The 142,568-nt window shown below is 40.5% G+C and overlaps 2 protein-coding genes across 5 annotated transcripts; one reads left to right on the top strand and one right to left on the bottom strand.

The window, feature by feature from the left end:
- Window positions 1–20,936: 20,936 nt before the first annotated feature.
- RALA (RAS like proto-oncogene A) lies at window positions 20,937–102,613 on the bottom strand. 4 transcript variants are annotated; one of them, XM_078342249.1, is made up of 6 exons: window positions 102,370–102,613; window positions 78,296–93,350; window positions 41,303–41,453; window positions 37,837–38,045; window positions 32,279–32,453; window positions 20,937–22,926 (listed from the first exon to the last, which is right to left on the bottom strand). In XM_078342249.1, exons 3-6 carry the CDS (start codon window positions 41,414–41,416, stop codon window positions 22,804–22,806), a joined length of 621 nt encoding a protein of 206 aa, XP_078198375.1. In that variant the 5' UTR covers window positions 41,417–41,453; window positions 78,296–93,350; window positions 102,370–102,613; the 3' UTR covers window positions 20,937–22,803. The 4 variants fall into 4 exon arrangements, with proteins under 4 accessions (XP_078198375.1, XP_078198374.1, XP_009000336.1 ...); XM_078342248.1 differs by lacking the exon at window positions 78,296–93,350 and adding an exon at window positions 61,171–61,269; XM_009002088.5 differs by lacking the exon at window positions 78,296–93,350 and having other exon boundaries at window positions 101,798–102,613.
- Window positions 44,635–113,034, top strand: LOC103794686 (uncharacterized). Its single transcript, XM_078342143.1, has 4 exons — window positions 44,635–44,761; window positions 44,906–44,975; window positions 101,976–102,811; window positions 103,383–113,034. Exons 1-3 carry the CDS (start codon window positions 44,635–44,637, stop codon window positions 102,685–102,687), a joined length of 909 nt encoding a protein of 302 aa, XP_078198269.1. The 3' UTR covers window positions 102,688–102,811; window positions 103,383–113,034.
- Window positions 113,035–142,568: the final 29,534 nt, after the last annotated feature.

Here is a 142,568-nt window from a genome sequence, read left to right as displayed (position 1 = left end):
CTAATACGTGACTAACTTCTGGTCAAATGATGTGATGGAAATATGTAGGAGCTCCAAAAACTCTTCATAGGAAACAGCATGTGTGTTCTCTTTGCTCTTTTCATGCTACCCAGAACATGGATGCTACCATCTTGGATTATGATGTTGAGGCCATGCAAGGCAGAGAAGAGCCTGGGCTCTCAACACTGTGGAACACCTTTCCAACCCTGGGAAACCTACCTGGACTTTTACGTTTTTTCTTTGAGAGACAAGATCTTGCCCTGCTGCCCAGGCTGGAGTGCAATGGTGTGGTCATGGCTCACTGCAGCTTTGAACTCCTGGGCTCAAGCCATCCTCCCGCCTCAGCCTCTCAAGTAACTGAGACTACAGGTGCGAGCCACCATGCCCGGCTAATTTTATTTTTATTTTGTAGAGACAGAGTCTTACTATGTTGACTGTTCTCGAACTCTTGGCCTGAAGCGGTCCTCCCACCTTGGCCTCCAAAGTGTTGGGATTATAGGCACGAGCCCCTGTGCCTGGCCTTTTACTATAAATAGAAATAAACGTATTAGTGTATTACTATTATTAGTGTATCCTTATTATGGAGTTTCTATCCCTTACAGAACGCAGTACTAGCACAAACACTTCATGCTATCTCAGCCTTGGAGCCTCGCTCTGTCACCAGACTGGAGTGCAGTGTGGCGATCTCGGCTCACTGCAACCTCCGTCTCCTGGGTTCAAGCGATTCTCCTGCCTCAGCCTCCTGAATAGCTGGGACTACAGGTGCAAGCCACCAAGCCAGCTAATTTTGGTATTTTTAGTAGAGATGGGGTTTCACCATGTTGGCCAGGATGGTCTTGAACTCTTGACCTCGTGATCTGCCCGCCTCTGCCTCCCAAAGTGCTGGAATTACAGGCGTGAACCACCACCACCCAGCCTGGAGCTTCTTCATGAGGTTTGATTTCTCCTTGGAGTTACCAATGGGGACAGAGCATAGGTGCTCTTGTTTTTAGGTCTTCGGATTTATTTGGGGATTCTATCATGCATTCTCCTTCTCAGAGACACTCACCAGTACCTCATCTGTGGCTTCTTTTCTGACTTTTTTTCTCCCTGCACTCAACTCAGAGATTCTTAATCTTTTAATCTAGGGCAGGAAAAAAATATTCTCTTACATTCATCCAAATCTATTAATTCTGCCATAAACTGCCTGCCCTGAGTTCCTTGGGGCTTTGACTTTTGAAATGCAAAACCTTTGTCTCGGCTGGGTGTTGTGGCTCACGCCTGTAATCCCAGCACTTTGGGAGGCCAAGGCCGGCAGATCATTTGAGGTCAGGAGTTTGAGACCAGCCTGACCAACGTGGTGAAACCCTGTCTCTACTAAAAATAAAAAAAAAAATAAAAATGGTAGCTGGGTGTGGTGGCGTGTGCCTGTTGTTACAGCTACTCTGGAGGCTGAGGCAGGAGAATCACTTGAAACCAGGAGGCAGAGGTTGCAGTGAGCCAAGATCACACCACTGTACTCCAGCCTCGGTGACAGAGTTGAGCCTCCAACTCAAAACAAACAAACAAACAAAAACACCCTTTGTCTCCATCTGTTGTCTCAAAGATGTACTTTGAAAACCAGAAATTCAGAATGGACATTTTTGCGTTTCTCTGTTCCTCTTTCCCTGGGGCCAGGAGCCCAGAGTACTGTAGTGGATGCCTAACAGGGGAAAGTTCACAGGGGCCGGGAATGACCAGGGCTGAAGACACACTGGCTAGTTTACCAAATGATCCTGCTACATGAGCATTCACCTAGATATACTATCAGAAAATGCCAATATAGAAAACATGAAAAGTCTTCAAGAACTTGTCCCCAAAACAGATTCTGTGTTGAAGTAAGTTTTAGAAACATTCGGAGCTTTTAACATGCTAATATGCACTGTGAGGTGGAGAGAGCACTGTATTTCCAAAGCTTCCTCCTCCACTCCCCAAACCGTTTACCAGCACGTCAAAGCACACTCAGGGTTCGGTGTTCTCAAATGCATTTCTGCCTAAGTTCAGAAGTGTGGGTGCAGAGACGGTGTCCGGGAGGGAGCAGAAGAGGCCAGTATCAACAATCGCCTCAGGGAGATGAGGTGGAAAGGAGACTTCCTTTTCATTGTTTGTCTTTTGGTATTTTTGGCTTCTGTTTACTATGTGCATGTATTAAAATAGATGAAATTAGCTTGTGGAAGCTTAGAAGAGCCCAAAGCTGAAAATGTATTGACATCACATTCAATTGAGTCCTTATGAATGATAAATACCCGACTTACTGAGGGTCAGCTTAAGAAATATTTGTATGGGTGAGAATGTAGAGAAAGGGGAACCCTCGTACACTGTTGGTGGGAATGTAAATTAGTACAACCATTTGGAAAACTATAGCGGTTCCTCAGAAAACTAAAAATAGAATTACCATATGATGCAGCAATCCCACTTCTGGGTATATTTTCAAAGGAATGGAAATCAGTGTGCCAGTGAGATGCCTGCACTCCTATGTCCATCGCTGTGTTACTCACAATAACGAGATACGGCAGCAACCAAAGTGCCCATCAACAGGTGAACGGATTTTTCAAGGGGGGCAAATATATACAATGGAATGCTATCCAGCCTTTAAATGGCGGGAAATTCTGCCTTCTGTAACAGCACGGATGAGCCTAAAGAACCCAGGAGAAATAAGCCAGGTACAGAGAGACAAATTCCACTTCTAGGTGGAATGTGAAACAGCGGATCTCACAGAAGTAGAAAGCAGAATGGTAGTTGCCAGAGGCTGGGCCAGTGGGGGTTGTGGGGAATGTGGAAGGGAAAGGAGGGATGTTGGTCAAAGGATACAACATTTCAGTTAGACAGGAAGACTGGTTTCTGGTGACCTACTCTAGAACCTGAGCCCTAACTCTAACCTGAGTGTCCACAGCATGGTGACCTAGACAAGGTATTGTACATTTCAAAATAGCCCAAAGAATGGATTTCACATGTTCTCATCACAAAGAAAAGATGAGTATCTGAGGTGACAGGTATGCTAATAAGCCTGATTTCATTACTCCATAGCATACATGTATTGAAACATCACATTGTACCCTGTAAATACATATGATTATTATTGTCAACTAAAAATAAAATGCAAAATAAAGAGAACTATCTCTCAGAAACTTTTCATTGAACCTGCTATAAGAATGGCATTGAGGGTGCTATAAAATAAGAAGCAAGAAAAATAGAAACAAGAAAACGGATTTAACTGGTGTAATGTGGAACTGACGCTACTACATTTTTTTTTAAAGTTCTAATGTGCAGCTGGAGTTGAGACCTATTGAGATTTAGAGGGCTCTTTAAGAGGTCCTCACTCAATTACCATTTCACTTGTATTAGACAAGGTACTAGACATGGGAAATTTTAAAGTAAGACAGTCTCTACCCTCAAATGGCTCATGGAGATGGAAGCTGCTCAATGTCTTATCAAAGATGTGTCCAGGAAGAGCCTTTTCTGTACCCACTGAGCCCAGCCCCCTTGTGTATGTGGGGAGGATGGTCTTGGCATCAAAGTGAGGCCAGAGCCGGGCTTGCCCAGATAGTGGCTGAAAGGAGCTTATCAAGTCAGCCTAGGAAGCTGAAGAGCTCTGGGTCACCTGCAACCCTGAGGGCAGCCTGGTCCTTCCAGGCACTGCGGGGAGTTCTACATCCCAAGTGACATTCTCAGGCCTAGGAGGTGCAAGAGGGGTCAACTTCAATAGCAGCAGCTCCTGGATTTTGCCCTAGAAAATCGTTTCCACTTGCCATCCCTCTAACCACATGTATCTTTTTAGCATCTCCTATACAGAATCACCCAGCTTCTATTTTAAACTCCAGCAAATGGAGAAATCACCATTTCAGGAAGAGGGCATGTCAGTTTTGGACAACTCTAATTTTATTTTATCTCAAACTTTCTATTGGAAGTAATTATAAGCTCAGAGAAAATTACAAAATTAGTACAGACTCCTTTCCCCATATAGTGACATGTTGCATGAGTACACTGCAATATCAAAGCTAGGAAGTTCACATTGCCACATTAATATTTTAGACGACAGGTTTTATTTCCATTAAAAAAATGCTTCATGCATTTTGTGTGTATACTTGTATGTATATTCTTCAGTGCAATTTTATCCCATGTCGAAATCTGTGTAACCATCACCACAATTAAGATACAGAACTGTTCAGTAACTGGAAAAGACCTCCCTCCTGCTACCTCTTCATCCACACTCCTTCTCACTCCCCATCCCTCCCCTGGAAACCACTTATCTCTCCATCTCTAGATAGAGAATGTGATATAAATGGAATCATACAGAATGTAATATTTAAATATAACAGCTTTATTGAGATATAATTCATATAACATGTAATTCCTCCATTAAAAGTGTACAATTCAATGGCTTTTAATCTATTAAAAGAGTCATGCAGCTGTCACACAATCAATTTCAGAACTTTTTCATCACTGCAAAAGGAAACCTTATACCCATTAGTAGTCACTCCCTATTTCTCCCAGACTCTCAATCGTAGGGAACCACTGTGAGGGACAGAAAGGCTTCTCTTTAAACAACTCGCGTAACTTTTCATCTTTAATCCTTCGTACTTCTTTCTGCACAGAAGTAAATTTGCTTTCCTGAGAAATCCTTTGAGCGCTCATCTTTCCTTACGACTCTGAGCCTTATTTCTAACAACCACTAATCTACTTTCTTTTCTCTTCTTCCTTTTTTTTTTGACTGTGTGCTGAACTCTTAATCTGCTTTCTGTCCATATAGATTTGTCTATTCTGGGCATTTCATATAAATAGAATCACACAATACTCTTGTGTGACTGGCTTCTTTCACTTACCATGATGTTTTCCAAGTTGATGTATGTTGCAACCCCTACCTCATTACTTTCTATAGCCGAATAGTAATCCAATGGATGGATAGATCGCATTTTGTTTATCTATTTGTCAGCTGATGAAATTTGGATGTTTCTGTTTTTTGGCTGGTAGGAATTATGCTGCTATGAACATTTGCATACCAGCTTTTGTGTGGATATAATGTTTCCATCTCTCTTAGGTATACACCTGGAAATGGAATGCCAGATCATATGACAACTCTGTGTTTAACTTCTTCGGGAACTGTCAAACTGTTCTCCAAAAGCTATACTACTTTACAATCCCACCAGCAGTGTATGAGGGTTCCAATTTCTCCACCACAGCCTTGCCAACACTTACTATCCTCTGTCTTTTGTTTTGTTTTGTTTTGAGACAGGGTCTCACTTTGTCACCTAGGACGGAGTACAGTGGCGTGGGCATGGCTCGCTGCAGACTCAACCTCGCGGATTCAAATGATTCTCCTGCCTCAGCCTCCTGAGTAGCTGGGCCTATAGGAGTGTGCCCCTGCACCTGGCTCATTTTTAAACTTTTGTAGAGATGAGTTCTTATTATGTTTCCCAGGCTGGTCTCAAACTCCTGGGCTCAAGCAATCCTTTTGCCTTGGCCTCCCAAAGTGCTGGGATTACAGGCATGGGCCTTGATTATAGGATGGCTTAATCAAAAGCCATCTGTCTTGATTATAGCCATCCTACTCGGTGTGAAGTAGGAGCTCACTGTGGTTTTAATTTGCAATTTCACTAATGACTAATGATGTTGAGGATCTTTTCATTTGCTTATTAGCCATTTGCCTATATTCTTTGGAGAAATATTTATTCAGATTCTTAGCCCATTTTAAAATCAAATTATTAGTCTTTTTATTGTTGAGTTTGAAGAGTTTTTAAATATATGCTAGATATAAGTCCTTTATCAGATATACAGTTTGAAAATACTTTCTTCTATTCCATGGGTTGCTTTTATGATTTCTTCACGGTATTCCTTGAAGCACACAAGTTTTTAATTTTGTTTGTTTTTGTTTCTGTTTATGAGACAGAGTCTTGCTCTGTCACCGAGGCTGGAATGCAGTGGTCTTATCTTCGCTCACTGCAAACTCCACCTCCCAAGTTCAAGCGATTCTCCTACAACAGGCTCCCAGGTAGCTGGGATTCCAGGCGCCTCCCACCTCACCTGGCTAATTTTTGTATTTTTAATAAAGGCAGTGTTTCACCATGTTGGCCAGGCTGATCTCTAACTCCTGACCTCAAGTGATCCACCTGCCTCGGCCTCCCAAAGTGCTGCGATTACAGGTGTAAGCCACCATGCCTGGCTAATTTTTGGATTTTTGGTAGAGATGTGGTTTCATCATGTTGGCCAGACTGGTCTTGAACTCCTGACATCAAGTGATCTGCCCACCTCAGCCTCCCAAAGTGCTGGGATTACAGGCATAAGCCATCACACTTGACCCAAAAGAGTCTGTTTTCTCAGTCTTAAGATCTCTGTTTTCATGTTAATGCTGGTCAGCCGTTCTGAATTCCACAGGGAGGGTGGTATCATGAGGCATCTTGGACCCCTCTGTCCCATCGTGGCCTGCACTAGATTTGCAGGTTTACATTGGAATGCCCTTGGCTGTGAGGGCGTCCATTAGTTGATTGAGGGGCTCAGAATTTTATTTTTGGTTTATGGTGTTCACATGTGCTTTGAGGAAAGAGTTCGATTTGATTTGCATGTGGATATTCAGCTGTCTCAGCACCACTTTGTTAAAAGGACTTTCTTCCCCTATTAAATTATTTTGGGACCCTTGTCAAAAATCAGTTGACCATAAATGTAAGGGTTTGTTTCTAGACTTTCGAGTCTATTTCACTGATCTATTTGTCTATTCTTATGACAGTACCACACAGTTGTGATCACTCTAGATTAGTAATAGGTTTTGAAACCGTAAGATGTAACTGTTCCATCTTTGTTCTTTTCTAAGATTGTTTTGACTGCTCTGGATCCCCTGAATTTCCATATGAATTTTGGAATCAGCTTGTCAATTTTCATGAAAAAAATCAGCAGAGTTTTGATAAGAATTCCGTTAAATATGTAAAACATTTAGGGGAGTATTGCTATCTTAGCAATAATGTTTTAAGTCTTCCAATCCAGTATGTTTTTCTAATTATTATGTAAGTCTTCTGTAATTTTTTGCAGCAATTTTTTGTAATTTTCAGGCTATAAGTTTTCCAATTCTTTGGTTAAATTTATTCCTAAGCATTTGATTCTTTTGAAACAATTATAAGTGGAATTGATATAGGAGTTAAGAAGAAATCACTGAGGCCGATAGTAAGGGTATGGGAGTATCCTTGGTAAAGCCTTTCTCTTTAATGAAAAGCAGCCCAAACCATTTTCTAGCAAAGGGTATCCTGTAAAGTTGAGCTACAGCCATAGACAATCAAGCTGGGAGCTTGCGGCTGAATGCTGGCAGGAACTAGGGATAGACTTTTTCAAGATGGCAGCTCCATCTTCCCTTCTCTGCCAGCCACGTATATGGTAAGGAGCAGATAAATGGCGCTGGCCAAGGAGAATTCATTTGCAAAATAAGATTAGAGTATCCACAGCCAGCCAGTCTTTTCTGCTCAGAAGACCCCTCTCTATATATAGAAAGCGTTGTTTTTACCCCTCCCCTCCCCTCTCCCTGTCTCCATGTCTGTGTCCTAAATTTCCCTGGCACCAGAGGATGAACTCCAGAGCATACACCCCAGACAACATAGCCACTTCAGAATTATTATGTTTTAAAAATCAGTTTTGTTGGGTTGTTTATAGCTAGTGTATAGAAATACAGTTGACTTTTGTAGATTGATCTCCTGCTCTGCAATCGCACTGAACTCATTTATTCATTTGATTAACTTTTTAAACTTTTCTTTTCCGGACGTTGTCTCTCTCTGTTGCCAGGCTGGAGTGCAGTGGTGCAATCTCGGCTCACTGCAACCTCCGCCATCCAGGTTCAAATGATTCTCCTGCCTCAGCCTCCGGAGTAGCTGAAACTACAGACGTGTGCCACCATGCCTGGCTAATTTTTTGTATTTTGTATTTTTAATTTATTTATTGTTTTAATTTTTAACATTAAAAAACATTTTTTTTTTTTAATGAGAGATGGGGTCTCGCTATGTTGCCCAGGCTGGAGTGCAGTGGCTATTCACAGGCACGATCCCACTACTGATCAGCACGGGAGTTTTGACCTGCTCTGTTTCCGACCTGGGCCGGTTCACCCCTCCTTAGGCAACCTGGTGGTCCCCCGGTCCCGGGAGGTCACCATATTGATGCCAAACTTAGTGCAGACACCCAATCGGCATAGCGCACTGCAGCCCAGAACTCCTGGGCTCAAGCGATCCTCCCACCTCAGCCTCCTGGCACGCGCCGAGACGGGGTTTCACCGCGTTAGCCAGATGGTCTCGATCTCCTGACCTCGTGATCCGCCCACCTCGGCCTCCCGAAGTTCTGAGATTACAGGCGTGAGCCACCGCGCCCGGCCACAAAAGAAGTGGTGTGAGAGTATAGAAAAAATGTGGTTTGAGGTTTGAGGGAGTTTTTCTTTCTTTTCTTTTCTTTTTTTTTTGAGATGGAGTCTTGCTCTGTTGCCCAGGCTAGAATGCAGTGGCATGATCTCAGCTCGCTACAACCTCTACCTCCTGGGTTCAAGCAGTTCTCTGTGTCAGCTTCCCAAGTAGCTGGAATTACAGGTGCCTGCCACCACGCCTGGCTAATTTTTGTATTTTTATTAGAGAGAGGGTTTCACCATCTTGGCCAGGCTGGTCTTGAACTCCTGACCTTGTGATCCACCCACCTTGGCCTCCCAAAGTGCTGGGATTACAGGCGTGAACCACCTTGCCCGGCTGAGAGAATTTGCATCAGTGAATTGGGATTTACTGGAAAAGCCCTGACCACAGAAATATGTGGTTTGGAAAAGGAAAGGGAAAAAAAGGGCTGCGGTGTGGACAGCAGTGAGGAACCTTTGAATCTTGAGTGGCCACATGGTCACTCATGGTATGAGGCTGCAGCTGTGTTGAGATTGTAAACAAAAAACCAAATTCTAAGCCCTGCAACCACTGAATGGGCCTCCACCCTCGAAGGAGGGAGATCACCCCTAAAACCTGAAAAACTAGTTCAGGCCATGACAGGAATGCAGGTGCAGATGTTAGAGTAGGTAGCTAGGCAGACATGAGCAGGGCAAGAGAGGAGGTTTCCCCTGCCCAATCGCCAGGAATGTTAGGCAACCATCAGGTAAAAAGTGATTGTTTAACTGCCTGTCTAAAATAATAATTGGTAGTCTCCCAATAGATAGAGCACATGAAGCTGGTGATCAGCAGCTTCCCAAAAGGATCTCAGGAGTTGGGCAAGCAGGTTCAATCATGTGCACTAGGAGGCAAAATGGCCAAGTTTCACAGGTATATGACCTTCATTTAGGAACACTTGAAAAAAATTCCTCAAATAAGCACATGCACACGTTTAGTAACCACACTGCTCACATGTCCCCTCCCAAGTGCTGGTAGGCCACTGTGCATTGGGACAGCTTACCCCAAGGGAAGAATCAAGGAGAGGGGGAAGACAAACCTTGGAACCATGCCAGTGTATAAAACCCCAATTCAAGGATTGAATGGGGCACTTGGATCTCTCATGTGCTTGGCCCTCTTCCAAGTGTACTTTACTTCCTTTATTCTTGCTCTAAAACTTTTTAATAAACTCACACTCCTGCCCTAAAACTTGCCTCATTCTCTCACTCGGCCTTATGCCCCTTGGCTGAATTCTTTCCTCTGAGGACTCAAGAATCATGTTTGCTGCAGGCCCATTGGATTCACACTGCTGACACAGACACGACTCATTATACTCTCCTCCCTTTAGAATTCAGGCACAATTGACCAGTATTAACATTAAAACAGAGATCTTGAGACTGACAGACTCTTTGTAGCAATAAGATACCAAATTTCAAACCAAGTTAATATAGCATCACATGACAGCAGGACCTGAAGAAAATCCAAAATATATTTCTTTGACGTATTTTGAAATGGCCCTCAAAGCCTCTTTGTGTGGGGGAAAAATTTGCATATGTAAAGAGTTCCTATTAACAAAGCTAGATCTTTCCCCTTCCAGGCACTCCCAATCCTGAAGAGATTAAATGAAAGTCTAACACCTTTTAAAGATCTAAATAGGAAACATTTGCCATCTATTGTCTCTAAGGGCTGCTACCTATGAGACTTCATCTACATAACAGGAACCTTGATCTCCATAACACCTCATCTTAACCCAGACACTTCTTTCTATTGAGTCCAGGCCTTTAGGTAATAACTCAACCAATTGCCAATCAGAAAACCTTTGAATCCACCTATAAACTGTAAGCCCCTTTCTTCCCTTCCCCAGCTTCAAGTTGTGCTGCCTTTCAAGACAGAATTAATGCGTGTGTGTGTGTGTGTGTGTGTGTGTGTATAAAATATCAATTGATGTCTTACGTCCCCCTAAATTGTATAAAATCAAGCCATAACTCAACCACCTTGGGGACATGTTCTCAAGACCTCTTGAGACTGTGCCTTGGGCCATGGTCACTCGTATTTGGCTCACAATAAACCTCTCTAAATATTTTAGAGTTTTTTTTTTTTTTAATCGATCAGGTAAACATTACCGGTGGAATTTAAAGATGGATCCAACTCCCAGGGAATTGGTTCACTGGATGCATAAGAAAATGAAACTATTAAGAAAAAAAATAAAATATTCAGTCTCTTGGCTATTGTGTTTTGTTTTTTTTAAATAAGAGACAGGGTCTTGCTATGTTGTCCAGGCTGGAGTGCACTGGCTATTCACAGGCATGATCCCACTACTGATCAGCACAAGAGTTTTGATCTGCTCCATTTCCGACCTGGGCTGGTTCACCCCTCCTTAGGCAAACCGGTGGTCCCCCCCTCCCAGGAGGTCACCATATTGATGCTGAACTTAGTGCAGACACCTGACTGGCATAGTGCACTGCAGCCCAGAACTCCTGGGTTCAAGAGATCCTCCAGCCTCAGCCTCCCGAATAGCTGGGACTACAGGCACATGCCACCGTGCCCGGCCTCTTGGCTATTGTTATCTCTACAAGCTAAAAAGAAAGTAAAAGAGAGTGTAAGGTTGGGTCTTGAGGCTAGATCAGGCTCAGCTGTAGCTCTGTCTGAGCTCAGGCCACTAGCCTCAATGCTACCGACAAGTGGGACCATTATGCCAGGACAACAGAAGTCCCTCTAAGACCTGTGGTTACCAAGAAGGTAGTCAGTGTGGGAGAAGGACGAACCCGAGTAAGGACTGAAATCAGAGGGAACGGTGTGAAGGAATTGTTTCATTTTGTAGATTGGGATCATCAGCTTCCTAAGGCACCTTTACAAAAATGGGTTATGAGAATAACTAATTTAGGAGCAGTACCTTTGGTTTTAAATGCTGCAGAGTGGAAGAGCATGTTTGGGTTGATGCAGGACCCATAGTTCACTACTGAACACTCACAGACGAGTATGTGAGATCTGGACACACAGGAGGTTGTGCCTGAAGGAACAGCCAGCCTGCTGGACTGGACTGGATAAAACCACTGTGAGGTCTGTTTACCCTGAGAAGGGGAACTGGTAAAGTCCACCTAGAAAGGCCCTAGATGAATTCACTTTGTATGAAGCCATGTGCAATTGGCTTTACGACCTCAAGGATACTCACCCACTGAATATGCCTGCTATCCAGTTCATACATAATGAATTTTGTAACGTTTTGTAGAGACGGGGTCTCACCATCTTGTCCGGGCTGGTCTCAAACTCCTGGGCTATAGACATCCTCCCTCCTCTGCCACCCAAAGTGCTGGGATTACAGGTATGCCCACCATGCCCAGCCCTATTTTAAGTTTTAATTTTATTTCTTTTAAAGACAGGGTTCTCACTATGTTGCCAAGGCTGGACTCAAACTTCTGGCCTCAAGTGATCCTCCTGCCTCAGCTTGCCAAAGCATTGGAATTACAGATGCGAACCGCCAAGCCTAGTCTATTCTCTCTACTCTTATGAATGGATCTAAAATTTTCCATAATAAAAGGTTAAATTTTTAACACTGCTCAATGAAAGTTAGTGGCTTAGTGACTCTGCATTTCTTTCTTCTTTCTGTCGTCTTCAGTTACACTTCCTATGTTGTTTTATACTGTTCACAGAATCTGCCACTCTTCCTTCTGAAGTGTCCTGGTGGGCGGAAACTATGTCCTGTTCAGAGTCTTATCACTGCACCAACCCCACTCACTCCAAAAAAATACACGATGATATAAAATACATGTCCTGGGGACACGATGATGTGTAAAAGCAGACATGGTTGCAAATTATTGAACTAAGAGTTCAGAGGAACCCGCAATCATTAATTAAATAGTTGTGCCAATAAATGTACAATTGCTGCTAAGTGTTCCATAGCAGGATACATGGAGTTAACAGGTGGAGATTTGATTAGTCAGAAAGCTCAGAGAGGCCTCCCTTAGAAAGTAACAATCAGCCTGAGGGATAAGAAGCTTCAGTCTGGAGGATGAGAAGGAATTAACCTTGTTTATCAGTTAGGATGCTTTTGGCTTCAAGTATTGAAAACCCTAACTTAGTTGACTCAACAATAAGGACAAGGGATCATCCCATATAAGATCCCTAGAAATAAAGAAACTTCCATATTAGACAACTCAGCAGTTCAACAATGTCATCAAGAACCCAGGTCCCTCAGGAGGCTGAGGTGGGAGGATTGCTTAAGGCAAGGAGCTTGAGACCAGCCTGGACAATGCAGTGAGACCTCATCTCTACAAATAATGAAAAATTAGCATGGTAGCCCATGCCTGTAGTCCTAGCTAATTGGGAGGCTGCAGGTGAGAGGATTGCTTTACCCAGAAGTTTGAGGCTGCAGTGAGCTATAATTGCATTGCTGCACCCAGCCTGGCTGACAGAGTAAGACCTTTTTCAATAGTTAAAAACAAACAAACAAACAAACAAAAACCATGTTTCTTTCATCTTCCTCTTGCTATTGTCAGTGTCAGCTCATTTCCCCTCATATTGGAAAGATGGCTTTCACAGTTCCAGATGTTATGTGCAGAGACAAACCAACAGAAGAGGAGCCTCTACTCCCTGTGCATCCACTTCTAGTAGAAAATCTTCCCATGACGTTTTGAGGCAGCATCCCAAGTCTTACTGGCTAGAATCACACCAAGCCTAGCCCAACTGATGGCAAGGGAAATGGGACCAATCAACCATGATTCACTCCCTGGAGCTAGAGTTGAGCCTTGGGCTTCTTACATGCAGAAAGGAGTGGTGGAGGAATAAATCTGGGGTAGGAACCAACGGTGTTTGCTGTGCTAGCCCAAGAAGAATGTAAAAGAGGTTTTCCAGCAGTGGGACTAGCATGTGCAAAGGCTCAGGGAAAGGCATGGGAAAGGCTACGAGAAATGTGTGTGGCTGAAACATGGAGTGCCAGAGGGAGGGAGTATAGCGGAAGATGGGGAAAGCTTGTTGCTGCTGTGACAAATTATCTCAAATTTAGTGACTTGAAACAGCACAAGCTTATCTTACAGCCCTGAAGGTCAGAAGTCCAAAATGGGTTTTATGGAGCTAAATTCTAGGCGTCAGCAGAGCTGCATGTGTTCCTTCTGGAGGCCCTAGTGGGGATTCCGCTTTTGGGCATTTCCCACTTCTAGAGGCTGCCTGCATTCCTGGGCTCCTGGTATTACAACCCCCATTCTCTGCTTGCATTTTCCCATCTCCTTCTCCGACTCTCCGACTCTGACCCTCCTGCCTTCATCTTAGAAAGACCTTTAAGATGAACTTGCCCCACCGAGATAATCCAGGATGGTCTCCTCATCTCAAAACCCTTAACTTAATCACACCTGCAAAGTCCCGTTTGCCATATAAGATGATAACATATCCACAGGTTCTGGGAATTAGGACATGGACATCTTTGATGGACCATGTTGCAGCTCACCACACTAATTTTGGAGTCCTGTATTTGTCTTAAAAAGAATGGGAAGTTACTGGAGTGTTTTAAGCAAAGGGAGGAATGCTCATACTTTCATTTGGCTCTGATTGTGGTATCCAGGATGGATGGGGTAGAGAGGCAGGGGAGAAGGGAGCAAGAGTGGGGATGGTGTGAAGAACTGAGAGGCCACAGCAATAACTCAGGTGGGGTCATTCGCTTGGATTAGAATAGAAGTGGTAAGGATGGAGAAGGTCTGTGCTCCACTGGTTTTCAAAAAACTGTTTGATAAATTGATGAATGAATGAATGAAGAAAAGAATGAATGAACAGGAGCTTGCTCCCAAGTGTAGGGGTTTCCACTTTGGAAGCATTTCATGTTGCTACCCTGCTGTGTTAGTCCATTCTTCCATTGCTGTAAAGAAATACCTGAGACTAGGTAATTTATAAAGAAAAAATTTAATTGGCTCACGGTTCTGCAGACTTTACAGAAAGCATGTGCTGACATCTGCACAGCTTCTCAGGAGGCCTCAGGAAGGCTACAGTCATGGCGGAAAGTGAAGGGTGAGTAGATATGTCACATGGCGAGAGCAGGAGCGAGAACAGCAGGGAGGCATTACACATTTTTAAATGACCAGTTCTGACAAGAACTCACTATCACAAAGACAGCACTAAGCCATGAGGGATTCACCTCCATGACCCAAACACCTACCACAAGGCCTTCTTTCAGCACTGGGGATTACAATTCAACACGAGATTTGGGCAAGGACAAATATCCAAACTATATCATTTTGCCCTTGACCCCTCCCAGATGTCATGTCCTTCTTACATTGCAAAATACAATCAATCATGCCTTCCCACAGCCCCCAAAAGTCTTAATTCATTCCAGCATTAACTCCAAAGTCCAAAGTCTCATCTGAGGACTTTGGAGTTAATGCTGGAATGAATTAAGTGGAAGGAAAGTTCCTTCCACCTATGAGCCTGTAGATAAAAACAAGTTAGTTACTTCCAAGGTACAGTGGGGGTACAAGCATTGAGTAAACATTCCCTTTACAAAAGGGGGAAATTGGTCAAAATAAAGGGGCGATAGGCCCCATGCAAGTCCAAAATCCAGCAAGGCAGTGATTAAACCTTAAAGCTCCAAAATAATCTCCTTTGACTCCATGTCCCATATCCAGGACACACTGGTGCAAGGGGTGGTCTCCCAAAGCCTTTGGCAACTCAGTGCCTTCACAAGGTTCAGTCCCTGAGACTGCTCTCACAGGATGTTGAGTGCCTGTGCATTTTCCAAGTGCAGGAAGCAAGCTGCTGGTCTATCTACCATTCTGGATCTGGAGGGTGGTGGGCCCTACTCATAGCTCCACTAGAGGGCGTTCCAGTGGGGGACTTTATGTGGGGGCTTTAACCTCACATTTTCCTTGGTACCATGCTAAATAAAAATTCTTTTTGAGGGCTCCACCCCTGTAGCAGGCGTCTGCCTGGACACCTAGGCTTTTCCATACTGAAATCTAGGCAGAGGCTCCCAAGCCTACTTCACTTCTGCATTCTGTGCGCCTGCAGGCTTAACAACAAGTGGAAGTCATTAAGGCCTCAGGCTTACATTCGCCCAAGTGGCAGCTCAAGCTGTACCTGGGCCTTGGCTGGAGCTGGAATGGCCAGGATGCAGAGATCAGCATCCCATGCTCTGCAGGACAGCAGGGCCCTGGGTCTGGTCCATGAAACCATTCTTCCCTGCTTGGCCTCTAGGCCTATTATGGAAGGGGCTGCCACAAAGATCTCTGAAATGCCTTTGAGGCCTTTTCCCTAATATCTGGGTTATTAGCACTTGCCTCCCTTTTAGTTACGCAAATTTCTCTAGCAAATTGTTGCCCCACAACCTGCTTGAATTCCTCTCTTAAAAAAGCTTTTTCTTCCTCTGCCACATGGCCAGGGCAAATTTTCATGCTCTGCTTCCTTTTTAAATGTAAATTCCAGCTGGGTGTGGTGCCTCATGCTTGTAATTCCAACACTTTGTGAGGCTGAGGCAGGTGAATTGCCTGAGTCTAGGAGTTTCAGATTAACCTGGGCAACATGGCCAGGTTAATGTATCTATTAAAAACAAAAACAATAAAAGTTAGCTGGGTGTGTGGTGCCTGCCTGTAGTCCCAACTACTTGCTAGGCAGGAGAATTGCTTGAACCCAGGTGGTAGAGGTTGCAGTGAGCCAAGATCATGACACTGCACTCCAGCCTGGGTGACACAGTGAGACCTTGTCTCAAAAAAATTAATAAGGTTTATTAAAAAACAATTTCACCATTAAGTCATTTCTTTGCTCCTGCATGTGATCATAGACTGTTAGAAGCAGCCAGATTATGTCTTGAATACTTTTCTGCTTAGAAATTTCTTCCACTAAACACCCTAAATCAAACTTCCAAAGAGCCTTAGAACGTGGACACAAGGTAGCCAGACTCTCTGCTAAGGTGTAACATGCATGACCTTTGCTCCAGTTCCCAGTAAGTTTGCCATTTCCATCTGAGACTTCAGAAGCCTGGACTTCATTGTCCATATCACTGTCACCATTTTGATCGCAACCATTTAGCCCAACTCTAAGAAGCTGCAAACTTTCCCTCTTCTTCCTGTCTTCTGAGCTCTCCAAACTTCCAACCTCAGCCCATTACCCAACTCTAAACTTGCTTCCACATTTTCAGGTCTCCTTATAGCAACAGCCCCTCCTGGTACCAATTTTCTGTATTAGTCTGTTCTTGCATTGCTCTAAAGAAATACCTGAAACTGAGTAATCTATAAAGAAAAGAGGTTTAATTGGCTCATGGTTCTGCAGGCTATACAGGAAGCATGGTGGCAGCATCTGCTCAGCTTCTTAGGAGGCCTCAGGAAACTTACAATCACAGTGGAAAGTAAAAGGGGGGTAGACATGTCAGATGGTGAAAGCAGGAGCAAGATGCTAGGAGCAAGAAGGGGAGGTGCTACACACATTTTAATGACCAGATTTCATTACATGCTTCATATGAAGCCTCCTCCCAGCAGTGGAGCAAACTCACAAAGCAGCTGCTGATTTCCTGGAATCAAATGTTTCCTTCTCCTTTTGGCAGATATGCAGGGGGACATGGATATTTCCTGGATATGGTACCGGCCAGCTTTTTCACCAGAGGCTGCAGCTGCTGCTCAGCATTTTCCTGTTTTCCTTCTTCTATTGTTTAAAAATCTTTGTTGATACAAGCTCATGAATGTTATTGTGTCTCAGAATAAATACAACTGTGACATAGGTTTCACAATTTATTTTGCTGATTTCATTGTGTATTATCATTCTCATTTACCATCACTTTCCTGAGACAGTATTTTCTTTCAGGGACTGTGGGAGTGTGGTGTGCTGGGGGCAGGATAAGAGAGACGCAAGATACGATGTGATGTGATATGTAGGTGTCTGTGCCCCTTCACCTTCACGCTCCACTTATGCTATTGGTCCTCTCAAGATTTGTCTTTGGTGATGCAAGCTGACCCCCAAAATAGAGAATCAAGGTGAAGGCAGGCTGCTTTAGTTTAGTGGTTTGAGTCAGTGAACCAGCTCATAATTCCCAAAATGCAGCCTCACTCACTCCCAATACAATGGGGTCTGAAAGTCAAACCCCACAAGTTCTTGGAGCTGGTACCTCGGATTGCTCTAACAAATTCTTTGAGAATGAAATTCTTCATCAGTGCTTGACCATGTGCTCTCTGTAAATCGAGGGTCGAAATGTTGAATGATTTGGTCTCTCCAGTTTCTCAGTCAATGAGTAAAAGCGCATTGAAGGCCTCTTCTCGGTCAGAGCTTTCATTATCAGGGGCCAAATAGCATACTCGTCCCAGTAATGGTCTCTCAAGTTTGCCTCTCCCTCAGTGCTCCAGGCCTTTGGTGAGACTGAGCGAGGAGCTCTCTCTGTAACTAGGGAGGTGTCTCTGACCTGTCCTTCCTTCCAGGGTCCTTATGCTCCATACCCCCCATCTCCCTGGCAGGAGCTCCAGGTATTGATGAAAGATACTAGAAAGAACATAAAGGACTCGCTCAGCCAGCAGTGCAGGCTTAAGTCTTTCTAGCTGGTCTCTGCGGACTTTACTTCCTTGTTCCCATGACTTGCCATCTGAGGGTCCTTTCAGTGCTAAGACTCAGTGAGTACAAAGGTGTGACAACCCGAATCTCTGGTCCTTAAACTAGAGTCTCCCAGTTTCTTCTTTCCAACATAAAACATGGACTTGAGTGGTACTGTCAATGGTTAATCAGTGCCAAGCAGAATGTCACACAGAAACTGCTTTTACAGAGAGCAGAGGGCCAGCCACAGGGAGAACTTTTCTCTGCATTTAAAGTACAAATACTAAAAATACTAATTACTAAAAATAGCTTACTCTTTGTAAAATCCTCACAACAACCCCAGGAATTAGGCACTGACTGGGAGTTTTACGGTGAAGAATCTGGGGATCAAGGAAATTCCTCAAGACAAATCAGAAGGGATGGAAGCCAAATCTGAATTTCAGTTCATCATGCTCTGGGAACCCTCCGACTGCTGTGCTGTCTCCATTTAAAGCACCCTCAGCCCTATCCAGAACTTGGAAAGGAAAGTGGGAAGAGCTTGGAATTAGAAGACCGACGACTCAGCTGGATATGGTGGCTCATGCCGCTAATCTCAGCTACTCTGGAGGCTGCAATAGTAGGAGGATCACTGGAGGCTGCAGTGAACTATGATCATGCTATTACACTCCAGCCTGGGCAACAGAGTGAGACCCTGTCTCTAAAAAAAAAAGGAAAGAAGACAGATGCATCTTTTTTTTTGGCAATGAGTTTTCACTTTGTTGCCCAGGCTAGTCTTGAACTCCTGGGTTCAGGGGTTCCTCCCCCTCATCCTCCATAGGCATGCGCCACCATGCCTTTCTTTTTTTCCTTTTTAAATTGAAGCTCTGCATTCTAATTTTGGTTCTTACATTACTCCTGTGATCCTGTGCAAATTATCTTTCTTCTGATCTGTAAACTGAGGCAATGGCTTCTAAGGTGTCTTTTAGGCCGACTTCCAGGATTCTAGAAAAAACATCTAAATATATACCCATTGAATCTGGCATTCTTTTTTTTTTTTTTTTTTTTTTGAGAAAGAAAAAAAGCTCTGTCACCCAGGCTGGAGTGCAGTGGCACAATCTCAGCTCACAGCAACCTTTGTCTCCTGGCATCAGGCAATTTTCTTGCCTCAGCCTCCCAAGTAGCTGGGTTTACAGGTGTGTGCCACTGTGCCCGGCTAATTTTTGTAATTTTAGTAGAGACAGGGTTTCACCATGTTGGCTAGGCTGGTCTCAAATTCTTGACTTTCGGTGATCCACCTGCTTTGGCCTCCCAAAGTACTGGGATTACAGGTGGGAGCCACCGTGCCCAGCCAAATATGGCATTCTTTACAAAGATCAGTCCATAAACAAACAAAAGACCTGGCATGTGATGATGTAACTCTCAGGGCCACAACCTGAAATCCACTTCACATCCTTTAGAGACTATTTTGCTTGTCAGCAGAGGCTTGGAAGTTCGTTCTCATACCTGCTTCCAATTCAACAAACCCAAATACTGTCATTAGGAGTATTTTCTAAGTGCTATATGTTTGCAAGCACCTAAATGCTTTTCTGTTTATTTTCTTTGGGGCTTCTGATAAAAGCAATCTTTTATCACATATCTGACAGTTCTTCTATCAGATTTGTCTTACAAATTTTCATGCGTCTCATAGTCTCTCTTAAACAGATGTTAACTGTTCCTCCACCCTCTCCCCATCCCCATCAATGGTGTCTGGGTCCTGTTGAGAACAGATGACCAACCTTCGCTTCGCTTCTTGCCCTCTTCCAGTAGCTGCATGCAGAACAGAATACTAAAGGCACAAAGACCTTTACTGACCTGCCATTCTCGACTTCAAAAGTAATTCACCAAAGGAGGCTTTTTTATTTTTTACAGATGGGGTCTCACTTTGCCCTCCACAGCTGGATTGAAGTGGCTTGATCACAGCTCACTGCTGACTCAAATTCCTGGGCTCAACAGATCCTCCTGCCTCAGACTCTCTGGTAGCTGGGATTACAGGTGCACGTCACTGTGCCTAGCTAATATTTTGACTTTTTGTAGAGGTGAGGCCTCACCATGTTGCCCAGGGTAGTCTTCAACTCCTGGACTCAAGTAATCTGCCCACCACAGCCTCCCAAAGTGCTGGGATTACAGACTTAGCCTAAAGGAGACTTCTAACACTGGATCACTCCGAAACCTCTACTGGAATTTTAGTAAATGCTTTGATAGCTTAAGGCAGTAATATAATGTTGCCAAAGTTTACATTCTTCTGACACAATTTTGAGACATGACTTTCTAACTCATTCAGGTGAGCAAGGCCAGGCTTGGCTAATTTTTTTACTTTTTGTAAACGGGGTCTCATTATGTTGTCCAGGCTAGTCTTGAACTCCTGGGCTCAAGCTATCCTCCTGCTGTGGCCTCTCAAAGTGCTGGGATGACAGGTGTGAGCTACAGTGCCCACCCAGGGCAGAGTATTTAACATCATACTCCATATTTGTATTAAGAATGTGTGCACACAGTGAGATTTAAAATTATGCCAATTCTAACTTAAATGTGCTCATTCTAGCACTGCTTATGAGTTATGAAATTAAAATGAACTGGATTTTGAAAGGTTGCTCTCCATATCGGGCCAGATTGTTTCTAACTCCCGTGCCGTTCAAGTTAATAGGCCACACTTTTCCTCCAGACATCAAATGCTGGCCTGAAGCTTGGTGAAACGGTAATAGGGTGTCATGCCTCCCACAATTTGGAAATTCTCTGGGGGTCATTCTGATTAGAAAATGAATATAAAGCGGTCACCTATTCATTCTCTAGTAGCATTCTAAAAGTAATGTACACATCTGTCATTTCATGACCACACAGAGTATCTTCAATGTATCTGTACCCGAGTCCTTCCATTTCTGAGCCTTGATTAACTCTGAGCAATGCTGATACTGTTTTTAGGAAATCTGGCATTACACAAAAGAAGTCTACAAGCGGAGAGCTCAAAAGATGCAGCTGTTTAGTAAAGACGCCCCAGTGGGTACATCTGAATGTTACACATTATATTGTAAACATCAAGTAACACCACAAACATTTTAAAAAAGGAAGTTTATTGGTCTTTAAATGGCTCAAATTGCAAATAAACAAATTGGGTAGTGGCATCAGCCTAAGACACGTGATGCATCTTTGTCGGTTGGCTTCATAGCACCTCAGTACCCAGGAGAGGAAAGGTCTCAAAGCAAAGTCACAATGTTAGTGGTTAGGACCCCTGGTTAAATAAGACTATAATGAGTACAGGTGGAGATTGCTGGGCCCGCTGGCCAGTGTTACACTGGTAACTTGAATTCTGCACACGGCATAGCCTATGAGAAATACAAAATGGAAGATGTACATCTCAAACCCTTTCAGGACAAATATTTAACATGAGAAGCTGGATATAATATCTAAAGAGTGAGTTCCTAAAACGCCTATTTTTAACTTTACGTACACACCTGTTACCTGGAATGCCTGAACACATCTTTGACCTGTTGAAATTAGGATTGAGCGAAAAGAAAAAAATACTGTGTTAAATCAATTGTCCTAGCCCCACTGCAAAAAGGAAAAAAAAAAATCTGAAAGTGGCGTATTTCCCACTGAAGTTATGTCCCCAAACAGTGTGCTAGAATTCCGCCAGCAGGAACACACGCAATGGTGACACGGCCGAATGTTTGGTCAGTGTGTGCCACACGTTTTCTGCACTGTACCCAGGTTTGCCTGCTTGATGTGAACTGAAAATGGAGCTACAGTGTTCTTTATCATGAACATAAGCAGACAAGAATTACTCCTAATAATTCCTGTACCAAACTGTAACTTCATGAGGACAAATTTAGAAATGAACAGATGGCAAGCATGAATATTTTCCCCAAAGTGTTCTAGTGCAAAATGCATTAGCACTAGACATTTTCTTCCTGTGCCCTGCTCCCAGGAGATTAAAAACTTAACACGTACATGCTCACCACTGGCAGAAAGTAATCTCCAGGGACCAGCATCTTAGAGAAAAGGAGGGTTCATTCAAAACTAACTGGTGCTGAATCCTCGCAGTTGAAAATGATCTTATAAGTATATGCTGGCCCTTCATTTAAAATGACCTTGCAGTTTATGAAAAGCGATCAAAGAGCTCTGGAATCTTATTTTCAAGAACCAGAGTATGGCACACATTTTAAATGTGGACAGTTAGTCTCAAGAATCTTCTATACAAAAGCTGTACTCCATGCTGGGCATATATTTTCTCACCAGGACACATGGGGCAGTGGACCCCTGGTGCCAGTAAGAACGCACCCAGAATGATATGACCGGGTATTTTTCAGTTTCTAAATTAAGGCATATTCAAAAAATTCCACGTACAAGTTTACACCACTTTTCTAAGTTATCACCAGGTAATTAAAGCAGATTCACAGATGAATTACTCTGTTTAACTATATGCAACAACCATGCCAATAACTTTTCTTCTAAATTTTGCATAATAATGGTTAAAAAAAGTGGTACAGTTTAACTATCGTGTTCACAATTGTCATTTTTCAAGGCAGTAGAAGACCAACACATTTTAAAATGATATAAAATTTAAGCTTTATAATAAACACCAGAGGAAGTCACCTTTCCTCCTACTCTCCACCCCCATCTCACTTCTTTATTTAATATTTCAAGAAAGACTGCCCGAGAAACACAAGCTCACACGCTACATTCAGGACCATGATAAATGTAGGCAATTATGAAATAGGTTGAACTCTGCTTCTTGGTGAAGCCATATTAATTTCTTTTTAAAGTAAATTTGACTTTCACTGCAGTTCCAATTCATGCTTTTAGTGATATACAACAATTTCCAAAATGTTGAAGTAATTTCAGTCAATTAAGCCTTCAATGGCAATGCTTATAAATTACATTTATTAGTATGGTCAAGATAAGAAAGGAGTTTGGGCTTTGATTATAAAATGCAGCATCTTTCTCTGATTCTCTTGGCTAAACTTTTCCTCTTCTTTTTTCCATTCTTTTCTTTGCTGTCTTCCATCTTTCTTGCTCGAATTTCTCTCATTAAGTCAAAAAATACCTAGGAAAAAAAATAGGATAAATAATGTAAATAGACATGAACTTAGTACTTCTCCAAATCATAGCAGTAAACTCTGGAGATAATAGAAGAATAAATATTTAAGAGCTTTTGTTTGGGAGTAGAGAGCGGAAAACATAAACCTAAAGCCTGATTTTCCTAGTATCTTGAAAAAAGAAGAAACCTAGAAAATTTTCTGAATTACACCTTATGGTACAAATGTTCATATTTAATAAAACCTGATCTTTCTGTTCCAGTTTTCAAGATAAAAATTATAAAGTGCTATAAGGTGATGATAGCCCCAAAGACAAAACTCAATGAATTATATCTAAGTACTTTATAATCAATAAATGTATTTTATTAATTTGTATTTAATAACATACACTTAATTGCTGGGTGTGGTGGCTCATGCCGACTTTGGGAGGCTGAGGTGGGCAGATCATGAGGTTCAGGAGATTGAGACCATCATGGACAACATGGTGAAACCTCATCTCTGCTAAAGATACAAAAAATTAGCTGGGCGTGGTGGCAATGTGCCTGTAGTCCCAGCTACTCGGGAGGCTGAGGGAGGAAAATCGCTTGAGCCCAGGAGGTGGAGGTTGCAATGTGCCAAGATCATGCCACTGCACTCCAGTCTGGCGACAGAGTGACACTGTGTCTCAAAAAAAAAAAATATATATATATATATACACACACACACATACACTTTAAAATTTATATTTAATAATTTGATTAGATTTCATAACTTAGTTTCTTCAGCTCCATTTTTAGAAACAAAGCTGACTTTTCCTTTATCATCTTGATACCAGACACCACCTAACAACTTTGTTACTCTGTATTTGAGAATTTATCAGTTTTCATTTCATGCCTAGGAACTGGTAAATAATGAGATAGTAGCATAGTAACTAAAAAAATTATGTGTAAGAATTCAAAATCAAATTTCAATAACGAATTTCTCTGTTCTACAACACAGAAGGGTCTGGAAGGCTACACACTCACACTCCACATAAACGCCTGAGTGTATGACAAAAGGAGGAATAACTTTATGATCACTTTTGAATTCTGGATTTAAAAAAATAAGTTTTTACTTATAGAATTAAAAGACATTAAGACTAAAGATAAGCAAGAAATATTAAAATGATAATGAGTGCTGTGAGTAGAGAAGTGTGTGTATATCATGACCAGTGTGGCCTTTCCTAATGCGCCTCCAGTTTTCTAGTGAAAACAAACTGAAAAAAGTAAGGTGCTGAATAGCAGATAGAGTGCTACCTGTGTGTGTGTGTGTGTGTGTGTGTGTGTGTGTGCGCGCGCAGGGCAGGAGTACATATGTATTTGTTTGCCCTTGCACAAAGAACAATGAAATAATAAACCAAACCCTAATAATCAACTTCATTTTCAAGAAGGAGAGAGGAGAGTACAAGGAAGAGTGAGGCATCTCTGAATATATCTTGTTATAGAATTTCTACTTTAGAGACACTGATGTTTTACATATTCAAAAATAAAATTAGGCCAGGCACAGTGACTCACGCCTGTAATCACAGCACTCTGGGAGGCCGAGGCGGGCAGATCACCTGAAATCAGGAGTTCTAGACTACTTTGGCCAATATGGTGAAACCCTGTCTCTACTAAAAATACAAAAATTAGCTGGGTGTGGTGGTGTGTGCCTGTAATCCCAGTTACATGGAAGGCTGAGGCGCGAGAATCGCTTGAACCTGGGAGGAAGAGGTTGCAGTGAGCCAAGATTACGCCACTGCACTCCAGCCTGGGCGACAGAGCGAGATTCAGTCTCAAGAAAAAAAATAAATAAGTAAAAATAAATAAGTAAAAATAAAATACAAACCCTAAAAATTGAAAATCAAATTAAAACAAGTAAGACTGGCCAGGTATTTTGGCTCATGCCTATAATCCCAGCACTTTGGGAGGCCGAGGAAGGGGTTCCCTGAGGTCAGGAGTTCAAGACCAGCCTAGCCAACATGGTAAAACCCTGTCTCTACTAAAAATACAAAAATTAGCCAGGTGTGGTGGTGCGTGCCTATAATCCCAGCTACTTGGGAGGCTGAGGCAGGAGAATCACTTGAACTCAGGAGGCGGAGGTTGCGGCGAACAGAGATTGATCTCTCCAGCCTGGGCAAGAAAGTGAGATTCCATCTCAAAAAAATACCCAAAAACCCAAAACCAAAAAAAAAACCCAAAAACCCAGAAGAAAACAAGACTGACGATGTTCCAAGTTGGCGACAACCGTCATACAGAGGAATTATTTCAAAGGTCTATAAAAATAGCATATAAAGCATTTATTTTAGAATAGATGCTAAGTATAAAAGTAGAAACAAAATTCCAATTAAAACAACAACAACAACAACAACAACAACAACAAAGACAAATCTTAAACTTTTTTTTCTTTTGTTTAAGACAGAGTCTCTGTTGCCCAGGCTGGAGTGTGATGGTGCAATCTCAGCTCACTGTAACCTCTGCCTCCCGGGTTCAAGAGATTCTCCTGCTTCAGTCTCCCAAGTAGCTGGGATTACAGACATGAGCCACCATGCCAGGCTAATTTTTCTATTTTTAGTAGAGATGGACTTTTGCCGTGTTGACCAGGCTGGTCTCAAACTCCTGACCTCGGATTCCCAACGTGCTGGGAGGGGTGAGCCAGCACGCCCAGCCAAACTTCATTTTGTAGTTTGTTCATGACAGCAGTGTTGCTCTTCTGGAACTATTTCACATACACTGAAGACTAATGCAAAGGAATTACGTTAGTGTAATTTAGGAATGAAGATTTTCAGTGTAAGAGAAAAGATACAAGTACAAAATCAAAGAGGCAAACCTTTGTAATGTTAAATTTGAATTGGAAATAACATGATCACATATTTTTCTTTTCTTTTAATAATACCTATTTCCTAGCACTATTCCCTGAAAAACGACAACCCAACAGCAACAAGCAAATTAAGTACCTATGCTGTGTCTGCTAAATACCATTCTTCTTAAACGGAACCTGAGTTCCTTAGATGAATGGCTGACTCCTGATCTGAAGAAGTATAAATTTTAAATCAGAAAGCAAGGTAGCTATCAAAAATGAATGGGCTGAGTCCAACAGACATAGGACCAACATGAAGAAGCATAAAGGTTAAAGGGAAAAACCGAGCGTCTCTCTCTCTCTCTCTCTCTCTCACACACACACACACACACACACACACACACACACAGAGAGAGAGAGAGAGAGAGAGAGAGAGAGAGAGAGACAGAGAGAGAGAGAGAGAATGCAACAGAATGAAACACAATGATGACATAAAACACATTAGTTCTTGTCCCCACTGGTTGTGATTCTATTTCCCTGGAGAGTAGGAATTTCAGAAGACCTCTGTTTCAAGTCTCTGGTTAACTAGCTAGGGCAGGAGGCCTCGATTCTAACTAAATGTAATTATTAGAGGATTCCCAGTACTGCTTTCTAACGCAGATAAATCACTAAGAAAAGGATACTATATGAAGGTTTAATTTCAAGTTTTGTTTTTGATTGAATTTTATCTTTTTAATTGACACATTCACAGAGCACGCAGTGATGTTTTAATACATAATGTACAGTGATCAGATCCGGGTAATAAGATCTCAGTCATTTATGATTTGTGTTGGGAATATTCAATGTCCTCCTCTCAGGTATTGGAAACTATATATTACCAAGTGCAGTCATCCGCAGTAGTCTAGTACACTAGAGCTCATTCCTATCTAGCTGTAATTCTGTATAATTTAACCAATCTCTCCCTATCCTTCCCATTCCAGCCTCTAGTATCCTCTGTTCTTTTTTTTCCTTCTATGAGGTCAACTTTTTCTAAACTTTTACATATGAGTGAGAACATGCAGTGTTTAACTGCCTGTTCCTGGCTCATTTCACTTAATTTTCTCTAGTTCTATCCATACTGCCATGAATGACAGAATTTTATCCTTTCCAATGACTGAGTAGTACTGCATAGTGTGTATCTATCACATTTTTCTTTATTCATTCTTCTGTCGTTGGCATTTGTATTAGTTCTGTATCTTGGCTATTGTGAACAGTGCTGTAACAAACAGCTGTCATTAATAGGAAAATGGCTAAATTATGGGAAAGGCTAACCATGGAATACTTTGTGGTTTTAAAAAGAATGTGGACATATCTATATGCAGTGACCTGGAAGAGCTATAAGAGTTGTCATATTTAAAAAGCAAACCACAGAAATGTGCACTGTACATACAGATATAAATATAGTGTGTGTGTGTGTGTGTGTGTGTGTGTACATAAATCCTATCAATATTAGGGGGAAAAACAAGCAAACACAAACTTCCCCTTAGAGATATGTATGCCTGCTTTTAACGTCTGGAAAGACATGCCCGTGTTAGCGCTGGTTACTAAAAGGGAGGGGAAGGGAGTGAAATATGGGAGAAGTGACTCACTTTTCCTCCTTATGTTTCTGTATTATGAATTTTTCTGTATATAGTATGTATCCATGTATTACTTGTACAGTGAAAAAACCCAAATATGATATTTTCCAAAAAATACAGTATATTTCTACCAAAATTCTCTCCTCAACATGAAACTGATTCTCTTGACATAATAAATCACACTGCCCCTTTGGAAATCTGTTAATACTAGCTCAACTTCTCTCTGTTCTGCCAAGATGTTTTTAAAAATCAAGAGCAACCTTGGAGTTGTGAATTAAGAAGCAGAGCATTTAGCTAGAAGGGTACTAACAAGGTCACTGAATGAATCCAATGAGTGCACAAGTAGGTTTGCCCAGATCCTCTAGCCTTAGGGTGACCCCTCTGTGACAAGCATGGCCTCCTGAGACATGCCATGCCCCAGCTCTGGTGGCTATGACACTTTTCATGAGTAGGTTTAAAATCTGCATCTTTGAAACTTTTACCCAATGGTCTACGTGGAATCCAGATGATAAGGCATGAGCCAATTATCTTATGGAAAGCTAGCGTTTGTTCTGTGACAAAGCATGACATTTTCCAATTTAATAGAAGGAAATAACACTTGCTATTCCTGAAAATTTGTGATCAGGCTTCTAGTAGTGGATGACATAAGAAATGGGAAAACAGTGGCTACTCCAACCATTGTTTTGTTTTGTTTTTGAGATGGGGTCTTGCTCTATTACCTAGGCTGGAGGGTAGTGGTATTATCTGGGCCCACTGCAGCCTCCGGCTCCCGGGCTCAAGCAATCCTCCTGTCTCAGCCTCCCGAGTAACTGGGACTACAGACATTCACCACCATACCTGGCTAATTTTTGTACTCTTTGTAGAGATGGGGTTTTGCCATGTTGCCCAGGCTGGTCTCGAACTCCTGGGCTCGAGTAATCTGCCTGCTTTGGCCCCCCAGAGTAAAGGGATTATAGGCGTGGGCCACCGTGGCTGGCCCCAACCATCGTTTCGAGTAAAAGAGTTCAGAAAGAATGTGAGCACCAGAGCTGGCCAAACCCAGAGGCAGCAGATGCCACCACGAATCCTGTGACCTTGAGCCAGTTATGTAATCTCCCCACACCTCTCATCTTCCTCATCTAAAAAATGAGCATCAGAAGAGTATCTATGCCTCACACAATTAAGGATTAAATAGTTGGTACTTACCATAGTGCCTGGCTCTTACAAGCACAAATAAATATTAGCTCTTCTGACTATGAGATTATTTCCTCAGGAAAACAACCACGAAGACAAGTATAACCCAATTCTGGAAATGGAATAGTTACTGCAAATGACTTTTACATGGCCACTGAGATCCTTTATCTGGCAGCCACTCTGCAGGATGTAGCAGTACACAAAATTATAGTCTTCAGCACGGATTTACACCTCATTTTATAAGCAGTCTTATTTAATGTAATTCTGTTTTGGAGAGGTGACCACTGAATGCAGACTGTATTATCTGAAACTGGTTACAGCACTGTTTCCTATGTGCTTTACCAGAATCCTGCCACTTTCCTTCAAGAGGTGAAGTTGATTCCCCTTCCTTCTCAACCTAGATGAGACTTTGTGACAACCTCCAACCTGTAGCAAGAGGCTGAAATAATGCTGCATAACTTCCGAGACTAAGTCATAAGAGGCTGTATGCTTTCTGCCTGGTACTTATTCTCTTCTAACACTTGCCCTTGGAGGCTCTGCCCACTATGCTGTGAGGACGCCTAAACTAACACACAGGGAAAAGGCCACATGGAGGAACCCACCTGGAGAGGAACTGAGGCATCCTTGGATAACAGCCAGCATCAACTGGCTGAGCCAGACATGTGCGAACAAGCCTTCAGAACCTAAGGTTAGGTATTTCCAGTGTCCAGACTTTAAGCTTTTCAGCTGAGGCATCGGACACTGCAGAGCAGAGCCAAGCCACTTCCACTGTGCTCTGTTCAAATTCTTAGCCACAGAATGTATCAGCAGAATAAATAATTGTTTTACCAGAAAGGTTTTGGAGTGTACTTTGTTACACAGCCATAGTAACTAAAACGACCCTATACTTTCTTCTTTCTTGAAAAAGTAATACAGTTGTACCTCAGTATCTGTACAGGATGTACCTGTGGATACCACAGTCTGTACCTACTGAAGCCCCATAGCCGACCCTGTGGAACCCGTGGATATAGAAAGCCAGCCCTCTGCATAAGCAGTTTTCACGCCCTGCTGGATTCTCCGTCTCCAGCAGAGACGTGGAGGCAGACTGCATCTATGAAAAAAATCTGCACAGCTCAAACCGGTGTTGTTTGAGGGCCAAGGATCCATGAATATGGCAAAAGTTCACAAGGTTATTTACAGTGAAAAGAGCATTAAACTGTGACTTAATTCTCTGGAGGCAACCATAGGACCAGAGTCTTACATATCCTTATGATATGTGCATAGATAATGTGTATGCATGTGTGCTCAAAACACATGGCAGCAAACTACAGACACCACTCTGTACTTTGTTTCACTTACTTTATAACTGAAGATCATTTGGTATCAGCACATTTAGTTCTATCCTCATTTCTTTTTAATGGTTGGGTAATACTCCATTATTTAAACCAGTCCATTATTGAACACTTGGATATTTCCAGTCTTTTGCTTCTAAAAATAATGCTTCAGATGTTTCCACAGTTAACATTCCACTGACTACCAGTGAACATACATTTATACGTGAGTGCATGATTTGTCTTTATCATACATTTTTAAGACTTAAATTGTTGGGATGTAATTCTGATAGATACCCCAAAACTGCCCTTCCACCAACATGAGAGGTTCCTGTTTTTCTATCCTCTCACCAACAGTATATTCTGTTCTCAACCTCTTTGCCGTTTTCTTCCAAAGTGACAGGTGAAAAAAGGACATCCCACTATATTTTTAAATTGTACTTCCCTTTTTATAAGTGACACTGAGCATCTTTTCCAGTTTAAAGGCCATTTGTGTTTCCTTTCTAAGACATGCCTGTTGCTGTTTTTGGACCATTTTTCCTGAGTTTGTGGCCATTTTCTCACTATCCTGTAAGAGCTGTGATGAGGCAAACACCACACTTCCCAGGGCCTCTGATGCCAACAGATGACCACCACAAGGACTGTTACAACACAGTTGTATAGTGTGCTCTACTACCTGCTCAAGACATCAGTTAGGAGAAAATAAGTATATTTATGCCATGGGAACGTTCAATGTTGCCCTTCACAATCTCAAACATCCTCAATCTTAAAATATATTTTCACTAGTACTTGAAAAAATTTGCCCTACAAATTGTCTCTTTAAATCTGTAATTTTCTAATGACTTACTATAGGTCACACATAGGCGGTGGCATTTTACATATGTGATTTCATTTAATCTTTACAATAATCCTGTGAAGGCAGGTATTCTTGTTCCCATTTCCAAATGGAAACTAACTGAAATACCCATGCCCTACGTACTTTGTTCAGAAACCATGGTTCCCAGGAAAATATGACAGGGCATGCTATGGAAAATTCATATACTGAAATCCTAACCCCTATGCAACGGCAATAAAAGATGGGGCCTTTGGGTGGTAATTATGGCACTAGGGCAGGGCTCCCGTGATGGGAGCAGTATCCTAGCAAGAAGAATGAGGAGAGCTCTCTCTCTCTGTGTGTCATGTGAAGATACAGCAGGAAGGTGTAAGATATTTCCTGCAAATCAGGAAGAAAGCCATCTCCAGAATCAGATTATCTAGGACATTGATCTGGGACTTGCCAGCCCCTAGAACTGTGAGAAATAACTGTTAATTAAGGACACACACACACACACACACACACACACACACACTCTCTCTCTCTCTCTCTCTCTCTCTCACACTCACTCACTCTTGCCCTAGCCTTAACCTTAGAAAAAACTAGTACCCTAAATAGAAATCTGCAGTACTCATTTTGGACAGCTTTCCTGGACCCAAAGGATTCGAACAGTGTGCTAAAGTCAATAAGCTTAAGACAGCAACGACACTGTTGTAAGACCTACAGCAAAATAACAGAACAAATCTCCAACTTTTTTTTAACCTACTACTTTCTGGATCAGGGTTATAGATCTACAAGCACATGCAGCACTTGCTAGAAGTGCAAATTCTCAGCCCCATTCCAGACCAGATGAATCTGAATCTCTGGGGTTAAGACCCAAGAATGTGTGTTTATCAAAATTTACAGACAATTCTCAAATAGCGTTTGAGAGGCACTACTGTAGAGCCTAGATATCTGCAGGCTGAAGAAAGGCCCCACTTAGAGGCCTTTTAAGATCCTGTGTTACCTCAGCCTACTGGGCAGTCTTTCTAGATACTGGAGCTGGTCTAGGGCAGTGGGATGAAATGTACTTGGGGGTGTTCCACATCAGTTTTCAGGACGGGTCACTCTGAAAAAAGAGAGAAGACAAGAAAGGAAGGCAGAGGATTTCCTTTCCTTTCTTTCTCTTTCAGGAGAAAACAAAGGTTGACGGTGGGGAGTGTATAGTGGCAGGAGAGATTTTAAAATGCTCTTGTCTGGGGGCTGTGTCATCTTGGGAGGTAACCTTATTTTTAAGAACTTAAGTGGGCTTGGGCAGGCATCAGGTCAGAGATAAGAACATTTGGTGATGCTGGAATCTTGGGACTCACATAATTCCTTCTATATTATCCAAAGCCCCAATAGGATAAAGGGGGGGGAAAGGTCAGGAATGCCATCAGTATTTTTTTTAAAAAAAGTACATTTAGCTGCAGTGTCTCATGTTTTCATGTCTGTTGGGAGGCTAAGGTGAAATAAAATTCCTAACCTGTATCTGAACATTCAGGGATGATAAAAAGCAACATACATGAAATCTCTGTTTGGAAGTTTCATAGACTCCCTAGACAAAATGGAGTCAAGTTAAAGCAAACCAACCTACTGTAGCATGACCCAGCAGTACAGAGAGTCACGTTACCTTGTCAACATTAGCTCGTGTTTTAGCAGACGTTTCCACGTAGTTAACATTCCACTGGTCAGCTCTGTTTTTTGCCTCTTCTACAGAAACCTGCCTTTTATCTTCTAAATCTGATTTGTTACCAACCAGTAGAAATGGAACATTCTCATCTTCTTTTACTCTTAAAATCTGCTCCCTGGGTAAGAGAAAATGAAAAAGAAATATTAACATTATAAGGATTGGTACAGAAAGTTCCTGTCGGCCCCACACCTAGTTTCCCCTATTGTTAAGATCTTCTCCTACTGTGCTACATGTATCACAATCAATAAACCAATATCGATACAGTATTAGCAACTAAGGTCCAAACTTTATTCAAATGTGCTTGCTTTTTGCCTGACATCCTTTTTCGTTCCAGGATCCCATCCGGGCCACCACATGACATTTAGTTTTGTCATGTCTCTCTAGCCCCAAGCTGGCGTAGTTCTCAGACTCTTGTTTCTGATGGCCTTGATTGTTTTGAGGACCGTGGGCAGGCAGTTTGTAGAATGTCTCTCAATTGGGATTTGTTGGATGTTTTTCTCATGATTAAACTACACTTACAGGTTCTTGGGAGATTTAGAGTGCTATTCTTATTGCATCATATCGAGGGTCTCACCAACTGTTTTAAAAACCCAAATGTGCCAGAAATTACTGGAAGTCAGATCTTGAGCACAGATTTTGCATATAGAGGTAAGTTATCCACTGTGAAAGTGTCATCAGTTTTGAAGTACCATGGTTCTGCTCTTCCTAGTCATTTGACTCTGAGCAAAGTACTTCTTATCTCAGTTTCCTCATCTATAAAATGGAGCTAACAATGATACCCTCGTTATAAAGTTGCTATGAGGGTTAAATGTGAAGTGCTTATAACTGCATGGCACAGAGTAAATATTTAAAAAAATGTTAGCTCATTATTAATCTACTGGAAGAAATGTTTTCTTGTAAAGTCAACAAACAAAAAGAAATCTCTAAGACTTAGGTTCACTAATTTGCAACCTTAAAAATGCTTCTCCTCTGAAATTATTAAGAGCTGTTGAAGCTATAAGAACGTAAGTATAGTCAGCCCTCTGTATCCAGACTCAACAAACTGCAAATAAAAAACACTGAAAAAAATTCCCAAACAGCCAGGTGCAGTGGCTCATACCTGTAAACCCAGCGCTTTGGGATGATCAGGGAGGAGGACTGCTTGAGGCTGAGTTCAATACCAGTCCAGGCAACACAGTGAGACCCTGTCTCTATAAAAAATAGAAAAAAGAAAATCGGCCGAGTGTGGTGGTGTGCACCTGTGGCCTTGGCTACTTAGGAAGATCATTTGAGCCCAGAAGTTCATGGCTGCAGTGAGCCATGGGTACATCACTGTATTCTGGTCTGAGACCTTGAGACCAAGAGTAAGACCTTGTCTCAAAAAAAAAAAAAAATCAAAAACCATCAAAAGTAAAACAAAATTTAAAATGCAGCATAACAACTATTTACATAGCAATTACATTGTATTAGATACTAAAAATAATCTAGAGATGACTTCAAGTGCATGGGAAGATGTGCATAGGCTATAAGCAAATACCACACCATTTTATAGAAGAGACTTGAAGAATACGGAAGAAACCTGGATGTTGGTATCCACAAGGGGTCCTGGAACCATCTGCCCCCTGATAGAGGGGTGACTATATTTTAGAATAAGAGAAAATGAGAAAAGTAAAGGGATGTCAGAATGGCAAATCAGCGAAGTACACTTGGGTTTGCAGGCTTTTTTTTTTTTTTTTTTTTTTTTGAGACAAGTTCTCACTCTGTCACTCAGGCTAAAGTGGAGTAGTGTGATCATGGCTCACTTGCAGCCTCCACCTCCTGGGCTCAAGCAATTCCCTTACCTCGACTTCCCGAGTGGTACACCAATACTAAAGTAGCACACCTATACCACACCCAGCTCATTTTTGTTCTTCTTTTTGTAGAGATGGGGTTTCGCCATGTTGTCCAGGCTGGTTTCGAACTCCTGAGTTCAAGTGATCTACCCGTCTCAGTCTCCCAAAGTGCTGGGATTACAGGTATAAGCCACTGTGCCTGGCTGCAGGCATTTTATAGTGATGCTTAAGAAACTGGGAAAAATATTCTTGACTTATTTTCAAATTATTCTATTCTGTACTTGACACCGTTTCCTAAATACCACCACCATACTGCTGCCACTAACGCTTTACTCAGTGCTCTCAATGTGCCAGACACTGTTTTCTCATTCAATCCTTACCTAAACCCATGAAGTTAGTATTACTATTATTCTTATGCTACAGATAAGAAAACTGGGGCACAGAGAAATTATGTTAACTTGCTCAGAGTCACACTTCAGTAGAACCAGGACTGAAAAATCCAACTCTAGAGCACACAATGAACGTGTACAACAGATACCATGAGAATATGAAGGCAGACCTCCTGGATTTTAACTATGCTATTCCTGACTGCACGACCTGGGGCCAAGCCACTAAACCTCCCTGCATTTCAGTTTCTTCATTTATAAGTTTAGTTGTCACTTTTTAAAAAAAATCAAATTTAAGACATCACTAGTTCTCAATCTTATTTTATGGACTACCAAGAAAAACTGCTGGCAATTGTAACTATATGGACCCATATCATAAGACACAGCCCTGAGAAATGTTAAAATATAAAAAATGTACATCTTAGAATCTATGAAATCCGGTAGTATCTATCTCCCAGTGTTGTCTGAGAAATTAGTTTATATATGTAAATGCTTAGGACGGAGTCTGGCTCCTGGTAAGTGTTGCATGAGTATGAGGTAGTGTTACTATTGTTATTACTTCATTCACTTGATTAATCATGACATCACTAGTTCTAATGCATTCAACACTCAGAGGAAGTTCTTTGGACCTGTACTCTCAGTTCTAATGTGAATAGACTATAAGCCACACAGACTATGGGCCACAGAGAAAGTCAACTCCATTCTTCACTGATTAACTTATCTTACATATCCTTTTAGAAAATAAAATGTCAAGCATGGTATCTGGGTGATATACACTAAGATGCACAGCACTACACAGTGCTGTGATGCTTCCTACCACTCACATGATTTCTTGCAAAAACCATATCAACTCTCACCATGATTACTATTAAATATATGCTGTACTTGTGAAGAGGATTTTGGCCAATCACAATCTTTTTCTAGGGCTTGCTGTGACTTTCTTAACCAGTTTCCTAAGCTGTTAACGACAACTGACTTGCCACCCAATCTCACCACTTGGAAGGTGAGACTGACTCAGGTGTTTGTAAGTCTAGCACCTCTGGGTCATATGTGTGTATATATAGTCATTCATTTATTTCTTAATAAATATGTACTAAGCTACTCTGAGTCAGGCACTGCAGGGAAACCAATACTGAAAAACTATAGTATGATTGATGCTAGCAGAAACATAGCCATAGAAAACCTGGATTTATTGGGTTCCGAGGTGAGAAGACAGTATTTTTTTAGAGTTAATAGGTTGGTTTTATTAGCAACTTTTCTGGATGTCAGAGAAAGGTAATCCTATCTGTATAAACTTTGTACACATTTTGCTTAATGTAATACTCCCTTTAAATAACAGCTTTAGAGGCTGCTATAGAATTTCAGACTAGGAAAGTACAATCTGGTCCAACTTCTTCATTTTTGACATAGGAAAGTAAGAACTAAAAGGTAAGGGTTTTTGAATTAAAGCAAATGTTTACTAAACATGTACTTAGTGTAGATTACATGCTAGCAACTATGTCATATATAGGTATTGGGGATACTGAGACAAGCAAGGAATCGGTCTTGCTCTCAAGAGTTTTGACCTTATTGGGAAAAACACAAATAAATCTAGCTCAGTATAAGAGTGTATTAAGCATGATACTGGAGCTGTAGCAAGGACATCACATATACAGATGAGGAATAAATGGATTTTGTGGATCATAGAGATGATCAGGAAGGCTAAGGAGAGGAGCTGATATTTATGCTACCCTTGCCATTTAGATCACGTGGAGTGCCTACTACAACCATTCAGATCTTCTCAAAAAAGCCTTTCCTATTGTTGGTGAGTCAGTAGAGTCATTTTTATTTATGGCAGGGGCAACGTATTAGAGGTACACCATAGAGCAATGAATTGTCCTTATTTTCTGTAACAGTAATAGCCCAAGATTCTTGGCATGAAAATACCTTATTCTCTTGAGATACCACTTTGGCTTTGGTGACTATGGTGATAACATTTATTCTGTTACTTAGAACAGGACTTGCTACATTATAAGCACTCAAATATACACTGAATGTATAAGCATCAGCATTTCTATGACTTTCAACATATCTCCCACAATTACAAGTTACCAGGGTCTGCCATCCTTTGCATGTCTTCATATATGAAATTCCTTCCTCATAGAAACCAAGAAACCTTATTGTATGATAAATTTATACTTCAAAGTTTCTCAAGTACATGCTTTTTGTAAAGAATGCTCTCTTAGAATAAGTTCTTGAGATTTTCAAGTGCACATTAAAAGGAATGCTCTGTATAAGCCTTGGTTTAGCTTTTTGCTTTACCACTTGAAATGCCCTCTTTCCTTATCTGTGAAAATCCCTCTTTTCTTCAAGCTCATCTATTTCATGAAGGTTTCCCAGCTTGTTTCCCCTCCCGGATCCTCTGTACTAACCACTGCACCTGTTTTCTACTTTGTCACTAAATTGCTTTTGCTTACATGCCTTATATATTCATCTAGGCTGTGTGAATCTTGAAAATAGAGAATATATTACATGCTTCTTTTCTGTCCTCCATAATCAAGCATACACTTAACAGAGAAATAAAAATATGTTTCATTTAATGAAAGAACACTTTGGATTTATGCATGTAGTATTTGCAAGACCACTCAAGAACTCTATGCCAAATTTCTCTTAAAGAGGAGGACCTCTTTCCCCTTCACCAAAACCAACTCCTCTAAAACCAAATGGGTGCCAGATTTGGATTACACGATAGATATTAAAAATAATATATAACAACCTAATGTGCCCATCTACAGTGATATTATTTCTATTTACAAATTCATTCATTCTGAAGGTTTCCATGCAATTAAAAAAAAACAAAAAACAAAAAATTCAGTCTATACTATCAGGGCATCTGTATTTTGAGGGGGATGGCAATGGGCCTGCTGAGCATTACAGGTGCTGAGAAACCAGAACTAACAGAGAAAGATGTAAAACCTGGGTAAGCTCCATTATGTGCTCTAAGTATGAACTGTTATGGCTGTAGTAGTTTACACTAAAGACAAATACTTCAGTAACTCACAGACTCTGGGTACTGAAGCTGTCACAAAATCAAGCTCTAATACAGCTGACACTAGGACAGCTGTAAGATTATGCAAAGTATCCTAAATTTCTGTGTGTATGTTAACATAGTAGAGTCATATACTGATATCAAAAAGGGAATACACACAATTAGAGACAGAGTAAAAGACTAACAAGTGAGAACCTCTGGTTTTCTACTTGTTTCTGGGGAAGAAATTGTTATACGGTATGTCACAAGCAAGAACATTACTCTAGGACATACCTGAAGTCAGCTGTAGCTGCAAAGGATTCCATTTCTGTAATAGAGAAGACACAGAGGAACCCCTCCCCGCTTCGGAAGTAGTTGTCTCTAATTGCTGCATAGTCCTCCTGCCCAGCTGTATCTAAGATATCGATCTGTACTTCCTCCCCATCCAGCACTACCTTCTTCCGGTAGCTGTCTGCTTTGGTAGGCTCATAGTCCTCCACAAACTAGAAAAGATAAAAACATACCAATTTGTAAATTATTGTTTTTACTTTTCAAAACTTCTTATTTTGAAATAATCATAAATTCATGTGAAGCTGCCAAAGTAGTACAAAGAGTTCTGTATATCCTTTACCCAGTTTCCAAAACTACATTAATTTCAGTTTTAATTTTAGACAATCTGTTGGTTTTCTCATTTGCAAAAAGAGAGGGCTGAATTATTACCTCTAGGCTGTTTACAGCTTGAAACAGCTTTTCTTCCTTAAAACACAAAACCTGCAAAAACTATTACACATATTTTACCAAATCTATAAGAACCTTTTTTTCTGTGACTCTAAATATAGATTTTCATGCTAGAATTGTGAAAATAACTTAAAAGTCAATATTTTGGTAAGCACTGGAAGTATCATTAAATCTTTTCTTTTTCTAAAATGAACCAAGTCAATAAAGTGATTTATACTACTCTACAGAAAGTAAAATCTTAAACTTTACGAGACTTCTTCCCAAACTTTCAAAGAGTACAATTAAACAACTTTACATTCTCACTCCCGTCGTCAGCCCCATAAATTTCACTTTAATATACCTTGATAAACCGGTAGGTATAGGTAGGCAGGTAGATGATAAGTACGTGTATATGTATGTAGATAAGGCCTTACCATACTGCCTAGGCTGGTCTTGGATTCCTGGGCTCAAACAATCCTACTGTCTCAGCCTCCCAAAGTGTTGGGATCACAGGTGTGAGCCACCATGCCTGGCCTATCTTTTGATATCGATGTTAACATGTATTCACATATACAGAGACATCTGTGGGTTTTTTATTAGCTCTTATAAATATTTTCATTATCTGATATGTTCTTACTTATTTGCTACGACTGTGCCCTGTCATTAGAATTTAACCACTCAGAGCAGGAACCTTGCATATGCATCATTGTATCTCTAAAGCCTACAACAGTGTCTGGTACATGGTAGATACTCAATAAATACTTATTTTTAAAATGGACACAGTGTATTTGTAACTGTAAAAGTTAAATAACGTTCCACCACATTTACGTGCTAATGTGCTTAGTTATTCATTAAAAGTCAGGCATGTGGGCTGGGTGTGGTGGCTCATGTCTGTAATGCCAACAGTTAGGGAGGCTGAGGTGAGTGGATTACTTGAGCCCAGGGGTTCAAGACCAGACTGGGCAACATGGCAAAACCCCATGACATGGTTTGGCTCTGTGCCCCGCCCAAATCTCATGTGGAACTGTAATTCCCAACACTGGGGGAGGGACTGGGTGGGAGGTGACCAGATCATGCTGTTCTCATGATAGTGAGTTCTCACGAGATCTGATGGTTTTTAAAGTGTGTGGCACCTCCCCCCTCACTCTCGCACTCTCTCCTGCTCCAACATGTGAGGATGTGCTTGCTTTTCTCTTCACCCTCTGCCACGACTGTAAGTTTCCTGAGGCCTCTTAGTCACGCCTCCTGTTAAGCCTGCAGAACTCTTTTCAATTAAACCTCTTTTCTTTATAAATTACCTAGTCTCAGGTAGTTCTTAATAGCAGTGCTGGAAAGATGGATACACCCTGTCTCTATAAAAATATACAACAATTAGCCGGGCGTAGTGGCACGTGCCTCTCAGCTACTTGGAAGGCTTGAAATGCCTCCCCTAGGAGGCAGGGGTTGCAGTGAGCTGAGACTGCACCATTGCAAGGGCGACAGAGTGAGACGTTATCTTAAAAAGAAGATTAGGCATGTGAATATTTTTACTTTTGGCTTCCTTATTGTCAAGGAGAAGACTGATTTAAGGATTAGTTTGAGACAAGATTAGCTCTTAAACAAAAACAGAATTGAACAAATAAATCAGTAATTTCATTTAAAGTAACATTTCAATCCTCTCTCCATAAACTTTTTTTTTTTTTTTTTTTAAGAGACAGGGGTCTTGCTCTGTCGTCTAGGCTGGAGTGCAGTGGCACAGTCATTGCTCACTATAACCTCCAATGCAAACGATCCTCCTGCCTCATCCTCCTAAGTAGCTAGGAAAACAGGCATGCAGCACCATGCCCAGCTAATTTTTAAAATATTTCACAGACATAGGGTCTTACTTTATTGCCCAGCTAGTTTAAACTCCTAGCCTCAAGTGATTCTCCTGCTTACACCTTCCCTAAACTTTTTAATTCAGTCATCAACAAGCATGGCAACTGATAGACTTAGGGGTTTTATTTATGTGTGTAAAAAGAATAGTCAGACACAGGCAGTAGAAAAAGACACAGGGGGTTGGGTGCACTGGCTCACACCTGTAATTACAGCTTTAGGAAGCCAAGGTAGGAGGACTGCTTTAGCCCAGGAGCTCAAGAGCAGCCTGGGCAACAGAGCGAGACCCTGGTCTCTATTTGAAAAAAATAAAAGGTTAAAAAAAAAAAAAAAAAAGATAAAGGACAGGGGGTGGGAAAAATCTGTAGGGATTTTTTTGGTCAAAAGACTGGGTTTAACACTTTGCTGCTCATCACAGATCACTTTTCTTAGGAAAGTTCAGTAACTTTCTGAGGTTCTGTTTTCACATCTGTAAAATGGGGATACCACCATCTCCCACACAAGATTGTCATGAAGACTAAGTTTTCTACAGCCATTAAACCTGGTTTTTACTGGGAGGAAACAGAAGTGAGGATAAATGTTTACGTTAAATTACCAACTCTTAAATCATGAAGAATCGGTAAGTCCTCCAGGGAAAGACGGTATTGCTGTATACAGGCTACACCTTAACTAAGGGTTATTCATATCAGGCCTGATATAAATTACATGAACATGAATCTGTAACCTGTGCAGTAACACAAATTTTCGTGATATGACCTTTACCTATTTAATGATGAGTGTAATGCCATGCCAAACACACAATAAATAACTGACTTCTTAATCAAGGCTATTAAAAGTTATTTTATATATGTTAACCTCCAGTCTCTATTAAGTATTATACCCACCACTTCTATTAATTAAAGGTAGGAATCTCCAATAAAACCTAAAAACAAAAAAGCTAAAGTTAGATTACTCAAAAATGGGTACTGTTTTTAGTTTAGTTTAGTTTTTAAAGCATGAGGTTTTCAAGGACCTTAAGTTCATGACTTGTTAAGTTATATACAGATGTTGGCTCTAAACACAAAAATGGGAAAAAAATTATTAGTAGCTTCATGGATTCAAAGAATCCATAAAAAATAGCACCAAAACCAAGCTAGGGAAATACTCTCTGAAAGTCTAAACTTTGATCCATTATAAAATTAGCACTTACCTCATCGTACATGAACTGCAGAGTCAGAGCTGACTTGCCCACACCACCACTGCCCACCATGATGACTTTGTGTAAGGCCAAAGAATTCTGACCCTTGGGCTTATTTGCAGCCATCTCGTGTCACAGTTTTCTCCAAATGATTAGGAAGAATCTAAGAAGAATGAAAGAATAAGTAATGCTCAGTATATTCTTCTTCAGAATTCCAGTGTAGGAAAGAGATAGGTCCTTAGAGTTCAATATACTAGATTTCAATCTGTAGTGATTTTAAACAGAATGGCAAATGAAGTATGCTCAGTGAAGGGAAGAACCATAAACCACTTATTGGAGACCACGGCAATAAAACGAGCCTATGACTCAAGGGCATTTCAGTTAAAGTAGTTGGGTTTTAGTAATGAGCTGTAATCAAAAGTGAAAATCTCCCAGTACGACCCGCATGCTGACAATAATGGGGTATTAACGGCAATATATCCACATAGGTATGAAAGCAGGCTAAAGGATCTCTTTGTTTTCACACTAATCTATATCGGCAATAATCAAAGGGATGTTTCTTCCCTTTTTTTGAGATGGAGTCTCACTCTGTCATCCAGGCTGGAGTGCAGTGGCATGATCTCAGCTCACTGCAGCCTCAACCTCCCAGGTTCAAACGATTCTCGTGCGTCAGCCTCCCGAGTAGTTGGGACTACAAGTGCGCACCACCATGCTTGTTTAGTTTTTGCAGAGACAGGGTTTTGCCACGTTGGTCAGGATGGTCTTGAACTCCTGGCCTCAAATGATCTGCGTGCCTTGGCCTCCCAAAGTGTTGGGATTATAGGCTGAGCCACCCTGGCCAAGATGTTTCTCCTGAGTAAGAAACAAGTGACCAAAAAAGACTGCTAATGCGTTCACTACATCATGCCTCACATTACGGACCTTATTGAAAGGCTTACTTAGTACTGTTTTATAGAAGAAGACATCCCATCCCAACAACTTGGTAGTAGAATTATCAACAGAATCCAACATTGTATACCCCAACTAGCAGATCACTGGAACATCTGTTTCTTGGGGTGGATGGCCAATCTATCTTAAATACTTGCATCTGGCATGCCTTCACTTTTCTCAGAGCATGCACTGTTTAATACATTTTTACACTCAGTGTGAAGAAGCCAGGTTCTTACAGAAGTTGTAGTGGTGATGTGAGTCCAGTTACCTTGGGCTATGTTTACTTGGCCTCAGAAAAGATCTTTTGAGGCCACAACAAACACTCTGAATGTGTGTGGAGACCCAAGCAAAGAGACTTTTTATTATTAGGGGTTGAGGGGTTGCACTCCTTGTCCTTGTCCTCAACAACTCTTTGACTTGCTTCAGACACAAACAGCTTTCCTAAGCTGCAGCTCCCAGAACCCTGTCCCTCCTGTTTCCCTCCCTATCTTGGGCCAATCTTTTCTAGCTCAGCTGTATCAGACCCATACTGGTCTCCTTCTGCTCTTCATTATTCCATGCTTCTTAGCCTTTGCCATGCAGCTTCCTCTGTTTGGCATGTTCTTATTCTATCTGGTTAACTCCTCTTGGTTTTTGGGTTTTAGTCTTACCTGAAACTCTCAACCTAAATTAGGTTCTACTCTGCTCTGAGCTCTCAGATAGCCATCTGATAACTTTTCTTTCATAACCCTTATCACAAGTTGAGATTGCCTGCATATGTATTAGGTTGGTGCAAAAGTAACTGTGGTTTTGGCCATCACTTTCAATGGCAAAACCGCATTTACTTTTTGTACCAACTTAATAGTTGTTTAATATGAGTCTTCTTCTCTAGCGTACCAGGAGCAGTGAGTTCAGGGCATGTCCATGTAAATAATGTAAATAACATGACTGGCTAATCAGCCTTTTAGTGCAAAAGCGTTAAATGAATGAATACACAAATGTTAGCAGTCTGACTTAACCTTGAGGAATGCGTTAGGCCAAGCTTGTCCAACCTGTGGCCCTTGGGGCACATGCTGCCCTCTGAATGCCCAAAACAAATTCGTAAACTTTCTTAAAACATGCGTTTTTCTTTTTTTTTTAGCTCATCAGCTATCGTTAGTGTATTTAATGTGTGGCCGAAGACCATTCTTCTTCTTCCAATGTAAACGGGAAAGCCAAAAGATTGGACACCCCTGGTTTTGGGCTGCACTGGTATAAAGTAGCTCTTGCTACTAGAGGTTCAGTCATAAGTAAGGGCCAGGACAATCTGCCATGGGTGTGTGCCTCATATACTGGCTGTAAAGGGCACCCAAGAGCTGGGCATGGCTTCAGGCCCCACCTAGAAATCATTCCCATATGCTTGTTTGCCCAATACAGAAAAATATTAAGAAAAACCCCCATAATCCTGCCGTCCACTTAACAACATGAACAGGCTAACATACCTCCTTGGAGACTGCTTTCAATCTACATTTAGCATAACTGAGATTATGTATACATAAATGATTTTTCATCCTGTTCTTACTGTATCATAAGCATTTTAGCATAAGCAGTTTGAACTGTTAAGTGTATGGCAAAAATTTTACACTTTCGGGCTAAGAGTTAAATTTAAATCAATGAACACAAATTCAGCCCTTCTTTTACCTGGGTATGAAGAACATGACCATTAGATTGTGAGTGCTTATCACTGCTCAGAAACAGTGAAAACTGCAGTACACTGCAGGTAACTAACTGGAACACTGAAAGATACCAAGTCTAAGCCAGTTTATGAAGCATGCTGCTGCTGGTGTTCCTAAACAAATCAGGAAGTGACCTCCTTTTTATGATCCTTCCTTGCTGGCAGTTATAATCATGTCACCGCTAATATATTTGTCTTATTTTTGAAACAGTACATATTACATGAGCTCGGGACATTACCATATCAATTAATACTCTAAGAGTTTTGTGTATGTGTGTGTGTGTGTGTGTTTGCGTGTATGTGTTCAAAAGAAAACACCTAGCGGTCACTACAACTGGGTTAAAACACTTTTCCTTCTAGAACAATTTAAAATACAATCTGTGACTCAGAAACAGAAAAGGAAGAAATTTCCAAGGACATTTTTCCAAAGTGCAAACACTTCCTAATAACTATGAGCTGCACATTTCAGACTATTAAGAGGCTGTCTAGGAAATGAAGCTCCCGCCACGAAAACACTACTTGACCCCCATTTTAGAAGACTTGGCACTCCACCACCTAACTCGTAAGCTCTGGTCTAGATGCTGTTTTGAATGATAAACAAGCAAAAGCCCCTGCCTATGTGAACTTAAGGCAAACACACACACAAATAAGCAAATCCCATTATTTGCTAAGTGCAATGAAAAAAATAAGGTGGTAATGGGGGAGGAGCTACTTTAACCAGATGGTCCGGGATGACTCCTCTGAAGAGGTGGCATTTGAGATGAGACCTGAACGTTTTGAAGAAACCAGTCAGCTCCAAGGGGAGAGCATTCCAGACATAGGGAATAACAAGTACAAAGACCTTGGAAGTGGGTGGGAGGGGGGAGCATGGCAGGAGAATTGCTAGGGACGGGAAGGCCAGAGTGGATAAAACCTAGTGTCAGTCTGTTTCCTGTTGCTGTAACAGAATATCTGGATAATTTATTTTTTAAAAAGAAATTTACTTCTTACAGTTCTGAAGGCTGGGAAGCCCAAGGGCATGGTAGCAGCATCTACACGGCTTCTGGTGGAAGGCATCACATGGCAAGTGGGCAAGAGTTTGTTTGCCACTGGTCCTATCACGGGGGCCCTACCCTGATGATCTTATCTGATCCTAATTACCTCCCAAAGCCACACTGTCAATCAACATATGAATTTGGGGATTACATTTCCAACACATGGCCAGGCGCAGTGGCTCATGCCTGTAATCCCAGCCCCATGGAAGGCTGAGGTGGGCGGATCACTTGAGGTCAGGAGACCAGCCTGGCCAACACGGTGAAACCCCATATCCACTAAAAATACAGAAAAATTAGCCGGGCGTGGTAGCAGGAGCCTGTAGTCCCAACTACACGGGAGGCTAAGGCAGGAGAATCGCCTGAACCCAGGAGGCGGAGGGTGCAGTAAGCCAAGATTGTGCCACTACACTTCAGCCTGGGCAACAGAGTGAGACTCTGTCTTACGAAGAAAAAAAAAAATTCCAACACATGAAATTTGCAGGACACATTTAAACCACAGCACCTAGTGAATGACTGGAGAGTAAGAGGAGGTAAAATTGGCAGGCACGCAGAGGTCAAATCACAAAAGGCCTTGAAGGTCACGTAAGTGTTTGGATTTTACTAGAACTGCAATGGGAAGCCTCTGGAGGTTTTAAGCAGGCAAGATCTATATTTTTAAAAAGATTATACTGGTTGGTATGCAGAGAATGGACAGTAGAAGTGCCAAGAGTTGAAAGTACAAGAGGCTATCTCAGTAGTCCATGCAAGGGAGAAGAGAGGCTTGGGCTACAGGAGCAGTGGCAGTAATGGTATTACCAGTTCCAGTATAACTACTAACACCATCCATACTGGGGACAAGGAACATTTACTGACCACTCATTAAATGCGAGGCACTGTTCTGAGCACTTTGCACATACTAATTCAGTTGAGTACTACATTTCAGATATTTACAATCCTAGGAGGTATATACTATTTTAACTTCATGTAACAGATGAGGAATCTGGGTCACAGATGTCGACTTGCTCAAGACTGAGCCAGAATTTAAACGGAGGCAGCCTGGCTCTCCTAACCACTATGTTATTTGGGATACATTTTGGAGAAACAGTAGATAGGGCTTCCTGATTGCCTGGGTGGGAGAAAATAAAACTAACCTTTAAGTTTTTGTCCCAAATATCTGAATGTTAGGCACCACTACCTACGATAGAGAGGGACTAAGAAGGAATAAGTCTGGGAAAGAAATCCCAAGCTCTGCTTGCATATTGTCTAGACATTTTCAACTAGAGTTGAAAGGAAAAACTAAATGTTCTACTCTGGAGTTCAGGTATGAGGGTAGAGATTGGAAAAAAAATTGAATGGCAGTTCACGGATGATATTTAAAGTCACAAAACTGTATGAGCTTCCTTAGGGATAAGATGAAGATGGATATGAGAAAGCAGCAGAAGAAGAGCCCTGAAACAACTCAACAGGCTAGTTCAGCAGGAGGAAATCTAGTGATCAGAGTCACCGAAGCCACCTGGCTTCGATCCTGCTGAGACTGAGGTGAGATATAGTAAGAGACTCAAGATGGAGGTTGTTGGTAACCTTGGGAAGAGTCATTTCACCAACTGAGGTAAGAATGGGGTGGGTGGTGCATGCCTGTAATCCCAGCCACTTGGGAGGCTGAGGCATGAGAATTGCTTGAACCTGGGAGATAGAGGTTGCAGTGAGCCAAGATCCAAGATCGCACCACTGCACTTCAGCCTGGGCAACACAGCATGACTCCGTCTCAAAAATAAAAACAAAAAGGAATAGAGTGGGTTTGGGTTGAGGAAAACAGAAGGTACAGAAATGGATTTTTATTCTTAAGATGAATGGAGAAATGTAATCATAACGGGAAGGTGTTAGGAAAAGGGCTTTTTGTTTGGTTGCTTTTTAAATATTATTAAGGGATGTTTGCAAGACAATCATCCAAGAGAGGCAGAAATTAATGATCTGGAAGACAGGGTGAACTCTAGGAGCAAAGTTCTAGAGTGGACTAGAACTGGGACCAGGAACAAAACAGGGGCAGGGACATCTCTTACTTTGTAATGGAAGGTGAGGCAAGCAAAGAATAGGGGTACAGGTGCCGGCTACAGATAGATTTACTTCTTTGACTCTATCTATATTTCTTCAATGAAATGTGACCACAAATAATTTTGTGAGAGAGTCGGAATTCAAAAGCAAGCCTGTAGAGATAGATCAATAGAACAGAATATACAAATATAGATCGAAATACATATTGCAGCATAGTGTGCAATAAAAGGTGGCACTTCAAATGGGGGATGGGGGGAGATGAAGAATAGTTCAACAGGTAGTGTTTGGACAACTGTTGAGCCAACTGGAAAAAAATAAAAGTTGGTTCTATTCTCCTCATACCAATATAAAGCCTAAATGGATCAAAGATTTAAGTGACAAAATGAAATCACAAAGACACAAGGAAAAAAATACGAAAGAATTGTTTGATAATCTTTTTTTCTTTTGAGACAGTCTTGCTCTGTCACCGAGGCTGGAGTGCAGTGGCATGATCTCAGCTCACTGCAAACTCTGCTTCCTGGGTTCAAGCGATTCTCCTGCCTTAGCCTCCTGAGTAGCTGGGATTACAAGGCACATGCCATGATGCCCAGCTAATAATTTCTATATTTTTAGTAGAGATGGGGTTTCACTATGTTGACCAGGCTGGTCTCAAACTCCTGATCCCAAGTGATCCGCCTGCCTCGGCCTCCTTTAAGTGTTGGGATTACAGGTGTGAGCCACAGCACTCAGCCTGTTTCATAATCTTACAGTGGGGAAGGTCTAAAGCATTACATAAAACCCAAGTCATAAGTTTGACAAATTTGACTACTCAAAAGGGCCAGGCGTGGTGGGCGAGGTGGGCTGATCACGAGGTCAGGAGTTCAAGACCAGCCTTAGTGAAACACCATCTCTACTAAAAATACAAAAATTAGCCGGGCATGGTGGCATGCATCTGTAGTACCAGCTAAACAGGTGGCTGAGGCAGGAGAATCACTTGAAACCAGGAGATGGAGGTTGTAATGAGCCAAGATCATGCCACTGCACTCCAGCCTGGGCAAAAGAGTGAGCCTCCATCTCAAAAGAAAAAAAAATTCTGCATGGCAAAATCTTCTAGAAGCAAAGTAAAAAGATAAAACTGTGGAAAACATTCGCAATTCATTTTACAGATAAGAGATGATTTCCCTATACAAAAAGTGACAACCCACTTCTCAATACTGCACTTCATGAGTCTTTTAAAAAGTTACTATAAATGAAATTAAAAACTGTAGGAAATTGGGCAAAAAATATGAATAGTCACAGAAAAGGATATACAAATGATTCTTAAATACACTTGACCTCACTGATAGATAAATACAAATAAAACTATATTGGGATCACAATGTTTTATCCATCAAATTGATAACTGTATGTTTGCAAAGGCTAGCAAACCAGAGTCCCCTTGACTTGTTTTTGTATGGCCTGTAAGTTAAGAATGGTTTTTATGTTTTTGAAGGGTTGGAAATAAAATTAAACCAACCAACCAACCAAACAAACAAAAAAAATGCAAGAGACAATGTGGCTTGCAAGCCTAAAATATTTACTGTGGGCCCTTTACAAAAAATTTTTATCTATCCCTGATGTAGAGAAATAGGCATATTCAATGATTGCTGGTGGAACTGTAAATCTGATACATGAAATAACATGTAACCACAGAAAATGCGGAAGGGCTTTATGCATTGAAATAGAAGGAACTCCAACACAGCACTAAAGTAGAAAAGTAAAAAAAAATGCAGAAGTACATATCCCATAAACATGAAAACAAAAAAGGAATATTCAGGATTTGCCTGCTTATATATTTGGAAGGATATTAAAAAAAAAAGGTAACACACGGTTGTCTGTGAAAATGGAAACTAAATCACTATAGAGGTGAGAGAGTATACCATTTTGTATATTTGATTTTTGTATCATGTAAATGCATAACTTATTTTAAAAATATAATTAAAACTGGTCATAAAATAAACCAATAAAGCCCTTTTATTTACTGTACGCAGCAAAACTGCAATTAACTACGTTCTTGGTACCTTTATATAAACTAGAAATTGGAGGTCTGAGCTTGAATTTTAATTAAAATATGACTTATCCACATGTACACACTTTTGTGTTTTTCCCCTTCAAATGAACAGGGATACTTGAATTTCAAACTGTGTAACTTATCTGGCTCCTCAATCATTTTCTGTCTCTTACTGTTCAACTTTTTAAAGTGATGTCCGAGAATAATACCATAGAATCTATTTGGGGTGCTGGGTAGGCTTCAAGTTTTCAAGCTCACTGTTTTTCTCTGCTTCATCCAGAAACTAGACACCTACACCATGCTCATATGAGCTACTTGAGTTATTTCCTTTCTTCTTTACTTCATTTTTCCTTCTCTCCAAAAATACACCAAGTGCCTATCTTATTACGTAAGGCACTGTGCTAGGTGCTGGGCTATGGAATGGAACTCCACAGGCCTATGTTCCTGCCCTTGTATGTTCAGTTAACAGGTTCCACACTGCATTAGTTTCTTGTTGCTGCCGCAGAAAATACCACAAAATTAGTAGCTTAAAACGACATATATTTATTCTCTTACAGTACTGGATTCCAGAAGTCCAAAATGAATCTTGAAGGGCTAAAATGAAGATGTCAACAGGGCTGCTTCCAGGAGAAGCTCCAGGAGAGGGGGCTCCAGGAGAGAATGCGTTCCTTAATTCTTTTGCTTTTAGAGCCTGGGGCATTCCTTGGCCCCTGGTCGCATCACAGAAGCATCGCTCTGCTTCTGTGGCAATACTGCCTTCTCCTCTGCTGTAGTCAAACTAAAACCTCCCTCTACTTCCCTTTTATAGGGCACTTGTGATATGTTTAGGACCCACCCAGATGATCCGGAATAATTTCCTCACCTCAAAATCCTTAATTATGCCGACAAAATTCTTTTTTGCCCACATAGGGCAACATTCACAGGTTCTAGGAGTTAAGACATGGATATTTTGTGGGGCAATTACTCAGTCTACTGCTCATCACCCACGGCAAAGTGGGTCAAAAAGCTTTGGACCACACATCTCCAATCCAGACTCTAAGCTCTCTATTTTAAACTTTAAAAATTTTTCTAAAAAATAATCAATCCAGTTTTTTCAATACTTACTAAGGAATACTCTACCAAGTAAGGTGTCAAATACCCCATGCCCATCAAAACAAAAACCCCTATAATCTATGTATTTCCAGAGTTCATTATCTTCTTTAGATGTTCAATAGAGAAGCTCATTATAGTATCAGCACAGCTAATCCAAAAATCCAAAGTGTGAAATGCTCCCAAATCCAACCCTTTTTGAGTGACGGCATGACTCGCAAAGGAAATGCTCATTCGAACACCTGGGATTTTTGGATTAGGGACGCTGAACCGGTCAGTATGATGCAAATATTCTAAACGCTGAAGAAAACCCAAAATCTCAAACACTTCTGACCCCAAGCATTTCAGATAAAGGGTATACAACCTCTTTTAGGCTTCAGTCTAATAAAAATATTTTCTGATAAGAGTTGTGAGAGAATGCTTTTTAGTAAAGAGATTCAGTGAGGCATTTCCCTTGCCTTCAATTTGAATGGTGCACTAAAGGCTTATGATCATTAAAGCTCTGTTCCTACCAAACCATTACAAATCACAAGTACGTAAAGGCCTATCAGTGAATGGAAAGTATTTCATATAAACAACTCATACATGATACTCCTTATCTGCATTAAGAATCTTTACTCAATTAAAAAAACCAGGTAGTATAAAATGAACAATTTGAGAAGAGGTAGAATATACATGCCCAAGAAAAGAAGATACACAGTTTTTGTTATTTTTATTTCCCAGATATAGTCTCACTCTGCTGCCCAGGCTAGAGTGCAATGGTACCATCACGGCTCACTGCAGCCTTGACATGCTGGGCTTAAGTGATCCTCCCACCTCAGCCACCTGAGTAACTAGGACTACAGGTATGTGCCACCACTCTCGGCTAAGTTTTAAAATTTTTTGTAGAGACAGTTGCCCAGGCTGGTCTTGAACACCTGTGTTGCCCAGGCTGGTCTTGAACACCTGGGTTCAAGCGATCCTCCCACCTAGGCCTCCGTGTTAGGACAGGCTGAGCCACTGCGCCAGGCCCACAAGTGTATTTTCCTAATTGACTGAAGAACAACTATCATCAATACAGGCTGAGTATCTCTAACCTGAAAATCTGAAACGTTTTGAGCATTGATATGATGTTACAAGTAGAAAATTCCACACCTGACCTCATGTGACCTCATGTGGGTTGCAGTCAAAACACAAGTGCATGATACAGTTTATTCAGCATCCCCAAGACCTTCCTAACCCTCTTCCGCTGCAATGTATCTTTTCTGAACATGCCCAGATTCTCCCATGCAAGCATTCCCACAAAGGGTAGTAAAATGGTTCCATGTATATAGACTTTGTTTCACACATATAATTATTAAAAATTGGCTCATGCCTGTAATCAAAGCACTTTGGGAGACCGAGGCAGACAGATCACCTGAGGTCAGGAGTTCAAGACCAGCCTGGCCAAAATGGCGAAACCCTGTCTCTTCTGAAAATACAAAAAAACCAGCAGAGTATGTTAGTGTGCACCTGTAATCCCAGCTATGCAGGAGGCTGAGGCAGGAGAATCGCTTGAACCCAGGAGGCGGAGGCTGCAGTGAGCTGAGATCACACCACTGTACTCCAGCCTGGGCAACAATAGAGGGAGACTTTGTCTAAAAAAAAAAAAAAAAAGTATAAAATTACCTTCAGGCTATGTATATAAAGTGTATATGAAACATAAATGAATTTCGTGTTTAGACTTGGGTCCTATGCCCAAGATATCCCAATATGCATTTGCAGATATTCCAAAGTCCAAAAAAATCCTGAAACATTTCTGGTCCCAAGCATTTAGGATGAAGGATACTCGATCTGTACTATTTAACGTTTCAGAGGACAGAGAAAGCTTCCAAATTCTTTTTAGTGAGCTAGCCTAACAGTGATGCAAAGTGCTGACAAAAATAGAACAAAGACAAAATAGAATGATTGGACTATCACATGAACATGGGGCAAAAATCCTGCGTAAAACATGGTAACAGACAGAATCTAGCACATTAAAAGAATAAACCAAAGCGACCAGGTGTGGTTCAAACCAGGTACAAGAATGGCTTAGAATTTTAGTAAGTCATAATTTCTGATGTTAATAGGTTAAAAAATCATATGAGTATTCTATAGCTTCTAGAATATTTGATAAAATTGCTCATAAAAATGTAGAAATAGATTAGTGTTTAATCACACAGAAACTGGCTGTCTTAAAACCCAAACTAGGCCCAGTGCAGCAGCTCTAACCTGTAATCCCAGTGCTTTAAGAGGCTGAAGTGAGAGGAGGCTTGAGCTCGAGTTCAAGGTTACAGTGAGATATGATTTTACCACCGCATTCCAGCCTGGGCAACAGAGGTACTGTTTTTTTGTTTTTTTTTTTTTTACAGTGCATGCCTGTAGCCCCAGGTAATTAGTTCCAAGCTAATTTTCTTTGTTGTTGAATTTTTAGTAGAGACAAGGTCTCACTATGCTGCCCTGGATGGTCTTGAACTGCTGGGCTCAAGCAATAGCCTAGCTTGACCTCCCAAAGTGCTGGGATTATACGTGTGAGCCACTGAGCCTGGCCGACCCTCTTTTTTAGGAGGGTCTTAAAAAAAGACCCTGTTTCTTAAAAAAAAAAAAAAAACATAAAAAACCATTTTTAATGACAAAATAAAAGCACTTCCATTAACATCAAGAGTAAGATAAGGATGGCCACTAGCATCACTCTTAGCACTGTTTTGGAAGTAGTACCATATTAGAAAAAAAAAAAAAAAAGAGGCAAATGATCATTATTAACTGATAATGTGATTTCCTACCTAGAAAGACCAAAGGAATCAACTGAAAAATTACTGCAAATAGTAGATTTCAAAGGGTAAATGGTTATATAATCAATATAACATATACATTTATAACCTCACTCACAGAGAGTATATAACTAAGAATAAAATTAGCACTAACTGTGTAAGATATACACGAAGACATTTTAATAATAAGAAGTAACATAAAGGGTGATTTGAAAAAATAAAGACATCCTGTTCTTGGACCATAGTGTATTTTGGTAAAGACACAAAGCTCTGCCAGTAAAAAAGACCATTAATTATGAAAATTAAAAATATCTTCATGATTTAAAAAAACTCTAGTAATTCAAAATACAAAGGACCGGACTCAGAAGTCATCTGATCTGTGTCCTAAAGTTTTCTTTGTCATAAAATTTGTGAAGATAATTTCTTTTTTTCTGAGACGGATTCTCACTCTGTAGCCCAGGCTGGAGTGTAAAGACGTGATCTTTGCTCACTGCAACCTGCTTCTCTCAGGCTCAAGCACCCTCAGCCTCCTGAGTAGCTGCGATTACAGGCGTGTGCCACCAGGCTCAGCTAATTTTTGTTTTGTATTTTTAGTAGAGACAGCGTTTTGCCGTATGTTGAAAACTGACTTGAACTTTTTCTTTAAGGGAAGGTTGATTGACATACAATAAAAGTTACCCTTTTAAATGTAGTTTAATGAGTTTTGATAAAAGTATACAGTCATGTAACTACCATCACAATCAAGATACAGAACATTTCCATCACCCCAAAAAGTTTCCTCCTGCCCCTTTGCAGACAATCTTCTCCATCACACTGGCAGCCACTGATAGGATTTCAGGCCTTACTCTTCTGCCTTTTGGATCATAATATGTGTAGCTTTTTATGCCTGGCTTCTTTCCATTAGGCAAGGCTTTTGAGACACACAAATATTGTTGCATGTATCAGTGCATGTATCTTTTTTTAAATTGCTGAATAGTATTCCATTGTCTGGATATATCATGATTTATGTTGTTTCCATTTTTAAAAAAACTTTATGATAAAGCAGCCATAAACCTTTGTGTACAGGTTCTATGTATACACACGTTTTCATTTTTCTTGGGTAAACAATAGGAGAACTAGTAGGTTGTATGGTGTGTGTTGAAATGTTTTCCAAAGAGGTACTTTTTTCATTTCCACTAACAACGTACAAGATTTCCAGTTGTTTTCACATCTTGCTACTGTCCCAGGCTTTTAATTTTAGGCAGTCTAATGAATGTGTAGTGGCATTTCATTATAGTTTTAATTTACATTTTCCTAATAACTAATCATGTTGGGCTCTTTTCATGTAGTTAATTGACATCCATATGACTCTGGTGTTGAAATCTTTTGTCCATTAAAAAATGTTTGTCTTTTTAGTGAGTTTTAAGAGTTCTTTATATATTCTGAATCATATCCTTTCCAGAGATGTATATTGACAACCTTTTCTTCCATTTTGTAGCTTATATTTTCTTGAGGTTTTTTTTTTTGAGACAGAGTTTCGCTCTTGTTACCCAGGCTGGAGTGCAATGGGGTGATCCTGGCTCACCGCAGCCTCCTGGGTTCAGGTAATTCTCCTGCCTCAGCCTCCTGAGTAGCTGGGATTACAGGCACGCACCACCATGCCCAGCTAATTTTTTGTATTTTTAGTAGAGACAGGGTTTCACCATGTTGACCAGGATGGTCCCGATCTCTTGACCTCGTGATCCACCGGCCTCGCCTCCCAAAGTGCTGGGATTACAGGCGTGAGCCACCGCACCCAGCCGACATGTTTTTTGACGAGTATTTTTCTTTATGCTTTTGGTGTTCCAAAAATGTTTGACAAATTTCAAGTGGCAAAGTAACCACTATGTTTTGAATATTTATAAAGAAAGACATTATTCAGTTAATAATTTATTATAAAGAGATGGAAGGAAGCCCAGTCAAAAAAATGACATTAGTTATAACTGACACCCCAAACAGTTAGGACCTCCATTTTAAATATGCAATCAAACTCCACAGGAACAACATCCAAAGTAAGAAAATCCCTGAGGCAGTTTCCTACTTTTGAAACGTAACAACTTAGTATTTTCCAATTACTCTGTAGTGAGTAAGGAGAACACAAAATAATAGCAAAGACTGAACTAAGAGCTCTTAAAACTCACTAAAAAGACAAAACAAACTTTCTTTTTTCCCCATTCACGTTTTTTACTAAAGCACCCACAAGTTTCTGTGCAATGTACAAACATGAGCTGGCCCTGGGACAGGCCCAGGGTCTCTGAGACAGAGAGGCGGTAACCAGACTTCCTGATCCAAGCCCCACCCACCTCCCATGCAAAGACCAAACCCAAGATCCCAGGCAGTGACATTTTTTAATGGACAAAAGATTTCAACACCAGAGTCATATGGATGGCAATGGCTTAAAGATGGCTTAACATTTTGCCTTGTCTGCAAAATAAAATTTATTTATAAGACTTGCCAGACATGTTGTCAGACATCAAAGCACAGAATCAACATTAGGAAGGCTCAAATTACTTTATCTCCCTGGATTTCGGCTTATTTGTAACACTAAGGTTGATATTAATAAAATAGCATATGTAAGATAGCTAATACACATAATTAAGTATTCAATAAAGGGTAACAAATATTCAGGCATCTTTTTAGAAGACTCTAACTTTATATGCCACATATATTCAGTCCCTAGTCAGTGCAAAATCATTACCAGTAGCACAAAGGTAAAACCCTCACCACAGTTAAAATTTATAAAAAAATTTATAAAACACATCAGAAAGTGATGGCTGAGACTTCAAAGACAAAACATTAGCAAATCAAGTGAACCTTGAGGTGACAGTAAGAAAGGAAGCTATAAGGCCAGGCACAGTGGCTCACGCCTGTAATCCCAGCACTTTGGGAGGCCGAGACGGGCAGATCACCTGAGGTCAGGAGTTTGAGACTTGCCTGACTAACATGGTGAAATCCCATCTCTACTAAAAAGACAAAAATTAGCCAGGTGTTGTGGTAGGTGCCTGTAATCACAGCTATGCAATGGAGAACCACCAGGAGTTTTAAAAAGTGAGGAGACACTGGGACTCAAAAGGCAGGAAGAACAGGTGGAAGGCTACAGGTCAATGATGACTTGAGTTAGAACTAGGGAGGAAGAATGGATGGATCTAAAAGATATTAAGAAAAAAAAAGAGTCAAATGAACTAGATTAGATGTGAGGGGTAAAGGAAAGTGAGAATTTAAGCCAAAATAACCATCCTCCTAGCTGGAGTGAATATAGGTAAGGAAAAGAAGGGGAACAAGCAGCTTCCGCGGGACCAGGTAGGAGTGGGAGGGGAGAGAAGAGTTACTGCAAGGAAATGCTGGAAATCAATATCAATCTTTTAAAAGATCAAAATATTTAAAAAGAAAAATGAGAGTAGCCTACGAATAAACAGGTTTCTTACCCTAACCCCAGTAGTTCTGCTACCAGATAATTACCTGAATGTTTTCAGCAATATTGAGAAATAAGTAACAGGGTAGAACTTGAAAGGCGAAAAAGGAAATAAAAGACTCATAAACTGCTATTTATATTTTAATATTTGTTTTTCAACCCTTGTGATCTCAAAATAAGATTATGTAGGTTAGAAAAGCATTAATAATTAATTGTAAAAATATACGTGTGCTTCCATATTCCTATGCTAATTCTGGAAGGATACATAACCTTTTGATTTTGATCCATATGAATGTATTACTTATTTGGAAATTGAATATATGTTTTTATTTACTGAATTTAACAGCTACAAAATTGAATAAAGAAATAATGTTCAGCTGGGCGCGGTGGTTCACAACTGTAATCCCAGCATTTTGGGAAGCTTATAATGGGAGGATCACTTGAAACCAGGAGTTTGAGACCAGCCTGGGCAACATAGTGAAACTCTGCCTCTACAAAAAAAAAAAAAAAAAAAAAAAATTAGTCAGATGTGGTGGCACATGTCTGTAGTCCTAGCTACTCAGGAGGCTGAGGCAGGAGGATCATTAAGCTCAGGAATTTGAGGCTGCAGTGAGCTAAGATTGAACAACTGTACTTTGGCCTGGGCAAGAGAGTGACACCCTGTCTCTACGAAAATAATAATAATGCAGGCTTAGATGCTTAATAGATCTAATTTTTAAAAGTATAATTTATGTAATTTAAACCTGCTTTAGATTTTATGTATGAGCTACAAATTAAGTATATAGCCTGGTAGTTTGAGTTTCTCTTATTGATATATTTATGAACTTCATATTGTGTATGAAAGCTTTGTTAATTTAAAAAAATGCACCCACAGAAAATAACTGAAGTAACCATGCCTGAATGATCCAGTTTAAAAATGAGGAGGGCACTTGCTTAACTGATTAAGACTTACACCATGTATTAGAATAGTGACAGAAAGTTTACTAGTAGACTTTTTTTAAAAAAAAAAAAAAAAGAGATAGAGTCTCGCTTTGTCACCCAGGCTGGAGTGCAGTGGTGCTATTATACCTCACCATAGCCCTGAACTCCTGGGCTCAAGCAATCTTCTTGCCTCAGCCTCCTGAGTAGTTGGGACTACAGGCACGCCTGGTTAATTTTATCTATTTTTTTTTTGTACAGACAGGGTCTCCTTATGTTGCCCAGGCTGGTCTTGAACTCCTGGCCTCAAGTGAACTTCTCATCTTGGCTTCCCAAAGGGCTGATATTATAGGCATAAGACACTGTGCCTGGCTCACAAACGAAGTATTTTAAAAGAAAAATCTGAGCACAGCCTCTGGTTTACATGAAGACATCTGTCAAATCCCACTCTTTAATACATGTTTCATTAGTAAGGTGGCTCTCTCTTTGTATAGCTCTGATCTTTTGGTGTGCTTCTGGATTTCCTTTTTCTTTTTCTTATGCGTATATTGTGCGCCAACATATTTATTGAGTCAGGTACTATGCTCAGCATTGGGAAAGGGTTGGGGGTAGGTTCATAGATGAGCAAGTCAGGATTCTTGACTTCAAAGATCTTAGAATCAATTAGAGATGGAGCAACAGGAAGAGGGGAGAGAATGTATTAAATTCTAATACATCACTTTGCCTTTTGCATTCCTTCCCACTTATGTCACACTTGCCGTTTTATGTTGTTTTATTGGCTTCATAGCTATAATTTTTAATGGCTATGTAATATATCATCCTGGAGACACAAAGCAATTTACTTACCATATACCATAATGTAAGACATTAGAGCTGTTTTGAATTCTTCAAAATTATAATAGATGACCATCTATTTATTTCTACATTTAAAGTAGTTTCCATGAGATAGAATCTAAGAAATGGAAAATTAACAAACTGACTGTTGAAGGTTTATCATGCACATTGTCCAACTGCTTTTTTAAAGTGCTGTATCTGGCACATATAACTATGCTAGTATTGCTAGTATCCCTAATGGCAATGAGTATTCTTTTTAAAAACCTGCTACTTACATACTGTGAAAAAGACCTCATTGTTATTTCTAATTACATCTTTCATTTCTTAAAGAGAGTGAACATTTTTTCTATGTAGTATTTATTTTGTGAATTGCTAGTTCTCATCCTTTACTCATCTGGCAATAAATATTTTGTATCACATTTTGTGTAATTTCATGGCACCATTAGGTAGGCTTTCTTTTATCTTGCTCTCCCTTTCCACTATAGTAAGTTTCCTCTGTCATGTGGCATTTCAAAGTTTCACTTTATGGTTCATGGGCAAGAAACAGGTTGACAGGTTGGCTCCTTCTCCAAATATCACAACAAATAAGAGTTTATCCTGGGTTGCTAAAATGTTCGTTAGAACTCCTAGTTCTCCCAGGCTGTGAGTTCAGAAAGAAATGCTTTTTGAAGCAGATTTCCAAAATTAGCATGAGAACCGATGTTGCTGCAATCTTTGTATGGGCTGGGTGTGTGGGTAGGATATTGAGCTAGCTTTTCAGGTATACTCCTTTAATTAATAGCATGTCCTATCATCCCTTCTGCTCTCTGTTCTTTCTGATTCATTGCTTAAAGTCTCTTCAAGACTCAGTAAGGAAGAATAGATTCCACTCACAGGCTTCCCCCTGGGAATGCTGGGTTGGGGCTTCCTTTGCCCCGCTTCATCCATCAGCACCATCTGTTTTCTGTCTTCTACAACCTAGAAAGTCTCTGCTCTGCTGATGGTCACTCCATCTGTTCCCATTCTCACTGCTATTACAGAATTACACATTTCTGTCTGTAAATTCCTTTTTCTGTCTTTTCACGGGGAGTTGCGGATAGGAGGTAGACACATATATTTAGTCTACTGGCTTTCACTATGAACTTGAGTTAAAATCCTGAGTTGACTTGATTTGGAACCCCAAAATAGTTCAAGTTTAGAAACTATAAAAAAAATTCCGAGATATTCAATTAAAATTAGCCTGAGTTTTAAAGAATACTATTTTTTCAGTACCAACTTCAAGGGTGAATCAATTTCCTGATACGGATGACCAAAGAATCATAAAAAAAACACAAAAGTTTTAAATGGGGATAATATCTGGCATCAAAAAGAGTGGGAATGAGGCGCAAATGGGAAAGAAGAGAAAAGAAAGTTAATGGTCTGAACTGCTACAGAGAAGGGTTGAAGTGATTTTTTTCCCCAAAAAAATGTTTTTTTTTTCTTCACAGCATTGGGACAAGCTGGCCAAAACTCAAAATTTATAAGAAGACATACTGATCAGTCAAAAATACAAAGCCTTGAAAATTAAGTATTGACATTATTTTTACAAACCAGGAAGATAAAGCTAAAGACTGACTCTACAGCAACAAAGATTCTCTTTGTGCCAATTAACCTTTACCACAGCTCTTTCACAGACCACCTGCTGAAGGCTTACTTTGGAACTCTGGGTGAAGAGCCAATTCTTTTTACGGAGTAACAGGGAGCAGTTTAAAAAGAAAGAAAATATAAACTAGTAATCTTTTAAATTCTGACTTCCTATATATGGCACCCCACATCCAACCAGTCAGGTTAACCTCTTGGTATATAAGATCCTCTTCATATAAATAAGGCATTGAGAATGTCACTTTTTAAATTTAAAGCATCCTGCCGGCGCTGAACATAAAAATATATTACCTGAAATTATGTTTAATGACAACTGAGTATTATCAATTACATTCTCCACTACAAGTCTGTTTAGCACTGGCTCAATTCCAAGGGCAATCCTGAATGCTGTTGAGTACACCTAATCCTACCATTCATGTTCATCACCTCCCAGCACACACAGGCACAGGTGGGACTTGAGATCCTCTTACCCACAGTGTTTTTTCACGATTATAAAAGTAACATATGCTCATTATATACAACTTAGAGAGTAAAGAGAAGTGAGAAAATGTCACCTTTGTGGCCCTGTCACCCAGTATAAATTTTTTGTAATTTTTACTATCTTCTAGGACTACCTTATACAAAGTAGTCAGCCAATCACACAGAGGAAGCTAAGAGGAAAATTCCAAGGAAAACAGGAAAAAGAAAGGGGAAAAAGGGAGATTAAAAACTCCAATTGCCTGGATAGGACAAAAACTTCAGGGAAAAAATAAATAATCTTCCCATTTATTGAATGCTTATTCTATGTCAGACACTTTTTTCAACTACATACTTAATTATCTCATGAAACCCTCAAGACAACTTTAGACCTATTATTCACATTTTACAGGTGAGAAAAATAAGCCATATCAAGCTTTGAAAATGTGCCCTAGGTTACACTATTGATGTGAAGCTAGGATTAAAAATTTAAAAAAATCCACATCCTAAGTGTTTGCCATCTAAACTTTATCACCACTATGGAAGAAACTGGTAAAAATGACCTTACACAAAGGTTAGAGGTAATTTCTTTCAAACATAAAAAGATAATTCTCATGGGTGACACAGAAAAGCTACCCAAATCATTTTATAAGATCAGTGGTACCAAAATAGCAATAACCACACCAAAAAACTACATTGCCATCTCATTTATGAACAGAGAAATTTCATAAAATGCCAACACCTGAAATTTACCTCTCAGTACACAAACAATCCATTATAGTTTAGTGTGTTATACAGTCGACCCTTGAATAACAGAGGGATCGGGGCACTGGACCAACTCCCCCACTCCTACTGTGTGCAGCTGAAAATCCAACGTCTGACTCCCACAAACTTAACTACGAGTAGCCTACTTGACTGGAAGCCTTACCAATAATAAAATAGTCAATTAACACATATGTTATATGTAATATATACTGTATTCTTAAGATAAAGTAAGCTAGAGAAAAGAAAATGTTAAGAAAATTGTAAGGAAGGAAAATGCACTTACTAGTCATTAAGTGGAAGTGGATCATCATAAGATCTTCATTCTCATCATTTTCATGTTGAGTAGGATGAAGAGGAGGAGGAAGAAGAAGGATTGGTCCTGCTGTCTCAGGGGTAGCAGAGGAAAAAAGAGGTGGAGGAGGTGGGAGGCAGGAAAAGCAGGCACACTCAATGTAGCTACAGAAATGCACCGTAATTAGACTTTTTTGCTTTTTCATTTTTGTAAAAATATTTTTATATGGTACTAATCCTTCTTCCACTGTTTGCTTTAGTTTTAGTGCTCATATCATAGGAGAGTTTATGTTGTAAACGAAGTCAAAAACAGTCTTGAAGAATAAGAACCCTTCTGCTAGACTATCTAACGTCACTTTGTTTTACGGCTCTGCTTCTTCTAGGTCTCCTTCCTCATCCCCCTGCATCAGTTCAGACGCACTGATCTCTATCAAGCAGACTTTTGTTCCCCCTCCCACTTTTTTAAAATTTTTCTGCCACATCCACAACCTCTTTCAAGATTTCCTTGATTGGCTATGTCGTAAATGTTGTGACACAGTCATGACATAACATTTGGACACAGTTTTCTCCAGCGGGAGTTTATTGTTTGGGGCATAATTGCTTTCAGAGATTTTTCTGTAACAATGATGGCATAAGCCTTTTAAGTTTTCGTGACACTCCTTCTATTGGGATCCTCTACAGCGCTGACGTCCTTTCCACAGAGTGCTGTGGGTAATGAGCCTTCCAGGTCCTTATGGCCCCGAATCAGGAAGCTGAATTAGAGACTTTGTGTTTGGTGGCACGTAGACCACTTCAGTGCCTTCGGTTTTGACCTCATGGGGTTCAGGGTGGCCGGGGCATTATCCAATATCAAAAGAACTTTAAAAACCAATCCTTTACTGGAAAGGTACTTTCTGATTTCAGGAACAAAGCGCTGATGAAAGCAATCCAGAAAAAGGGTTCTTGTTGTCCAGACCGTCTTCTCGTACGATAACCTAAAGACTGGCAGCTGGTGTTTATCTTTTCCCTTCAAGACTTGGGGATTAGCAGCTTTATAGATAAGGGCAGCCCTGAACATAAACCCAACTGCACTTGCACAAAATAGTTGAGTTAGCCTATTCCTTTCCAGCCTTAAATCCTGGTGCTTGCTTTTCTTCCTTACCAACAAAAGTCCCTTGTGACTTTAGTTTTTCCAGAAAAGGAAGATTTTGTCTGAATTAAAAATCTGTTCGAGCAGATATCGTTTCTCCTCAATGATCCTCTTAATGGCTTTTGGAAATTTACCTGCTGCCTCCTGGTTGACAGAAGCTGCTTCTCATGTTATCTTGACATTTAAAAAGCCAAACCTCTTTCTAAAATTATCAAACCATCCTTTGCTGGCATTAAATTCTCCAGCTTTAGATCCTTCACCTTCCTTTTAGCTTTAAGTTGCCATATAATGACTTTGCTTTTTCTGGAATCACGTTAGAGTCTATAGGTATGGCTTTTTTTCCTTAGACCCAGGGACAGATTGGAAAGGTATGCCTTTCTTATAGCAACCTGGCACTCTCATAAAAGCTGCATTTTCAATATGATAAAAAGGTACTTTGCAACAAGTACAAGGTTTTTGTGCCTGTTGCTGTCACTGCAGTAAAAGCTTCACGTAGTTTCTTTCCTTTTTTTTTTTTTTTTTTTTTTTTTAAACAATGGTCCTTATGCTGGATTCCTTTGTCTTGAAATGGTAGGCAATCATAGCTGCAGACCTCAATCTATGGTGCATATCAGACAATTTAACATTTTTCTTGTAATGTTGACTTTTCTCTGCTTTTTGGGAGCACTTCCAGAATTACCAGTAACATTTCCTATGGGCCTCATGGTGTTATTCAAAGTTTACAACATTGTACAAACACTATATTTACTGGAGAGATGAACTGCTCACACAGAGAAAATGAGTGTCACATGGCATTTGAAGTAGATATTTGCAACACTTGAGCTCACCAATAGCAACAGGAGGAGGTAGTTATAAAATTATTATATCATATGCACTACAGTTAACTTTATACAGCTATAATTTAATACTGAATCATTACATTGGTTTACATTTCTCTTGATTGCGAATGATGCCGCATATAGTTGTGTTTGTATCTGATATGATTTGGTTGTATCTCCACCCAAATCTCATCTTGAATTGTAGCTCCCATGACTCCTACATGTTATGGGAAGGTCCCAGTGGGAGACAACTGAATCATGGGGGCAGTTTCCCCCATACTATTATCATGATAGTGAATAAGTCTCACTAGATCTGATTGTTTCATAAGGGGTTTCCCTTTTAGCTTAGCTCTCTCATCCTCTCTCGTCTGCTGCCATGTAAGATATACTTTTCACCTTCTGCCATGATTGTGAGGCCTTCCCAGCCACAGAAAACTGTGAGTAAGTTAAACCTCTTTTTCTTTACAAATTACCCAGTCTTGGGTATGTCTTTTTTATCAGCAGCATGAAAACAGACTAATAGAGAAAACTGGTACTGGTAGAATGGGGTGTTGCTGTAAAGATACCCAAAAATGTGGAAACGACTTTGGAACTGGGTAACAGGCAGAGATTGGAACAGTTTGGAGGATTCCAAAGAAAACAGGAAAATGTGGGAAAGTCTGGAACTTTCTAGAGAGTTGTTGAATGGCTTTAACCAAAATGCTGATAATGATATGGACAATGAAATCCGGGCTGAGGTGGTCTCAGATGGAGATGAGGAATTTGTTGCGAACTGGAGTAAAGGCGATTCTTGCTATGTTTTAGCAAAGAGATTGACAGAATTTTGCCTCAGAACTAGCGATCTGTGGCACTCTGAACTTGAGGGAGATGATTTAGAGCATTTGGTGGAAGAAATTTTTCTTTTTTTTTTTGAGACAGAGTCTCACTCTATCACCAGGTGCCAGGCTGGAGTGCAGTGGCACAATCTCGGCTCACTGCAACCTCCGCCTCCAGGGTTCAAGCAATTCTCCTGCCTCAGCCTCCCAAGTAGCTAGGACTACACGTGCACATCACCACGCCCAGCTAATTTTGTATTTTTAGTAGAGACGGGGTTTCACCATTTTGGCCAGGATGATCTTGATCTCTTGACCTCGTGATCCACCCGCCTCCACCTCCCAAAGTGCTGGGATTACAGGCTTGAGCCACCAAGCCTGGCCGGTGGAAGAAATTTCTAATCAGCAAAGCACTGAAGAGGTGATTTGGTTGCTGTTAAAAACATTGTTTTAAAAGGGAAACAGGGCATAAAAGCTTGAAAAATTTGCAGCCTGACAATGTGATAGGAAAAAAAACACCATTTTCCAAGGAGAGATTCAAGCCAGCTGCAGAAATTTGCATAAGTACCCATGAGCCAATTTTTTTTTTTTTTGAGATGGAGTTTCGCTCTTGTTACCCAGGCTGGAGTGCAATGGTGCGACCTTGGCTCACCGCAACCTCTGCCTCCTGGGTTCAGGCAATTCTCCTGCCTCAGCCTCCTGAGTAGCTGGGATTACAGGCACGCGCCACCACGCCCAGCTAATTTTTTGTATTTTTAGTAGAGACGGGGTTTCACCATGTTGACCAGGATGGTCTCGATCTCTTGATCTCGTGATCCACCCACCTCGGCCTCCCAAAGTGCTGGGATTACAGGCGTCAGCCACCGCGCCCGGCAGCCAAATGTTAATAACCAAGAGAATGGGGAAAACATCTCCAGGGAACGTCAGAGACCTTTGCGGCAGCCCCTCCCATCACAGGCCCCAAGTTCTAGAAGAAAAAATGCTTTCATGAGCTGGACCCAGGGGCCTCCTGCTGTGTGCAGCCTAGGGACTTGATGCCCTACCATCCAGCCACTCCAGCTAAGGCTAAAATGGGCCAAGGTACAGCTTGGGCTGTGGTTTCAGAGGGTGCAAGTCCCAAGCCTTGGCAGCTTCCACGTAGTGTTGAGTCTGAGGGTGTACAGAAGTCAATAATTGAGGTTTGGGAATCTCCATCTAGGTTTCAGAGGATGTATGTGAACGCCTGGATGTACAGGCAGAAATGTGCTGCAGGGCAGGGCCCTCATGGACAACTTCTGCTACTAGGATAGTGCAGAAGGGAAATGTGGGGTTGAAGCCCCCACACAGACTCCCCACTGGGGCACTGCCTAGGGGAGCTGTGAGAAGAGGAGCACTGTTCTCCAGACCCCAGAATGGTAGATGATCCACTGACATCTTGCACCATTCACCTGGAAAAGCCACAGACACTCAACATCAGTCCATGAAAGCAGCCAGGAGGGAGGCTATACCTGGCAAAGCCACAGGGACAGAGCTGCCCAAGACCATGGAAACCCACCTCTTGCATCAGTGACCTGGATGTGAGACATGGAGTCAAAGAAGATCATTTTGGAGCTTGGATTTGAATGCCCCGCTGGATCTGGGACTTGCATGGGGCCTTTGGCCCCTTTGTTTTGGTCAATTTCTCTCATTGGGAATGGGTACATTTATCCAATGCCTACACCCCCACTGTATCTAGGAAGTAACTAACTTGCTTTTGATTTTACAGATTCATAGGCAGAAGGGACTTGCCTTATCTAGATGAGACTTTGAACTGTGGACTTTTGAGTTAATGCTAAAATAAGTTAAGACTCTGAGGGACTGTTGGGAAGGCAGGATTGGTTTTGAAATGTCAGGACATGAGATTTGGGAGGGGCCAGGGGCAGAATGATATCATTTGGTTGTGTCCCCACCCAAATCTCAATAATTATAGCTCCCATGATGCCCACCTGTTGCGGTGGAGACATGTTGCAAAAAAAGGGAATCATGGGGGCAGTGTCTCCCATGCTATTCTTTTGGTAGTGATTAAGTCTCATGAAATCTGACTGTTTTAAAAGGAGTTTCCCTTTTAGCTTGGCTCTCTCATTCTCTCGTCTGCCACCACGCAAGACATGCCTTTCACTTTCCACCACGATTGTGAGGTCTCTACAGCCACAGGAAAGTTGAGAGTCCATTAAACCTCTTTTTCTTCATAAAGTACCTAGTCTTAGGTGTGTTTCATGTCAGCAGCATGAAAACAGACTAATACAGTATGATAAATTTTAACTTTTTATAAGATTTGTGTACATAAAATAAACTAGTATCTGCATATATTTAATGCATTCATGTATACCTATCTTATTTTTGATATTTCTAGGTTATATGGCTCATCTGCAAGTTATTTTCAAATTGTTGTTAAATCTCTAAAAGAATTTCCAATGTATTTATCGAAAAAAATCTGCATAAGTAAACCACTGCAGTTCAAACCTGTGTTGTTCAAGGGTCAACTGTATTCCAAAAATGCAATACTAGATTAATATTAAGCATAAAAATACAATCACATAAATAGGCCCAATCAGAAAACTGATATAGTCAATGGTAGTGAAAAGAAAAAGTTATGCAGAGAAGGCAAATCCATTAAAAAAAAGAGAGAGAAGAAATAAGCATTGGATAAAATTCAATATTCCTTCCTGATAAACATTCTGAGTTAAGAACCAGAGACTGCCTCTTATAAGTGTTATGTATTTCTAAAGAAATGCATCACAAGTGAGAGTCATTTTTTAAATAATTTTTTTCAGATGAAATCTCACTCGGTCACCCAGGCTGGAGTGCAGTGGTGTGATCTTGGCACTACAACCTCCACCTCCCAGGTTCTAAGGATTCTTCTGCCTCAGCCTCCCAAGTAGCTGAGACTACAGCCATGTGCCACCATACTTGGCTAATTTTTGTACTTTTTTAGTAGGGACGGGGTTTCACCATATTGGCCTGGCTGGTCTCAAACTCCTGACCTTGTGATCCACTTGCCTCGGCCTCCCAAAGTGTTGAGATTACAGGCATGAGCCACCACGTCCAGGCTTAAATTGTTTTTAATTTAAAAAATAATTTTTTAAGAGGGGGCCGTGGGCAGCCCAGGTTCAGACTCTCAGCCACGGCATCCAAGGGCTGAGAGCTGTGCACAGCCCCCTTGGAGAGTGTATTCCTTTTATTATTATTTTTTGAGAGTCATTTTTATACAGGAGCCACACTAAACTTATCTGTATTTTTAAAAAATATACATGGCACTAAAGCAAACACAACTCATTTTTAAAGAATGCAAATTAGAGATAACATACTAGTGAGAGGTAGAAGGATGCTCAGAACTCTTTTCTGGGTTTTAGTACTCCTTTCTGCGGTAGCCAATGCATTAAGAGACAACTTTTGCTCATAATTTTGGGCTTATTTAGAGAGCCTACTTACCCAGAGGTTCCAAACCAGAGATTAATAATAACAGCATAACACACAAATTACCACCAATGAAGGGAGACAGATGCTGTTTAGAGAAACTCCATTTTCTCTTGGCTACAATAAAATTATGAATCATGTGGATAAGCTGCATTGTGAGTCATAATTAAGTTAATGACCAACTATAGCCTGCTCACTACTGTTAACTCCCTTTTTCATGAAAGACAAAAGTGTATTTGAAAAGTACAAAATCTTAAGTTGAAGTTATACAAAAGATAATGTGAAGTTATATACTAGGGGAAAAAAGAGACTGGAATATTCCCTGAAAATCATAAAACATCTTGTGGCACTTATATTTTTCTTCCTGAGATTGAGTACTGATAAGTCTAATTGTAAGACTTGATCATATTTTTATTTATTTATTTAGAGACAGAGTCTCTCTCCCTTGCCCAGGCTGAAGGGTAATGGTGCGATCTCAGCTCACTGCAGCCTTGACCTCCTGGGGTCAAGTGCTCCTCCTGCCTCAGCCCTCTTCATCCCCCTGACAGTAGCACCACCACATCTGGCTCATTTTTTTGTTGTGTTTTTTTCTAGAGATGGGGTTTTGCCATTTTGCCCCAGGTGTGAGCCATCACACCCAGCCCATATCTTAAAATTTTAAATAACAGTAATTAATGAAGTCATAAACTCAGTTTCAGTTTGTATCAGACAACTGATTACACCAAAAACATATGCATCTATATGCAAAGTCTGCTTGAGCCAAGTATGGTGGCACATGCTTGCAGTTCCCGCTACTCAGGAGGCTAGGGCAGAAGAACTGCTTGATTCCAGGAGTTTGAAGCCAGCCCGGGCAACACAGCAAGATACCATCTCTAAAAAAATTAAAACCATCTCTAAAAACAATAAAAACACCTACAGGTGTTTTTAACCAGGAGTATGACTCAGAATCAGCTTTTTAAAAAATGCATTTACCGTGGACCCATCCATGAAGATCCGAATTCACCAGTCAAGGATGCAGCTAGTGTATATATATTTTGTAAAAAGCTGTCTAGATAACTGTAGTGAAACAATACGAAACTGCAAACACATACAAAAATACAAAAACAGCAGTTTCATATGGTTTAATAGAAAGTGGCTGGGGAATAGAAATAGCCAACAGACTGAACATGCTACTTTGTACCAGGCACACTTTACTAAGTTCTTTATACTAGTTGTTCAAGGTACTGGTAACACTAGGCAAGAAATGGGTAAAAATATACCTAGACTTTGTATAGGGAGGTGAGAGGGTTGGAGAGGTGGCTGAAGGACAAGAGGAACAGAGTCATGGATGCCACAGTGCAAACCACTGTTATGTCTGTAATGAAGACTACCAGGGTTAATGATGGTAACAGAAGACACCAGAGAACACTAATTTAAGACAAGCCCTGCATTTAGCAACTGTCTATGTGCTCAAGAAAGGGACAACGCTCTTCAGTCATTTCCAACATGTCTAACATCAAAAATAGGGACTAGAGCGCATGTGCTGTCAATACTCTAACTCACAGAAAGAGAAGGAGGAGGAACAGTGCCCTCTCTTCAAGGGGCTCATTGGGTACCGTTATGGCTGATCAGGAATGAACTAGTATCACACAGGCTGGGCATCAGGAAAAGTGAAATATTAAACACATGCACCTACATTCAAACTAATGATTGGGAGCAGAATTGTTGCATTTCATTATCAACACTTGTTTTTTATGGGGACAGGGTCTTGCTATGTTGCCCAGGCTGATCTTTAACTCCTGAGCTAAAGCAATCCTCCTGCCCCAGTCTTCCAAAGTGCTGGGTTACAGGTGTCAGCCACCATGTCTGGCTGCATTTTATTATCATTTAAGGCTTATAGGCCTCAACTAATATAGAAGACAGGTTAATGACCAAAAAAATAATGTTTGGAAGGTCCAGGCCTCACAGAAAGTAGAGTTTTCCTGGGACCATCTCCAATACAATATCCTTTAGTATACTAGTGTATTTCTTTCCATTTTACAATTCGATGATTTTTAAAAAGTTGCTTTTATGTTTACCTAGAAGTTTCACTGAGCAAATTTTAAAAGTCAAGTAAATATAATGAAATTGAAGAATCACAGAAGGAAGCCTTAAAATAATCTAAACCCTTCATTTTTTATATGAGGAAATAAGAGTTCGATAAGAGTTACATCACTGGCATGAAGTTCCAGAGAGTTGTGGTGGAATTAAAACTGGAACTGGGCAAGGCATGGTGGTTCATGCCTGTAATCCCAGAACTTTGGGAGGCCGAGGTGGGCTGATCACCTGAGGTCAGGAATTCAAGACCAGCCTGGCCAACGTGGTGAAACCTGTCTCTACAAAAATTAGCCAGGCATGCTAATGGGTGCCTGTAAACCCAACTACTTGGGAGGCTGAGGTTGGAGAATTGTTTGAACCCAGGAGGTTGAGGTTGTAGTGAGCCAAGATCACACCACTGCACTCCAGCCTGGGCAACAGAGCAAAACTGTCTCAAATAAGAACAACAACAACATAAACCGGAACTGACCCAGTATGGTATGATCCAATAGACTCTATATATTGATGCCGATGTAGTCAGATGTGACATCACTGGAAACTCCCAAATGACTTTTGAAGCAAACATCCCTTACCCTCATCCCTTCACTCTATCCCAAAATCCAGGGTCCAGCTCAAGAGATGAGCTGAGTATGTTTGCTTTACCTAATAACTGGTACCCACTTCATATATATAGGCTTCCACATTCACCAACCTGTCATACTGGAGGACTGAGTTTAAATAAATGAACCAGAGTTTAGCTAACTTCCTGCACGATTAGCCACAATATAACCTAACAGCTTCATGTTATGCCAGGAATTCAACAACATGGTCTTGGTTGCATAGTAACAGGTGCTGTATGAAGACAAAGAGACTTGTTACAATAGACTCTTAACAACAAAGCATTCTGATTGCCAGATAATTGGCTGCAGCTCATAAATTACCTTTTTTTCTTGTTCCTGTCACAAATCAGTAGCAGACACATAGAGTCATAGAGACTCACAGAGTCATAACTAATCCCAAATTAGTTGAATCTTAACTCTAAAGGTTTGAAAGGAAGACAAATAAAATACTAAAGCTCTTACATGCTATAAGATTTTAAATTGAGACATAGCAAACATGAATAGATGAGCCCTGTATTTGCTTAATTCCAGTAGACTAAATACTTTGGCCTAAATAGAGGTATCAATTTCATAAACCCAAAAAAATACTCAGAAACAAGAAAATTCAGGTAACTCTGAATTTTTAATTGCTAGTTATAGTTGACAAGATGCAACTATAATGTACAAAGCATGGGAATAAATTTAAGATATCAGAATAGGGGTTTGACTTTGCCACTACAAAAAACTATACTTTAACTAAAACACCAAAGGGACTGATGCAAAGCCCCTTATATTAATACTGCCTGCCTTTTTACATAAGTTCAGCTGATCACAATAAAAAGTGAAATAGTTTGGCACAGTTTACTTAAAATTCTTTCCACATTGCTCATAGGTGAAAATCTAAATTCCTTAATTCTGCCCCTGCTCATTTCCTTTTTTACTCCTCTCCCCTTAATCCTTATATGCCTTGATCCTGATGTATTCTGTAATTTCTATTAATAATATAATTGTGGAAAACTGGGGGAAGTTTGGGTTAAACTATAATAAGCAAAATGACACAATGGTACAAGTAAGGTTAACAGACTCTGTAGGGACTGGCATGACATAACCCAAAGAAAAGAAGATATACTTGAAGTGAGTTTACAACAATCACAATTATTTTCCAAGGGCTATATTCAGATCTACAAACCTTTTTAAGAGAAACAATAAACTGGAGTTACAGTATAAAGAAAAAATTAAGAAACAGGAAAAGAAAAGCCTTGGTTATAAAAAGTTTATCTAACCACTACGTTATTCTGTATACACTGTAGAATTTTATTTGGAACAGTTTTATTGAGGTACAACATATGATAAACTGCACAAATTTAAGTCTGCCCAACTATAATCCTTCCCTTTCCTCTCCCTCCATCTCCCCTCCACACACTGATCTGCTTTCTGTAAATATAGATTAGTACTTTCTTCAGTTTCGCATAAAATGATGTAAATATGTGCTCTGTTTTATTGGCTTCTTTCACTAAGCATAATTTTGACATTTATCCCTGTTGCTTGTATGCATAGCTCATTTCCTTTTATTGCTGAGTAGTATTCCATGGTATGGATATACTACAATTTGTTTATTCATTCACCTACTGATGGACATTTGAGTGGTTTGCAGTTTTCAGCATCTGCTGACAGAGGTGCAAAAGGCAATTCAGTAAAGAAAGAATAGCTTTTTTTTTCCTAAACAATGACTGGAACAATTAGATATCTATATGCAAAAAAAGAATTTAGAGGCTGGGCGTGGTGGCTGATGCCTATAATCCCAGGACTTTGGGAGGTCAAGGAAGGAGGATTACTTGAGCTCAGGAGTTTGAGACCAGCCTGGGCATCATAGTGAGATCCAGTCTCTGCAAAATACAACAACAAAAAATTAGCTGGATATAATGACACATGCCTGTAGCTCCAGCTGCTTGGGAGGCTGAGGTGGGAGGATTGCTTGATCCTGAGAAAGGGAGGCTGCAGTGAGCCGTGATCATACCACTGCACTCCAGCCTGGGTTACAAAATGAGATCCTGTCTCAAAAAAAGAAAAAAAATTAGATTAATATCTTACACCATATTCAAAAAAATTAACTCAAAATGGATTGTTTCTAAATGGAAAACCTAAAGCCACAAAACTTCTAGAAGAAAGCATACAGCTAGGCATGTGATCATGGGTTAGGCAATCAATGATTTCTTAGATACAGTGTCAAAAGCAAAATCTGTAAAAGATTAAATTGATAAACTGGACTACGTCAAAATAAAAAACTTACCGTCTTTAAAAGTTAAGAAAATGAAAGGATAAGTCACAGACTAGGAGACAATTTTTAGAATTTAAAACTAAAATTACTTAGGAGAAGACAAGAAGAGGCAGATTTGGCTCACTAGCAAGATCTTTCCAATTTATGAAAATTGGAACAAACTGTCTGTAAGCCCCTTCAAAGAATTCCAACAGATAAAGGAAGAGGAGGCTGAGCTGATTAAATTCAGATTCCTTCTTATTCTATCAATCCATATTTTAGCTATTTCTAAAATGACCAATTTAACGCATATTTGACATATTATTCAATGGTAAAAGAAGCAATTATGGTTTTGGCTCATATAATTCAATAAAAATATTTTCAATTAAAACTTTTTATTTGATAGGGTGATGTGACTGTATACATGAAGGTAAAGAAAGCTGTTCAAATAGAACCCCCTGTGCAGTGTCCCCTGCCTTCCAATTGCTCTTCAGCCTTCAATGGGCTAATTCTTTCATTGTTCCATAGTATTCTGGACATAACTTCTATTGGTGCTTCTCACAAAATTAATTATTGGAAAATGAAAGCTGTCTTTTTCAGTTCTGTAATCTCAGGATCTAGCACAGTATATGAAAGTAACTAGTACATACTCAGTAAATGCTCAGTTGGAAAAAATCCCTAAACTCTAGAAAATGATCTTGGAAAACAGTTCATCAGTATTGGCAAAGTTCTAGGAGATCCAGCCAGGAGGAATAGAAACCCTACTTAATGCTGTTTTACCACCTGGAAGTACAATGTTCTACAAACAAATTAAACGCTGGTCTCAAAGGCTGTAAGCTATTACAAGAATAATGTTCAAAAGGGTCCTAAAAAATAAAATGGAATTGTGAGAGAGAATTCTGCTGAGCTGAGACTTCATATAATTATTCTAAATAAATAAATTCTACATGAATTATTACAACCAGAAGGGAGGATTGCTGAAGCTCAGGAGTTCAAGACCAGCCTGAACAACGTAACAAGATCCCACCTCTATTTAAAATGTTTTTTATTTAATAGAGACGAGGTTTCACCTTGTTGGTCAGGGCGGTTTCGAACTCCTGACCTCGGGTAATGAAAATGTTTTAAAAATTAGCCAGGCATGGTGGTACTTACCTGTAGTCACAGTTACTCAAAAGTCAGAGGTGGGCAGATTACTTAAGCCAGGTAGTCAAGGCTATAGTGAGCCATGTCTGTGCCACTGCACTTCAGCCTGATAGATCAAGATCCTACCTCAATCAATCAATCAATCAATCAAGTTCCAGACCAGCCTGGCTAACATGGCAAAACCCCATCTCTACTAAAAATACAAACATCAGCTGGGTATGGTGGTGCACACCTGTAATCCCAGCTACTTGAGAAGCTGAGGTGGGAGAATTGTTTGAACCTGGGAGGCAGAGGTGGCACTGAGTCAAGATCACACCACTGCACTCCAGCCTGGGCAACAGAGCAAGACTCGATCTCAACTAATAATAATACAATTAATTAATCCAACTACACCAATGTTATATAAGATTCAACTACAAAGAAATCAATCCTCTGATAGGATAGTCATTTACTAAAATCACTCTAGAAAGCAGCAAACCTCTGTAAAACTTTTCTGGCTTCTTACCTTACACAGGTATTATGAGGTTTAGGAGTTTGAGGAATATTAAAATTGCTATATTCTTTTATCTACTCCAACAGGTTTATGGAACATATATTGACAGCAACTGAACAATTTTTGCAAATTAACTGAGGATTTGAATATCCCAGTCATCCTTGAGAACCCACTAAAACCAATGGACCTTCATCCAGAAGCCCTACTATGGTCCTGTTTAAAAACTAATACAAATATTATAAAGCTTATACCCACAATCATTGCTTCTGCTTAATTTGTATGTGAATTATTAGTAATAACTGATACTGGGGGGGGAAATGGTTGCTACGGTTTGAATGTTTGTCCCAATCATGTTGAAACGTAACTGCCATTGTAACAGTATTAAGAGGTGGGACTGTAAAGAGGTGAGTAGGCCAAAGTGGGCCCACCCTCAATGGTGGGATTGGTGCCCTTATAAATGGACAGGTTCATCACCCTTCACCTTGTTCTTTCACTCTCTTGCTCTACTGCGATAGGAGGACACAGCATTCCTCCTCCTTGGAAGAAGCAGTAATAAGGCATCATCTTGGAACCAGAGACTGAATCTGCTCATACTTTGATCTTAAACCTCCCAGTCTCCAGAACATGAGAAGGAAATTTCTATTCTTCACAAACTACCCAGTCTGGTATTTTGCTCTAGCAGCAGGAAATGGACTGAGACAATGGCTATCAGGGTCATGACTATGCACAGAAAATTAGTGATAAAAATATTTATTGTAACATTATTCATAATAAAAAAGAATTATGCATAGCCACGAACCACAAAACAGTCATTTAAAAATGACACTGAGTACTGCATGACACTGAAAAACGTTCAGAAAATATATAAAAGCTGCCTATAAACAGTATTTAAATATTAACTTTATTTTGAACAGATATGTATTAGTACAAACATGAAAAAATTAGATAGCAAAATAAAATTTCACTAAGAGTAATCTGAACAAGGGAATATAAAAAATGTTTAACTTCAGGGCTTTTTGCTTAACTGTTTTCCAGTTTTCTGCCACAAATGCTACTTTTGTAATCAGAAAAAGAAAGCTTAGTGAAAAAGGAAAAATATCTGAAAATATTTGTGGTTGAGCTCCAATATAATCAAAGTGTCACAAATAGCTGCTTTGGCAATTGTGGAAACACTGTTCACATGACACAGAGTTTTGTAGACACTCAAGCAGGTCGGTGTGGTGAGGAGCCTCCAAGATGGCTTCCAACAATCCCCATACCTCCTCGTATTCACGCCCTTAGGTAGGTTTCAATGTTGCACCAGGGCTGGTCTGTGTAACAAATATACAGCTGTTCTTTGACATACAATAGAGTTACATCCCAATAAAACCACTGTAAAGTTGAAAACATCATAAGTCAAAAATGCATTTACTATACCTAGCCTACCTCGAACATGCTCAGAAGACTTATAGTAGCTTATAGTTAGGCAAAATCATCCATCACAAAGCCTATTTTATAATAAAGTGCTGACTATTTCATGCGATTTATTGCATAATGGGTTGAAAGTGAAAAACATAATGATGGTACACCATCGTAAAGCTGAAAAATCCTAAGTCGGGGACTGTCTATAATACAAAAATAAAGGCATGTCACTTCTAGGGTTAAGACCTAAGCTGAGGCTTCCATCCTGGGCACTCTCTCTTATTACTTTCTACGGGGGAAACTATGTTCTGACTAGTCCAAAGGAGAGGCTGATGTGGCAAGGAACTGAAGCCTCCTGACAATAGCTATGAATGAGCTATGAAGCGGACTCTCTAGACCTAGCCAAGTCTCAGAAGTCTACAGCCCTGGCTGACACTTTGATTGCAGCCTCATGGGAGATTCTGAGTCAGAATCATACGGCTAAGCTGCTTCCATGTTCCCGATCCACAGAAGCTGTGATAATAAACATTTGCTGTGTTAAACAGCTAAGATATTGGTAATTTATAACGCAGCCCCAAAAGATAACTATATAGTTAGCTTACAGTTTGAGTCTAGGGCCCTTTCTAAGAAACTGCCTTAGGAAAAAGCACATAGACTGCAAGTCATTTTGTTCTAAATTCAAAGTTCTGATTTACTATGTGGTTTGACCAAAACCAGAAAAGGTATGTTAATACCTTCTTCAAAATGTTCAGTTCCCTAGATTTGTCCTCTGCTTCCTCCCCTCTCCCACTTATATCTCATCCTATCTTTTCTTCAGTTACTGTAAATCTAAGGGTTGGCAGACTCTTTCTAGTAAATATTTTCAGCTTTTCTGTACCACTACTCAACTTTGCTGCCATAGTTTGAAAGCCACCACAGACAATACTTAAATAAATGCACAAGATTATGTTGCAATAAAACTTTATTTAAAAACAGGCAGGCTGAATTTGGCTCCAGAGCTGGGGTCTGCCAACCCCTGCTATAAATGAAATTGATCAAATTCATAGTAAGCCCTATGCTTCCGCTTATGCAGATTTCAGTCCCTCTAGCCAACTCAACAGAGACTGCTCCAGAAAATCTCCCCCTTTCATCCATGAATTTGTTCCTCTCTCCTGGGTTCAAATATATTTTTTTCTATCTTAAAAACAAAACAACAACTCTCAACCCTACCTCCATTTCTCAAACTCACTGTCTCCAATTTTGTTCATTCTATCCTCTCCCAAACCTACTCATATCAAGTTTTTATTAAGGTTACCTCCACACTGCTAAATTCAAGGGTCGATTTTCAATCTTCATTATACCTCACTTATCAGTACCAGCTGACCCAGATCATCACTCCCCTTTTTCTTGAAACATTTTCTTTGTTTGGTTTCCAGGATATCACAATCACCTGGTTTTCCAAAGTCGCTATGGCTTCTGTTTTCCCATCCATCTCTCTTTGGGCCTTTTTTTTTTTTTTTTTTGAGACGGAGTTTCGCTCTTGTTACCCAGGCTGGAGTGCAATGGCGCGGTCTCGGCTCACCACAACCTCCGCCTCCTGGGTTCCGGCAATTCTCCTACCTCAGCCTCCTGAATACCTGGGATTACAGGCACGCGCCACCAAGCCCAGCTAATTTTTTGTATTTTTAATAGAGATGGGGTTTCACCATGTTGACCAGGATGGTCTCGATCTCTTGACCTTGTGATCCACCCGCCTTTCATGAGTTCTCTTAAGCTGTCTGAGTGGCTATAACAAAACATGTAAGACTAGGCAATTTATAAAGAACAGAAATTTATTTCTCATAGTTCTAGGACCTAGAAGTCCAAACTGAAGCACCAGAAGGTTTGGTGCCTGGTGAGGACCGTCATCTACTCCAAGATGGCACCCTGTTGCTGCATCCTCCAGAGGGGACAACTGCTATGTCCTCACAGGGAAAAGGAGAAGAGCAAAAAAGGGCCTAGCTAGTTCCTTTCGCCTTTTTATAAAGTTGCTAATCCCATTCATGAGGACTCCATCCTTGTGGACTAATCACCTCCTATCGGCACCATCTCTTACTATTGTTGTATTAGGGATTAAGTTTCAACATGAATTTTGGAGGCAACACAAACATTCAAACTATAGCACTCAGTATAGCATCTATATGGAGATGACATCCAAATTTATATCTACAGATGTCATCTCTCCCCTGAACACTAAACTCACATGTAAATGTCTACTTAACACATAAAACTATTTGTCAAATAGGCAACTTAACTGTTCAAATTCCAAACTGTCCAAAACTCCACTCTTGGTTTAACATACCCCAACCTGCCTCTCTCTTGGCTTTCCCTCCATCAGTAAATGACAACCCCATTCTACAGGTTGCTCACGCCAATACCCCTGGAGTCATGCCATTACACTCCAGCTCTGCCACACAGGCTGGAGTGCGATGGCATGATCATAGCTCAATACAGACTTGATCTTCTGGGCTCAAGTAATCCTCCCACCTCAAGCTTCCAGAGTAGCTCAGACTACAGGGGCATGCCACCACGCCCAGCTAAGTTTTGTATTTTTTTGTAGAGACTAGGTTGTGACATACTGCCTAGTCTCTCAAACTCTTGGACTCAAGCAATCCACCTGCCTTGACCTCCCAAAGTGCTACGATTACAGGTGTGAACCATTGCACCTGGCCCCTTGGAGTTATTCTTAATTTCTCTTTCATAGCCCACATCTAATCTGCTGGCAAATCTGTCTGCCCTACTCTCAAAATATAGCCACTCCTAAGAAGACTTTTCATATCACTGGGAATAAAAGTCGTATAAGGTCTAAGAGGTTCTAAATTACTTTGCCATTCCTTCTACTAGAAGAATAACACATGGCTCGCTCCCTCACATCCTTTAGGATTCCTCTCTGCAGAACGTAAGATCCATGAGGGCAGGAATTTTGCCCATTTTATTTACTGTTATATCTCCACTACCTTCGATAGTGCTCGACACATGAGGCCCTTAATATCTGCTGGCTGTGAAAAGAGACAAAAAATAGTTGTTAAGTTGATGGAAAACTTACTGGCAAAGCAAACTATATATTAACTCCTTTTTCATTTTCACAGTGTTTTAAAACATAAAGGTCTGGATTACACATGAAAGCAGAAAAAGGACTAGAGTTTGAGTCAATGGGTTCTACCACCTACCAGCCTCTAAAGATTTTGGTTTTCTGCCAGTACAAACCTCTGAAGACCATGGTTTTCAGATATGTAAAATGAGAGGATTGAACCCAGGCCCCTGGGCCCCTTTAAAATCTATAAAATTCTAAAATTTTTTCTATGACTTCAGAAGCTTCCATGATGACAGCCTCTACAAAGACGTGTTAATAGGGAAGTATAAATCTGACTTCCTGAGAAAAATGTTGTGCCATCTAGAGGTAGCATATCAGCTGATAAGCTGGTGAAACAAAATGAAACACCTAAGGGCTTAAAATAGCTAAGATTTTATGAAGAAATACTTGAAAAAGTTCTCAGTTTTCATTAATAACACTGAAAGGTAGGAGGAAATTTTCATTCTTTCTTTAACAACAAAAATTTATTTCTTATAGTTCTGGAGTCTGGGAAGTCCAAGATCAAGGTGCCAACAGATTTGGTGTTTGGGGAGGATCCGTTTCTTCCTAGATGGCTGCCTTCTCACTGTAACCTCAGGTGGTGGAAGGGGCAAGGGATCCCTCTGGGGTCTTTTTTTTTTTTTTTTAGTAATGACACCAATTCTATTCATGAGGTCTCTTCCCTCACAACCTACTTAGCTTTTAAAGGTCCCAATTCCTAATACCATCACCTTGCAGTCTAGGATTTCAACATATGAATGAGGTGGACATAAATATTCAGTCCAGCGCAAACATGTCCAGGATCACACAACAATAAATGTCCAAGCTGGAATTCAAATGCAGGACGATGAAACTCCAGATCTACATTATTTTCAATAATAACTCAAGTTTCAGTTACAGGATACACAATATACCTAGGATAGACACAGATACCTAAGGAACCTTTTAATCCACAACAATCACAGAGTAAGCCTCATAAGCACAGGAGCTACGTGGATTTCCTACTAGAAAGAATCTACAGCCAGGCGTGGTGGCTCATGCCTGTAATCCTACCACTTTGGGAGACCAAGGAGGGTGCACTGCTTGAGCACAGGAGTTCGAGACCAACTTGGGCAATATGGCAAAACTCCGTGTCTACAAAAAACACAAAAATTAGCTGGGTGTGGTGGCGCATGCCTGTAGTCCTAGCTACTAGGGAGGCTGAGGTGGGAGGATTGCTTGAGCCCAGGAGGTCGAGGCTCCAATGAGACGTGACTGTTGCACTGCACTCCAGCCTGGGTGACACAATGAGACCCTGTCTCTAAAATAAATAAATAAATAAATAAATGAGAATCTGTTCATAAGCTAACTAGACTACTCAGTTATACTGATCTCACTAAACAATGCTTTAGTTCCAGCACAGCATTTATATACTATTAAAAATAAAATTTTACATTTTACAACAGCGCATCCAACCTCTCATTATTTTCTAATTTATATTTTAATTATTTTATGGTTTATAATGGAAATCATATAACTGCACAGCAGTGCCTGGGTAAGACTGAAAAGTAAATATACACATGGAGGCTCTAGAGTTCTATACTGACACCATTCAGGACCAAAAAACACATTACTCCTCTGTAGCAGAGGTACTCAAAGTAAGCTAGTTAATGACTAGGAGAGAATAATTGAAAGTATACATTTAGAAATTTTACAGAGAAACTTAGGGCAATTTTATATCTGTTCAACATTCAATCTTTTGTTTTTGCTCTGCTACTCAGGCTGGAGTGCACAGTGAGAACACGGCTCACTGTAGCCTTGATGTCTGGGCTCAAGTGATCCTTCTGCCTCAGTTTCCTAAGTAGCTGGGACCACAGATGTGTGCTGCTACATCTGGCTCATTAAAATTTTTTCTTGTAGAAATGGGGGTCTCACTGTGTTGCCCTGGCTGATCTTGAATAATCCTCCCACCTTAGCCTCCCAAAGAGCTGAGAATACAGGTGTGAGCCACTGTGCCCAGTTTGTTCAATCTAATTTAAAAGTGGATTTGTTTCTATTTTTTTTTTGGAGGGCACGGGCAGGAACAGGGTCTTGCTCTGTCATCCAGACTGGAGTGCAGTGAAGTGATCAGGGCTCATTTCGGCCTTGACCTCCCAGACTCAAGTGATCCTCCTATCTCAGCCTCCCAAGTAGTTAGGACTATATACATGAGCCAGCACAGCTTTATCTTTTAAACATTTCATTATTCTAGTAATTCACTGTGGTTGTGTATTCTAAAAGTATCAGTCAGCCACTTATTAACAATTTTAAAAATAGGCTGGGCGCGGTGGCTCATGCCTGTAATCCCAGCACTTTGGGAGGCCGAGGCGGGTGGATCATGAGGTCAAGAGATCAAGACTATCCTGGTCAACATGGTGAAACCCCGTCTCTACTAAAAATACAAAAAATTAGCTGGGCATGGTGGCGCGTGCCTGTAATCCCAGCTACTCAGGAGGCTGAGGCAGGAGAATTGCCTGAACCCAGGAGGCGGAGGTTGCGGTGAGGCGAGATCCTGCCATTGCACTCCAGCCTGGGTAACAAGAGTGAAACTCCATCTCAAAAAAAAAAAAAGAAAATTAAAAAATAGCACTTCACCAGAGATAATTTTGGGAGCTCCGAAGTAGAGAACAGTCCAAGTCTGTCTAAAGGCAAATCTTAACTATAACGCTTCTTTTTTTTTTGCTTTTTGCTTTTTTGAGATGGAGTTTCGCTCTTGTTACCCAGGCTGGAGTGCAATGGCGTCATCTCGGCTCACCACAACCTCCACCTCCTGGGTTCAGGCAGTTCTCCTGCCTCAGCCTCCCGAGTAACTGGGACTACAGGCATGCGCCACCATGCCCAGCTAATTTTTTGTATTTTTAGTAGAGACGGGGTTTCACCATGTTGACCAGGATGGTCTCGATCTCTTGACCTCGTGATCCACCTGCCTCAGCCTCCCAAAGTGCTGGGATTACAGGCTTGAGCCACCGCGCCCGGCCTCCATAATGCTTATTAAATTGTTTCGATGACTCGCCAATGACATGAGATAAGATGCTTCATGATCTGCCTACAACCTCCTGACCCTCTAATCAGTCTCTTTTCCCTCCCCTCTTCACCCCTTAGGAATATACTACTTTTACTCTAAATTCATGGCATGAATTTTATTTCCTAGTTTTGAACATTCAATGTCCAACTCAACCCGATGCATCTCCTTTATCAAATTCCTACTCATCCTCCTGTGGTCACTTAGGAAACCTTTCCTTGTTCCTTAAGCCTAGGTTAAGTGTCGGTCCCTTAAGCCTAGGTTAAGCGTAGTACAGTGCCTGGCAAATAGTAGGTGTTTCTTCATTCAAAAAACATTTTATTAAACAAGACCTATGCTCATGTCACTATACCATACTGTCTCCCCTAAAAGGTTCTATGCTTCCTTTATACTTTACTGACAATAAATAGACTTTTATCAGCTTCAAATATTAAAGGAAAACCAAACTATAATTTCTAAAGAAAAAAAATCCTCAACTACTATTATTCTTCCCTTTCTCATTTCATTTATGAGGCCATAATTGCCATTGTGTCCCAGTTTAAGAATTAAGAAAACACTCATTAGTAACCACTTTCATCTCAAAATTACTTTCATGACTACCTTAAAAAGGAAATTCTTTCGGAACCTTTCTTCCCCACTTCCCACACTGTCACACAGAATTTACAAAATAGGTTTATTGACTAATATAACAAAAAAAAGCTACAAAACCCTGCTGTTGTTTACCCTTGTCCTAAGCATTTTAAGTGATAATACTTTACACAGACATGAAATTGGAAAAGAAAATGAGTACTAAGTGAACCTGGATGATGTTACAAGTATAATCTCAATATTTTAAACCAAAAGATACTTCACACTTTTAATGCCTAGGAAAGTCAACAAAAAGTCTGATTGCATCAAACCAGCTTAATCCATCAATGTAAAGAAAGAAGAAAAAGTAACTTATAAGCAGAACTGGGGTTTCCTATAATTTTGCACAAATTTGTCACGTGGTGACATGTATACTGCACAACAAAACTTTTTAAAATGAAGTACCTAAAATTTCACTAAAAACAGAAAAGATTACTACTTTTCAGCCTCTATGGTAGTGATCCTTGGACAAGCATTACTTCTGGGTTTTAAATATTCAAGAAATAACAGCATAAATATTCCGGATTATACATTTAATCTTTCTTGGTTGAAGAACAAATTGTCAATATTTGCATCAAAGATTTAAAGATGTCACGAAATGAAATAGTTTAAATCCACTAATATAGGGCAGTACTCTGTTTATGGCAAAACAGTAACCAAATAAACAGCTGTGGTTTGAAGAAAAAAGAGATGAAGGATGAAACGAGGTATTTCAGTAGTAATACAATCTTATTTTATTTCCAAGTCTATAAGAAAGCAACTGTTATCTGGAAATTTCAGGCCTTCGCCTCTCAAAGTGCTGGGATCAGAGGCATGAGCCACTGTGCCCAGCCGTTTTTCCTGCTTCTTTCTTCCGGTGCATAGCTGTCTCCTCCTGATCACAGTACATGTGCCTGCCTGCAGCAGCACCCTTTCACCCCTAAAAACTGTTTGCAAGTAAACTACCAAGTTTATTACTAGGTGTAAAGTAAGAGCAGCAAGTAGGTTCTGGGTGATGACCTAATTATTCTCTTGTGCATCAGATACATAATAGCCTTTAGTGCTAGGACTCTGGCATTTATATGAATGCTCAGAAGTGTTTTGTTTGTTTTAACTTTACTTCCTAATTGTTATTGGTACAGTCTTAACTTTCCTCATCTTCTGCCTCACAGGGTTGTATTGTATAATTAGATGTAAATAATGAATCTGAAATTGCTTAGGTCAGGGTATGGGAACGGAAGGAAATCTGCAGATTCTAGTAACGTAACTTCCTCCTGCCTCGTGTGTTTCATATTTTTTTTTCCGAGATGGAGTCTCACTCCATTGTCTAGAATGGAGTGCCATGGCACAATATCGGCTCACTGCAATCTCCACCTCCCAGGTTCAAGCAATTCTCCTGCTACAGCCTCCTGAGTAGCTGGGATTACAGGTATGCACCATTATGCCCAGCTAATTTTTATAGTTTTAATAGAGCGGTTTCACCATGTTGGCCAGGCTGGTCTGGAACTCGTGATCCATCCACGTTGGTCTCCCAAAGTGCTGGGATTACAGACATGAGCTACCATGCCTAAGCTGTGTTTCATATTTAAGCCGTAAAACTTGAACTTAAGTAAGTGAATATTAGTGTTATTTTCAGAAGTTTGTAACCAGGATGGCTTAGAAACTAACTAGAAAAATGAATGATGTGTGGCCTGAACAGGCAGACCACTTGTGAAACCAGCGGGAAAGTTTTATGACTGCCAGCTTCAATTACTTGAAGATAGGTATATATAAAATGATCACTCTCAATTCTGTCAACGGATGCGCTTTTTAACAAGTGCTTAAAAATACGTCTACTAAATGCTGCTCCAGATAGCAAACCAAAGAACAAAGAGAAGTCACAATAATGAATTGTTCATTATTGTGAAACATAGTGAACAATTAGTTCAAAGAGGATATATTTTTAAATCTAAACATCCAAAAATGAAGACTTCCACCATATCACAAGGGTTTATGAATGGCTAATGACTGGATAGTTTTGAGGAGATTTTTGTAAAGAGTGTGAAGGAAATCAGAATATATTACCCCAAAATATGCCTCTTTGATGTAAAAATTCATTTTTAGCTGAAGACAACTGAGAGACAGAAACCAAGGAAAATCTCTCTCTATCCTCTCCCTTCTTTTACCTAAAGGCAGGATATAAATTCTCTGCAGTACACTAGAGACAACTCTAGACTCATCAGCCCAGAGACAGCACCAGGGGAATCTGCAAACAAATCCTACTCCTTCACTTTCCCCCCCCATCTCTTTACTTTTCCACTGTTTCCCACCCATGGAAGCCTAAAACCCTTACCTTTGTCCGATCATTTATACACACATGTATTGATCCTTGTTGAAGAGGCTATATAAACCAGAGCTCTAGGCCACTGTGCTTTGAGTTAGTTTTCACCGAGGTTTCTCCCATGTGTTGTCTGCTGCACACATTAATAAACTTGCCTGTTTTTTGTTTTTGTTTTTGCGATGGAGTCTCATTCTGTCGCCCAGGCTGGAGTACAGTGGCACAATCTCGGATCACCGCAACCTCCGCCTCCTGGTTTCAAGTGATTCTCTTGTCTCAGCCTCCCGAGTAGTTGGGACCACAGGCGTATGCCACCATGCCTGGCTGTTTTGTATTTTTAGTAGAGATGGGGTTTCACTGTGTTAGCAAGAATGGTCTTGATCTCTTGACCTTGTGATCCGCTCTCCTTGGCCTCCCAACACGCTGGAATTATAGGCATAAGCCACCGTGTCTGGCCACTTTGCTTGTTTTTCTATAGTTAAACTGCCTTTTGTTACAGAGGTTGTCTCAACTGAGGAACTAAGATGGGTAGAGGTGATCTTTAGCCTCTCTTCTGGGTAGAAAAACATACGAGATGACCCCTTAAGGTCTGTTCCAACTCTGACAGATGATACATTTTATACAGATAATCCAAAGCCAGAATTTTTCAATTTTGCATTTAATTTTCATACCAAAATAAACCCCGAAAAGTACTATGTGGAAGAAATGTAAGTTCCACACTATCCAAAGATATCTGTTCAACTACATGAACAAATTCCAGTTATACCTATCTACTAAGGGTTTAGATAAGAAGCACTTCAAATGATAAAAATTATTCCCTTTTTTTGAGCAAGAAAATCACAAAAACTGTATCAATAACACCATCACCATCCACATCATATACCCAACTACATGAAAATGAACTGGGAATTATCCTTACTTAAAACAAAAATCACTTCAAAGATGAATCATATAACATATGGACACTGACAGAGCTTGAGAATCCAAATATATGAACACAGAGGGGAAGTAAACCAATTATAAAAAATTGATTTCAGCAATCTGTAGAAATGTAGGAACTCCAAGATGGTCATAACCCCACTCAGAGAGCTAAAGAAAACTATATAAAAGAAAGTCCAGCCAGGCATGGTGGCTCACCTGAGGTCAGGAGTTCAAGACCAGCCTGGCCAACATGGTGAAACCCCACCTCTACAAAAATACAAAAAAATTAGCTGGGCATGGTGGTGGGAACTTGTAATCCCAGCTACTCGGGAGACTGAAGCAGGAGAATCACTTGAATCTGGGAGGCGGAGGTTGCAGTGAGCCAATCATGCCACTGCACTCCAGCCTGGGCAATAAGAGCAAACTCTTCAAACTGTCTCAAAAAAAAAAAAAGAAAAAAGAAAAGAAAGTCCATGTGAAGCAGGGAGGTGGGGAGGTCAGCCGCAATTATCAAGTTATTATCATTGTTGATATAGGTCCCCTCTCCTCTCTGGGAGTGGGAAGATGTACGGAATGTTTCAGCATAAACCAAATATCATGTGTTTGTTTCGATACAAAAAGGGTGCTATTAATAAAACCTGATTTAGTGTAAAAAATTAATCAGAAAATAAATGTGAGTTTTAAAAAACAGTCCAGATATTAACCTTCTATTCATTACTCTTGGTTTAATTTCATAAAATAGGCAAAAATGATACAACAACTGTAAAGAAGCAGACATATGATTTGTCTTCCCAGCACCCCTTCCTCTCCTTACCCCATCACAACAGGACTAAATTAGGATGCTCCACTTCTCTCAAAAGCAAGGCATGAGACCCAAGCTGGCCAAAGCACTCCATTTCTTTGGCTCTTCCGGTAGGGCTAGTGAGGAAACTGTCTCTCTGAGCTAGAAAGAACTGAATCTGGGGATAAAGGTGGACATACTCCTGATGAAGAGAGTTTGCCAGTAAAATGGAGAAGGAAGCAGAGGAACAGAGAAAAAAATGGCAAAATTCTGTTTTGCTGAACTGGATTTCTCGCTCTTAACAACTGAAAGAGTCCTAATACCCACAGTATGACTATTTACTTTGCATGGTTCAAAGGGGAAGAGTTTTTCACTGCTTAATTTTTTTTTTTTTTTGAGACAGGGTCTCACTTTGTCCCCAGGTGCCAGGCTGGAGTGTAATGGCACAATCTCCGCTCACTGCAACCTCCGCCTCCAGGGTTCAAGCAATTCTCCTGCCTCAGCCTCCCGAGAAGCTGGGACTACAGGCACATGTCACCATGCCCAGCTAATTTTTGTATTTTTAGTAGAGACGAGGTTTCACCATGTTGGTCAGGATGGTCTTGATCTCTTGACCTTGTGATCCCCCCGCCTCGGCCTCCCAAAGTGCTGGGATTATAGGCTTGAGCCATGGTGCCTGGCCCTTGCTTAATTGTTGAATGAAGATAAAGGTGACTATCTTTCTTTAATTGACTCTGTTTCAACACTATTAATAGATATACGGAAGAAATAAGAGCAGAAGATTTAGCTTTTCTTTCAACCCTCCAAGAGAGTTCCATGGCAAATTAGAAAACATTAAGAAAGGCTCATGGTCAACATCATTACCAAACATAGCACTCTCTGAGAGGAAAATATCTGCCAATCGTATATATATGATGAAAGATTAAATCTGTAATATATAAACTCTTACAACTCAGTAACAAGAAAATAAATAACCCAATTTAAAAAGAGACAGGAAAAAGATTGAACTAAACATCTCACCAAAGAAAGTACGTGATTCGCCAAGAAGCATATGAAAAGATGCTGAACACCATTAGTTATTAAGGAAATGCAAATGACAACCACACTAAGACACCATTTCAGGCTGGGTACGGTGGCTCATGCCTGTAATCCCAGCACTTTGGGAGACCAAGGAGGGTGGATCCTTTGAGCTCAGAAGTTTGAGATGAGCCTGGGCAACATGACAAAACCCCGTTTCTACAAAAAAAAAAAACTAGCCAGGAGTGGTGGCACACACCTGCAGTCCCAGCTATTGGGGAGGCTGAGGTGGGAGGATTGAGGCTGCCAAGTGCAGAGTGCCAAGATCTCACCACTGCACTCCAGCCTGAGCAACAGAGCAAGACTCTGTCTCAAAACAATAAACAACAACAACAAAAAAACAGATACCATTTCATATCCACTAGAATGGTTATAATATAGAAAAACACTAACAACAAAAAAGACTACCGCAGGCCCTCCAATGATATTGCTTGATTCAATGTCATTTGGTTTTAATGAAATAAGGAAAAAAAACCCCATATTCCAAAGATATGCATCAGAGGTCCATGGGCAGGTCTAAATTGTCCATGTCTGAGTATGGGTGTGTGTGTCTGAGGGCACTCTGAAACAGGACGGTGTCCTGTCCAAGGTTGGTTCCAGCCAGGTTCCCTGAGTTGCCAAAACAGGCTCTTGCCATCCAAGAGCCAGAACTGGAAAAAACGGATTGGAAAATAAATGAATACAAATTATCAGAAAATAAAAATCTATAAAGTCTATGATAATTGGACAAATGCATGAAAACACAGGATATGATATAAAAGTGCTCAGAAAGCCTGCCATATTTGTGCTTATTCCTCTCCCTCTCTCTCTCTCTCTTTTTTTTTTTTAAAGGAAGAGGGTCTCACCATGTTGCCATGGTTAATTAAGAGTGCAATCATGGCGATTCACAGGCTTAACCACAGTGCACTGCAGCCTCAAACTCTTGGGCTTAAGAGATCCTCCTGCCTCAGTCTTCCACGTAGCTGTGACTACATGTGCATATCGCCACCATTTCTTTTTGAACTGCATGGTGGCAGAAAGTGCTCCTTACAATTTTCACTTTGTAAAGGTTTCCTCTTTGATTTGACCAACTACCACTGCAATTGCTGTCACTCACTGATTCATCAAAAACTGAGAAAGTAATAATCTTACTAGTTTGTATCAATCTTTCTTAAAGGTATGTATGTATAGCTCACAATTATTTCAATGTTTAGAAGTGTTTTGGGTCTTGATTTAGAAGTTTGTGATGTTTTCGTGACCAGAAATATGCTGTAGAAACTCTTGTTTATATCAATTAACCTATGGTAAAACTGACTTTGTTATATACCATTTCACTTAAAGTCACATTTTCCAAGAAACTACCTATGACATTAAGTGAGGACTTACTGTATAACAGCTGCAGAGAAACAGAAGCCCTGAAACATCATTGGTAAAAATGCAAAATAATGTGCAGCTACTCTGAAAAACAGCTTGACAGTTTCTTAAGAGGTTAAACATAAATGTACCATACAACCCAATAATTACACTCCCAGGCATATACCCATGAGAAATGAAAACATATGTCCATACAAAGACTTGTATATGAATGTTCACAGCAGAATGTTCACAAAAAGTGGGAACAATCCAAATGTCCATCAACTGATAAACAGATTTAAAAAATGGGCTGGGCACAGTGGCTCATGCCTGTTACCCCAGCATTCTGGGAGGCCAAAGGGGAGGACTGCTTGAGCCCAGGCGTTTCAGACCATCCTGGACAACACAGGGGGAACTGCGTATCTATTAAAAAAAAATTTTTTTTTTAATTAGCCAGGCTTGGTGGCACGTGCCTGTGGTCCCGGTCCCAGCTACTTGGGAGGCAGAGGTGGGAGGAATGCTTGAGCCTAGGAGGTCAAGACTTAAGGGAGACATGATGATAAACAAAATGTGTTATATCCATATCCATAGATTGGAATATTACTGAGCAACAAAAAAGAAACAACAACTGACACATGCCATAACATGAATGAACCGGAAAGACACTATGCTCAGTAAAAAAAAGCCAGACACTAAAAACCCCCACATATTTTACGACTTCATTTATATGTACCACCCAGAAAGGGCAAATCTATGAAGATCCCTGTTCTACCCTTAGAAAAATCAGTGACTTTACACTAAATGTTATTCTAAATTTATGAATAAGTGGCACACTCCTGTAATCCCAGCTATTCAAGAGGCTTAAGCAGCAAGATCACTTGAGGCCAGGAGTTCGAGGATAGAGTGAGCTGTGATCACATCACTGCACCCTAGCCTAGGTGACAGAGCATTCAGTGTAAATGACAGGGTAAGATCCTGTCTCTTAAAATAAAATTAAAAAGAGAGAGAGAGAGAGAGAGAGACATTAGGAAACAACTGGGAAATCTGAATCTGGATTAGATATTAGAGGATGTTATGGACTTATTATTAATTTTCTTAGGTGTTACAATAGTATTATGCAGGAGAATGCCTTTATTCTCAGAAAATGCAAGCTGAAGAACACAAAAGTGAAGATTCTCCAGCTTACTTTCAAATAGCTCTAAATAAATAAATAAAAGCATCCATACTCAGAAAAAGCAAATGTGGCCAAAATGATAACTGGTGATTGGTGAATACAGGTGTAAGGTATATAGGTATTCAATATACTACATTACTCTTTTCTGTAGGTTTGAAATATTTCAAAACAAAAAGCTGGGAGGAAATAACATTCTCATTTTAAACCATAACCAAATGTAAAAGGAATTACCAATACAGTTCTCTGTGCATTCAGAAAGAAGCACATAGTTGGTGTATAAATGCAGTCATCTTTTTGGTCCACCTGTGTTAACATACAGAAACAGAGGGAACAAATGGAAACTACAAGTATAAAATAATTATTCAGAGACGGAACCAGTTAAAACTTTATGAAAATGCTATTGTTAAGGAATACTTTTTGAAATATTATTTAAGTCAAAGCAACATAATTAATTGGTGCTAAAATCTATAGGTGTGTTCAAAAAAACTGGTGAATGAAGGTCAATAAATGTTCCCATGTGGAAGAACAGCTATCCTTTCTATATCTCTTGGCTGACATAAAGATCAAATGAGATAACATATACAAAAGTGCAGGTACTATTAAAAAAATTAGTCACACTTGGTACCTTCCTGTTAATAGGAACAGAAATACAGGATTAAACCTAGCATCATTTTGGGTTACTTTGGCTATAAATGGGGCTCCTCGATTTCGTAGCCAACACTACACTAACAATTCACGTAGACAATGTCAGTATTCATTATGAATAATTCCCCTTCATTACTCTTAGACATTCTATTTGCTACACCACAAATTTTAACAGCACGTTCTTAACAATTTAATGTTTTAATAGCTTGAAACTCATCTCATATGGTTTGACTCTGTCCTCACCCAAATCTCATGTCAATTTATAATCCCCACATGCTAGGGGAGGGAGCTGGCAGGAGGTGACTGGATCATAAGGATGGCTTCCCCCATGCTGTTCTAGTGATAGTGAATTCTCATGAGATCTGATGGTTTAAAAGTATGGCACTTCCCTGACCCCCATCTCTCTCTCTCTCCTGCTCCACCATGATGAGATGTGCTTGCTTCCCCTTTGCTTTCTGCCATGATTGTAAGTTTCCTGAGGCCTCCCAGTCATGATTCCCGCTAAGTCTGCAGATCTGTGAGTCAATTAAACCTCTTCTCTTCATAAATTACCCAATCTGGGGTAGTTTTTTATAACAGTGTAAGAACAAACTAGCATAACGTCAAATACACAAATGAAAACAGAAATTCTGTTATTGAATCAAAAGGAAAGTCTACCTGGAAGTTGAAACAAAAAGTCACATTTATAGTTTTTACAATAAAGAAAGTGTTCTTGGCACTGGAGATCTAAGAAGAAAAAACATATATGATATGCTAAAATATAGGTAACCTCATACACATAGGGGAGCTCAAAGTATCCTAGCAAAAGAAGGAAGACAGAAATTATATTCACTTGAATGGCTATAGTAAAAAAAATAAGACAATAACAACTGTTAGTGAAGTTGTCGAAAAACTAGGAACTCTCACATGCTGCCAGGGGGGATGTAAAATGGTACAGCCGCCTTAGGAAAGTTTGGCCGGTCCTCAAAAGGTTAAACATGAAGTTATCATGTGACCCAGCATTTCCACTCCTAGGTATATACACCCAAGATAAATGAAAACATACATCCATGCAAGAACACATACATCAATGTTCATGTCAGCATTATTCAATATAAGCCCCAAAGTAGAAACACCCACATGTCCATCAACTGATGAATGGATAAATTATGGCGTACCCACACAATGGAACATTATTCAGCCGTAAAAACAAATGAAGTATTGCCACATGCTACACCTTGGATGATCTTGAAAACATTATGTTAAGTGAAAGTAGCCAGACACAAAAGGCCACATATTGTATGATTCCATTTATGGAATCCAAAAATTCTCCAGAATAGTCAAGTCTGTAGAGCAGGGTCTCAACCCATAGGTCATAAACTGGTACCAGTCTGTGGCGTATTAGGAACTGGGCCGCACGGCAGGAGGTGAGCAGAGGGTGAGCGAGCATTACTGCCTGAGCTCCACCTCCTGTGAGATCAGTGGCAGCATTAGATTCTCAGAGGAGTACAAACTCTATTGTGGACTGCGCACATGAGCAATCTAGGTTGTGTGCTCCTTATGACAACCTAACTAACGCCTAATGATCTGAGGTGGAACAGTTTCATCCCAAGGACATCCGCCTCCCTATCTCCCACAGTCTGTGGAAAAAATGTCTTGCACAAAACTAGTCCCTGGTGCCAATAAGGTTGGGGACCACTACTATAGAGATAGAAAATAGATTAGTAGTTGCCAGGAGCCGAGGGGCAGAAAAAAATCGAACTGATGACTAAGGAGTATGGCTTTCTTTTTGAGGGTAATGAAAATGTTCTGGAATTAGATATTAGTGATAATTGCACACCTCTAACTATATTAAAAACCACTAAATTGTACTTCTTTTTTTTTCTGAGACGGACCTTGCTCTGTTGCCGAGGCTGGAATGAAGCGGCACAATCTTGGCTCACTGCAACCTCTACCTCCTGGGCTCAAGTGATCCTCCCACTTCAGCCTCCTGAGTAGCTAGGACTATACACAGGCACATGCCACCAGGCTTGGCTAATTTTTCTGTGCATTTTTTGTAAAGAAGCTTGGTTCATTTTTTTTCCATTTTCTATAGAGATGGGGTTTTGATGTGTTACCAGGCTGGTCTTGAACTCCTGGACTCAAGCAATCTGCCCACCTTGGCCTTCCAAAGTGCTGGGATTATAGGCGTGAGCCACCACAACTGGCCAAATTGTACATTTTAAAGGACAAATTTTATGGTATGTGAATTATATCTCAATAAATCTGTTATTATAAAGATTCAGGTACCCACTGCAAAAAAATAATAAGCAAAGGAAATAAAGACAATTCACAGACTAAGAAATAGAAATGGTCAAGGAATGTACAAAAGTCAAGCAGTTGTAACCAGATAAATAAAAACTTCAACAAAACAAAGAATGGATTTTATGAACTGGACCAAAACAAAACATAAAAATAAATAAGCAGAGCAAATGATCAAGTTTTATTTTATTCTTAGGGACCAAGAAAGCTACTGAAAATCGCAAGCAGCAAGTAAGAATGAAGTAGCAGGCACAGAGAATTGTCTTAGCTGTATTATATAGACATGAGAAACAGGAAGACCTTGGAGATTAAGAGGGTAGTGGGAAGGTTACCAATTATTCAAGCACTAAATGACTAGGGCTGGTGTCCCAGAAACCTAAGACTTCAGGGGATGGAGATTTTCTATTACAGACTAAATATTTTTGGCAGAAAGATGATGGATGACAGATTTCCCTCAAACTAAAAATGGTAGTAGTGGAGGGTAGACAGAGGAAATAAGACGAAAAACACACACAAAAAAAAAAAAAAAAAAAAAAAAACAGAAAAGATCACCCTCCTGCTGAGGCCTGCCATCAGGGTAGCTACATGTACCACAGGACAAGATCTGAGGATCTTTAAGGCAGGAAACCCCCGAACTCTACCCCACCCACATCTGAATTTCCTACCAGTGAGGCAGCAAGGCCCAGAGAGAAAAAGGTGACACGAGTCGCAGGAAAACTGAAGATAGATAGCTGGAATGGACCAAGGTAAGTGAGGGCTCCTCAACCTAGGGAAAAGAAGAGATCATTAACTACTCCACCTACCAGCACTCCTGGGACAGCAAAGATGGACAGTAAGCCATGGACTGAGAGTTGTAAGGAGTTCTAGGAAGAAATTCATTAGCATATTGGGCAATAAATTAATAAATATCCTACCACCCTGCCCTCCTGGGACAGGAAATATAAGAATGACAGAGAGGGCCAGGCGTGGTGGCTCAAGCCTGTAATCCCAGCACTTTGGGAGGCCGAGGCAGGTGGATCACGAGGTCAAGAGATCGAGACCATCCTGGTCAACATGGTGAAACCCCATCTCTACTAAAAATACAAAAAATTAGCTGGGCACAGTAGCGTGTGCCTGTAATCCCAGCGCTTTGGGAGGCCGAGGCAGGTGGATCATGAGGTCAAGAGATCAAGACCATCCTGGTCAACATGGTGAAACCCCGTCTCTACTAAAAATACAAAAAATTAGCTGGGCACAGTGGCGCATGCCTGTAATCCCAGCTACTCACAAGGCTGAGGCAGAAGAGTTGCCTGAACCCAGGAGGCGGAGGCTGTGGTGAGCCGAGATTGCACCACTGCACTCCAGTCTGGGTAACAATCGCGAAACTCAGTCTTGAAAAAAAAAAAAAAAAAAAGAATGACAGAGAAAGACAACAGGATGTGGTCTGAGAGTTCACACAGTCACCTGGTAATCTTGAAATTGTAAGAATTTACAGAAAATATGCTAATTGGACTTCCTAGATAAATTAGGTGGCAGTGAAATAAAAACTCTCTCCAGAACTTGGGAGACCGAGCACTGGTGTGCAACTACCATCACTGCCATGTGGATGGAACATGTGCAGGATGCTGGGCCAACACCTGATTTCATACCAACACATCATTCCTGCCAGATGACTGGATCTGCATACATAAAACCTGGAGAAAGAACTGCCTCAAAGCCAGATGTCCCATGCCCTACATACTTGTCAAGAACCACTGACAGCTGTGTACTCTAGTATTCCACCCTCTCCCCCCAGCGGATAAACTCATCTAATTACAAACCTGTTGATATGGTTTGGTTGTGTCCCCACCCAAATCTCACCTTGAATTGTAATCCCCATAACCCCACCTGTTGAGGGAGGCGCTAGGTGGGAGGTGACTGGATCATGGAGGCAGTTTCCTCCATCCTGTTCTCATAATAGTGAGTTTTCACGAGATCTGATGGTTTTATAAGGCAGTTCTTCCTGCTCGTGTGCACACGTTCGCTCTTGCTCTCTCTCTCCCCTTCTCTCTCTCATCTGCTGACAAGTAAAATATGTCTGCTTTCCCTTCCGCCATGATTGTAAATTTCCTGAGGCCTCCCCACCCATGTGGACCTGTAAGTCAATTAAACTTCTTTTCTTTATAAATTATCCAGTCTCAGTATGTCTTTATAGCATTGTGAGAACAGACTAATACATCTTCCTTGCTATATGACCTAGAAATCCAAGAACTCAAGGCAGCACCATAACAATACAAAGCAAGCCTTGCTCCTCTGCAAAGCACAGACACCACTTAAGACTATGAAGGCTGAAAGGGAATCCCTAGATTTTCATAGACCTATGACAGCTTTAGCCTAGAAGGGAAAAGGAGGTCACCCTGTGGAACTTATGACTAGTTGGAGAAAGAACATAATGAAATCCAGAAGAACTGTATAGAGAAGCAAGAAAACTCAGGACTGGTTATATAAACTGAGAAACCATGGAGCAGTTACCATGCTAAGCACTGTATTTTGCTAACATGCACTAGGAAAGTTGACCTTTCCTGCCTCTCACCACATCCAACTCCTTAAGTATCTTTTGTTAAAATGTATTTTTAAGAAAACTGAGATGAGGTCTCACTCTGTTACCCAAGCTGGAGTGCAGTGGCATGACCTCGGCTCATTGAAGCCTCCCCTCCTGGGCTCAAGTGATCCTCCCATCTCAGCCTCTGAAGTAGCTGGGACCACAGGCGCACACCACCATGCTCAGCTAATTTTTTGTACTTTTTGTAGAGATGGGGTTTCACCATGTTACCCAACCTAGTCTCAAACTCCAGAGCTCAAGCTACCTGCCAGCCTCAGCCTCCCAAAGTACCAGGATTACAGGCCTAAGCCACCACGCCCAGTCAATCTCCTTAAGCATCCCTTAAAGACACAGCGAAGGACTGTATGCAACCCTTGAAAGGTATATACATAGCTAAATTATTATCTAGGTTGAAAAGTACACATTTGTATATCCATGGTGAAGATAATACAATGAAGTAATCAGTACTTCTATTAAAGATACTGTTAAACTGCTATTTAATATTGTTCTGGAGATATTAGTCAATGCAACTAGATAAGATAAACAGTTAAAGGTATAAAAACTGGAAGAGAAGAAAAAAACTCTATTTACAGATGAGATGACAGTATATCTGGGAAGTCTGAGAGAAGCAATCATGAAAGTAATTGATATGATTTGGATGTGTGTCTCCACCAAATTTCAGGTTGAAATGTGATCCCCAATGTTGGAGGTAGGCCTGGTGGGGGGCCTCTTGTCTCAATTAAAAAACAAAAAGCAATGAATTGTTTCATAGAGTTAGATACATTGATACTAAAGTTAATAAAGAAAGCCAAAATAATGCAAGAAGGCAAGGAAAACAAGGAAGAGGAAGTGCTATAATGGGGGACTAGCCCTATCAAATATTAAAACATACTACAAAGCCTCTATGATTAAAATGGCATGGTACTGGTGCATAAATGGTCAGATAATCCAACATAATAAAATATACCCAACTGCATATAGAAGAAGCAAGAATTTTCTAAAAAACTAGATGTAATTGCGGCAACTGGATAGTCACTTGGAAAAGGATAAAATTAGATGCATTCCATATATCATACATAGAAATAAACTCTGAATGGAACTAAAGGTGAGAAATGAAACTATATGAGTACTAGAAGAAAGTATGTGTGAATTCCACTATAACCTGAAGGTGAAAAAAGTTTCCTAAATATGACTAAAACTTCAGATGCAGTAAACTTAAAATTAATGTATTTGACTATTAAAAAACAATCTTTTGCATGGCAAAACATCACCACAAGCAATGCCAAAAGATGACTTGGCAAAAATATCTGCAACATATGTCAAAGTTAAATGGCTAATATTCTTGAATAGGAAGCACTTTTAAAAGCTGAGAGGAAAAAAGACTGAAAGTCATATAGAAAGTGGGCAAATTGGCCTGACATGGTGGATTTATGTCTGTAATCCCAGCACTTTGTGAATTGGAGGTGGGCAGATTGCTTGAGCCTAGGAGTTCAAGATCAGTCTGGGCAACATGTTAAAACCCCATCTTGAACAAAAAATAAAAATAAAAAAAATTAGCAAGTCATGGTGGCATGCATCTATAGCCCCAGTTACTCAGGAGGCTGAGGTGGGAAGATCACTTGAATCTAGGAGGCTGAGGCTACAGTGAGCTGCGATCACACCATTGCACCACTGCATTCCAGCCTATGAGGGTAGGGCAAGACTCTGTCTCAAAATAAAAAAAAGAAAAAGGAAGTGGACAAATAATATGAACAATAAAAAGAAATATTAAAATGACCCTTAAACACATGAAAACATGTTCAATTCACTTGCAATAGAAGTATAAATGCAAACTACACTGAGATATCATTTCTTACCTATTAGATCGGCAGAAATTAAAAAGCTGACAAAACACTCTGCTGGTGAGGCTGTGGGGAAACAGGCACTCTACTTTCATACACTGCTGGTAAGAATGTAAAAGAGTACAACCCCATAGGACAAGGAGTTTGAAGGTATCTAACAACTCTCCATATGCATTTACCCCGAAGATTATCTCCAACAATACAAAGATATTTGGTACACTAAGTTTTTCACTGTAACATCATCTGTAATTGCAAAATACTAGAAATTTCATAAATGTTCAAGCGGAGCATTAGTTGAAAAAACTATGGTACATACAGTAGAGTACTATGCAGTTAAAAATTACAGTTAATGATTTTAGTTTATGTATATTGTCTTTCCACATAGCTACTGAGTTGTTAGGAGATAAATACTTAAGGTGTTTGGACCTAATTACTTAATAAACTCAACTGTCAGGTGTTTCTTTTGACCTCGGGATGCTGTGAAAAAAATTACTGCCATAATATTAAGGATGCCATGAACTGAGAAGGTTTGGGGACTTGACTGATAAAGGCCTGTGAGGAAAGCCTTTTTTCTTTTTTTTTTGAAACAGATCTCACTCTGTTGCCCAGGCTGGAGTGCAGTGATGCAATTTCAGCTCACTGCAACCTCTGCCTCCCAGGTTCAAGCGATTCTTCTGCCTCAGCCTCCCTAGTAGCTGGGACTACAGATGCATGCCACCACACCTGGCTAATATTTATATTTTTAGTAGAGATGGGGTTTCACCATATTGGCCAGGCTGCTCTCGAACTCCTGACCTCATGATCCACCCACCTCGGCCTCCCCAAGTGCTGGAATTGCAGGCGTCAGCCGCCATGGCCAAAGAAGGCCTTTAAGAGAGAGAGAGAAAAAATGTGTGTGTATAGTTATGAGGTTACTGTGGATTGTTTGGATTGTTGTCAACAAAATTTACAATAGGCCAATGAAAGTACTCTCTCTAGTGTAGTAAGAGCTGCAACAGATGTAAGAGAAGCAACTAGCCCAGTCTTGAAGTTTTTTCTTTTTTTTTTGAGGGATGGGATCCAGAGAGAGAACCTAATTACAATTTTTTTGTGGGAGAAGTGTAACCTAAAAGGAGTTCTGAAGGACCAGTAGAAATATACCCGAGGTTAGGGGACGGAAGAGAGGCTAGCATTCCAGGAAGAGGAAGTGAAGCACTGAGCAAACAAACACTAGCCTTCCAGGACCTGAGTATTGCTAGAACGGAAGATCATCCAGGAAAAGAAATAAGGCTAAAGGGTTAGGTAAGAAAAATAATAAAAAAATAAAAAACATGAAAGATAAAGCGGGGGGAAGAGGGGTAAGGAGTACATCTTGAAGGTTCTGTATATGAGATTAAGGATAAATGGAGTCTGAATTTTATTAATGGGCATAAAAGAGTCACAAGAAGGAATATCCCCATCATTCCAAGCAAGAATAGGAAAAGATCAGATGGGTTCCAACCACAGGCTAGAAGGCTGCTGTGGTAATTCAAAGTATCTAGACAGGGCAGCTGAACTCAGGGTGCAGTCACTCAGTGTGGCAACCTCCACTTTCAACAGAGTACTATGCTAGCTTGTCAGCTACATAAAAAACAGATCCTGTGGCTTAGATGACCACAATCATAATCTTTTGGAAACTGGGGATCTTTGTCCCCCTTCCCAATAAATCTGGGAGTATAAGCCATGTTAAAATCTAACTGTGACTTACTGTCCAAAATAACATTATTGAATCCTGACATTTAGTTTCGAAAGTAAATTCAGCAATAAAATTGGATCCCAGACTTTAAGGATATTACATATGTTGTTGTTACGTCTACTGCATCTAATACAGGACTCTGGCTGTGAAGACCTTTAAGAAGAGTATCACTGTATGGAAGCATGCCTTTTTTGGCTTGTACAGACTACCCTCTTGACTTTGAGAAACTAAGTCATCACCTTCACTTATAATTAAATCAAAGATGCAAATTCTCATCTAAAATTTACTCATACATCTTTTAAAAACCCAAAGAACTTTAATTTCCTTTTTTCCATATGGCAACCCAAATCCTTAGGAACGTGGTAAGGTAATAAGAAAGATGCCTTCAAGAAAAAAACAGAATAACTATTACTGCTGGGGGCCAAATAATCAGCTGTTCTTCACTTAAAGGTGTATCTTTAAAAAAAGAGAAAGAGAGATGAACACATTCTTCAACTAAGTCTATTTAAAAGTGCATTTTTAAAAGCACACAGGCTTAGAAAGAGGGTAGAGAATTCTACCAGCACTGAATAGCGGTTAGACCATTACAACACCTCTGCCACCTTTAAGCCTCCATCTTAAACCCAGAGAAAATGAGTTACGGTCTCAAATGGTTAAAAACAGACCGAGCACATCTGCTTCTTTTACCATTCTTTCTACTGTTCCCCACAGGCTCTCCCCCATTTCCATTAGTGAAAGAACTAAAAAACAATGTGATTTCAAGAAAAGGTCACTACAAATAGATTTATGGCATTCCTCTCAAATAGGGATGATTCTGTTACTTTAAAAAGCACTAATCAAACATCAGAACTGAGTTCAAATACTTTACCAGGACACCTATGGAACAATGCCCACCCATTTTCCACCATGGCACACGTAGAAGGTGATAACACTGTATTTGTAGGCATACTGAAGATAGAAAAGAATGGCTGCTGCTTGAGGCCACTTGGCCAGGGCCACTGGCAACTCAGGCCACACTTGATGTCCAAGAGTGCTGAGAGGAATCAGGGTCTTCGCTTTCCTGAAGCTCCGGTTTCCGGCTCAATCAGAACTGCCTTTTCCACAGCCACTTAGGATTGATTAACTGCAGTTAACAATTTCAGTCCTCTCAGAAATAGTTACTTTCAAATCTAGGCTCTACTACACACAAGCTAGGTAGTTAGCCGCTGGCAAATAACCTCAATTTACCTTAATAAGTATGGGAAAACTACCTGTCTTGCAGAAGTGTTGTGGAGATTAGAAATAATATAAGTAAAGCCCTTATCACAGTGCTTGGTAGGCAATCAACAGATGAGAACTCTTACCACCAAGAGGGTTGCTGAATTGAAGAAAAATCTAACCTCTGTATAGTGGTAATATCACTGAGATAAGAAATTGCTGGCTTCCGATTCCTTAGTCTCTAAAAGTTAAAAGGTTTTATAAAACAATGAAAATCATTAACTGTCTTCTTCAAAATCATGATCTTTTCCCTTATTAACATTCACAGACTGTTATTCCAGTATTTTAAAAATAATTGTGCTAGCCACTCATCTACTAAAGAATACGATTGCATTATTACACTAATCCACACATCTATAAGAAGTGACACTGGTACATTTATTCATGTTCTGTAGAAGCTAAGCTTGGAAAAACAGTGCAGGACCACCATGAGATACTTGGAGAGGACAGAAAACATCAGCACTTCTTCTTTGAACCTCCCTAATGTGAAAATAATCCAACCATCTATAGACAAAAATCTTCCCTCACAAATGGTAGACAAAGTTGTTTTCTATAATTAGCCCCCTTTTCCTTTGGAAAGCCTGTGAAGAAAGTGTTATAATGAAGTACTGCTTCAAAATAAATGATACATATAACTGCACACTCAGCAAACACACTAGAAACCAAAATCTGGATCTCGGAAAATAAATACAAAAGAGGCTATTGGTAAATCATACCAAGGTCATATCAGGATCTCAGAAGATTATATGTATTCGTGGAAACAAAAAACCACTATAAGCAATTCTGGGATGCACCACGTTTTCCAAACAGTGGTAATTTCTAATTTCCTCTTTTTGATTAAGATAGGGTATAGTTATCAACCCCAAACATAAACTTGCTGTGTTATCACCAGGCAATCTCTTCCTACTAACTCTGAATATGCTCAAATAGTAAGCATTTAACACTGGAATACAAGTTATTATAATGCCCAGCACAATTTTAATATAATTTTAACCTTTCAGAGGAGAATAGTTTTGGAAGGCAAATAATTCTTTGACTCTGCTTAAGAATGTAAAGCCGAAGTAAAGTCTGTTATGTGCCACAAACCTAAAACAAAACAAACAGCCTAGCTCAACAAAATAAGCAACTCCTGGCTGGTGACTATGAGATAACCTATACATTCACTCACTCACTGCAGGAATGTGTGAACAGCTTCTATGTTCAAGGCATACTGCATAGAAACAGTGACACGGCTCCTGCCCTGAAGAAATTCAAGGTCAGAAAACGATGTTTTAGGATACTATTTTATAATAGTGTATTATTTCAGTACAAGAACTAGTTTAGAATAATATTGTATTACTAGAGACAGAAAAACGTGAGCTAAGGCACACTGAAATACATTAATAAACATACTGTAAGAGTTTACTAATGAAATCTGGCATCCAATTTCTGGAACATGATTAACGTTGCAATTTTCTGGAAAAAATAACTTAAGATACATGTTTTATAAAGGTTGTTCCCCATACACACCACACAATTTGTAAATTAGGTGCTTTTCAGCTTGACACGTAGGGCGTGGCATGGGACTTCACACACTACCTCAGCGACACTTGGATGAGCTCTTACAAGTCTGGACATTCAGATTTCCGGGCAAAGGCCAGTTAACTCCCTAATTCTCCCTAAATCCTGAAACAACACTGCCACCACTGTGTGCCGTCACCCCCGTCTACTTACACACATACACCCAGGCTAAAGCATGCCAATCACATCTTCCACTTCTGGAAATCTTTCAGAAACGAACCACGGAGGGAACACCTCTCTTCCAAAATGCATTCTCTTCCTCATTTTAGAAGCTAGATTACCTGAACACGGGCTACAGCTGTGCAAGCGCCCAAGGCCAGGTATTCGGTTCAGTGCGGGGAGTCTAAAGACTTAAGTCTGAAAAACCCATTCCTTTAAGTGGCAAAAAAAAAAAAACCCCCAAAAAACAAATTTAAAAATCCTGGCGGAGATGCTTAAAAATCAGCTGCTCTAGTGCAGGCAAGGAGCGGAAAGAAAGGGAAGGAGGGGAGAGGGGCGGAGTGAGGCGCGGGGACTGCGGCGGCAGCGGGTTGCCCCAGGTCGCGGGCACCGCCCGGGCGGGAACTTGGGCGCAGTGGACTGGCTGTGCGGGGTGACCTTCGGACGAGGCCAACTCGGAGGGGCAGCCGCCCGCTCTCGGGGACGTACTCGCCCCACAGCTGCGAACGCGGTGCCCCGGATTCCAGCCGAGCTCATCTCGCAGCTCGTCCCAGGGCAGAACGCGGGACGTACAGTCTCGGCAGCCCGAATCCGCATCTGGGCCTCGGCCCGCCGCCGCCTGGACACACCCCCGCCACCGCCCGGGTGGCCCCAGTGCCTCCCCCGGCGGCCCGAACCGGCATCTCTCTCTCACCTGAACGGCGAGCCAGTCCGCCGCCTCGAGGGCTCCGGAAGCCGCGGCTGCGTGGCTCCGCCAGGAGGGTACTCGGCCCTTGTGGCCTGGGAGGCCCCGCGCCGGGAGCGGTCGAAGGAGGAGTCTGACGGGTGGCGGCTGAGCTTGGGCGGCTGGAGGAGGAGGAGGAGGAGGAGGACTCCGACGCTTCGCTCAGGGGAGATCCACCCTCCTCCTGGCGGCTCTGCAGCAGCCGCCGCAGATCACTTCCGGGGCGCTGGGGAGGGGGGCGGGGCGGCTGGGGAGCGACTTCCTGTCCACCGGCTGAGAGAAGGGTGATCCCGGCCCAGGCCGGAAAAACAATGGCTCGGAGGGCTCCGGCTGCCGGGCCTCCGCCCCTTGCGTGCTGAGGGCTGTCTGTGCTCTCCGGCGGCCCCACCCCCGGCTCTTTGAGCTCCGCGAGGTGAAGTCATCTCCCCGGGGCTCGGGAGTGGCCGCGGGCCTCGCGGAGGTTCCCGGATCTCGGCGTCGGCACCGCGATGTCCTTGTCTTTCTTTTGGGGACCAGGAGGGGGTTTTTGGGGAGGAGGGGAGTGCGGAGGCCGCCATCTTGCTTCTAGAGGGTCAGCCCCTGCTCCCTGGGCGTCTCAGGATTGAGGCCGCTGGGTTTCGTGGCCGGAGGTTTTCAGAGCGGAGCTGGCGACGTGGCAGTCGCGGGCCAAATCCCAGGAGGCGGGTCATCCGCCTGCCCTGGCTGGAGGGTCTGGTGGCCGCCCTGGGCCTTACCTCACTGCTGGCCCCGGGAGAATTCGCCTCCACGGACGGTCTGCGAGTTCTTTCTGAGGGGTCTGGGATCCCCCTGCGACACTGCAGGCCGGGTGTCGGTGTGGCACTGAGATCATCGTGCGGCCCCGTGGCACTGATTTGGTAGCTTGTGAGAGGTAGTTTCACTAAATCCGTAAATTTAAGTTAGCAGCTACAGACTCTCATGTCTTGACATTTATATATTCGTTTCTCTCTCTTTGCTCCTCACAGATTGAATACCAACTACATTCCTGGCATGAGTCATTCAAGGAATGTCCAATCTAGTGGGCAGACAGACATAAAAGCAAATAATTGAGATTGGAAGTATGGTATATCAAGGTGTACAGAGTAATGAATGGATGGCTTTACTAACTGTGGGTTAGAGTTTTCAAGATAAATGGGCATTTTTCCACTACAAAAATAGGAGTGGGATGGCAAATCCGGATCTGAACAGAAAGGAAATCCAGCACGGGGACAAATCATATGTTGAGAAGAAGCATCAGTAATAATTACAGGTCTTAAAGTTCAAACTTAGGTTGCTGAAAAAGATGAGGCTGGAGATGACAACAGGAGCCGAATCATGGATCATCTATGCCCTGGTGAGGCGATGAGTGGACAGACTACAGTTTAAGCTATTCTGTTGTTAGAGAACAGATAACTTGGTGGTGGGAGGAGGGGAAGGAGAAGGGCAAGCAGAGAGCGGACAAGGGGTCATTGCAGAAGTCAAGAAGAGAAAACTTAAGGACCCTTGTGTGAGTGGCTGTGAACATCCAAAGGAGATGGATTCCTAAAATATTCAAGAGACCAGATCAACTAATACTTGGTTGCTAGGGGCAGCTGCAGGATAGGAGAATGGAAGAGGCAATGATGATGCCTTGTTCTGCTTTGAGGGAGGAGTAAGGTAAGGGTGTATTTTACCAAGTAAGATAAGGAAGTGTCAGGATGAGTCCTGGGAGGGACAGTCATTTTTGCAGGAAAAAATGAGTTTAGTTTTGGAACTGATGTGTGAGGTAACAGTGGTGCTGTCTAATGGTGGTTGATATGTGGGTCTAGAGTTCTGGGGAAGAGCTGGGCTGAAGTTGGAAACACCACAGGTTCACGTTACCACATCCAAGCTGACTGCAGCCTTAACGCCATTGAGCACAGTTTCAAAACCACTTCTTTCTCCCTGCCTTTACTTGGGAAAATTACTGAAGTGCTGCATTAAAAACCCCAATAGGAGTGATACGTGCCCATCCATAGACCAATATTCTAATATTTAGTGGTCTTCTAAGGACCCTAAGGATCAGGTTTAGCAGAAACTGGATATAACAGTGGTAACTTAATAGTATGGCATCATTAACTCAAAAATGAAATCTGTGTTTATATTTTAAAGTTTTTTTCTTTTTTATTCTGTAGGAATTGTTCCATTCCAATAAAATATTTTAAATTTAATCATTGACAACAGTTAAGCTGGCCATAGGCTAAGGATTGAGGATGGTGGGTTGCACAAATGTCTGCCGAATGGAGAACTAGAAAGAGGATGACTTCAAGAGGAAGCCATAGGAATGCCATGAAAGAAACCTCAAATGCATTAGTCAGCCTGTCAGGTTGCTTTTCGGTGGCTCACAGCTATGCTAAGCTAGCACAGATCAGTCAGAAATAGAATAGCTCATTTTGAGCAGAGGCTTCAGAAAACCACAAATAGTAAAAGCCCTATAAATAATAACTACACCTGCAAACCAAAGACTAATTATTAGTTTTTGCTCTATATCCCTGTAGAACAGCATTTTTGAACACACACAACAATGAGAAATTTGTTCACTTCTTAGATTATTTAAGTACAATATTTTCAATTTGCCTAGGATAAAGAAGCATTTAGGTGTGTTGAACATTGATATAATGGATAATATACTGAGCAAGAAATGAGAATAATTAGCTTGAGTTCGTTTTTTGTTCGTTGTTTGCCGTATGACCCTAGCAGTGTCACTTAACCTCTCTATGCCCTAGTTTCTTTGACTGTAAAATAGAGATAATAACGTCTGTGAGCCACATCTCAGAGATATAGGAATTGACAAATTGATGCTATGAAAGCTCTTTGAGGTATTGGATGAAAGGGCATAATTGTAAGTACATATTATTAATAATTAGCTCTAATATCCAGTAGCACCCATGACCATTCCTAACTTTGCTGCCTGGATTACTGAAAGAACATGAAGGATCCTGTTTGGAAATACACTTAGATCTTTTTTCTTGACTTGTGAATTTACTGTTTACTATTTATGATCAAACCTTGTGTATTAAATATAGTTAGTAAAAGAGGGAAGTAAAAGGTTTTGGTAACCACAACTTTAATGTTCGTGCTACTCATAGCTAATACATGCTTTGGGGGAAAATACAGGGTAGGCAGTGATTTGCCAGGAGCATGTTTTAGAATTAATGATTAGTCTACTCCAGTCAGTTAAGTGGAATTTTTGTATTGAAAACATTACTCATGTCCCCATAGAATAATGCAGTTCCTATAGAATTTATATACAGTCAAATGTTTGACACAATTATAGTGAACATTCCTGTGAGACTGTCATTCTCATCAGTGTTTAATCAGAAACACGTAATGAAATATATGCGAAGTTTTGTCCAATGTCTATCCCTAAAGTAGATGGAAATTTTTTCCATTAAGTTGGTGACTTCAGTATTTCTCTTTAGAAAGGTATATGCATAATGTAAACATTTAAATATATTGGCTATGTAATTTGCATATTTATTTTTATATACTTATATACCAATTTATCAAATTATTATATAATGTATATTAATGATACATCTGGTAATGACAATGACAAATGAGCCTTCTCTGTGTTGTAGGGCCAGATAAAAAGGTAATAATTGGTTAATAGCCATTTGTCATCACTGGTGAAAAATCAACTCAAAGTCATGTTTTATTATTTATTAGAGTTATGAGCATTATCTATAAAATGACACCTTGACTGGGTGTGGTGGCTCACACCTGTAATCCTAGCACTTTGGGAGGCTGAGGCATGAGGATCACTTGAACCCAGGAGTTCAAGGCCAGCCTGGACAACACAGAGAGTCTTCATCTCTACAAAAAAGTTCAAAAAACACACACACACACACACACACACACACACACACACACACAAAGCCTGGCAGGCATAGTGGCACTCACCTGTGGTCCCAGTTACTCAGGAGGCTGAGGTGGGAGGGTCCCTTGAGCCCAGGAGGTTGAGGCTATGGTGCCCCTGATCATTGCACTGCACTACAGCCTGGGCAACAGAATGAAACCATGTCTCAAAAAAGAAAAAAAAAATCCATGACGCCTTAACATTTGTACTATTTTATTTTGTTTTCTCAATTTTGTGAGATACAAATTTTTCAAAGAAATAGAGTGCTGAAAGACTAGCCCTCTGAGACTAGATTTTAAAGACTTAAAAACTCTACAGTTGTCAAGTAGCATACCCAAACAAGTAGCGTACCTAAACTCATATCTTGAGATTCTCAAATACATGTTTCTTTTAATACTTTATACCAGGGTCGCCGGCTTGATATGACAGTTACGCCAAAATGTATTTATAATATGGGCATTTCTGGCTGATTATTGATTGCCTGCAGCATCTCCAAAATTCAGCCAAACTTGTTTTTAAAACTGAAAAGTACAATTCTTATGTTTATGGCTATGTCTTTACCAGCTTGAAGACAAGCACTTTGTTTTATTAATTTTCGTGTCCTTCATAGTGTCCATAATAAGGACTCAGAAAATATTTTGGGGATGAATAAAAGGTATATTGTGATGTTTGGTTGAATTGGGGGAAAAAACTGATACAGTCACCTCAGAAACTTTTTTAGGAGGCTGTACACATTTTCAGTGCACTCAGATAAAGATAGTTTTTTGTTTGTTTATTTTTGTTTTTGTGTTTTTTTTGAGACAGAGTCTCTTGTCCAGGCTGGAGTGCAATGGCATGATCTCGGCTCACTGCAACTTCCACCTCCCGGATTCAAGTGATTCTCCTGCCTCAGCCTCCCGAGTAGCTGGGATTATAGGTGTGTGCCACCACACCCAGCTAATTTTTGTATTTTTAGTAGAGACGGGGTTTCACCATCTTGGTCAGGCTGGTCTCGAACTCCTGACCTCATCATGTACCCGCCTTGGCCTCCCAAAGTGCTGGGATTACAGGCGTGAGCCACTGTGCCCGGTTGTTTGTTTTGTTTTACACTTTAAATTGGTGGAACCATTGCCTCAATTTCCCACTTCATTTTTGATGTCATGCCTTGGAGAGAGAAGCTTAAAGTAGGTGCTGGAGATGACAGTCACCTGTATGATATGCTTCTGGATATGTTTGTTTGGGCTTAGATATTCCAGATGACCCACAACAAAAGGGTCATCTAGAGTATCTAAACACAATTTTAATGAGAATGTGTAGAGAGTGGGGTTATGACAATTTAGGTCTTCATAATTCCTCCCTTCATGTCGACAACCCTTGTGGAATACATATTTCTATACTTTTTCTATCAGGCGATTCAAGGATAATACCATTTGGTTCCCAAATGTGACTGCTTATCAGTATCACTGGTATAGTTTCAAAGGAAATTGAGATTCTCAACTTCTACTCTAAACATAGAAAATATTTAGATTTAGGATTAGAAAATATTGGGGGAAGTCCAAGGCATCTGTGACTGTAATAACACTTCCTCGAATTCCAAGGATCAGTCAGGTTTGGGAAGTTCTGGTTTCAATAACTTGTTCAAGGTCACACAGAACACTAAATAGAGCCAGAAACTAACTTAAGTCTTTTGAGTCCAAGTTAAATATCTTTTCATTGGACTTCTGCTGTCCTTTTACTGACAGTATATGATAGGGTAGGATGAAGAGGTGGGGAGAAAAGTAGCAATTTTCTTTTTTTTATGTTTTTTTTTTTTTTTTTGAGACGGAGTTTCGCTGTTGTTACCCAGACTGGAGTGCAATGGCATGATCTCGGCTCACCGCAACCTCCGCCTTCTGGGTTCAAGCAATTCTCCTGCCTCAGCCTCCCGAGTAGCTGGGATTACAGGCGCGCACCACCATGCCCAGCTAATTTTTGTATTTTTAGTAGAGACGGGGTTTCACCTCGCTGACCAGGATGGTCTCGATCTCTTGATCTCGTGATCCACCCGCCTCGGCCTCCCAAAGTGCTGGGATTATAGGCGAGAGCCACCGCGCCCGGCCCTCTTTTTTTTTTATTTTTATTTTTTCCCATATTACATGGTTTTAAGATTAAATGAGCTAACATCCATGGAGTGCTTAGAACAGTATCTGGCACATATTAATTAAATGTAACTGTTCAATGAATAAGTATTGTCCAATCACGGCATTCACTTTGGGTTAAATTAGAATATCAACTTTTTCTGTGAAGAAAAAAGAATGTATGTAGATAAAGATGGAATCTTTAGCTTTTATTTGTCATGGAAGCCCTGAATTTATATAGCTGAAAATATTTATATATTGTTTCTTTTCATCTTTTTTGATATATTAAGAAAATTTTAGTGATATACTTATTAAATAAAATTGGATGTATAGCTGTGTAGTATTTTTGTATTCTCTAATTTAGGTTTAAGATAAGGATTTTACATTGTCTTCCTATCACTGAACTAGCTCCAAAATTGATTCTTATTGGCATATAATTAAGTATTCAGTTTTTAGAAGTCATTGCTTGGATTGATCTTCCAGATGAAATATTTACCTTAGCAAGGAAATAGATATGCTTTGTTCTATTTTATTCCCTTATTTCTCTGGAAGTTTTTTCAGTCTTTCAATCCTGAACAAGTTTTTATACTTGTTATAAATAAAATTATGCATTTTCATTACTAGTAAGTGAAGAACCCAATTTAATGCTTTAAAATGTTCTTTGATACACTTGGACAAAGTCTGAGAAAATATGCCTTGGTCAGTACTTGTCACTATGAAAATTGACATCCATTTTAGTTTTTGTTCAGTTTTATAAGTTGTATTATTTTTGAGGGATTACCCCATGCTCAGCATCAATTTCAAGTGGCTCCTGTATTCTTTTAATGTGTGTGTGGGGGGGGGGTGTACACACACAATTTCTTCATTCAGAATGCTGATTTAATTTTAAAATATGCTTCATTAAAATGAATTATTATATCATGAATTGATGGATTTATCTTGGAAAAGGGTAGAAGTAGAGATAGACCAGAACAGAAGATATTTAGAATGTCAGGAGGGATCTGGCAGGTAGAATAGATCAGACTAACAGAGAAGCCAAAAGAAGAATCAGATATCATCAGTGATGAAGCAGCTACTGTCTGAATCCAGAGTCAGCCAAGGAAATGGGGTTCAATTACCACTTGTGAAATATTTATGGTATTTCAGACAGTGTACAAGGCACTAACCAAAACAAGATATGGCTGGCTGGGTCCCATGAATCTAGGTAGTTTGAGTCTTGAGAGTCAGAGAAAATAGTACTAATAAGCAGGATATTTATATTACCCTGTATTTCTATACTTACTTTATTATAAGAATTCAATTAATAATATGAGATAGTGCATGTTTTTACTTATAATCAAACTAACAAGTTTTGAAATATACTCATTCCTTCCTCCATTCTTTTTACAATAGAGGCCATCATTCAATATGTATTCTAGGTCTTGGCTACTCCTGTCTATTAGGGACTTTGGTTCATCAATTATTCTCTTTCTGTTGTGTCTTCAGCCTCTCTTTACTGGTTTCTTGCCATTAGCATTCTCGTTTGTTTAAAATGTCTTCATGCATATCCTCCTCCTAGCTTCTGCTCAAATTCTCCTTTCTCCTGAAGAGAATTTTTGAGAGAATTATCTATGCTAGCTTATCACCAATTCCTCACCTCCAAGTTACCTTCAACCATATATAATTAGACTTTTACCCCCAATACTGCTGTGAAACTACTCTTAATAAACTTGCCAACATCATTCCTACTTTGAGAGATATCTTAGTTGTTACTGTTTCAACAGCATTTGAAGCTGTTGACCATTCTTTCCTTTCTGAAACAATCTTTTTTCTTGGCTTCTGTGATACCATCCATTAACTATTTCATTGTCCTTTGTATGCTTCTGTCTTTGCTTAAATATTGTCACTCCAAGGAATTCTAAGGCTCTTATCACTGTAGTCTAGTCTCCACATTCTTTGGATGATCTCATCTATACCCACGGTTTTATAGGCCCGTGGCTTTGCTTTCTATATTTTAGTGACTTCTAGCTATAAGCTCACTCCTAAGCTTGAAATCTATGTATTTAATTCCCTATCTCATATCTTGCGTGTTTTGTACTCAAGCCAGGCATGTCCAAACGGAACTGATGGTAGCCAGATGACCAAAGCCAGAAATCTAAATGTTTGCTTCGAATTTTCTCTCTGCTTCTTACACATCCACTCATTCACCAGGCTGTGCTAAATCTGCTGCCTCATTATTTCTCAGAATCACTCATTTAAAATCTGTTTCCACTGCTGCTTTCCTAATCCTAGCCATTATTACCGCCTTGCTATTGTTGCAGTGTAGATTCAATGGATTCAGACTTTTTCTGCTCTGAACTCAGTCTTCATGGTGCAACAATCATGATCTGGGAGGCAAATGTGATAACTCCTCTGCTTAAACTACTTTAATATTTCTCTTAATCTCCGGATAGTCTGGAATGGCATGTCTTTCTTACTAGGAGGGCAAGAACTCTGTTTTATGTGCTGTTATTATGCCTATATTGGCTCAATTTGATTCTTTTAAGATGAATCATGGGAAAGTATTATGAAGGAAAGTGCCTTCTGTGTTAATCAAGAGATAGGTTATACTGCAGTAGCAGAAAACCTCAAAATCCTAGTGGCATAACATCACAAAAGCTTATTGCTTGCTCATGCTACATGTACTCTCCTCACTGTTACCTAAGAACCTACCCGTTAGAAGGTTCTTTCCTTCTCACTGTTACCTAGGAAGCACCAAGTGACGTGTGCTTTCACAGTCACTGCAGGTAACTGCCAGGTACAGATCTTGCACTGGTTGTTAAAGTGACATACTTGCACTCATAATTCATTGACAAAGCAAGTCACATGTCATACCTATGCAAAGCAGATAATCAAACCATATGTCCGGAAGGAGAGGGAAACATACCATTTCTATATAGCCCAATGATATCATGCCCTCTATCCTAGTTGAGACTCTTTTGGTGGCAGGTGACATAAAACCAGCTCAATCTAGCTAAGGAATGATGAGAAAAATATCCCTTCAAATTTGAAAAGGGAATGAAAGACCAATGTGGTGGCTCATGCCTGTAATCCCAGCACTTTGGGAGGCTGAAGTGGGAGGACTGCTTGAGGCCAGGAGTTTAAGACCAGCCCAGGCAACATATCATAGTTTTGTTTTTGTTTTTTGTTTTTGGGATGGAGTCTCCCTCTGTTTCCCAGGCTGGATTGAGGCTCACTGCAATCTCTGCCTCCCGGGTTCAAGTGATTCTCCTGCCTCGGCCTCCTGAGTTGCTGGGACCACAGGCACACACCACCATGGCCAGGTAATTTTTATATTTTTAGTGGAGATGGGGTGTCATCATGTTCGCCAGGCTGGTCTCAAACTCCTAACCTCAAGTGATCTGTTCACCTTGGCCTCCTAAAGTGATGGGATTACAGGTGTGAGCCACAGTGCTCGGCCTCGTTTATTAAAAAAAAAAAAATTAGGGCCAGGCATGAGGGCCTGCAGCTGTACTCCCAGCTATTCAGGAGGCTGAGGCATGAGGGACTGCTTGAGCTCAGGAGTTCAAGGTTACAGTGAGCTATGGTTGCACCACTGCACTCGAGCCTGGGCAACAGAGCAAGACACTGTTAAACAAAAGAGGGTGAGGAGGGGAATCATAAGACAACAGATCATAAAATTGAAAAAAGTTAAGTGAAAATGCAGGAGTATACTTGGGCCTCAGTGGTAACTGGAACCAGGACTCTTTCTCCAAATCTTGTCTCTGTTTCTGTAGGTTTACTTCACTTCCCTCCATTTCAGAATGAATGACTGTTCACATGGCCACTGATATCTCCCAGTCCTCATACCGCATGGCTGCCACCACACCAGAGAGGGCTGTCTTTTGGTTTTGTTTTTCCAGTTTCCTTAGTAAATCTTGGGTTGAAGCTCTGAATGGTTTGGTGGGAGTCATGTGTCCGCTATTAGACTAGCCATCTAGGAGCCAGGAGATAAAGTCATAGAGCACAACCATGATGCCTGTACTCACCCCTCAAAGTGCCCGTGATGGTTAATTTTATGCATCAGCTTGGCTGGGCTGTGGTAACTAGCTATTTAATCCAACTCTAAATGTGGACGTAGAGGAATTTTGTATATGTGGTTAACACCTGCAATCAGTTGACTTTAAGTAAAGGTGAATACCCACAATAGTGTAGGTGACCTCATCCAATCAGTTGAAGGCTTCGCAAGCAAAGACTGAGGTTTCCTGGTGAAGAAGAAAGTCTGCCTCGAGATTGCAACTCCTGCAGCACTTCCGGCCTGCCCTGTGGATCTATGGATTTTGGACTTGCTGGTCTCCACAATTGTGTGAATCAATTCATTAAATCTAGACAGCTATAGATATATCTACATATCTCTGTCTGGAAAGCTCTGACTGCTTCAGGGACAATTCCAGGATATGATGGAATCACTGTAATTTGAGCCAGGTGGCTACCCCAACAGAGTATCAGTGACGGGAACAGGGATGACACACAGAGGAAAGGGAAAGAAAAAAAGGGAAGCGAGAATAGGAAAAAGTACATGTGGTAAATAATATTAGAATATGGCTATGCATGACTCAAAAGGGACTGGCTTTAAGTTACCTAACTTCGTCCTGATGCATCATGAGGATTCACAAAACCATAATAAATATATTGAAATTGTCATCCTTTTCCAATTCAGATTATTCCTTCATATGAATTACTTTCTCAGCAGTTGGTATGTTTTCTATAATTCTGTCTTACCATGTTTTATTTTTCTTATATAACATTCTTACAACTGGTCACCTTTTGCTGTTGTAACAATACAAATTTAGTGTTTAAAACAAAAATGTTTTATTTTACAGGTCTAGAGGCTGAGGTCTAAAATGGATTGGCAGGACTGTGTTCCTTCTGAAGGCTCTAGGGCAGGGGTCCCCAACCCTCGAGTCATGGACCCGTACAAGTCTATGGCATTAGGGACCAGGTGGCACAGCAGGAAGTGAGCAGCAGATTAGCCAGCATTACCACCTGAGCTCCACCTTCCATCACTTCAGCAGTGGCATTAGATTCTCGTAGGAGCAAAACTCTGTTGTGAACTGTGCATTAGAGAGATCTAAGTTGTGTGCTCCTTATGAGAATCTAACTAATGCCTGACGATCTAAGGTGGAACAGTTTCATCCCAAAACTATCCCCCCCAGCCACTGGTCCATGGAAAAACTGGCTTCCACGAAACCAGTTCTTGATGCCAAAAAGGTTGGGGACTGCTCTAGGGGAGAATCCTATTCTTTGCTTCTTCCAGCTTCTAGAGGCTGTTCAGTCCTTGACTTGTGGCCCTCTTCCATTTCCAAAGCCAGCAGTCTCATCATTTCATCCTCTGCTTCCATCATCATATCTCCTTTCCAACTCTGACTGTCCTGCCTCTCTCATAGAAGGTCTCCTGTGATTGATTACCTTTGGTTTACCAAATGATCCAAGAGAAAATCCTTAATCACATGTGCCAAATCCTATTGCATTTAAAGTAATATATTCACAGATTCAGAGGCTTAGGGCATGAATGTCTTTAGGTGAGGGTATTCATTGTTCAGCCTGGTGAAATAAATAATAATAATTATTCAACTGATACACATAAATGAAAAATGAAATAATATTGAAAAATCTCTCTCTCCAAGGCAAGTATTTTTAGCTTTTGTATCTGTTTCTTCTAGTATTTATCTTCATCCTTCTCAGTAATAGGCTTACATGGTCATTTCTTATTTTGCCAGTTTTATTTTACTTTATTTTTGAGATAGGGTCTCACTGTGTTGCCCAGGATAGAGTACAGTAGTGTGATCTTGGCTCACTGCACCCTCCACCTCCCGGGCTCAAGCAGTCCTTTATCTCAGCCTCCCAAGTACCTGGGTAGATTTAAGTCAAAGACTTTCATTAATAAGGAATTTTTGAATGTGAATATTCCATGACTATCTCTAAGTCATTTGATGAAAACAACTGTTTTTGACTATTACCTTATTTGGGAAGGTATTGGCATACATTTGAACTAAGCTCAGAATTTTTCAAAATAAGCCCTCATTAAAAAAAAAAAAAAACTATTCTGTATTCAAACTAAGATAATATGAATAGAATGTTCCATAAACAATACTAAAGGAAACAAGGTATTTTGTAAAATGTGGTCCTGAACAAATCACGGTAAAAAAATAAATGTATACTTAACTCCTCACAAGAGGCTACTTTCTGTGCCTCAGCTGCAGAAACAAGGGAAAGAATAACCTGTTAGCAACCTTGGGCAGGGGGTTGCCAACACAAAAGCTCAAGCACTTAAATGTGGATGCCTATTTGGGGGAACCTAACCAAATTATTCAAAATTTTTTTAAAATCACAGATACAAAGGTAAAGTGCTTCTGCAATTAGCAGTGCCAGTGGAGCCTGCCTCAGCCCAGTGCTCACCTATGTTATGCCCCCGAGCAAACCCTGATGCTCCTGCTCCAGGGGAAACCTTTTCCCTTTAGAGGGAAAACTCTATTTGTTGAGTGCCACTGGAGGTATATTTTGCTAAACTGCTGCTCCAGGTTTTTTTGTTTGGAAAAATCTGTCACAGTAGGTTATGGCCATTTATTGGATGAACAGAAAAGAAAGATAGGCAGGGCAGGGTGGCTCACGTCTGTACTCCCAGCACTTTGGGAGGCTAATGCAGGCATCATGAAGTCAGGAGTTCAAGACCAGCCTGACCAATATGGTGAAGCCCCCGTCTCTACTGAGAATACTAAAATTAGCTGAGCATGGTGATGCACCGGTAGTCCCAGCTACTCTGGAGGCTGAGGCAGGAGAATTGCTTAAACCCAGGAGGCGGAGATTGCAGTGAGTCAAGATTGTGCCACTGCACTCCAGCCTGGGCAACAGAGCAAGACTGTGTCTCAAAATAATAATAATAATAAAAAAGAAGATATACTTGGGGCAACCAGAAAGTTTTAACGTCTTTCAAGTCTTATAACACGGACCTGCAGAAACGTTGGAATGTTCTCAGGATGGAAAGTTGGAGCTGAAATATGGATCAAACAGTTGCAGAAAATGTATAGCAACCATGCCTTGAGGTCAAACCTGGTACCAAGATCTGCACCAAAAATCTTCAAGACACAGTTTGGTGAGCTTGTCCCACATGGTCATGTATGAATTTCACAAACGATTCGTATTGCTCTGCTAGTTTGGTACTGAGGAGTTGCTCATGACTCCTCCCGAATCTTCTCTTCATAGTTTAGGAAACGTGTACATAGTGTTCCAGCTTTCCAGAGGGCCAAGGTGGGCTGGTCCGTCTTCACCCAGGAGGAACCTGGAGACTGGGTGCTGAGAGCGGAGGAGTGAGGCTGGCTTTCCTAAGCACAAGCTTCCCTCTGATTAAGAACAACTTCTAAATGTGTCCCCCTCTGATAATGCTTCTATTATGTGTTGAAAAATGTGCTTTGGGGTTGGAAGGTGCCTCTGGCAGCCAGGCGGGGCAGGCTGCTGCAGGGTCGCGGAGGAGACTTGGCGTCCCAGGGCCTGGGGCCGGGAGCCGGGCGGGGAAGGGGGCAGTGTCGTCGCCGCTTTGGGAAACCGGGCTCAGCAGCGTCGCTTGGAGCTCCGTGGGCTGCTTTGGCGCCGCCTCCCTAGCCATGTGGCCAGATGGCTAGGTGGCCGGGGACCAGGAGGGGACGCGGCCGCAGTTGTGTCTCAACCTCTGGGCTCCTCAGCGGGGCTCTCAAGCCCGGTAGGCTCCAAGCCGTGGGCTTCCTGTTTTGATAGACAATTGGATTGACAGAGATTTGGCTCTGTTATCACTGTCCCCTCAACTTTCCCCATTCTCCCAATTTGATAACATCATTGTTTTCTGATAAATAGCGAAGATTTGTCTTTGTTACAACCCCCGCAGCTCTCCCCATTCACCCAACCTGATAACATCATTACTTCTGATCAAATGATAACCAGTGTTCTCATCATGACGGTGATGTAAATGTGATTCGCTGCACAGCTTAATAGAGAAATATGACTGCATTTCCTTTTGAAGATTTTTGTTTGGCTTTGCATACTTGCCTTATTGTTTCACTGATCTAATTTTCTATCCGGATGTTCCTAATGCTTTCCAAATGTTTCATCACATTATCTGTGGGGTCTCCCTCTTCCTGAGCCCTTCCTCTGGGGGCCTCCAGTCCTCCTAACTCTGGCCTGGTTATTGTCCGGGTCTACAGCACAGTTATCCTGTGACTCTCTCCACTGTTTTCTCGGATAGCATTTTAAAGAGGGTGGAGGGCCAGAGTGCCTAGAAAAGGTGGCAGCTTTTCTGAAAGTCAGATTTCTGACACACTGGACTGACATTGTCTATGTGCTCTGCAGTGATGGGAAGGCTTTCAATGTCTGACTCAATCATTGAGCTCATGTCGGGGTTCACTCTGGTATAAATTGAGCTCTGGCTCAGTATTTCTGACAATCAAGTAATATTCAGAATGAGTATTGGTTGTTTTAATTATAAAACATTTAGTTACAAGCCCAAAGTCTTTTCTATAAAATGAGTGAAAGAGTAATTAAAAACATTTGTTTACACTCCAAATTTGAATGCTTTCTGAAGACTTGGTAGATCCCTTATCAGTAGTTACTTAGAATTCGCACGTAATTAATCAACTTCTGTGGAATGGAATTCTAGAAAATGTAAAATTTTATTTAGACTGTAATCATGTCTAAAATGTACATTAAATAGAATTAGCTTATTTCCTGGTTTTCCTCTCGGAAGAAATCACAGTCCCTCAAATCAGTCATTCCAGAAATACTTGTTGGGTGCTTATTATGGTCAAGACACCAGATCTCCTGAGAGATCTTATTTTTGCCACATTCTTTTCCTCTCTCTGTTTTCTATCCTTTTCTTTTTCTTCTTTCTCAAAATGAATCCCTTAAACTTCCTCTACCTCCTGCTTAATCTGCTGTTCACTTCCTGTGTCTCTCAATCCCTCTGTCTTCTCTTTTCAGCAGTCACTTGATCACCACAGGTGCCTTCTGTGTATTCCCAAGAACTTTGCTGTATGTATCGTCCCAATTTTTAACTTCCCTAGGGTGCTGTGCTGAGTATTTCATAGACATTAACGAAATTATTGCAAGGCTTTAGAACTACAGGCAATGGCATTTCACTTATGTTCCGGTCTCTCAGGCCATAATCGAGGGAGGGTGAATATGTTCTATGATCCTTGGATTTGGCCTGAAGGTTATTAATCATTTGAATAGAAAAGAGACAGTGCAGAGGAAAGGCTAAAAACAAAACAAATATATTAGGGCCAGGCACCATGGCTGACTCCTGTAATCCCAACACTTTGAGAGGTCGAGGCAGGTGAGTCACTTGAGGTCAGGAGTTTGAGAACAGCCTGGCAAACATGGTAAAATCCCGCCTCTACTAAAAGTACAAAAATTAGCTGGGTGTGGTGGTGTGTGCCTGTAGTCCCAGCTACTTGGGAGGCTGAGGCAGGAGAATTACTTGAACCCAGGAGGCAGAGGTTGCAATGAGCTGAGACTGCGCCATTGCACTCCAGCCTGGGCAGCAGACCAAGACTACATCTTAAAAACAAACAAACAATAACAACAAAAAACAAATATATTAGTTTTCTATGGCTACTGTGATCAGTTACCACAAACTTAATGGCTTAAAACAACAAAAAAATATATTATCTCAGAGTTCTTTATTGAATTCAAAAGTCTAACATGAATCTTTGGGGCTAAGATCAGTGTCAGTAGGGTATAGCCTAGAGGCTGCCTGATTTTCTTGGCGTATGGCCTCCTTCCTTCACCTTCAAAGCCAGTAACACCGGGCCAAGCCCTTCACATGCTGCCATTTCTCTGGTTCTCTAATCCCCTCTTCCACTTTTAAGAATTCTTGTGATTATAGGATAATCCAGGATAACTTCCTATTTTAAAATCAGCAGATCATCAACCTTAATTCCATCTCCAACATTCATTCCCCTTTCCTATATAATCTAACATAGTCTCAGGTTCCAGAAAGTAGGACATAGACAGCATTGGGGAGGGCAGCAGATATGATTCTATTGACCACAACGAGCAAGGAGAGGATCCTGACAATCCCAAAAAAAGGAAAAACTATGACATAAAGTCAACCTCATAATTTGGAGATGTAGAAGACAAGAGAGAAGCACTGAAGACAGTATATCCCATGACATAAAGAATACTTGACATTTTCATAGAGTTATGAGGCTGAGAAGAACTTGGATTTCTCACGTAATTGTTGATAGAAAGCAAACCACTAGAGTCAATTTGCACTGGTATAAATACCAACATTTTAGAAAGGAATAAAAATTTTATTTTTCCCCTGAAAGACTCAAACTTAAAATAATGACAGTAGGTAACTGCAGATCACCCTGAAACAAGAAAGCATATATTTTTAAAGCTCAATACAGATTACAAAATGATTCTGTTCTGCAGTTATACAATTTGATGACATTTGGATTGTAACTTATTCAACAGCTCATTCTGTGTGGATTCTCATAAGTACTGCATAATGCTATCTTGGATTTTGATTTTTTTTTTTTAGTGCTTTTTTGATGTTATGTCTGGAATCTTCTAATTTGTCCTAAACCTAGATAGAAAATGTTGGGCACACCCTCTTGTGTGTGCACAAATATAGCAACTGGAATGTTATCTGTGTACCACCATCCACCCGGTTCCGCCTCCACGCTCAGCAGAAGTCATCAGGGTGGAGTAGGTTTATGCAGCACAGAATAATAGTTTCATTTTTTCCTTTTGTTCTTGCTATGAGCTACAAACTAATCACTGTCAAAGAATGAGATGAGAATTATCTGTTCCTTTCGAATGTACATGAGGTTTCTCAATGTTAGACTAAAAATTTAACTACACGTAGGTGTTTAATACACTAGCATTCTTTAATTTGCTAAATTTTATTAAATGAAACTTGAAGTCAAAATCCCAAATGTCTCTGTATTTTTGAAACGGTTATTTTAAAATAACCATTTTATTGTTATTGAAAAATACAGTCTGTAACTCTGTTCCTTCTATTGTACTTCTGACTCTTTGTGCTTAAACTTTATCTTTTTTCGTTTTGAGCACAAAAAAATGAAGCTAGAAGTCCCAAAGGAAGAAAAACAATGGAAGCAATAAGTGAACATAATAATGAGATTTTAAAGTTGTAGGAGACTTTTGAAGTGGTCTTCGTGAGAGAATTTCTAAAAAAAAAAAAAAAAATTGTTTTACCATGATCCCTGGGGTTAGGGCTTCTGAAATCACTAATTTCATCCAGAAGCACCCTCAAAGACACACCCTGTAGCTTACCTGTTTCAATTTTCTAGTAAAAAGAACTCTGTGATGATGAATGAAACAATAAAAATTAATGTAGAACGGTAGTTCTAGTCATTCTCAAAGCCCAGCAGTAAGTAAAAAGGTAATCTAGAGAATATACTCAGCTTACCTATAAGAACCGAAGAAGAATTTGCTTTGGGAGAAGTTCTCAGCCCATGTCATAGGGTTCTGCAAAGAAAGAACCAGCAGAGAGAGAGAAAGTGATTGACTCATGCAATAATTGAGGCTGAGAAGTCCCAAGATTTGCAGGAAATGAGCTGGAGACCCAGGAGAGCCAATGTGCAGTTTATCTGAGTCTCAGGGCCTGAGCACCAGGAGAGCTGATGGTGTAAGTTCCAGTTTGAAAAACAGCTGGCTCGACACACCAAAACAGCCAATGTTTCAGTTCAGAACTGGAGAAGGAAAAGATTAATGTCCCAGTTCAAAGCAGTAAGACAGGAGTTCCCTTTTCTTGAGGGAGGGTCAGGCTTTGTTCTATTTAGGCCTTAAACTGTTTGGATGAGGGCTACCCTAGTAGATAGGACAACTTGCTTCATTCAATGTTCTGATTCAAATGTTAATTTCATCCAGAAGCACCCTCACAGACACACCCAGAATAATATTCAACCAACTATTTGGGCACTTTATGGCTCAGTTAAGATGACACATAAAATTAACCAACATAGCTCATGAGATAGGATGACTGCTCACAAGTAGGTTGCAGACCATGCTTACAAAATCACTTTGACCTGGTCTGGTTTCCCACCCAAAGCAAGAATCTCTCAATGACATTGCTGCTAGATGGTCATGGCTCTTCTTGGAAATTTCCAAAGGGGAAATCAATATGTTGTGAGAAAGCTCAGGGGCAGCTTTACTTATTTTAGGTAGATCTACGTTATTTTGAACTGAAGAACATCCCACTGTAATTTCCAGACATTTGTCCTTCTTCTAAGCTTTGGAACTACTCAGAATAAGTTTATACTCTATTCCACACACCAGCTCTTCAAATAAATGAAGATCCTTGTTACATTCTTTCCAAATGCTTTTTTACCAAGTTAAACATTCCCAGCTTATTTTTTTAATCCTCATAGTATATTTCTTTGACACATTCTAGTCAGTTTTCATAAAATGTGATATCTTAAACTGAACACATTTTAAATGTGTTCGAACTCCTTTATACTAGAGAAAAATCAACTTTGAGGCTTCACTTACCTTATTTTCATATAAATGTAAGAAGCTTTCTGTTGAAAAAACCACTGAAACCATTATTTATGACTATATAACTACTAATCAAACTAGACTTAATATTATTTCAAGTTGTCCAATCCAAGCAGTCTACATAAATCATTTCCCGAACTTCTCTAAGATATATATATTTCACATATATATTAACACAACCATCCTGCAATGCATTGTTTTCCTTGAGACTCAATGTCAGCAGAGTTCACACTGCATGCCTAAAACCCCGATTTTGTTAGGCATCGACTTATCCCCCTTGTGACTCAGGTAAAGGTGACACTAAGAAGTAAATCCTGATTGGTCTATGCCAATTAAGGTGTTTCAGAATAGTAGCAATCCCTCTTGCCAAAAGAATGGTTTAATAGCAGCATGTGATACAGCTTTGGCCAATAGATGTGTAATAAACTCTGTTGAGTTGCTTCTTGAAAAGATTTCCACATTTTTCAAAAGGAGGTGTTAATAAATGGCCTCTTTCCTGCCTCTGGATGTTCTATGTGGATATGTTGACAGGCACTGCTATAGCCATTTTGCTCTCAGCTGGAAATGTCAGAGGAACACATTGAAAGAACCTGTGTCCTTGACGTCAGTCAACCCTTCCTCCATATTTCCTGCCCTTCCTCCATACTTCCTGTTACATAGATATTAAACTCTCTTATTATTTAAGTCAAGTTGAATTAGGGTTTTCTGTTATTTGCAACCAAAGTCATCTTAATTGATAGATTCTGCCCTTGAACATATCAAAAACTGAGTTAACCCTCATCTCACAGTGGTGGAAAATCTAATATCCTCCTGATATTTCTTTGAATTTCCTCAGAATGACTTTCTCCAAATCCAACTTCCTGATACTGAACTCTTGAGCACTGTGCAGATCCAAACTATAGAATGTGACTTCTTCTTTTTTTTTTTTAATTTTTTATTGGATTTTAGGTTTTGGGGTACATAGAACGTGACTTCTTTATCTCAATTTATTAAAAAAAAATCCTCTCCCATCAGACACACAAAACTTTGTGTGTGTGAAATTTTATTGAAGATTAAGACTGAGAGAATAGATTTTATATTACTCTGGTAAGACATCTTAAAATGGGTCATTAGATATTCTTGTTTTTTGACATCCTCAGCAATTCCATCTACTGGAATTTTTTACTGGTCGTCTTCCACAGCCAGCAATCTTTGATTTCATTCTCCAGTCTAATATCTTCAGGAAGAAGCACTTCATCACAATTCCTACAGCTTAATTTTCTAATTAATTTAGTTTTCCACCTACTTAGGGACTCTGGTTTACTTTTGCATATCAAAACTCATCACATGCTCTCTTAAATCAGGGGCCATCTACTTTGGGTCTTACTTTTCTGGGACACAGAATTATTGGCAGAAACTTTGAAATTTAGACCTGGCTCAGTGGCTCATGCCTATAATCCCAGCACTTTGGAAGGCCAAGGCAGGCAGATCACTTGAGGCTAGGAGTTCAAGACCAGCTTGACCAACATTGTGAAACCTCATGTCTACTAAAAATACAAAAATTAGCCAGATGTGGTGGCGCACGCCTGTAATCCCAGCTACTCGGGAGATTAAGGCATGAGAATTGCTTGAACCTGGGAGGCGGTGGCTGCAGTGAACTGAGATTGCACTAATGTATTCTGGCCTGGATGACAGAGTGGGACTCTATCTCAAAATTTAAAAAACAAACAAACAAAAAAGAAACTCTGAAATTTCAGTTTTCTTCTTCTTCTACCTGTCTCTGCAAATGAGAAGAAACAACACAGAGAGGAATTTTCCCACTGATATGAATTCAGCCACACCACCTTAGAAGAATGAAGCAGTTATAGTCTTTCTGGGTTTTATTTATTTATTTGTTTATTTATTTATTGAGATGGAGTTTTGCTCTTGTTGCCCAAGCTGGAGTGCAATGGTGCGATCTCAGCTGACCACAACCTCTGCCTCCCGGGTTCAAGAGATTCTCCTGCCTCAGCCTCCCAAGTAGTTGGGATTGCAGGCATTCGTCACCATGCCCGACTAATTTTATAGTTTTAGTAGATACAGGGTTTTACCATATTGGTCAGGCTGGTCTCGACCTCCTGATCTCAGGTGATCTGCCCACTTCAACCTCCCAAATTGCTGGGATTACAGGTGTGAGCCACCACACCCCGCCATTCTGGGTTTTAAATAACACATTTTTTTTCTATGATAGATAAGAATGCTAATATAGTGAGTAATTGTTCTAAAATACTTGCAAAGTGAGTCTTCTCAGAAACTTTGAATCTTTTTCTGATGCTAAGGAGTTTTACAACATGGAAATCCATCATTTCATTATGAGTTTCTATTCATGGTATGACTTGTTTTAGATCTCAGAAACTTATTGTCTAACGAGCTCTGCAGGTCTCTCAGGTATTAAGGAAGTCACACTGTGTCACTGTGTTTGTTTCAGCAGTCTATCGGCTGCACTGGGCTGGAATATTCTATCTTTCTGGCATTAACAGTCTGATGATTTTTCTTTTTTTTTCTTTTTTTTTTTTTAACAGTCTGATGATTTTTCAAGGATAGACTCTATAAGATTAGTCAGTGCTGAATTGAACAATGCGTCTCTAACCAGATGTTCTTTGAGGTTTCTTATGTTCTTTCTGACTGGCTGTCTCTTTGAGTCCTCTAGTTTCTTCCTAAAAAGGATTGAAATAAGAAACATGATTCCAGGACAGTTATTACTCCACAAAAATACCCGTTAAGTACCCCTAGGTAACCCAGATTTTCAAAAGTAACTTGCTCTCTTAATCCATTCATTTTTTAAATTCATTCATTTGGTACCTATTTACTGTCTTCCATAGATAACCACAGCCGAGCACTCTGCTGTGTTACCCCCCTTGAAGTTAGCGTATTCACGAAAATACTTTAACTTTTCTCATTTCATATCAATGTCAAATCTATGTAATGCTCTACCCAAGCATCTGCTTAATTCAAATGGGATTCAATGCAAAAGAAGGATTAAGTTAAAGAAGTTGGAATGTTCTTTATAGTTTTTTGTTTCTGTTTTCTGAAATGGAGTCTGGCTCTGTCACCCAGGCTGGAGTGCAGTGGCACCACCTCGGCTCACTGTAACCTCTGCCTCCCGGGTTCAAGAGATTCTACTGCCTCAACCTCCCGAATAGCTGGGGATACATGTGCACCATGCCCAGCTAATTTTCGTATTGTTAATAGAGATGGGGTTTCACTGTGTTGGCTAAGCTGGTCTTGAACTCCTGACCTCAGGTGATCCACCCGCCTTGGCCTCCCAAAGTGCTGGGATTACAGGGATGAACTACCAGCCCAGCCCTTTGTAGTTTATTGTTAACATTTGTAGTCTGTTATTCTTAAGAATTAAAAGGAAATACTGCCATAATCAGAAGCTTTGTTTACTTGTGTTAGCTGCCCTGTAAACCTTTTACAATGTTTTTGTAATCATATTAAAGGTAGTTACAGAATTTTGACTTGAGTAAACCAGGAAAGCTGTTCTGTTGTTACTCTCAGTCTGCTTACTGTAACTGCCAATTTAGCATTTATGTCAGGAATTAAGCATGCTCCCAGCACAGAACGTAGTAATATGATGCTGGTCCCCAAAAAACTTACTTAGATAACTTTTTAGGATTGTGCCTAACCAAAAAAGCATTTTCACTTTGCTGTTGGTTTTGTTTGGTTTGAATATTGCCTGCTTATATAAAATAATACAGATGAAACCTCTTTTAGACTAGATTTAAACCTGTCAAAATTGTAGCATATGAAGATGATGATGGTACTAACTTGTCTTCGTTTAGCAGGGCTGCCACCATGAAGTCTCACAAACTGGGTGGCTTAAACAGAAATAGTTTGTCTCATGGTTCTGGAGGCTAGAAGTTCAAGATCAGGTGTTGACAGGGTTTGCTCCTTCTGAGGGCTGTGACAGAGAATCTGTTCCGTGCCTCTCCCTTAGCTCCCTGTGCTCTGTTGACAATTTTTACCACTTCTTTGCTTGCAAATGTATTACCTTCTGCCTCCATCTTCACATGGCATTCTCCTTAGTGTGCATGTTTGTCCCCAAATTTCCCCTTTTAATAAAAACAGCAGTTGTATTAGATTAGAGGTCCCCCTATTCTAGCATGACCTTACCTTAATTATATCAATAACCCTATTTCCAAATAAGGTCACATTCTGAAGTACTGGGGGCTAGAACTTCAACATAGGAATTTGGGGGGGGACACAATTCAGCCATAACACTTATAATCAAAGTTATGTTTTATATTAGTTCTTCCATTTCCTCAACATATCTTTACTGTCTGGGTGCTAAGCACTATGCTAGGTACCAGAAATACAATGATAAATTAGATATGGTCCTTACTCTCAAGAAACTTCAGTTCATGGATTTGTGCCTCTGCATTTACAGTCTTTTCACTTCCAAGGAAATGAAATGAAAAGGGGACTATGAATGTTTAAGGACCATATGGCAGAAGAGCTGAAAACAATAATAGTAACCAGTGTTTGTTGAATACCATGCAAACATCATTGTGTAAATTATCTCATTTAATCTTTAAAACAACACTTCAGGCCAGGGGCGGTGGCTCATGTCTGTAATCCCAGCACTTTGGGAGGCTGAGGCAGACAGATCACCTGAGGTCAGGAGTTCAAGACCAGCCTGGTCAACACGGTGACTAAAAATGCAAAAATTAGCTGGGCGTGGTGGCACATGCCTGTAGTCCCAGCTACTCAAGAGGCTGAGGCAGGAGAATCACTTGAACCCAGAAGGCGGAGGTTGCAGTGAGCTGACATTGCACCACTGTGCTCCAGCCTGGGTGACAGAGCGAGACTCCATCTCAAAAAACAAAAGAAACCAAAAAATAAAACCCCACATACTTCAAATTAGAAACGAGTATTATCACCTCTACTTACAAATGAAGAAACTGAGGCTCTGAAAAGCCTAGCAAGTGGCAGAATGAGGATTATTTCTTATGCATTTATTTAGGTTTTTTGAGACCAAGTCTCCTTCTGTCACTCAAGCGGGAGTGCAATGGCATGATCTCGGCTCACTGCAAACTCTGCCTCCCAGGTTCAAGTGAGTCTCATGCCTCAGCCTCTCTAGGAGCTGGGATTATAGGCACATGCCACCACACCCGGCCAATTTTTGTATTTTGAGTAGAGACAGGGTTTCACTATGTTGGCCAGGCTGGTTTGAGAAAACACCTGACCTCAAGTGATCCGCCTGCCTTGGCCTCCCAACAGAGTGAGGATTTAAACCTAAGATGATCTGGCACCTGAGCTAGATACCATTGCTATAGAATTCCTGCATTATATGTCTTTTAATGGTGGGAAGAACTGAAAAAAAAGTCTTTATTTCTAAACAGCTTATGTAACATAATAACTATGGTCTAATTTCTTCTCTTTGTTGCTTTCTTCTTCTTTCATTTGAGATAAGATCTCAGGGTCTCACTTTGTCATCTAGGCTGGAGTGCTGTGGCATGATCATAGCTCACTGCAGCCTTGACCTCCTGGGTTTAAGAGATCCTCCTGCCTCAGCCCCCCAAGTAGCTGGGATAGCAGGCATGTGCTACCACACCTGGATAATTCCTGTAATTTTGGTAGAGATGGGATTTTGCCATGTTGCCCAGGTTGGTTTCGCACTCCTGTGCTCAAGTGATCCACCCTTCTGGGCCTACTAAAGTGCTGAGATTATAGGCATGAGCCACTGCACCTGGCATGTTGCTTTTTTACTTGTCAACATTTATAAGTTCATTTCTTTTTTTTTGAGACAGAGTTTCGCTCTTGTTACCCAGGCTGGAGTGCAACGGCGTGACCTCGGCTCACCGCAACCTCCGCCTCCTGGGTTCAGGCAATTATCCTGCCTCAGCCTCCTGAGTAGCTGGGGTTACAGGCACGTGCCATCATGCCCAGATAGTTTTTTTTGTATTTTTAGTAGAGACAGGGTTTCACCATGTTGACCAGGATGATCTCTATCTCTTGACCTCGTGATCCACCTGCCTCAGCCTCCCAAAGTGCTGGGATTACAGGCTTGAGCCACCGTGCCCGGCTATACGTTCATTTCTTTCTTCCATCAACATTTCTTCCTTAAAAAAAAAAAACTTAGGGCAGGTACAGTGTCTCACGCCTGTAATCCCAGTACTCTGGGAGGTGAGGCCAGCAGGTCACTTGAGGTCAGGAGTTTGAGACCAGCCTGGCCAACATGATGAAACCCCGTCTCTACTAAAAATACAAAAATTAGCTGGGCATGGTGGTGTGCGCCTGTAATTCCAGCTACTCAGGAGGCTGAGGCAGGAGAATCCATTGAGCTCTGGAGGCAGAGGTTGTAGTGACCCAAGATCGTGCCACTGCACTCCGCCCTGGGTGACAGAGTGAGACTCCGTCTCAAAAAACAAACAAACAAACAAACAAACTTGGCAGAGCATGGTGGCTCATTCCTATAATCCCAGCACTTTACATTCCTGTAATCCCAGCACTTTAGGAGGCCAAGGAGGGAGGATCCCCTGAGCTCAAGAGTTTGAGGCTAGTCTGGGCAACACAGTGAATCCCTGTCCCTATTTAATTAAAAAAAAAAAATTAAAAGAAAAAAGGAAAACTTTTCTTATCTCAATTTTTTCCTCCCCATTTCCTTAGAGGTCTTCCCTTTCCATCCAGAAACTGAATTTCCTCCACAGAACATGCTGATAAGATAGAATTTTCTGCTGGGAAATTGAGCAGGAAGTGGCTTGCTATTCTGGGACAAAACCCAGCATCTCATTTTTAAAAGATAATTCTTTTGGGAAGTGAAAGGATGAGGTTAAATTCTTTCCAGAAAGGAAAACAATCCAATTTTCAGGCTATATCTATTGGCTCCACCACTACCACTCCTATTACAAACCCAGCTTCTCAGCCCTGCTGCTAACACTGGTTTTACATTGACATGGAGACAGTGGATAACAGTTTGCTGGATGATCAGAAGTATATTTTTCCCCAGAGTCTAAAACAAAACATAACTTAGAATGGCACTGTTATGAGGAAAAGTGAGATGTAATAACTGAGACCAGCGAATTATCAGCGCTAAATATCCAATATTAGCCTCACAGTAAGTTAAACAGGTTCCCAGTCATACATTACAACCCCTCTTTAAAAACTTTTTTAAAATAGAGATGGAGTCTCGCTATGTTGCCCAGGCTGGTCTCAAACTCCTGGTATCAAGTGATCCTCCCACAGTGCTGAATTACAAGTGTGAGCCACTGTGCCTGGCTTTAGCTCTCTCTAATCAGTGACAAGATTCTGAGAGAGAAATGAATAAAGTTGATTATGTAGCAAATCATGAATAATTAGAGAAAGGGTTACTAGAGTAAAGACTTTCTTTTACATTTCTAAAGATTTTAATAGAATCCTTTTTACTATGAAGAAGCCACAGTTCAAAAATGATTTCCTTTTAGGGACAAGCCTTGCATTTCTAATCTCTTAAAATGATGGCAAATGCCATAGTCATCATGACTTATCATAGAAATGCCTTTTAAAAGTTCAGATACAAATTTTAATTGCAGGCACAAATTACAAGAGAAAGGAAGTCAGTTTCAGAGATGTTGAATCATATTCGCTTCTAAAGTCTTTCCCTTAAAATGTTTATGGATATGACCTGTTTCTTAACATGTTAGTTAATGTTCCTGTGTTAGTTGTGTCTTGTAATCATTTGTTTATTCAACAAGCATGTATTGAGTATCTATTTTATTCCAGGTACTGACCTAAGGGCCAAGATACAAAGTCAAGTGAGAGACAGAGTATATCTTAAAGGGGCAGATTATCTACTGGGGAAGAGAGGTAAGTAAATAGGCAGTTTTTATGTAATGTCATAAGTAATATAATGCAGATATGCACGGGGAGCATGGAAGATGGTGCCTAAACAGAGAGTGAGGTGAACATGGTGAGGCAAGTTGCAAGAAGGAAACATAAAAAGAGGAATCATTATTATTAGAAGTGACTTACAGCCAGGTACAGTGGCTCACGCCTGTAATCCCAGCACTTTGGGAGACGGAGGCAGATGGATTACCTGAGGTCAGGAGTTCGAGACCAGCCTGGCCAACATGGTGAAACCTCATCTCTACTAAAAATACAAAAATTAGCTGGGTGTGGTGGCAGGCACCTGTAATCCCAGCTATTTGGGAGGCTGAGGCAGGAGAATTGCTTGGACCTGGGAGGTGGAGGTTGCAGTGAGCTGAGATCGCACCACTGCACTCCAGTCTGAGTGACAGAGTGAGGATCCATCTCCAAAAAAAAGAGAAAAAAATGACTTACAGATTGCTAAATCTGGTAATATTTTATTTTGTTACTTTTCAAATGTTCCATGTGATAAATGCCTCTCTTTTGCAAACTCTAAAATAAACATTGTTTCGATGATGGAGATTCAACCAAGTGTGACTGCCTTTGTCTTTTGTAGCTCAATTATTAAGAACAGACATCGGCTGGGCGCGGTGGCTCAAGCCTGTAATCCCAGCTCCTCAGGAGCCTGAGGCGGGAGAATTGCTTGAACCCAGGAGGCGGAGGCTTCGGTGAGCCGAGATTGCGCCATTGCACTCCAGCCTGGGTAACAAGAACGAAACTCCGTCTCAAAAAAAAAAAAAAAAACCAAAAAACAACAACAACAAAAAACAGATATCAAGAAAAAGGCATCGCCAATGGAGAAAATTAATGAGTAGGTCTGAATTTTAGCGGCTGGAGTTAGAGAAAGAAATCTGCTGTATATAGACTTGACCAGAAAACAGCAGAGATGATTTCTTTTCATCAAGAAGGCTTGATGAAAGACAGCTTCCAAATGAGTTCCTTGAGTGCTGAATCTCTATTCTTTTCATTTGTAAACTCATCATTCTAGGCTTGAAACTCACCCATGTTGTATCCCACCACAGACAGCTTCGAACATGTACAAGGGCATCTCTAATAACTGAACTTGGGAGGAGGAGGTGAGGGCACCGTTTTCCTCTTCATCTGCAATTACTAGTTACTGAGAGAGTTGTTTAAAGAGCTCTCCATTCATTCCGACATTATTTATTGTTAAAAATATATAATTTGATATGTAAATTATATCTTAATAAAATTGTTTTTTAAAAGCCATTTACAGTATACTCCAGTGTCTTTTCCCCAGGCCAGCACAGTTTGGCACATAAAGGTGTCTTGATTGAGTTGACTATGTGGCCTGGTTGGGTCCCTCTGCAGTGCTGACCAGCTCCTCTAGCACATGTCCCAGAGTGATAATCCTTTCTCCTTTCAGATCATGACACTGGATGTGAACTCAAATCCCCTTAACTCAGAAAGTTACCGTTCAAACCTCCAGAAAAACGCTGGACAAAATCCTCATCAATAAAAGGGTAATAACTGAGTGTGTTACTTGGAAATGTTCCCAGCAATGTCCTTAACCTTGGAAAAATTCCTAGTCTATAATGTTTCTATTCACTTATCCATAGGAATAGAATTGGAGGGTAAGTCAGAACAAGCAAAACCCATTACTGTGGAGGTTCTGGAGAAGAGGTGGCCTGGCTACTTTTTTTCAGCAGAGAAGTTAGAAAAGAACACCACAACACGAGGGGGAACATAGTCCTCTTTCCAAAAGTTTATCTCTAAAAGATTGAAAACGAAACCGAAAAACCCCAAAGCATAACATCATAACATGGAGCAATCAGGTTGATTTAAATATATAAATTTCATACAAATGTCTAAGTGTGCGGCAGGCTTTTCTTGGTTAAAAAAAATGAGGTTCTGGCTGGGCGCAGTGGCCCAGGCCTGTAATCCCAGCACTTTGGGAGGACGAGGTGGGTGGATCACCTGAGGTCAGGAGTTTGAGACCAGCCTGGCCAACATGGTGAGAGCCCATCTCTACTAAAAATACAAAAAATTAGCCACGCATAGTGGCAGGCACCTGTAATCCCAGCTACTCAGGAGGCTGAGGCAGGAGAATCCTTTGAACCCAGGAGGTTGCAGTGAACCAAGACTACACCATTGCATTCCAGCCTGGGCAACAAGAGTGAAACTCTGTCTCAAAATAATAATAATAATAATAATAATAAAATGAGGTTCTAATTCCATTAATGGGAGCATAGCATATATCAGACCAACCATTCCACAGGTGATACTTATAAACTCTGAACAAAATATTTTTAAAAATATTTTGCAATATGAAGGCATTGAGAAGGGACCAAAGTAGGCAGAAAATGGAAAGTACATATGGTTGTCTACTTACGATGTTTCAATTTGGGATTTTTTGACTTTACTATGGCTTTATTGGGTGGTATTAAGTGCATTTTTGACTTAATATTTTTGATTTATGATGGGTTTATCATGGGTTAAATCCATCACAGATAAACTTATCATAGGTTTATAACCCCGTGGTAAGTTGAAGAGCATCTACATCTCACATTTTACATCTAGCAAAAATATCCCTAAGGAAACGCAAATTAAAACACTGAGATACTACTACAAATAGATGACACTAAATGCTAGTGAGGCTGTGAAGCCACAGGAAACTTCACTTATCGCTTGTAAGAATGCAAACGTTAGGGCAACTTTAGCAGACAGTTTGGTGGTTTTGTTAAAGACTAAACATACTCTTACCGTATGATCCAGCAATTGTACTTTTTGGTATTTACCCAAAGGAGTTTAAAACTATATTCACGGAAAAACATGCACACAGAGGTTTATTGCAGCTTTACTCATAATTGCTGAAAACTGGAAGAAACCAAGAAGTGCTTTAGTAGGTGAATGGACAAAATGACTGTGGAATATCAACAATGAAATATTCAGTGCTAAAAAGAAATGAGCTATCAAGCCTCATAAAAATAATGGAGAAGAGCTGGGCGCGGTGGCTCAAGCCTGTAATCCCAGCACTTTGGGAGGCTGAGGCAGGTGGATCACGAGGTCAAGAGATCGAGACCATCCTGGTCAACATGGTGAAACCCTGTCTCTACTAAAAATACAAAAAATTAGCTGGGCATGGTGGCGCCTGCCTGTAATACCAGCTACTCAGGAGGCTGAGACAGGAAAATTGCTTGAACCCAGGAGGAGGAGGTTGCCATAAGCCAAGATCGCACCATTGCACTCCAGCCTGGGTAACAAGAGCGAAACTCCGTCTTAAAAAAATATATATATATATATGGAGAAGAGTTAAATGCATATTGCCAGGTGAAAGAAGCTAATCTGAAAAGGATACATACTGTATGATTCCAACTACAGTATATGACATTCCAGAAATGGCAAAACTACATAGGTGTAAAAAGATCAGTGGTTTCCAGGAATTAGGTGGGGAGGCAGGGATGAATAGGCAGAACACAGAGCATTTAGGGCAGTGGAAATACTCTGTGTGATACTATAATGGTAGATACATGTCATTATACATTTGTCAGAACTCACAGAATGTACAACATCAAGTGAATGCTAAGGTAAACTGTAGATTGTAGGAGATAATAATGTGTCCATGTAAGTTCAGTAATTGTAACATATGTACCCATCTGGTGGGGGGATGTTGATAATGGGGGAATCTATGCATGTGTGGGGACAGGAGGTATCTGGGAACTCTCTATCTTCTGCTCAATTTTAAATTGCTCTAAAAAATAAAGTCTATTTTTTAAAAAATCCTTCAAGAATAAAAGGGAAATAAAGGCATTTTAAGATAAATGAAGACTAGAATACATTGTCAGTGGACCAGACCCAGAAAAAATGTTTTAAAAGCATTTAGTACTATGTGTCAAACAGTATCCTCCATATTTTACCTTGTGTTTCCCAAGGCCAATGCTGAAACAAAATTTCAACTCAGGTGGTTTATTTGGTAGGTGGTTTGCACTGAATTGTGTCCCCCATCTATAATAAATTAAAGATCCAACCTCTAGTAGCTCAAAATATAATCATATTTGCAGATTAGGTCTTTTAAAAGGTTACTAAGTTAAAATGAGGTCCTTAGGGTGGGCCCTAATCCAGTCTGATTGGTATTCCTGTAAAAAGAGGAGTTTGGATACAGAAAGAGACACCCCGACACATGCATACACAAAGAGATGACCATATGACATGAGAAGGCAGTCATGTGTAAGTCAAGGAGAGAGGCCTCAGAAGGAACCAAGCCTGCCAACACCTTATTCTTAGACTTCCCAGCCTCCAGAACCGTGAGAAAAGAAATGTCTATTGTTTAAGCCCCCCAGCCCCCCAGTCTGTGGTTTTTGTTATGGCAATCCTAGCAACGAATACACTAGGTGATCTCAGAAAACATGGTAGAGAAATGGGAAAGTAAGAAAGGGAAAAAAGGGCAGCCAAGGTAACGTGTTATTTACAGGTTGAGTGTCCCTAATCTGAAAATCTGAAATCCAAAATTTTCCAAAATCTAGAAGCTTTTCAGTGCCAACATGATGCCACAGGTGGAAAGTTTCAGACCTGAACTTACGTAATGGCTAGCAGTCAAAACTTTGTTTCATGTACAAAATTATTTAAAACAGTGTATAAAATGGCCTTAAGGCTATGTGTATAAGACACATATGAAACATAATGAATGTTTTGTTTAGACTTGGGTCCTACATAAATGAGGTATCTTTATCTCATTATGTTTATACAAATTCCCCCCCCCCTCCAAAAATCTGAATTCTGAATTTCTGGTCCTAAGCATTTTGGATAAGTGATACTCAAGTGCTGGAGTCAGGCAGATATGGGTTTATCCTCCTAGCTCTTTATCTGTAAAATAAGGATAATATTGCTGCTTTATGAAAATAAAATAACATAGTTCATGTAAAACTCATAGCTATTATCTGACATATCTTAAGTACTCAATATGTATCTTTTTCTTTTCTTTTTTTATTTTTTTTTTGAGACGGAGTTTTGCTCTTGTTACCCAGGCTGGAGTGCAATGGCACGATCTCGGCTCACCGCAACCTCCGCCTCCTGGGTTCAGGCAATTCTCCTGCCTCAGCCTCCCGAGTAGCTGGGATTACAGGCACGTGCCGCCATGCCCAGCTAATTTTTTGTATTTTTAGTAGAGACGGGGTTTCACCATGTTGACCAGGATGGTCTCGATCTCTTGACCTCATGGTCCACCCGCCTCAGCCTCCCAAAGTGCTGGGATTACAGGCTTGAACCACTGCGCCCGGCCCTCAATAAGTATCTTTAAAAAATCATTTAATTTCATGACAACTCTAAGATTAGAGTAAATGATTATGTTTTAGTGTAGCTCCATTAATTGAAAAGATTACCATTTACGTTGTGTTGGGAATCCTAATGGTATTATTTTTGTGTATTATGTTTAGTGCAGTGGCTTAGTACACACTTACTGTACTGAATACTTAAATACATAGCATATATTCAGTAATGATTCGTTTATATGCACATATGATGTTCCTGTTGATGTGACTGGGCTCTCCTGAAATTACATTCCCTTGTGTTCTGTATTTTCCTGTTTCTGCAATCACACACTGTAAACTGTAACACATACATATTTTATTAATGACACACGTCAGGTATTTTCTTCCTCTGAGTCCCGAGGTTTTTTCGAAAGGGACTTTTGGTGAGTCATAGTCTTAGTTTCTTGTGGTGAAGTGTGTGACCTTATCATCTGTCTACCGCCTCTAAGCATTGTTTCTGAAATAAGGCCACAGTTCCCTGAATGTGACTGCCTTCAGCTGCTTTGGTCTTGCTGTAGTTACATTCCTGAAATTGCCCTTCATAGGCCTCCTGGGGCCTCCTGGAACTGGAGAGCATTTTGTAATGGAGATATAAGATACTTAAGTAAATTACCTTTAATTAAGGAAAGCACAAAAACTCAGAACAGAATTAGTGATCAAAATGGATTAATGGATAATCTGTCTATTAGCAATAGCAGGAGAAATACAAATTTAAATACAGAACTCCTATCTTCACATTTTAAAAAACAATTCTCAGGCTGGGTGTGGTGGCTCACATCTGTAATCCCAGCACTTTGGGAGGCCAAGGTCAGGGATTGCTTGAGCTCAGGAGTTTGTGACCAACCTAGTGAAACCCTATCTCTACAAAAATTTAAAAAATTAGCAAGGCGTGGTGGTGCATGCCTGTAATCCCAGCTACTTGGGAGGCTGAGATGGGAGAATCACTTGACCCTAGGGAGGTCACATCACTGCACTCCAGCCTGGGCAACAGAGACTCTGTCTCAAATATAAAAAATGAAAACAATTTTCAGACTACGTAACTGAGTATGAGAAAGCCAATTTACTTTTTAAAAAGTTTATTTTTTAAGAAAATGTTAAAAACACATTTGTAATGGTTTTATTGGATTACAAGCAAGTTAAGAATTTTACTGACTTCAAGAAAAGAAAAAAATCAATTCTTGTGCATATTATAACCAGTACTAAAAGTTGAGAGATTTAAAAAGAAAGGATTTGATTTACAATGTTCACTCATTAATTGAACAGATATTTATTAAGCACCCAAATCACCAGGCACTGGTCTCGATGCTAAAGTTATAGCTGTGAATAAAATAGACAGGAGAGAAAAAAAATTAGTACCCTCACATTTGTAAAGAAATTTTCAATAAATAAAATATCTAGAAAAAAAATGATGAGCAAAAACAACTACTTAAGTTCAGCAAATGTCAAGGAACAGTCAGTCAAACCCCAGGAGTCAGGGATAGTCACATTGTTTCCAATATGGAAGATGATTTACCAAAAACAAAACAAAGTTAAAATAGAAACAGGCCAGGTGTGGTGGCTCACATCTGTAATCCCCGCACTTTGGAAAGCCAAGGTGGGCAGATCACTTGAGCTCAAGAGTTCGAGACCAGCCTGGGCAACATGGCAAAACCCCATCTCTGCCAAAAATACAAAAATTAGCCATGCGTGATGGTGCACACCTGTGGTCCCAGCTACTTGGGAGGCTGAGGTGGGAGGATCACTTGAACGTGGGAGGCAGAGATTGCAGTGAGCCAAGATTGTGCTTCTGCTCTCTAGCCTGATGATGGAATGAGACCCTATCTCAAAATAAATAAAGAAATAAAGATAAAAATGGAAACAAACACACATTACAGATAGCTAAGAAAGCTACCTTGTGTAAGGTCTTTTAGGCTGACTGACTGCACCATGGACTGCATGGTAACCTCTGTGACCTGCACGTACACCTCCAGGTGAGTCCCTGCAACTAGAAAGTCTGAAGTAACTGTAAAACCTCAAAAGGGGAAGAATGACCAACCCCTGTGGTGCCTAATTAACTTTGAGACATTCTTCTAATGTTCCTATTCTCACCTCAACTGATAAGGCAATTTGACTCTGTAACTGACTTTGCTCAACTGATAGGTCAACCTCATGACTCCAGACCCTACAACCCCCTCCCAGCTTGCAAAAACTGTCCTGACATGTAACTTCCGTAACTTTCCACTGCCTACTCCAAACCTATAAAACCAACTCCTATCCCACTGCCCTCCACTGACTCTCTTTTCTGACCCAGTCCACCTGTACCCAGGTGAATAAACAGCCATGTAGTTCACACAAAGCCTGTTTAGGGGGTCTCTTCATTCAGAGCACATGTAACACCTTGAAAATGACGATAATGAACAGAGTAGTCAATGTTAGCTGTTTAAAAATGTTCAACTTAATGTATCCACAAGTAATGCGAAACTGATCTATAAATCCATCAGATCCAGTGAGACAAGATTCCCAGTGAGACAAGATTCCAAGGATAGGATAAAATAAAAGTTAAGATGAGAGAAAATTAAACAACCACCTGAAAAGGTCTGTGTCTTAAGGAGTTCCCTTGGATGCTAGATAGGCCCTTACTATGTATTCAGAAATTCAATTTATTTTATTTTATTTTATTTTTATTTGCATTTGTTTATTTTTTATTCCTCTTGTAAACCTGAAATAAGAAATTCTATTTCTTTTGTTCAGTCAGAGCAATCATAGTCTGGCAGATTGGGCCATATAAACTAAATTCAGAAGAGATGGAAACTGACAGAGCAGGAGCATCACCACTTTGGACAAGCACCGCCATTTTAAAGTTCCCCTTGATCAAAAACCCTGTAAATCCAAAGGCCATTAACCTAATGGCTAAGGTAAGCATGATTATAAACCACAAATGACATCTCTGACCAGAAACATTCCAGCCCTAAGAAAAACCCCTCTCCGACCACAGGCATGCCAGCCCCAAGATAACCTCTCCTCCAGCATGAGAGATGGCAGCCGCAAGATAACCTCCCCTCCAACCAGAGACATTCCAACCCTATAATAAACTTCTCCACACAGAAACATCCAAGCCTGTGATAAGCCGTCTTACCCTAAAACCCTTAAATACTCTTAGTCTATGAGAGTGCCCCTGACCAAAAAAAAAAAAAAAAAAAAATCGGCCAGAAGCCCTTCTCAGGTTTATTCTCCAAAATAAACCCATCTTTGACTGTTGAGTTGCTTTTCGTGTTTCTTTCCTCTTTAACTCTTACATAAACAAGCCAGACTGTTTATGTCACTTTATTCATTAATACAAAATCCTCATAGACATTCAGGAGACCTTCCTCCAAATAAAAAGGGACTTGGGTCTGGGCACAGTGGCTCACACCTATAATCCCAGCACTTTGGGAGGCCAAGGTGGGCAGATCACTTGAGGCCAGGAGCTTGAGACCAGCCTGGCCAGCATGGTGAAATCCTGTCTCTACTAAAAATACAAAAAATTAGCCAGGCATAGTGGCACATGCCTGTAATTGCAGCTACCAAGGAGGCTGAGACAGGTGAAACACTTGAACCCAGGAGTTATCGGCTGCAGTAAGCTGAGATCATGCCATTGTACTCCAGTTTCGGCAACAGAGCAAGACTGTCAGAAAAAAAAGTGGTGTGTGTGTGTGTGGGGGGGACTTGGATGAATTTAAGGTCTTCATCTAGACTGTGGGAGAGCTGAACAAATTATCTTGTGGAAAGCTGTTCATTTAAAACATGTGTTGAGCACTTATTGCATGCCTAGCACTGTACTCACTGCTGAAAATCCAGATTTGAATAAAATCAGTTCAAACCCTCAAAGAGCTCACAATCTGTTGGGGCAACACTGAGGAATCATTGTAATACATTGGGGTGGGGGGATGTAGGAGGTATTATGTAAACAGAGGCAAAAGAGATGACCTCAAGAATGAGTAATGGCTTCCTAAAAGTGGCATTTTAGTTGAACTATAAAGAATAGATAGTGGAAAAAATTCATTCAAATCTTAGCAAACAATACTTACAAGGACATAGAGTATTTGGGAAACAGCAAGTGTTACTCTCAGTGATGTGTGAGGTCCTTTGGCTGTACTGATAGGAGATGATGTTGGAAAGGATGGTTTAAAGAATATTATGATCAAACTCGTGTTTCAGAAAAATCCTTCCGGCAACGTTGTGGAGGACAGGGGAGCTATGGGAAGTAAAGGAAGGAAGACAGAAGGTCATTCCAATAGGCCAGGCAAAAATTGATGAAGGTCTGCATTAAGTCAGTAGAAGTTCAAATCTGTGGAATTTTACACCAGGCCCTGAGCATAAGTGAGTGTTTAGCTAAAGAAAACCTGTTTTGAAGGACGGTGTTGAACATACACCAACAAATATTTTTGCATGGATTCTCCTTTTTCTTAAAACCATCTGGACAATCAGCAAACAACTTGATATATTTCTCTCTTATTAGACATTAGATTTTTCTGTCTGCCTAGTGGCATGCAGGCGATAACCTAAATCACAGACAAGATTTTAAGAGGGAATAGACTATAATAATATGAAATCTACCTATTAAATATTGAAGTCTAACAATTACCTCACCAAGTAGTAGGAAACTGAGGTCTTCGATTATACCAGGATTCCTCACAAGTTCAGGACTGATAAGGGAGAAAAATTAGATCATGCTGGTTCTTAAAAACTATGGAGAAGAAAATATGGTTTCTTGCAGAGTTAAGAACTAGGTTTGCTAGGCACAGTAGCTCATGCTGGTAATTTTAGCACTTTGGGAGGCTAAGACAGAAGGATCTCTTAAGTACAGGAATTCGAGACCAGCCTGGGCAACACAGTGAGATCCTCTCTCCACAAAAATAATGATAATAAAAAGAATGTCCTTCCTAAGCAGTCGATGAAGCTTCCTTTTTTTTTTTTCTTTCTTTTTTGAGACAGTTTCCTTGCTCTTTCACCCAGGCTGAAGTGCATGGCTCACTTCATTCTCAGTCTCCCAGCTCAAGGGATCCTCCCACCTCCGCCTCTCGAGTAGCTGGAACTACAGTCACACACCACCATGCCCAGCTCATTTTTGTAATGTTTGTAGAGATGGGCTTTCACTATGTTTCCCAGCCTGGTCTTGAACTGTTGAGCTCAAGTGATCTGCCAGATTTCTTTAAAACTCAGAAGGAAGCACCCAAGGATATAAACGGAAACACTTGCTTAATCTGTTAATAAGACTAAGTAAGTGGATGTTAACAACGTCAGTACTAAACAAATATCCACATACTTGATGTATGTATCAGAGCCTTCTCCTTGAGAGGGGACTGTCATTCCTAGGAAAGAAATCCTGTGGAGGTTCCTGCTACAGTTGTGCAGTGTGTGTGGGGTAGCTGCCATTTTTCCTTCTTCTTCTTCTTTTTTTTTTGAGATGGAGTCTCGTTCTTCTCACCCAGGCTGGAGCACAATAATGAGATCTTCTGTCAATGCAACCTCTGCTTCCTGGGTTCAAGTGCTTCTCCTGCCTCAGCCACCTGAGTAGCTGGGGTTACAGGCATGCGCCATCATGCCCGGCTAATTTTTGTATTTTTAGTAGAAATGGGCTTTTACCATGTTGGCCAGGCTGGTCTCGAACCACTGACCTCGGATGATCCGCCCGCCTCTGCCTCCCAAAGTGTTGAGATTACAGTCATGAGCCACCGCGACTGACCCATTTTTCCTTCTTCGAAACTTTGTCAAGTTTCTGAGCCTACACCATGTTCAAAGAAGGACTAAATAATACTAGCTTTTCAGAACTAAAAAGTCCACAGAAATATGTTAACTGAAACTTTAGGCTGGAGCAAAAGGAAGACTGGAGAAATTTTAACACCTCAAAGTGACAACTATAGGAGTTTGGAGCAACTGTTACAACAAGCCCCAGAAACCAACAGAGACTAAGAATGAATTGGAGCCAACTGGCCAAGAAAACAAAATGAGATTAAATTGTGATTTTAAAAGCTAAACAGTAGTAAGGATACATATGAAAGTTTTTATTTTCTGAATTTTATTCTAAGTTATCTTTAGAGCAGGATTTTTAGACACAGCATCATTTTTCATAACCAGTATATTGTAATGCTCCCTGTACTGCCTTGAAGTGAAGTTTATAGACAATGTAACTTACCTACATACATAATTAAGAGAAAAGTTTAAGGCCTTGCTTGTAATATAGAAGATAAATAAAAGGAAGATACTCAACTGCAAAATAATATGTATTTTGATACATAAGTGTTTGTACACAACCCCTAGGCATCATGAAGGAGCCCAAAGCAGGGGATGCGTGGCAGGTGTGTTGCATGGGTGACTCAGGACCCAGAGCAGCGCTGCCGTCATTGGTAAATTCCAAATACAACATGGTACAACAGGATGCAACACTCCTTCCGTTTTGACAGAAGTCACAGCCCTGGAAAATTCAGTGTATATTAAACGGTACTGAAAATTATATATACATATATATGTGTAATAGTACAAGGGCGGTGAAGGAAGGAGTTGTAGAAAAAAAAAGGATTAACTAAAAGTCAGGACACTTGATTTTTTTTTTTTTTTTTTGAGCCACAGTCTCGCTCTGTTGCCCAGGCTGGAGCAAAAGCCTGCAATCCCAGCACTTTGGGAGGCTGAGGTAGGCAGATCACTTGAGGTCAGGAGTTGGAAATCAGCCTGGGCAACATGGCAAAACCCTGTCTCTACTAAAAATACAAAAATTAGCTGGGTGTGGTGATGCATGCCTGTAATAACAGCTACCTGGGAGGCTGAGGTGGGAGAATCACTTCAACCTGGGAGGTGGGAGGTTGCAATAGGCCAAGATCACACCACTGCACTCCAGTCTGGGCTGCAGAGGGAGACTCCATCTGAAAAAGAAAAGGAATAAAAAGGCTCTTTCCAGGCTTTAGGCTGGCAGTGAACCCATGACCTGCAGTTGTGGGGAGAAACCCCTTTGTATTTTGCTTTTGCTCTAGCGTTTCTACGAGCTATATATATTTGAGATATCTCTATCTATGTACATACTTACATACATAGATATAGATATCTCAAATATCTATATATATATGTATGTAGGTATCTCAAGTATATATATTTGTATGTAGGTATCTCAAATATATATAAAAATATATATCTCAAATATATATATAAATATATATAAATATACATCATATATATTTGAGATATCTGTATCTATGTACATACTTACATACATAGATATAGATTTCTCAAATATCTATATATATATGTATGTAGGTATCTCAAGTATATATATGTATGTAGGTATCTCAAATATATATAAAAATATATATCTCAAATATATATATAAATATATATAAACATACATCTATATATATTTGAGATATCTGTATCTATGTACATACTTACATACATATAGATTTCTCAAATATCTATCTATATATATGTATGTAGGTATCTCAAGTATATATATTTGTATGTAGGTATCTCAAATATATATAAATATATATATCTCAAATGTATATATAAATATATAAATATACATCTATATATATTTGAGATATCTACATACAAATACATATATTTATATATATTTGAGATATAATATATAATTATATAATATATATCAATATATTATATAGAAATTTATTATAATTATAAATATATATTTGAGATAGAGTCTCGCTCTGTCACCAAGGTTGGAGCGCATGGTGCGATCACAGCTCACTGCAGCCTTGACCTCCCAGGTTACAGCTATCCTTCCACCTCAGCTTCCCAAGTGGCTGGAACCACAGACGTGCACCACCACGCCTGGCTAATTTTTGTATTTTTGGTAGAGACAGGGTTTGCTCAGCTTTGTCTTGAACATCTGAGCTCAAGTGATCTATCTGTCTTGGCCTCCCAGAGTGCTGGGATTACAGGCATGAGCCACCTCTCCCAGCAAGATATATTTTTTTAAGTGAAAAGAACAAGCAGCTTTGTGTACATTTGGTATGATTTCATTTCAGTAGGAACTCTTTGTTCACCACTGTATCTATTCCTCCTGAAGGTAGTAGGTATTTAATAAATATCTGTTGAAGAAATACATTTCTATAAAAGGAAGTTGTGCCATTTGCTAGTCTGCACATAGAAAAAAATCTGGAAGAATCTGGAGGAGTATATGAGCTTGCCAGGGCTGCAATAACAAGATACCACAGAACGGGTGGCTTAAACAGACATTTATTTTCTTACAGTTCTGGAGGCGAGAAGTCCAAGATCAAGGTGTCAGCTGGTTTGGTTTTTATCTGAGGCTCCTCTCCTTGGCTTGCAGATGGCCACTTCCCCTGTATTGTCACGTGGTTTTTCCTCCATACATGAGCATCCCTGGTGTTTCTTTTTGGTCCAAATTTCCTCTTCTTATAAGGCTATTGGTCAGACTGGGTTAGGGCACACTCCCATCTCCAAATACAGTCACCTTCGGAGGTACTGAGGACTGGGGCTTCAGCATGAATTTTGAGGGGACACAATTGAGTCCATAAAAGGTGGGATTATGAAATATTCATTTTTCCCAAATAACATTTTCTACAATGT

Source organism: Callithrix jacchus, chromosome 11 (genome assembly GCF_049354715.1).
Source record: "Callithrix jacchus isolate 240 chromosome 11, calJac240_pri, whole genome shotgun sequence".
In the NCBI taxonomy this organism is placed as follows: Eukaryota; Metazoa; Chordata; class Mammalia; order Primates; family Cebidae; genus Callithrix; species Callithrix jacchus.
Note: the sequence above shows the minus strand (reverse complement) of the source record. Positions and strands in the feature narration are given on the sequence as shown.

What these genes read in the sequence shown, in the direction of transcription:
- RALA (XM_009002088.5), bottom strand. Translation starts at nt 41,416, where the DNA reads ATGGCTGCAAATAAGCCCAAGGGTCAGAATTCTTTGGCCTTACACAAA. An exon ending in GCAGCTACAGCTGACTTCAG is followed by an intron (nt 32,454 to 37,836) that starts GTATGTCCTAGA and finishes TCTCTTACCCAG; the next exon opens with GGAGCAGATTTTAAGAGTAA. An exon ending in CACGAGCTAATGTTGACAAG is followed by an intron (nt 22,927 to 32,278) that starts GTAACGTGACTC and finishes TTTTTTTCCTAG; the next exon opens with GTATTTTTTGACTTAATGAG.
- LOC103794686 (XM_078342143.1), top strand. Translation starts at nt 44,635, where the DNA reads ATGGTCCGGGATGACTCCTCTGAAGAGGTGGCATTTGAGATGAGACCT. An exon ending in CAAGTACAAAGACCTTGGAA is followed by an intron (nt 44,762 to 44,905) that starts GTGGGTGGGAGG and finishes TACTTCTTACAG; the next exon opens with TTCTGAAGGCTGGGAAGCCC. An exon ending in CTGGTGGAAGGCATCACATG is followed by an intron (nt 44,976 to 101,975) that starts GCAAGTGGGCAA and finishes GCTCTAGTGCAG; the next exon opens with GCAAGGAGCGGAAAGAAAGG.